This window comes from Astatotilapia calliptera, chromosome 5 (genome assembly GCF_900246225.1).
Source record: "Astatotilapia calliptera chromosome 5, fAstCal1.2, whole genome shotgun sequence".
Classification (NCBI taxonomy): domain Eukaryota; kingdom Metazoa; phylum Chordata; class Actinopteri; order Cichliformes; family Cichlidae; genus Astatotilapia; species Astatotilapia calliptera.
The window spans coordinates 31882445-32011376 of record NC_039306.1 but is presented as its reverse complement, the minus strand read 5'-3'; the positions used below and the strand labels follow the sequence as shown (position 1 = coordinate 32011376).

General features: G+C 40.5%; 1 protein-coding gene across 16 annotated transcripts; it reads right to left on the bottom strand.

Annotated features, from left to right (window-relative positions):
- Nucleotides 1–12430: 12430 nt before the first annotated feature.
- chl1b (cell adhesion molecule L1-like b) lies at nt 12431–94632 on the bottom strand. 16 transcript variants are annotated; one of them, XM_026168923.1, is made up of 33 exons: nt 94444–94632; nt 52488–53365; nt 47631–47812; nt 44994–45011; nt 43319–43427; nt 42950–43140; nt 42212–42334; nt 40973–41143; nt 40626–40649; nt 40410–40521; nt 39885–40066; nt 38968–39099; nt 37150–37290; nt 36124–36235; nt 35706–35872; nt 35455–35620; nt 35219–35343; nt 34771–34872; nt 34247–34444; nt 33952–34022; nt 32955–33177; nt 32061–32096; nt 31686–31801; nt 31217–31421; nt 30918–31040; nt 26455–26634; nt 25221–25250; nt 24361–24432; nt 21966–22073; nt 21645–21806; nt 21132–21263; nt 16686–16758; nt 12431–14277 (listed from the first exon to the last, which is right to left on the bottom strand). In XM_026168923.1, the coding sequence occupies exons 3-33, from the start codon at nt 47728–47730 to the stop codon at nt 14073–14075; spliced, it is 3909 nt and encodes a 1302-aa protein (XP_026024708.1). In that variant the 5' UTR covers nt 47731–47812; nt 52488–53365; nt 94444–94632; the 3' UTR covers nt 12431–14072. The 16 variants fall into 16 exon arrangements, with proteins under 16 accessions (XP_026024708.1, XP_026024707.1, XP_026024706.1 ...); XM_026168922.1 differs by lacking the exon at nt 94444–94632 and adding an exon at nt 57089–57603; XM_026168932.1 differs by lacking the exon at nt 52488–53365 and adding an exon at nt 16464–16543 and having other exon boundaries at nt 14214–14277.
- Between the last annotated feature and the right edge of the window lie 34300 nt (nt 94633–128932).

Sequence of the window (128932 nt, the reverse complement as noted above, 5' to 3'; positions counted from 1 at the left end):
AGGCAATTTCTCTGTAGTTAGCTGTAAAGTTCACTGTACAGTCGCCTGCAGTTTTAAGTTGAGAAATCGTCCCTCCCGCCACAACATTGGCATTAAGGAATAGTCGGGCGGGGGAGGGGGCTTCTGAACGCACCTGCACAGTCAGGGGTGCAGTAGGAAATAAGTAGGATTGGCGTTGCACAACGTCTTTTGTGCAGAAAAAAATAATGGTTGTAAACTGTGGAGGAGAATAACTCAGTGGTTGCCAAAAATGTGAGATCAAAAGGCACTGAGAGTGATGTTTGTCAGAACTGAAATTAACTCAGAAAAGAAGTTGCTTCACTTGATAGAGCTGTTGAGTGCAAGACCTGTCAGCGGTCTGGTTTAGCATTTAAAGCCTCGCTACGTGCTTCCAAACCGCTGCATTTAATCTCAGAGAAAACTAACACAGAGAAGTAAAGCAAGTGTGTAAGTTCATCTCTTTATGTTTGCATAGTATTTCCATGTTGAGCTTAACAACCGATGTATGGAGCCACAGCTGGACTGGCTGTCGGAGTTTTGTATTGAGGGGGAAAGGAAGCGATTTGTTTTATACTTCAGCTAGAATGAAAAAAGACACAAAGCTGGAGTTATTCGGTGTCTTCATGCTGAACAGCTAAAACTTCTTCCCTCATTCTCCCCCCTCCCTCTCCTGTTGCTACTTCAATCATGAAACTGATCGATTATCAGCTGATCGGCTTTTCTGTCGCTAGTCTCTCTCATTTGTTAGTCACCCAGTTTGCGCTAGAAAGAGGAAAACGGCAGATAAACAACAGCAGCACGTTTAAGCTTGATAAGCTGTTGCTAGAATTTTTTTAATAATACTTCTAGTATCCGCTTATGTTTTCTGGAGCCACAGCCGTAATAGCTGCTGGTCATGATAGTTTGGATATGTGGTGAGAAGGAAACATGAAGGTGAAACCAGGAGAAGTTTTTACTGAATCATTAGAGCTGAACAGGTAATGAAGAAACAGGTTTACATTTTAGGTCACATGAATGAGTTGAAGGGAAGTTATGAACTGTTTCTGAGAGACAAATAACACCAGGATCCTTTTCTATGTAGCTGACATCTGGTAACTGTGCAGGGGCGGATCTAGCAAAGTTTTGCCAGGGGGCCAGGTAGGGCATTAACAGGGAAAGGGAGACACAAAGACATAATTTCTTTCTTATTCTCATTTAAAATGTCTAGCTTTTAATAAATAATTATTCTAAATCTTACTACCAAAGTGGTGATCTGGTTAAATGTATAGAGATCCATTATTGTATGTAGTAAATATTAAGTCTAATATATGCCCTAGTAATAGTAGTACATATAGCACTTTTTCCTTTGGGAAGGTACGCTGTCTGCGCTGTCTGCAACTGTATTGAAGAAAAATGTTGAATCAAATTATTATAGAAAAATAATTGATTTCTGTGCATTAAAGTAGATTACGTCAATTAAGCATTATCAGGCGAAGGGTGCGGGGTGGTTTCCTAATATTTTTGCTGGGAGTTGGCAGTCCTATTAGTTAGTTTAATATTTCTATGTACTGTTTAGAATACCTGAATAAGGAGGATGGTGTAAGTTTTTTAGGTTGATCAGTATTGCTGAAGTATAAAATATTTTGGGTGCAGTGTATTTTTTGCATACAGGTATAACAGAATAGCTTTAATGTTTTGTTTTTAAAACTGAGTATGAACTTATACAAAATGCAGCAAAATATTTATAAAAACAGTTTTATTTATTATAAAATACACTATATCGGATTCATATCGGCATCGGCAGATAATCAAATTTATGATATCGGTATCGGACATAAAAAAGTGGTATCGTGCCATCTGTAGTTTGCACAGAGGCACAAGTAAGATTTGTTTTGTTACAAGGGAGTATCATGAAGTAATGCACTAATGGCTTGGAAACGGTAATTGTTTGTCTTTCTAAAGTTTATTTTTTTTTATTTGTCTTCCTTTTCTGGCAGATTTTCTTCCCCTTATGTGTTACTGTTTATTCAAGAAGATGGTGTTATTTTGGTAAGTACATGCAAATTCCTTACATATTTATCACAACAGTATTTGTCACAGTATTGCAGGGACAAGTTTATCTATCTCATCTTAAGGGTTCTTGTGATTATTAATATTGATATTAATTAATATCAATTAATATATATGATTAAATTTCTTTTATCCAGGACAAAAGAAAAAAAAAACTTGCGAAAGTGAAATGAAAAACAGGAATTTAGTTCTTGTGAGTTAAGAGGATGCAGAGCATAGGGTTAGATGGAGGTGGATCATTCACTGTGGTGATCCCTGAAGGAAACAGCCAAGAGAAAAAGGATCAGATTGCAAAAAAAAATGTGGTTTGTTTGCATACATGAGTCTTTACGGTACCCACAGGACTCCTGAAGTATAAGTACTCTGAAGTTTGCAGAGCAATTTCAGAGATGTTTGGGGCTTACATGGCAAGCATGTTTTTAGTTGCACATCTAAATTTTCTCTGCTCTCTGTTGCTGATGGCAGAGTTCTGCCCCGCTGACCTCACAGGTGAGACACTCCCACCAGTGGACAAAGAGCACAGGAAAATGTGTTGCCAACCACCTGAAACAGACAAATATCTGCTTTTTAAAACCCTTTAAACCCGTTAAATGGACTGATGCCATTCATTTCTTCTTTGATTAACAGTAGTAACATCCTTCATGCACTGTATACTAACCCATATGATAATCATGCTTTATGAAGTGATGGCAATTGCATTGTAGCATTTAATGAAGAAATAACAAAATAATCATACCAATGATTAAGCACCAGTCTTCTTTTTTCTGTGTCTGTGTGTGTGTGTGTGTGTGTGTGTGTGTGTGTGTGTGTGTGTGTGTGTGTGTGTGTGTGTGTGTGTGTGTGTGTGTGAGATACAGGTAAATGCTGAATTCCAGTGTATTACAACACTTCAACTGGAGATGACCTTCGCGGCACAGTTAGACAGAATTACACCTCAGTTGATGACAGTTTTCCAGAAGAAGGGCGGTGTTTCTGGGCAGAAACTTGCCCACCACTTGCAGATCATGCAAGAGGTAAATCTGAATATTGCAAATTCTATTTGGATTTCTTTTGTCTTAAGTGGCAGGTCACTGGTGAGTCCAATAAGCCGTTTTAGGTGACCAGCCAAGCAATCTAAATTTTGAAATTTCATATATAAATTTTATTTACTATGTTTGAACTGACATATGATAAAATTTACTTATTGCGAATGTCAGACATTGTTCTTTTTTCCAAATTGGTTTAATCAGCAACTCTCTTTAAACAGGCTGAAAGTGATGTTAAAGTGAAAAGGGAAGCAGTTCTCAGGGCACTTTGCCTCTACCTTGGTGAAGAGGACGGAAGCCTTATTCGGGAGTTCTTTGTAAGTCATTTAAGTCATTGTAAGCAAGTCATCTATACACACACTTTTTAGATAGATATCTGTGTGTGTGTGTGTATTACACACACACACACACACACACACACAAACGACTAGATTGGAATTTAATTGTAGAGTTAATTGTTTTTTCTTTTACCTTTTTATTAAATGTTTAGGACATTGAAGGAGATGATATCTAGAGAGACCTGAAGAAGCACACCATGGGCATTTATGTCATCAACAGGGAGGATGGACAAAATGGACATTATGATGACATTGGAATATTTGTTGAAGGGGAGATAGTCATGGACAACATTGGATCTCTGGCCCAAGCTTGTGCATTGATGCTTGGAGTAATCTATGCACTAAACCTAGCCTTCCCCAAGGAATTGAAGGACTATTATGAATTCATTTAGCAAGTGTTGATGGGATTCGATGGTGAAAAGCTCTCCCCCAAAGTCTTTGGGCTGAAGAGCAAAATTGCTACTGGATAGGAAGATTTCTAAAATAACACATCAAGAGAATGCTGTTATGTAAATTACCAATGACTGGTGCTCTTGTGAATAGGAGTGAAACTCTTGTACAACCATCATTTGTTCTGTGTTATGTTTCGATTGAACATTTTAACTTTCAATAATGAATGTTTCACGTGTGGTACATTTGAGTAGCTTGAAGAGCAACTTTGTAATTATTCAGTTATAGCTGCTGCCCTGCGTATAATCAGTGTTAACTCAACCGGATAAAAAAAACAAAAAAAACCATTCATGATTACCACACTGCAGCACACTGGTAACACTTTAAAGACTATTAATTGTTTTGAAGCGAGTATGTTAGGTCAGAAAATATGTAAAACATTCAGAATCTTCAAGGAAGGACTAGAATGGAAAGACAGTGGTCAATAAGCAGTAAGGAAAACACAAGTTTAATTTTAAGTCTAATTACCTTATTAAAATGCAATTTCTAAATATGGATCGCAGAACAGCAAGTCTGAAACTGGTTAGTTTGTGGATGCATCAGTTTCTAATTGTGATACATTATACTGCTGGTAGTGTTTTATTCTTTTATGTAAGGAGTTTGTTTGTTTTTTTCTTTTTTAGAGGAAGAGAAACATTGGTTAACATTTCTCTTGTCTGTTGTTTCTGTTTTGTTTGAATACAGCTTTTTAAAGCTACTAGTTCATAGGCAAAAGTTTTGTAATTTGTATTATACAAATTGCAGCAATTTCCCTTAGAGATGTGGATTCTTATTCTGTTTGCATTAATAAATGATGTGAAAGAATGTTGTAGTTTTCATTATTGACGTTTTTAAAAACTACAAATCAGGGTAAGCAATATTTTTTAAGTAAACTTAACTTAATTGAAATAGAGAGAAATTAACAATTTGATTGATTTGAATATAAGTTTGGGACATAAGTGTAAAGGAAACAAATTATTCTGGTACATTTAACACGACCTTAGTTGGACTTACTAATAATATTTGACTAAGACGTATCCACAACAGTTAAGTTAAAGTAGCTTAAAAATATATGTTGGTTTTACTCGCTTAAATTAAATTCAGTGTACTTAAAAAATATTTCTGGATTCAAACAAATTTATTTCATGCAACCACTTGTCATAAAAAAATTGAGTAAATTGAACAAAACATTTTTTTCAGTGTAGCTTCTAGAAGTGCTAACACTTAAATTACCTGATCTGAGAAATGTCACAGCCCAACAGGCCCTAATTTAGTTGCACAAATACGTCACAGCCCTGTGTGCATATTCAACTAGGTGAAAAGGACGAATCAGGAATTCAAAAAAAAAAAAGAAGTTTTGCTTCATTTCGACTCCCTTTTTTTTTTTTAAAGTTGCTGCTCTCAGGGTAAAAAATGTGTTGATGAATGAAGCTCTCATACAAAGTGAGTTGCTGACAGTTTTGGAGACCTAAGGGAGCAATTCATTTGCAGCACAAGTGTGATATGTTGAGATCAGTCCCACAAATGTCCCAGACGCCTGAGCACTTTGAAAGAGTAGCAGGCCTGTGCTGGCACTGGAATTTCAACAGCACTCCAAGTAAAATGCTGGTCTACAGAGCAGAGCTCCTCACTGCCACTGTGATGCAGAATTTCTCATCACCCGATTGTATGAATCAGACATCCACTGGTTTAATTTCTACTTCTGATGTATGATGGAGACTGCAGCAGGCCAGGAAGGGGCTTTACATTTCTGTCTCTTGAGGAAACAGATCAAGGAATACTGGAATGGCCCGGGGGGAATCATGGCCCAAAACCTGGCAGAGCCATCAAAGGCTGGAATCAAACCAGAGTTATGTGAACAGTTGAAAAGGTGCTTCATTAATGCCACTACAAACTGCTGGAAGAATTAATTCATGAAAGTCTATTTTAGGAACACTAGAAACTCTTCAAAAATAGTATGTAGAGCTTCTTAAACTTCATTGTTGATTAAAGACATAACAATGAATAATTGGATTTAGTGCCGGATTCATACTGTAATACTCCACCCAAACATGCAGAAATCTGCATTATGAGGCCACCTGTCTTTCAAGGAGCATATTGATTATTGTGCAAAAGTCTCAAGCCACATCCATCCATCCATTCTCTGCCACTTATCCTTTTCAGGGTCCCAGGGGGAGCTGGAGCCTATCCCAGCTGTCTTTGCATCCAAGGAGTCAGATTTTCTTATCATTTTTTCTTTAATTACTTTGTTACTAGCAGCTTATCCTGCAAAAACACATATTTTTTTTCCCATTTCTTTAGCTGAGACTGTGAAAAATGGAATAAAGAAGGTGTAAGTTGGCACATACAGGTATATATTGAAATGAAAGTATACTACAAATAAGCAATTGGAGTTAAAAAAAAAAATCATGGAATCAATTTATAGATTCTAAACTTTTGACTCATCAAAGTAGCCGCCTTTGGCAGATATAACAGCTGAACACACCCGTGTTCTTTCTTCAATAGAAGTCAAATATTCTTCAGAAAGTTCTTCCCATATCTGCTGCAGAAGTTCCCATAAATGTGACACTTGTAGGTTGCTTTGCTTTCACTCTTCTGTCCAGTTCATCCCAAACCAGCTTGATGTGGTTTAAGTCTGGAGTCTGTGCTGACCACTCCATGTTTTCAAGCTTAGCATCTTGTTCTTTTTTCCCGAGGTAGTTCTGTCATAGCTGGACTCGTGTTTTGGGTCATTATCTTGCTGTAGGATGAACCCCTGACCAACTAGGTGCATAGAGGGTACTGCATGGCGCTGCAGAATGCTGTGGTAGCTGCTTTGGTTCAGGCTGCCTCTCCCTCTGTACAAGTCACCGACCCTGGATCCAGCAAAAAGTCCCAGACCATCACACTGATGCCACACACTGTGGAACCATCCTTTCACCTACTCGACGGCTCACAAAGATCCTGTGTGATGAACCGAAGATTTTGATTCATCCATAACACCTTCTTCCAGTCTTCAGTAGTCCAATGGCGTTGTTTCATGGCCCAGGCAAGCCAAGTCTTATTCTGAAATCTTAACAAAGGCTTTCTTCCTGCAACTCGTCCTGTCAAACCTGCAGCTCGAAGTCTTCTCTTCACAGCTGAAACTGAGACTTGCTACTACGACCACTATGAAGCTGTGCTTGAAGCTGTTGTCCTGTCGCCTATCACACAAGCTGTTAACTCTCAGAAACTTGTCCTCTGATTCAGTTGAGGCTTTGGGTCTGCCAGACCTCTTCCTGTCAGAGTTTCCCAGTTTCTGAGTCTTTGATGGTGAAGGAACTGTACTCACTGACACCTTGAATTTCTTTGCCATTTCTCTGTAGAAAAGACCTACATTTTTAAGTGTTATGATGGTCTGTCTCTCTTCCACTGTTAATTGGTTTTTTCTAACCATTTTATATCAATACAATTCATTCTGCAGTACAATACTGTTCAACTGATGCTCACGAGGGTATGATACCACAGTGTGTTCCAACTTTTATGTGTTTTTATGCAGACAGAGGGGGTTGTAAGTATTCCAGAAAAGTTGAAGTACCTGTAGGAATTGGTAGCACCAGCTTTCAAGGCTTGATCAACCTTCATTGCTGTAGAACAGTTTTATAATGTCAACCCATTTTGTTTTCCCCGAAAAGGTATTTTTGTATAATTCTGAAATGTACATTATGTATCTGCAAGTCATGTCCTTGCAGATACTATTCACATAGGACAAAAATACTATTCAATAGGAATAGTAGTCAGCAAAGACCTGATACAGGAAGAGATCTGGCCCTTTAGCTGATCCATCTATTGTTCATTCAAAAATCAGAAATGCTTGCAGTTGAAGGGTGGATGTGAAGAAACCGTTCTGATGAAAGGGAAACGAGGAGGGAAATGAATAAAAAATGGAAATTTGTGGTTTAAAACATAAACAATACATATAGAGGAGCAGTGAGTGTCTGCAGCCGTCTGTAAAACACGGTCATGAATTGGGGCTGCATTTTCAGCCAGTGGTGCTGGAGATCTTATCAAATTTATAGAATTATGAAAACATAAAAGTACCATCAGATTTTGATCCACCATGACTGTACCAGTCAGATGCTTATATCCAAGATCTAATTGGCAAATCTTCATTGTCATTGTGGCAGAAATCCAAAACACACTGCCAAAGCAGTAAAAGCATACCTAGAAAAACACAAGTAGAAAACCGTCAGTCATCAATTGGCCTCCTCAGAAGCCCGGAGCTCAACATTAATGAAGCGGCGTGGAATCATCTCGGCAGAGAACAGAACAAAAGTCCACCAGCATCCAAAGAAGAGCTTTCAATGTCCTGAAGAAGAAGACAGGAGAAAAAAATGACTAGGAGCATTCAGGCTGCGCGACAGACAAATATTTATTTTAAGCCTTGTTAGAAAAACAGCTTTTGCCTTCTATAGTATATTTGCATGTATATTTACACATTAGGATAATTCACCGAACCTGTTTACCATTTCCCAGGCTAAATATAAGAAATGGTGAGTGGCTGGCATCAGGTGATACTTTTTCAAATATTGGGTTAGTATAAAAGTCCAATTCTGTCCCTACAAGAAAGTACTTCCTATGGCTATTGGATCTCAAGTTAACTATGTCAAGGGCTAAAAACATACGTATGTTCAGAAGCTGTGAAAGGTACCTACTTTAGCAATATTTATAGAGCAACATTTATATTTGTTGATAAACTAAGCTGCAAAACTGCCACCAGAAGATCAACACTGGTCTCTGTAATGTACAAACCACAAGGGTATGAGTCAGCATGGTCTTATTTCAGAAAGTATCACCCCACTGACAAGACATTGTATCCCTAAAGATATAATAAGGTACTTTAATTTCTGAGTGTGTAGCATGTGGCTGTGTTATCACCTCCCCGCTAATTGGAGCCAGTGTTTCCTTTGCTTTGGTGATGTCAGCCTTACAGCATTGTTTCGGGGAACTTAGGGGGGAAATTTATATCGAAGGATAAAAGAGTCCATTTTTCCTCTTTACTTAATGTGCTTTTTTTTCTAGCACAAGACCTTCGAGGCAATTCTGACGTTCATTTGAGACTTGTATTATTTATAACTTTGATTTAGATGAAACACTGTTGGAGTGCTTTGTCTGGTGAAAAAAAGGCTCTCTCACATCACTGCAGCTCTTAAAACTCCACCTTGTGGTTTAAGTCATTGACCCTCCCTCTCCTCTATTCATCGTTCAACAAATGGCGATGCCCGGAGAGAGGCTTGCCTCTATTCCCTGCTGCGCTTTCCATTAGAAGTACTGACACACAATAGAGCATTTTTAAGCCTTTGACATTGCCATTGTAATGGACTGGGGTCATGGCATGATATGTAGGATGTAATGCATAAAACGCTGGTTAAGTACACACTGCTGTTCTTTATGGCTTTCAAATTATAGGGAAATCTTTTCACCTTTGTCCAAGGTGCTGCTGCACAGGAGTTCACATGAATTCATTATCCTCGAGTTAATCATGTGACCCCGTGACCCAGCGCACACAGCGCAGGGATACTCATTCATATATAGCAGACCCAAGGCTCAATGACAAAGCAACATTTATTGGAAAAGCTGTAAATTGAAAAACACACAGTCAGAGGAACGTCGGCGCTAGTGTCACTGCTGTCACCAAGTGAATTCACTATATGGATTTCAGACTGCTCTGTGGCTATTTCATACTACGTGATTTTCACAGGTTGCTTTTTGACACAGCTTAGCATAAAGACTAGAATTGGACCGGTCTGTTAGTGAACTACCGCTTGAAGCTCTGTGCTGGTGCCTTATTACCTTATTTGGTAAGGTTAACCTGTAATTCACTATGATAAAAACTAGAACTCTAATTCTGAGTAGCCTGAAAAAAGAAATGAATATTTACCAGAGAAATGGAATGGCCAATTCTTTAACCACAACTTGAATACAGCTGAATGTTGAACCAGAGAAGGGCACCCATCTGTCACTTATAGCAGTGACTCCCCTCAGCTATGTATGACTTTAAGCTTTCAATAACATATTTGCTGAATGTTCCTCAAAAGTTAAACGAATATGAGCTGTATATGTTTAAAACACACTGATAAATAACATCTTAAATGCACATTCATCATGTCAAAAATGAGAGATATGGATCGGTTGATTAACATATGCTGACTGTATTTCTTTCAGGCTAGGAGGAGAGAGCAGAGGAGAGGAAGAGCGCGGCAGATTGATGAGACTCCATAAGAGCAGGAAAGGTGAAGAAGAGGCAGACAGAAGTGACGGAGTTTAAAAGGGGCCAAGATCGTAGAATAGAAGCAGGAGCTCTGAGACCAGGGTTGGTAAAGCTCAAAACTGAACTAAATCATTTACGTGTCAGCATACAATCTCACAAATGACTGCTTCACCAACATCTTGCTTTTATGTATTTTTTTCTGAGGTTCTACGGCTGCTGCTTAAAAAAAAAAACATCAACAAAGGTGAAGAACACACTTTTTAATTTCAGCATCAACCTGACCTGATTTGACCTTAAGGTACCCCGGTGTCTGACATTTTCCATAAAAAGAACATTTTGGTAAGGTTCATGGAAAGTTCAGGGTTTTGGATAAAACTTGTAATTTTAATTAAATATTATAAAAAATCACATAAAAAATGAACACTAAGGGTATGGAATCGACAAGACTAAAATACATTTAAGAGGAAATACTAAATTATTGGAACCATGATAAGTGGATGTTTATTATAATGTTTCCGGTAATAATATCTTGGGTAACTATGACAACTCTTAGATCTAATGCGTCTAAGCCCAGTGCTCAAGAGAAATGCTGAATTTTAGATAATAGGAGAAAAACCAGTGGGCATTAAGCTGTCGACAGAAGCAATACAGATAAATATAATGTACCTAGATGGAACCGAAAAGTGCTTTTCAAACTTTCCATGATCATTTTGCGTCTTTTCCCCTCAGTGAAGCAGTCACAGTTAGAATCTGCTGTGCAGTAATTGATCCAAAGTAGCCTCAGCTGCAGGTTTCTAAGTAGCAATGGTATAAACTATCAAACTGCTGCTTTCAAACAGCAGGGAGAATCCTGACAATTAGAATCAAATTTGTTGATTTTCCAGATTGAGTGTCACAAGAAGGCAGACATCTGAACCATAAATGGACATTTACACAACTCACTCAAATGTGATTATGTGTAATGTTTCTGTTGCTCTCTTGCCTCACATATAAATAACAAATAAAGATTAAAAATCAGAAGCATCTCCAGCCACAAATTCCAGAGTTATAGTTATACTTGCACCATCTATAAAATTCAATTCACTGTGAATGCAAGCATTGTATATGCACAGTTTTCCTGCATATACAATACCTGCATGACTTGCTAATACTCAGAGGAAAACCTCTGAGTATCCTCTATTCACATCTATAAAGGGGATTCATAATGTGTATGGGGCTGGGGCAGAGATATCATCATGCAAATGCACTACTAACATTTAAAAATAGGTGTCTGCTATCTATCATGCAGTGATTGTGAGACTGATGAAATTGACATTTTTCACATGCTCTCCTAGCACATGTCCATTTCCTCATGCAATGGAAAACAAATTCCTAACTGATATCATCAGCACTTGTAGCACACATGGACACGGCGGAGCAGACTTATTCAGACCAATCAGGTGAAAGTGAGAAGTGTCTACAAATTGTAATGTAAAATTACAGTTTCCCACACAGTATAAATAGTACAAAAATAAAGTGTCCCATATTTGTGCTGGTATGTGCGCATATACTGTTGCCTAGCAATTATGTGCAAGCATCTCAGGTTATGTTGCAATGCAAATTTCTAATAACTACAGGAAATAATTCAGTAACGCAAACGTTAGTCACGGAGTTCCACATGGTTCTGTGCTGGCTCCATTACTCTTTGCATTGTACATGCTTCCCTTAGGCAGTGTTTTCAATATATCAATTGAAATTAGCATTTGTGTGTCGCATAAACTTGTGAAAAACCTTCAATGTTGCACCAAGCTGATAGATTCCAAGTGTTTGTAGCCTACAGTGTTTTGGTAAGCAATGTCTCTAATAGGAATTTCTGTTTTTCACTAGCTGTGATGCAATTCGCCTTTCTCTCCAGAGAGCAGTGTTCTTCTGTTGCACAATTAAGCTCTGTAAATAGCTCACCCAACATTGATTGCGTGTGTACAGACACATCCAGCTGTTCATATTGTTTCCAGAGTCGAGGACCTTCGGGATGGCTACCAAAGGGTCCATTACCAACACCTGAAGGTTGCACGTGTGAAAACCGCAGCCGCTCAGCGCCGCAGTTAAAGCAAACCTGGCTGAGTGATGACAGAGTATTTGAGGCAGATGCGAGCCACACAGTGAGAGTCCTCACACTGACACTCTCCACTCCCTGCTATCAACCATCAGACATGATTACAGCTCCCGCTTCTTGATCCAGTGCCTGGCTGAGCCCACTGCTTTGATTTCTCGAGATTCTCTCCTACAGCCGAAGTAATCTAACAAGATGCTCGACTCAGACAGAGACTTGACCCTGGTGTGGTATTTGTTAAAGTCATGCTACAAATGGGAACAATTTGTCAGACATCTTTTACTTTATTCAGATTGAATGAGGACATTTCACAAGGTAGTTCTTTCTCTCAGTTCATATTTTACTGATGGCTGGAGGTAAAGGCAGAGACTTCAGTCAGGAATTCGTCTGCAGGGACCTACAAATAGTACCGCGGGTAGCGAAAACATTAATAATCTTCTGCCAGTGATGGCTGCGACCAGACAGACAGTCAGACTATTACCCAGATGTAGGAAAGTAAAGCAATTTAATAACATTGAAAAACACCAATTAACATTTATAACATGCAATGCAATGAGTGAACTTTTACAAAACACTGCAGTTTTCCCGATCAGGTTGCTAATGTTAATGAACAACAGAAGTGATTCTGTTTTGGAGTGGCAGCATACTCAAAGTAGGGCTTAACAAAACCAATATAACACTTCACTATAGCACACTGAATTACCGGTGCAGGTGGATGGCAAATATTAAAACCAGACTGAGTAATCTGATTGACAAAAAGAAGCCTGTAATCCATTGCAGGTACTTCTGACAGTGACATAGCGATGCCACAGCTTCCATTTGCAGGATACAAATAAAAAAAATAAAATAAAAAACCTTAGCTTTTGTTGATATTTTTTCATCATCTCTAAAAAATAATTGACATTGTATTACTAATTTAATAAAGTAGCAATGTAAAAAGGAACAGGCCCTCACTAATGAAAAGATCAACACATCCTTCATGTTTGTACCATATTGCATTCCTAAGTTTTTCTTTGTATGCTAGGGCTACTTCTTTCCCCTATCTCAGCTTTATTTTTAACAAACTGACAATAAATTGTATTGATCTGCTCATTCTTGGTTTGTAAAACTCAACACACTGGTGGTTAAATCCAATTTAATCAAGACTGGGTTATGCGTATAGTTATTTAATGATATCAACCTGTAATAGATTACATTTCTGAAACTTTTTACCCCAAATCTGCTGAAGCACCGCTTGGCTGTTACAGTAAATGTGTGATTTAAACTAACAGCTCAAATGTTTCTAAACAAGGTACAACTAAATAATATATCCTAACATCACAAGGAGATTCAGGAGCAGGAAGTGGTCTTTATAATATGCAATGATATGTGAACTGTCTTATTATTCTGTCAGGTATAAAACCACTGGAAAAAAATAAGTTAATAAGCAAACCTTTATACACATCTTACATCATATTCAATGAATCCATTTCAAATATAAAAGGTCAGTAATATACGTTCCAATTGAAATATCAACTTGATATCCCCACTTTGTCTGTGGCCTGCTACAAGGTGACACCAGAGGCGAAGCTGCATATAACGATGCACAGCGGAGAGGGGAGTACAAAGAGTACTGCAGCTGAAGGAAAGGAAATAAAAACAAAGCCCTCTAAAATTTTGAGTAATAATAATTATAAAAAAAGACACTCCACACATACAATATACACTATATATACACCGTATTTAGTAATGGTCATTCTGTCGCAACTTAACAAAACAGAGCTGTATAAAATGAGAATGGCAGTGTGCACTTGGCAACGACACATTACGTTTGACACAGAACTTGCGCTCCGCATGAATAATGTCTGTTTCCTGTTTTTCTTTTTTTGTTCCGACAGCTTTCGTGGAAACTGGATGGCCCGTTCTGCTCCTCATGCCGGGGTCTGAATGGTGGCTTTGATCTCAGCGGACGCCCTCTTCTCCTTCCGCCCGGCGTACTCGCCGATAAAGGAGCCGTCTTCGTTGAACTGCACGTCCTCATCGCCGTAGTCCACCAGGCTGTCCCCGCTTTCCACTGCTTTGATCTCCCTGCTCAGCGAGTGTTGGCTGCCCTTCAGTGGCTTCTCGTCATTGTCGCTGCGAGAGAAGCACAGTGGATTTAGAAGCACCTCATTTCACCCATGGCTTCACTCTGTAGCTTGTTGGAGAGGACGGGGCTGCTGCCTCTACAGTGAGCCTCTGTGATTGACATTATCCTTTACCTCTGGTTGACCAATGGTTTATAATCACAAAGATGCACGTGTTGAAACAAAATTAAAACATGAGCATACGCGCCTCATTTGATCAAGTGCCAACTGGAGAGCAAATGAGATATTAGGAGGTGCATTAAACTGGTGCTGGTGAGGCTACACACATGCTGTGGTCTTGTAATGCAAGACAACAGTGAAACGATTACAAAGGATGTACTGTGTAATATTGTCATGGGAATTCTGCTGACAGAGCTTTTGACATCAACTACAGGAGCACGGTGGACCAGCTAGCTTTTCATGAATTCAACCATAGCCTGATTCTAAGGAGATTACGGAAGCAACTCTTTAACCAAACTTCATGAAACGTGATTGGCCAAATGAAGAAGCCATTACATTTTTGGGACAGGACAGAGCATTAGATTTAGCAGAGGATGTGAATAGTTTCTGAGAGCAGAAAATGATAGATATGCTCGATAAATATAGATGTCGAGACAAAAACTGATGACTTTTAGCTCAGTAAAGTGAATAGCAGCCACCTTATTAAAAACTTGAAACTTTGGTTGGGGCCATTTTCTGTCTGTCCTAGATTACAGTGACGTGATTTACAGCAGAGAGCAGACTTGGCACTCAGTGACTTGAGTAGAAATCAATGGGAGTATTCTAAAATGCCTCTGCCATCTAAGAGCCAATCACCAGCCAAACTGGGAAACATTAGAGTCATGCTGCTGTACTGTTGCATACGCTCAGCTGAAGTACAGTTCAGTGGTGCCAGGGAGATTTAATCTTTATCATCCAAGTTTGTTTTTTATCATTGAACAGATCCAGGTTAGGTTTACTTCATCAATCAAGTTTGGGCTCTTTCTCCATTTATTTAGATGGACCTCCAAAATAACTGTCCACATAACAGGCATTGCCAATACATGCTTTTACAGGAGCGTTGCTTATAGACATGCTCAACTTGAGTCCCTCTTTATCCTTTATTATTTATAGTCTTCATCATTGCATCTTCCATGAAAACGTTGGGTAATCAAAGATGATACGGACGTGTTACTGTTTATCTGTAAGATTCTCACCGCTTCTGTGCTAAACCAGCGCACTGGGCCACACTGCACTCTAAAAATGAATTTATCATAAATCACAAATTAATAATCACAAACCACCAAATGTTTGTACCTGTGTCATTCGTGTCCTTGTTTCCTTCACTCATAGAGTTTTGTTTTGTTGGGTTATTTTTTAAAAATTTTTTTTAATCATTTGTACCCGTTCCATTTAAACTGCTGTTCGGCACCAATCTTTCCATAATGAAATAAATTAATATCTCATTATCAACACTCACCCACATCTGAGATTATATATTGTGGTTACTGACCTCATTATTTCCTGCCTGAGGCCAGTGCCTTTCTGTAGTCTTGTGGTCACTGTGAGGTTGAAGGTTAACTAGCACTTAATTTAGCTGAGCAGTACCAGCTTCAGCTTTGACTCAAACTGTGTGCTAACAGTTTCTTTATTTTTCACTCCAAACTGTTGTATTAATCTTCTCATCTAAGTACCTGCAAGAAAGTAAACTAGCACATTTCTAGTTTATTCTTTGGACTAGTTAAGTAAACACAGCCAATCAGTGAAAAGCCGGGCCACCTAGCTCCTGAAGCGAACATGACAAAGTCTAAATGCTGTCACACTGAGCCACTTTTGACTTCATCATATCAGCATTTGTTGTGCTGTGCAGATCCCACTGATTGGAGAATTACATTGGGACTCATACTGCGTTAGACTGTTATGAATTGGACCACTAAAGGATTAATGAAACGTGCCCCGATATTACTGCCCTGGAGATGAACTGCTTTCAATTACACTGATTGGTTTTAGTGTCCTGCTGTGTGCCGGGCAGCTCGCGTTTGACTCCATCCGGACAGAAAATGGCAACTTGTGAACGGTGCCGTGGCTCCCTTTATGATGCAATCTGTCACAACACACCAACACAACACCGTATCTATGATCACAACCTCCTATGAAGGGATGCTACTACTCTGACAACATTGACGTGTAAACAGCTTACTGCTGTTTATCACATACTTTCCAGTTACTCAGTCCATCAAATTTCTTCAGCTGAAGAAGTGTGAGGCTCCATGGTAACCTCACGCGTGCTGGGGTGTCTTTTCAGTGAGAGGAAAAGCGCAAAAAAAACATTACTGAGAGGAGAAGATGGATAAGACCGCTAATACAGGAGAAATTCATTGGCAATTATGCGTGAATTGCAGCGAGGTGATGAAACGGCGCTCTGAGGGTGACACTTACCTGTATTCACAGAATGTGTCGTCATTCATGCCCTGCGACTCCACGTCTGGGTGAAGGTCTTCTTTTTCTTTTACTGCTCACAAAATAAAGAGGAGATATCAGCCATTTCCTCAAGAGATGACTGGCAGTGAAGATCACTGCGTCCCCCGACTGTTAACATTATCTGAATAAGTTTGAGTGTCAGTCCCTAATTCCCCACACTTACTCACCAATGATCAATGCAAGCTTTAGATAAAATTTTGCTTATACATATATATATATACACATATATATATATATACACACACATATATATACATATATATACACATATACATATACACATATACATATATATACATATACATACATATACACATATATATATATACACACACATATATATACATATATATACACATATATATATATACACACACATATATATATATATATATATATATATATATATATATATATATATATATATATATATGTGTATATATATGTATATATATACATATATACATATATACATACATATATATATATACACATATATATATATATATATATATATATATATATATATAAGCAAAACACCCAGCACGCCCCTGCGGGCGGTTTATCCTTCAAGCTCGGGTCCTCTACCAGAGGCCTGGGAGCTTGAGGGTCCTGCGCAGTATCTTAGCTGTTCCCAGGACTGCGCTCTTCTGGACAGAGATCTCCGATGTTATTCCCGGGATCTGCTGGAGCCACTCGCCTAGCTTGGGAGTCACCGCACCTAGTGCTCCGATTACCACGGGGACCACCGTTACCTTCACCCTCCACATCCTCTCGAGCTCTTCTCTGAGCCCTTGGTATTTCTCCAGCTTCTCGTGTTCCTTCTTCCTGATATTGCTGTCATTGGGAACCGCTACATCGATCACTACGGCCGTCTTCTTCTGTTTGTCTACCACCACTATGTCCGGTTGGTTAGCCACCACCATTTTGTCCGTCTGTATCTGGAAGTCCCACAGGATCTTAGCTCGGTCATTCTCCACCACCCTTGGGGGCATCTCCCATTTTGACCTCGGGACTTCCAGGTTATACTCGGCACAGATGTTCCTGTACACTATGCCGGCCACTTGGTTATGGCGTTCCATGTATGCCTTGCCTGCTAGCATCTTGCACCCTGCTGTTATGTGCTGGATTGTCTCTGGGGCATCTTTACACAGCCTGCACCTGGGGTCTTGCCTGGTGTGATAGACCCCAGCCTCTATGGATCTTGTACTCAGAGCTTGTTCTTGTGCTGCCATGATTAGTGCCTCTGTGCTGTCTTTCAGTCCAGCTTTGTCCAGCCACTGGTAGGATTTCTGGATATCAGCCACCTCCTCTATCTGCCGGTGGTACATACCGTGCAGGGGCCTGTCCTTCCATGATGGTTCCTCGTCTCGCTGGACTTGGGGTGAAACCCTCCATGCATGGTAAGGAGCTTTCTTGTCTTTATGTCAGTGGCTTCTATCTCCTCCTTTGGCCAGCCTATTACCCCAGCAGGGTACCTGATCACGGGCAGGGCGTACATGTTGATGGCCCGGATCTTGTTCTTACCATTCAGCTGACTCCTCAGGACTTGCCTGACCCTCTGCAGGTACTTGGTGGTTGCAGCCTTTCTAGCGGCCTCTTCATGGTTCCCATTTGCCTGCGGGATCCCCAGGTACTTGTAACTGTCCTCTATGTCTGCAATGTTGCCTTCTGGTAGTTCAATCCCCTCAGTTCTGACTACCTTCCCTCTGTTAGTGTCGGTAATCGTGGTTGTAGGTATTGCCCGTAGTGCTGCATTAACATCATCTAGCAGACCTTCTGAGGGTACTTCACGAAGGTCTGCTATATATATATATATATATATATATATATATATATATATATATATATATATATATATATATATATATATATATATATATATATATATATATATATATATGTGTGTGTGTGTGTTACATATATATGCTGTTCTGCATAGGCCTGAACCCACTCAGTGAGATCATTAACAAGACTGGCTACGGATACCGACTACGGATCGGAGCAGTTGTCAGCCACCTCCTGTACATGGATGACATCAAGCTGTATGCCAAGAGTGAACGAGACATCGATTCACTGATCCACACTACCAGGCTATACAGCAATGACATTGGAATGTCGTTCGGACTGGAGAAGTGTAGTCGGATGGTAACAAAGAGAGGGAAGGTAGTCAGAACTGAGGGGATTGAACTACCAGAAGGCAACATTGCAGACATAGAGGACAGTTACAAGTACCTGGGGATCCCGCAGGCGAATGGGAACCATGAAGAGGCCGCTAGAAAAGCTGCAACCACCAAGTACCTGCAGAGGGTCAGGCAAGTCCTGAGGAGTCAGCTGAATGGTAAGAACAAGATCCGGGCCATCAACACGTACGCCCTACCCGTGATCAGGTACCCTGCTGGGGTAATAGGCTGGCCAAAGGAGGAGATAGAAGCCACTGACATAAAGACAAGAAAGCTCCTTACCATGCATGGAGGGTTTCACCCCAAGTCCAGCACCCTGAGGCTGTACGCTAAGCGGAAGGAAGGGGGCCGGGGACTGGTGAGTGTCAGCACCACAGTCCAGGATGAGACAACGAACATCTCAGAATACATTGGGAAGATGGCCCCAACTGACCGAGTGCTCAGTGAATACCTCAGGCAGCAGAAACCCAAGAAAGAGGAGGGAGACGAGGAACCATCATGGAAGGACAGGCCCCTGCACGGTATGTACCACCGACAGATAGAGGAGGTGGTGATATCCAGAAATCCTACCAGTGGCTGGACAAAGCTGGACTGAAAGACAGCACAGAGGCACTAATCATGGCAGCACAAGAACAAGCTCTGAGTACAAGATCCATAGAGGCTGGGGTCTATCACACCAGGCAAGACCCCAGGTGCAGGCTGTGTAAAGATGCCCCAGAGACAATCCAGCACATAACAGCAGGGTGCAAGATGCTAGCAGGCAAGGCATACATGGAACGCCATAACCAAGTGGCCGGCATAGTGTACAGGAACATCTGTGCCGAGTATAACCTGGAAGTCCCGAGGTCAAAATGGGAGATGCCCCCAAGGGTGGTGGAGAATGACCGAGCTAAGATCCTGTGGGACTTCCAGATACAGACGGACAAAATGGTGGTGGCTAACCAACCGGACATAGTGGTGGTAGACAAACAGAAGAAGACGGCCGTAGTGATCGATGTAGCGGTTCCCAATGACAGCAATATCAGGAAGAAGGAACACGAGAAGCTGGAGAAATACCAAGGGCTCAGAGAAGAGCTCGAGAGGATGTGGAGGGTGAAGGTAACGGTGGTCCCCGTGGTAATCGGAGCACTAGGTGCGGTGACTCCCAAGCTAGGCGAGTGGCTCCAGCAGATCCCGGGAACAACATCGGAGATCTCTGTCCAGAAGAGCGCAGTCCTGGGAACAGCTAAGATACTGCGCAGGACCCTCAAGCTCCCAGGCCTCTGGTAGAGGACCCGAGCTTGAAGGATAAACCGCCCGCAGGGGCGTGCTGGGTGTTTTTTTTTTTTTTTTTTTTATACACACATACATATATATATATATAATATATATAATATATATATATAATATATATATATATATATATATATATATATATAATATATATATATAATATATATAATATATATATATATAATATATATGTGTGTGTGTGTGTGTGTGTGTGTGTGTGTGTGTGTGTGTGTGTGTGTGTGTGTATAAATTTCTATATTTATTGGGGTCTTTTTTTCCTTAAAGAGGAAAAAATGAAGCCTTGGTTTATGTTTTTAAATCTAAATGTTTTCCTTTTGCGAAGGAAGGGAGAAGGGAAAAAAGCACATGGCTCAGGCAAATGAAAGAAAAGGTTGTCGCTAATGAGAACTTAATGAGGAAACAAAGGACAGAGCTGCATCTCGCTCTTTATTTCTGCTGACGAGTGAAACGATCGCTGGCCAGACGACAAACCTGAAGGCCATTAGCCGTGAATAATAAAGCTGATAAGGACTCTCGTGTCCCCAGTAGGAGGACTAGTGCTGAGATACCACAGAGCTTCTGTCACTATTCACTATGCAGCCTGCTCATGTGCAGCATTTGCATTTTGTCTCGCTGTGGGCTCTGCACTTTGTTTAGATTGTTGGCTGGAAAAATAATGCAAAATTCAAATGCTGGTCATACAGTACAAATGCTTATTTTTCTTTCAATTCAGCAGCCTATTTTATGTATAAATTTGCATTATAATGGCCGGGGAAACAAAAAAAAAGGGGAAAACTATCATCATACATATTCCGGTAATGGCTTCTGGGATGATTGATCATTTTTTTCATGTCAACAAACAACAAAATGGAACTATAATGATGCTCTGAGCAGCAATTAGTATTCAAGGAAGGTGATGAGCGTGTGTGCTTGTAAAGTGAGGACCTACCGGAATACTTCCCTCCTTTATTTCTGTTGACAAAGCAGGCGATCAACACAATGAGTGTGAGGAGAGCAATGGCGCACATCAGCCCGATAAACCAGCCCTTGGTAGATATTCCTCCGTGAATGCTGGCCAGACCTGAGGAGAACAATATTGGGTGACTTTGACTCGCCTTGGCCTTTTCATCAGGACACTTGATTGAATGTTTACATCGACGGAGCCTATCTGATGCAAAGGCAGCAGGCAGCAGGGCGCGCCGCTGATGGAAACGCTCCAATATTAATATTAAACAGCTAATCCTGCTTGTCTAATTAATCAAGTAAGGAACGCTGTACAAATGTAATTCCTTCTTAGTGAGCCAAATTTAAATCCTCGTGACACCGTAAACGACCACACATCGCAGCCTGAGTCACCGTTCAAGGACACGCGAGTTGCACCTGTTCTTTTTTTCTTTAAAAGGGAGGTAAATTAGCTCTGCTTTTTTCATACTTTAAGCCATTTTTTTGTCCCCTTCCTCACCTGTTGGACCTGTAGTGATAACATCTTCAAATATACTAGAATTATAAACCCGGCTGTTAGGAATAAGGCGCACAGTGTACTCAGTCTCAGGTTCAAGGCCGTCAATGATGTGGAAAGTCTTAGAGGTGTTTAAGGCCTCTGTTATCTTCCAGTGACCCTCACCTGTGCAGAGGAGTGAATAATCAACAGTGTGTCAGTACACATGAAAACACACAACCACCTTTATCTAATGTAGAAATGGTTGAAAAGACACAAAGGTGCAGATGTGTCACCTACTGTTTCATTCTACTTTACTCATAAACCAACAGAGATTGAGCTTACGGTTGTTCATATATGTGATATAAAACTCAGCATGCTCTCCTCCAGATCTCCAGCTGATATTTGCAGAGCTGTCGCTAACAGCAGAGCTAACATTAAACAGGGTCGGGACTGACGGGGGGATAAGACGAGATGAGGAAAAGAAATGGAGAAATGGCAGAGAAGGGTTAGTAGAGGACAAAGCAGATCAAAGTGTTAGCAATCGTGTGTGTTTACAGGATAAAGGATGCTTTCTAAGGAAGAGGCAAGCGTGCTCCTTCCTAACACTAGGCATCAATTATGTCTGACAGAAGGGGACGTTGGGTCACTCTCACAACAGGACAAGAGTAATGTGGATAGGGAAATGGAACCACAGGTGGAGCCTGCAAAGCTGAATGGCAATCTACTAAAACCTGAAGAGCGATTTAACACCAAAGACTGCTGCATGATGGACATTTCACACAAGCAGAAATGAATGAAACATGGGAATGAAGTCAAGTTAGCCCTATAACATGTTAATAAGACACTTTTCCCCCTGAGATTTATTATGGTTATTTCACAGTCCTGGAAGTTTTAAAGTGTTAAAAAACAGTTTTTGGCCAAACCGGTGTCACTGCCTTTCTGTATTTCATCAATGAACAAACAAAAAAAATGTAATCCCAGCAGCTGAAGCCAGACAATGTTGGGCATTTTTCAAGGTAACTCAAGGTAAAGTGCAAATTATTAGAAACTCAACAAGCAGAAAAGCTTTTTCAGCTTTAATGTTGAATGAAAAAAATATTTCAGTGTTTAATTCAATTTAGTGAATTAATTCACAAAGTTTTCAGATTAATAATTAGCTTAAACAAATCCAGTTTTTATTGCTCTCTTCCTGTTAAAGGGGAGTTCTTCCTCTCCACAGTCGCCAAGTGTGTGCACATAGAGCAGTGGTCCCCAACGCCCGGTCCGTGAGTCGTTTGGTACCGGGCCGAAAGCTGAGGCTCGGGTGTGAAATTTTCAGGGTTTTTATCATTAACTCAGTTTCCGAGTCTGGGTCTTTTCCCGCGTTGTAGTTGTGTGTCTTATTTTGAAAGAAATGTTTACGCATTACCATAGTGACCAGAGAGCATTAAGGCGCAGAGAGGAAATGCTCCTCCTGAAATGTGCCAACTCTCAGTGTTGTTGGCACATTTCAGGAGGACGCTGCTAATAAAGTTACACACAGTGAATTTGCGTTTATTATTATATTTACAAAATATCACAGTTTTTGTCTTGGTCGTATCATTTTATTTTGTTGTAATTATCCGCGACACCTTAAAGGCTGGTCCGTGAAAATATTTTGTGTGTTCTAGCTTCATCTACCTCAGACATACCTATCAAGGTGATTTTATCCTTCTTATCCTCAAACAGAGAAAGAGGGAAAAACAGTAATTGATGAGCATGATTAGTATGGGAAACGTGTGCTTTGACAGCAGCTGTCTAAGCTAGTCAACAAAGCACAATCCACTTCATTTCACCACAGCAAACATGCAAATCTTCATCTGTGCCTCAAGCTCAGGTGCTTTATTTGCTCAGGTGATAATTCAGTTCACAAGAACACCTGTGTCTGGGCTGTCCATCCCAACAACTGCAAATGACACTCTCTGACTAATGTTGATGGATTAGTCACCAGCTATAGCAATTCTAGTCATTGCAAGTGTGTGATGACTTCGACTGACATAGACAATCTGAGTTAAAAATATCCAGAGGCTTGCTGCCGTGTTTTGTCACCATGTTCCTCAGCTTGCTATTACCTTCTGCAGAAAGCAGCTGCTCACCCAGCAGGGAACGAATGCCCTGGAAGATACCCCTTCAAAGTCAGAAATCTTTTTTTTTAATAAGGAGAGACCAGAAAATATTCTGATACAGGAGCTTTCAACAGCTTCCACTTATCTCAGTGTCCTGTAAATATCACCCTCCCAGTATGAGCTCATACTTCTCTGCATGGCTCAGGAGGATGTTTCTCCTTGCTGTTTTCTCTCTGTCCCCGGACCTCTTCTTGTCCCAGAGGTGTGTTGCTGTTTACCCAGTTGAAGATTACATGGAAATGTCAGGTGACTGCTGGGTCAATACACTGCCACACAGAGGGCTGAATGGGGCCCAACAAATCAATCACTTACAATTAGACATATCTGTCCTGTTCAAGTGACTGCACTCCACTGCCACACTGTGGGATCGGGATATAGATCTAGTATGCTAGATTTCCCGGTGGTGTAGCAGAGAAATGAAAGCTTACAGTACAATATGGCTACCATTTTACATTACAAACTAGTTGAAAAAAAATTCCTGAAGATGCTATCACATTATAATAGTCAATGCTCCTCTGCATTTATCCCTCAGCCTTTGCTGTCGATGCTGTACGGTTAAGGCTTTGCTGTGTCAGAAAGTGCTGTGGCTCTACCTATGGTGGAACGAGTGGGTTTGGTCACAGGGGACTTTGGAGTGCTTGGAGGTGAGGGGGAAGCTGACTTGCCTGAAAAGAAAAGACAGACCTTGTGGTTATCAATTGGGGCAAGGGCTTGAGGTGCTATCGTCTACTGTTAGCATGCATGCTGTTGTTAAGTACACTCTAAAATTAGTGACTATGCAATCTGAAACACGATCTAGAGTTTCAAAACTGTATTTCACACTTCTGAGATGTGCCTTTTCATTTTTACTCCAGTCCAAAAAAAGAAAGAAAAAGGGACGAGCTCGTGGCGTGTCTGATGCTCTTACTGCGGTTGGCTCTTAAGGCATCATTTATTACCCCAGCTTGTTGCACCGAGCCTGCCGTTGCTAGGAGAAAAGTCAATATTCGTTTACAGCTGCTAATGAGCCAAGATTAATATGAATTTATAATTAGGTTACTCATTACCAATTGTTATTAGAGAGGAAGCTGCAAAACTTTATCTAAGAAGAAGTTGACGGTTTTCTAATGAAAGGAGGCATCAGAGTGCTCTCTGCTGATGGCAAGGGCAAACAGCAGACAAGGTCAATTATGTGCAGAGAGGCTGAGTGTTTAGGGCTGCTAACTTCTGCATAGGACAAATAAAAAGTGTCCAAATGTTTGACAGTCAAGTCCCAATGATTTATTCAGCCCTACAGCAGCTACACACATCCATATTTCTAAACCTAAAAGCATGCGAGCACTACTAAAAAACAAAATGGTGAGCATGTCATACTAACATGAAAGTTATTCTATCACTATTTCAGAGCAGTTTGACGCTCTCTATATGTGTACATATGACATGCCACAGTTGCTGCATAAACAGATCTACATACTGAGGCCAACAGCAGGAGCCAAAATGGAAGCTGCAGAAAAGAAAAAAAGAAAAAAGACAGAAGGGACAAGCATTGCATGGCTAAGCAGACGTCCACATTCACAGGCACATTTATAATACACACTGCATGATCAAAGCTACATCTCAAAGCAATGCACTATTTTAGTGGCATATGTGAAAGCAAGCAGAGGACCATTAAGACAAACCCTCACACACACACGTATGCACACAGTGATGGAGGTGTTACCACAAATAGCTTTCATGCGCAGACCTTGAACCTCTCCCCCGCACATGTAATAGTCTGACAAAACTCAATACATATAAAATGAGCCATTCCTCCTGTAATCATCTCTCCGGCGTTTTTTTTCCCCACCATGCAAATAAACAACCCCTAAGAGCCAATTAAGTGTCTTTCTGTGATTGTGAGGATTCTTACAGTAAACAATAAGTAATCGCTTGCATATTAATCACCTGTGCTGCACTTCAAAGTTGAGAGTTCTGCTTTTACATAACACAGCCTGAGTGACATACTACATTCATTTTCTTGTCCATTTGTATTGAAAGAGCCACCTGCTTATTTCTTATGACTACAGCGCATTTAGTGATACTTGCAAAAAGCTTCCTGCTTCAATCACTCGTACCACCGACCACAATCACAGGAGCTTGGCTTGAGTTTGAGCCAGATGAAGTATGGTGTGTGGACCTCGACTAATGATATGTAATTAAAAGGCAAAGATTACATGTTACAAGCTGGCTTATTATGATGACTTACCCGGCAACTCTTTCATGATTGCACAATTCAGTAATAAAAGCTTCAGTTTCCTTTCTGCTCAAAGCAATTTTCTTTCTCAGCTGATTGTTTCATAGCTCACGCTCTCTGTCCAATCAATAAGCACTTGCTCTCTCATGACAGTGACAAATGAAAACCTCCACTGCAGCCATATGAAATTGTTTATCCACAAAAATTACTTACATGGAGATATGAAAAGCTTGGCTGCTCAGGCTTATATCATATTGCACTAGTTCAATGCCACATCGAAATGGTAAAATGACTCTGTCACCTGCTTTGCTTAGCCTCGGTTCACCAGAGCAAATTGTGCTCCTCAGAGCTCCTCCGCATTCCCAATGTTCCCCCACTGAGAAAGCGCCACGCTCAACCAGCCCCACGCCCACGCAAGCTTATCCGCACACATAAAGCCCGATCGGCTCGGCTTTCTGGACCTTCAAGCACTCACTTGTTTCCAGGGTGGTGGTGCACTCGTCGCTGACGTCAGGCCCGCAGCCCACCGTGGTACAGGAGCACAGGTAGAACTTGTATTTACTCAAAGGCTCCAAGTCACGCAGGATCCACGTGGTGGTCTCAGGTCTGCTAATATCTACTGTCTGCAGTGGTCCCACTTCTTCTGTGTCATTGACTAGAAGTAAGGCAAGGAAAAAAAATACGTAAATGTAAGTATTTTGTCACAGTCACCTAACAGAAGGCAAAGGAACAACAAGGGAAAACTCTTATACTTACACTGCATTACATACACTGTAAAATATCAGGATTGTCTGCACCTACAGTGTATTAAGCATAGCCTCTATATAACATACAGACTTAGCCACTGTGACTTCACCCACTGGCTAGAGAAGTCCTGTTGTGAAGCCTCACATTGCTGTGTCTTGCTGCTGATGATCATGTGGATATTCTCAACGAGAAACCGTTGGTAGTTATTTTAGGGTATTTTCACACCTGTGGTGTTCAAGTTCATTTAACTTGGATTCTGGTTCGTTTTACACCTTGGTGTGGTTCATTTGTGCAGACGTGAACACAGTAATCAAGACACTTTGGACGGGTTGGTCCAGAGCAGTTTGTTTATGACGTGACTGTGATCTGACCTCAATCCGACCCAATTACCAGGAGTACATTGCAGGTTCAAGGTAAAAAACTTGCCATAGCTATCCACGCTTTATATTCAGAAATGCAGCACAGATGTACAAAGGTCAGTACAGGCTAGCAACTAGTCGTGACAGAAACGTAAATTCTCCATGTTCTCCAATAGTCCAAAACACAGCACGTTCTTCCTGTATGCTGCTCATTGCATCTGGTTCATCCACCTTTAATATACAGCTTGTGGTCGCGAGAGGAATTTTCTCACTCATTTTAAATTCATACACAGTAAGGATCATACAATGTAACTATGCAGAGTCTTCATATTCGATACATGTACCATAGTAAGAACACTTGTTTCACAGATTTCAGTCCCTTGAAAACACAGCTTCCTTACCTAGTTTGTTTTTACATTTGAAGAGGTGTTTTTGCCTGACAGGCAGCATACTTTATATTAGTACTACACTCCCACATTGTTTTTTCCCATCTCCAAAAGGTGTCAGCAATTAGTTCTGCTGGAAGTACTTGTGCACGCTGTATACAGCCTGATGAAACTCAAAGAAGTTTGTGTCTTAGTGACAACATATTTGTTTACCTGCTTTACTTTTCTGATCTACTGATGTGACCACACATGAACATGCATCTAAGCCTCCACATTAGAAAACCATTCTTTCCAGCTTTTCTTAAAATATAATGTCTATACCAAAATAATTCTGGTCATGATAGTTTATCCATACATATAGAATTTTGATTTCTTTAATTTTGATATGATTGATATCATAATGTCGTTACCCTCTTATCCCATACTCTGCTCTTCCTTGTACCCAATGCCTTTTTGTTCTTCTATTTTATTTTATTTTTTAACTTTTGACTGAATGACTCCAGTATTTTGACACACAGTGAAATGTTTGACTGTGCCTTGTTTTTGGGGAACTCTCTAGTGGCCTTTCAAAATACTTCCAACTGACAATCACAGGACATTTCAGCTCTGCCAAAAAAAGAAAAGAAAAAGCAAATGTCACTTGTCATTTTGGTTTGTACATTTCCTGTTTGGGCTTTAAAAAAAAGAGGCAACTTGTTCTTTGCTTTTTCAGGATTAATCTCTCTATAATGTCTCCATTAACAAAAAAAAAACAAACCCTGAAACAAAACAAAAAAGAAAATTGTGCTCCACTAATTTATGGTTGCAATTTGTTTGAGTTTTTGGTGTGTGCTCTCTGCCTACATTGTGATGGGATCTCATTTTTCACTACGTAAAGCAGCCCAGTAGGTAGGGAGGTGGCATTCATGTTCTTTGTGACAAAAACAAACACAGCAGGTGTTGAGGTGACCTTTGCTGTGAAAGAGGTGCCACGTCTCTCAGGTAGAAGGCAACAGAAACAATGACAAGAATGTATTGGTCTGCTTCTCTTATTTGCCTGGATGCCACCCGCTGTTATCAGACATCCTGATTTGCTTTAGTTTTTTGGTTTTTTTGCTCAGTTTTATTTCCAGGGACAAAACCACTCGAATTTTAGTATATTATGCAATCAACTCTGGTACAAAAAAAGAGGCCACAAGCATCATGTTTCCACCCTGCGGTGGCATTACTTTCTCACTTTTACGGCAAAACTCGGACCTGACAGCTGGTCCGTATGCTCTTATGGAGTGAACTGGCTGAAGGCTTCAGACTTTGGCGCTTCCACTAATGACAAATAACAATATTTCCAAATATTCTTCATCCTAGCGGGCCAAACACAGTTGGCCTTGAGGAGCGTGAAGCAAACCAAGACTCTCCAGCACTGAAATGTGACCTGACAGCAAGTGTGAGTTTAGCTCAAATGGGAGAAAAACAGACAGTTTTATAGCCAAGGTCATTTTTAACTCCCACTCGTGTCGATATAGCAGTTCAACGCAGTACAAACTTCACTGGAACGGTCTTAAGTGCTCAAAAATATGTGCCTATCTCAATCTGCATCACATATAATTGGAAATAAAGTGGATATTTTATGAAGCCTTGAGTGGATTTTCAGTGCATAACAGTGAAATGATCTGTGTACTCAGGATTAAAGACTTCAATATGACAAAACAGGTTGAGTATGAGCGCCCATCTGTACTTTTATGACAATCTTATCTTTGCCTTGTCAAGCTCCCTGAGAGACAGTCAGACGGGTGTTTAGCCTGTACTGACATATGATGCCCCGGGCTTTAGAGCGGGTTAACAGCTCTTTAAGGCAATGTGACTATATGCCACCCACTCAAGTTATGAGGGTGACTTTACTCAGTCTTTACATTCATACAAGCTTTAAGTGATTCAGAAAAGAACTTGATAAAAACTTGTTACTGACTGCAGGTAGAGGGAAAATGTTTATGATTTCCACATCTCCTGGTGTGTGTCCCACACAACTAGATCTTATGTTTTTCCCCTGCCGACAGTTTATTTTTTCCATTTCAAATTTGCCAGTGGTACTGCAGTGGATCCAAGAAAGTGCAGAGCAGAGTTTGAGGTTGTTTGGCTGTGCAGTTTTCAGATTGGGTATTTTAACAAAAAATTGTTATCAGTGTTTCCCCTAGAGTGGCAGATGTCCAATCTGTGAGGGGGGGGGGGGGGGATCACGCACACACATAGACACACCTGCGGCCACGTAGTGAACAGGTACACACACACGGACACATTCAGTGAGTGTATCCTTCAGGCTCTCCTCTTTTCAAATCAGCAGGTTCATGATTTAAGGGAAAGATTTAAGGGACATCTGTAAATTTGGGTTACTCTCCCTCTAAAGGGGAACTGCACTAGTTAAAGATAAAGTCACGAGCTGATATCACCATCGAAAGGCTTTATCCTAAAAACGTGTTATTTCAAAGCAGGTTAGTTTAAGTGTTTTAAACCCAGCGTCGATCCGGCTTGCGTTAAACAGTGTGTTACAACGGGGCCTCTTGTGAAACCGGTGAAATGTGAAGCTATTAAAGGCTGCTGTGAAGACGAGCATAGTCTTAAACAGCTGCGCCGTAGCTTGAGATGACTTGTGTCACTGATGATACACTGACAGCTGGCTGCATTATCCTCAACGTTTCACACATGACTTCCTTCAAGGGGACTTCAAAAAAAGAAAAAAGTCACACTTCAAAGAGTCCATCAGCTTTATTGCTGTGGCACAATGAAAACGTCCTCTGCTGAAATACGGCGTGACGCTGGGTCCTTTTTTTGTGCTGCCGCCAAATCAAACTCAATTAGCCGGGAAATGCAGCACTAAGACGTTGTTGGAAGTTAGTCATTAGCTTCGTTATGACTTTTATTTAAGGACAGCACAGTGTGTGCACACGTGGGATGTGTTCAGGGATGATGTCCCCTGGGACAGAGCTACGCTGAGGACGTTTCCTGCAGACAGGATGGGGTCAGTAAAACCGGACCTTAACAGACTGTGACTCAGAGGCCTTGTTCAGCACTAGCCGAGCCGTGATCATGACACAGGCCAGTAGACACCACCCTGACATGGTTCCTATACACACACTCTGACCCCAGCCTTATTAGAGCAGAGCAGCAATTCTTCTTTCTGTGTAAAGGATCATGGGTTAGACAATCACCACTTCTTTTCCCAAGAAACTGTTCAGGTACTGCACATACTTGTCTGCAGTGCAGTATTGTGTAGAGGATAAGGTTTGAAACAGTTAAGCCGATATGCAGTCAGAGCAATAGATGGCCTGTTTGTTTTCTTTACAGAGTACAAGCTGAGGGTAAACTCTATTAAACACAAGATGAAAAACACATCATCTTCTCACAGCAATACAGAAACATCACCATTATATGTGTGTTGATTAAGTGTAAGGATGAGGAATAGGGATACGTACTGAGATGGTACTTAAGGAGGTAGCCAATGAGAATCCCATTAGGCTCCAACGGCGGCTCCCAGGCCAAAGAGACAGTGTGCCTCTGTACATCTGTGACCCTGAAATCATGATTTTTCTCTGGGACTGCAAAGGCGTGCACAAACACACACACACACACACACACACACACACACACACACACACACACACACACACACAAAGCAGTCAAATTCTGCAACCCAGTTTACTTGGCTATTATTAGATTTTCCCTTCAGTAGTTGTGAATCAATACACTCCATGCTGTTTTTCCACAATCTTACCTCCCTCTGGGGTTTTGAAGTTGACGGGATGACTGCCTGGGCCGTTGCCCCGCCCGTTGAAGGTCATGACGATGAGGCTGTACTCGGAGAAGGGCGTCAGAATTGGTACCGTGGCGTGGTTCTTATCCCCGGGGACTGCCAGCGTGTGTTTATCTCCGGGACTTTTCTTTGAGTCCACCAGACTGCGCAGACGCCACCAACTTATCTACATCAGGAAGGAGGCACACAGAGACATCCTCAGCAGTGCCTACAAGATATCAAACTTTGAACATCATACATATGTACATGTGTGAAGGAATGCTGACTGAGTTAGTGTGATTTTTTTTCTGGTGCTGTAAGCAAGAAAACATTGAGCTGGACACCAGTAAAGGAGACAGAGTGAGGTGAGAGAAGCAAATGTTTAGAGCAAGGTCAGTGCCATTCCTTTTAAACTGTGTCTAAAAGCAAAGGTCTGGTTTTGAGGTATTACCCTGTAGCCTCCCAGATGTCCATGTAACTTGTCCTTGTGTACTCGTGTCCAGCTAACCTTGACCACGGAGCTGTTCATCACCTCCACAGCTACATCATCAGGTGCAGCAGAGGGAACTGCAAAGGCAAACACACATTATAATCTACAACAGGCTGCAAGTGAGGGAAGGAAAAACAAACCCAAACAACACAAAAATACAAAGTACTACTCGGCTTGCTTACATTTAGGGATCACTGATTTACTGGAACACCTACGAGGAGGGAACTCTACTTGGAGTCACAAAAAAATGAAAAAACAAACAAAAAACAAAAACAAGTGCTACATTTCCTAAAATCCCATTTTACTCAGGACACAGCAGTGAGAAAGTGTCATGACCTGAGGTGACCTCCTGAGGACAAATCCAAAAGAAAGCTAAACAAAAGAAAAAGAGTAAAAAGTACGGTACATGGTGCTTTCTTCTTCTAGCACACTGCAAAAATGATTTTCAAGAAAATAAAAAAACCTTGTTTATGAACATGTTTTCTTATTTTTTGTCTAAAAAGAAAACATTCTTAACAAGCAAGTTTTGCACAACTGCACAAAATTAAACTCATTCTAAGAAAATATGTCCAACGTTTTCTTAAGATATTTCAGCTCATCTTGAGCTTTCAGTTACAGGATATGACAATGGTTTGGCTGAAATTCCAGAAAGAGAATAAGATTATTTTTCTCTTATTTCAAGAGTAAGGGCACTCAAAACAACTTTTCAATTTTACTCATTTAAAGATGCCAGTTTAGCTCAATGCGTTCAGCATGCGCTCACATGCTGCATGGCTGAGAGTGGCAAGCCTGGGTCTGACCCTCGGCCTGGTTAGGTGGCTAGACAACCTAGCAAAAATTCTTTCCATGTTTAGCATAAAGCTAACAAAGGCCAAAAAAGTGAAAGTTTTTGCCAAAGGTCATGTGGGCACAAGCAAAATGAAAAAAATGTTTAAATGTTCTGAGGTTTAGAACATTTAAACATGTTCATTTTTTCTTTTCTGTTTAGCTTTGAACAAACTGCAGCAAAAGCCAGCTTATTTTCCCCAACTTTTCTTTTTAGAAGGGCATTTTTAGCCATGCCATGTGTTTTGTATTTGCCAAAACAATAACTTTAAAAAAAACTGCTCCGCAGAGAGGAGGACGGCTGCAGTAATATTTATTTGCTAGGAAGTAACTTCAAACTCCCCTTTCCCATAACATATTCTCATTTTATTGTGAATACTGAAAAAAAAATTAACTTATACTCACAGTCCTCTCCTGAATAGCCAGTCACTAACTTGGGCTCAGGTCCAAAGCCCTGACGATTCTTGGCTTGGATCTTTATTTCGTAGGGAACAAAAGTTGGGGTGTTCTTCACCACGAATGAGTGTCTCTTCACTGTGTTCTCCTTCCAGTCTTCTTCCACATCTTGTCGTCTGTAACTCACCTTGTACTCCAAGCCGGGACCATTGTGCTCAATTGGTAACAGGGGCTGTATCGTAGCAGGAAAAGAAAGAATGGAGTGGGTTTCACTGAGACTTTCACAGTTGCGTAAGATACTTGTTATATTTCACCACGCTATGTCACTCCTTCCATAGGGGAAAAAAATGACTTGTCCGGTGAACATTGCTTGGAACAATGCTTTATCCCACCATCTAATAAAACAATGGAACAATTGACCTGGTCTAGCAGCAAGGCTTTTCTTTGATATAGTGCTTGCTGAGACTTTATAGATGAAAAGATTCATCTCGTCACAGAAGTCAGACCGTGAGAAATAGAATGAGATACCATTATCCACAAAAGCAAATCATTAACAGTAGGAGAGCTCATGAATCCAGGATTCAGGGGCTACATTACCATGACGGGGCAACCGGATAATAAGTGAAGGAGAGATTCATCTTTCTACAATAAAGGCCAATATATGACTGTGAGTGTTAAAAAGAATTTTTTTTTTCTTCATAGCTTTCCTTTCTCTTTCTAATCAAAGACAGAGAGCAGCCTTGAATGAGGAACTCATTCATGGACATTCCAGAAAAGGGCTTCTTTAAAGATCTCTAGAGTGAAATATCATAAATGGGCCATTTCTGTTTCTTTAATTCCTATTGGTAATAGCCTATGAAACATTGATAAAACTTTATCTCTGTTCTCAGAAATTCTTTGACTGCTCAAAACTATAACGATAGGAATAATGTGCTACGTAAAGGTAGGCCACGTCGCAGAACTTGCAGAAAGAAGATAATAAAAAAGACCAAAGTCTATTTCTTACCTCCCATTTGATATCCATTTCATGTGGCAAATGACCTTCGATTCTGATATTTTCAGGGTTCCTGTCAGGGGCTGTGGAGGAAAAGGAGTATAGATTTTGTCAGCATTGCTAGTGGAAGAAATCTCCAGTGAACGAGGCACGCGAGAAAGCAGAGTTTCAACAAGAATGGAATCAATTATGTAGCAGGTCTGAGTGTTTTAAAGTTCACAGAGCAGCAGCGTATCAAGTGGGCTGGAAGACCCTAACAAAAGGTACTACTGGTAAATACTGAGCGATGAAAGGAGGAAACTCAGACCTTCTGGAGGAGTTTTGTATCTCTCTGTGGCCTCGCTAGGACGCCCGGTTCCCACAGCGTTCACGGCGGACACTCGGAAGCAATAGTCGACATTGCCGTTGAGCTTGAGCTCAGCAGAGTTGCGGTTCCCAGGTACTCGGAGTAGCTCCTTCCAGTTGCTTGGTTCCCAGTGGCTCTCCTCGTACTCGATAATAAACTCTGTTGACAGGCATAGAGACAATCAGAGGTCTCCCTCACCGCTATGAATCCTGCCAAAGGATTACTTATCTAACCACCAGCTGTGCAGAAAACGCCTCAAACCCTGCTCTGGGCTTGTACATTCCTCAGGGAGACTAATCATGATTCATGCTTGGATGAACCAATAATGGATTCATATTGTACAAGATGGTATCAAACAAATCTATTTACATGCAGGATGCTGCTCAGGAATGTGTCTGTCATATTAATGGCATTCGCTACGAGATGCACTGATCCTCTCTGCGCTGTATGTCCTGACACCTGCACACATGGATGCTCCTTTTTACCTGTGGTTGAGCTGTTGTGGTCGTCCCCGGGGATCCATTTCAGCGTCACATTTCTGCCCTTGCGGTCAGACAGTACCAAGTTCTCCGGCGCATCGGGGACATCTGAAAATCATTGTAACGGCACGGCTTTTAGAAAAAGAAAATCACAGGGACACAAGATCTCTGCAGCAAGAAAAAGACCCGGGGAGCAAACGTTCAATCGTTCCCAGGAGTCAGAGGATGTGGAACCAGCTGCATCGCTGTGCTGCCCGTCACTGTTTTCTTTAGACTTTAACATGTCGACAACATCTTCAAAGAAGCTGTGCTAATAAAGCCACGGTCTGCACCTTCATGCTCTGCGCTTGGCTTCCTGACATTTTGTGGCCTTCTCGAATTTGCTGCGCATTAATGTAGCACCAGGGTGCTCTGAACTTTTGACCCCCGAAGCAGCGCTCACACGTAAGCTCACCTAACACCATGAGGAGGGCTGAGGCCACGTCTTGGTCCGCTGGAGTTTTTGCCACACATGTGTACACACCCTGGTCGCTGTGGCTCACATTCATGATGTGAAAAACACCGTTCTCCACAAAGTATCTGTCGGTAGAAACATGGAGACGGGGTATTGATTTACCAAAGGAAAAGGGCTTTTCAGCTGGGATTAGGTCTGCAGTGCTGTTTCACCAAATAAATAAATAAAAATTCTACCTTGAATTCTCAGTGTAGTTGAGGGCTATCTCCATATCATCTTTTTCCCACAGGAGCTCAAAGTCATTGCTGAAAGACTTGTCGTACTCCGCCAGGCATGAGAGCTGGGCCGTGGTACCTATTAGGATCCGCTGGTCCTCCGGGGCCACTACTATTCGAGTGGGATCTTCCAAAGGAAAGACCAAGTTACTTACATTTTGAGGCCCGTGTGAGGCTTAACACAATTCTTTTAAATGACTAAAACTGTTTACCTTTTACATAAAGCATGGCATTGATAGCAGATGATCCCTCTGTGTTTTTGGCCAAACACGTGTACTGTCCTGTGTCACCCCTCTCCACATTGTAGATCTTCAGTGACCCGTTTTCATGAACAGTAAACCTGGGTCCATGAACAGATTCAGGGGAGTCGTCTTTGCTCCTGGAGAACATGCAAAAAATGTTGTCAGAGGGGAGAAAAATAAATGCAAATACAGGTGGTCTACACTACTACACTATGGCAGCAGTGAAGCGATAAAAGCAGGACATCAGAGCTGAGTGACAGGGCTACTTCAGCTTGATTTGAAGAAATAGCAGGTCGTGGGTAATGAAACAGCCAGTATACTGAGGGAGTGCACGCATCGACCAGCTGAGATCTACTGCCCTCTGCTGGTAAAACAAAGCTACACTTACCAAGTGATTGTAGAAGGAGGAGAGCTGAAGACCTTGCAGTGCATCGTCACTCCCTTCCTCTCCACAACAGAGTATTCCTCCCCCTCACTTGTTAAAATCATGGGCTGCAAATCTGCAAAAACCAGCAGGAGACGCTCATCATAACATCGTAACAGTGCTGTTAGAAAAGCACAATATATTTTTTTCACCGTGGAGGAAATGGCTTCGACAAAAAAAAAAAAAAAAAACCCACACAGCTAGATTAGGTTCTAAAAGCTGATAAAACAGGAATGGAAATAGGCAGATAACTGCAGGTTAAATGAGGTGACAACAGTGTTGCTTTACTTGTGCATTAACTATGAGCTTGTTGTGTTTTTAAAAAGGAAAAAAAAAGAAGAAAATAAAAAAAACGATTCAGCTGACAGGTTGTCAGAAATGAGCAAATGTGAGAAAGAAATCAAAGCTGAAAACAATGGAATAATGAGTTCGCTGAGTGTGTGCACCTTATCAGTTGTAGCCAAAGCCTCCCATTAAAACGCTCTGTCTCTACTAATTGTTTACAAAGGCAGCAACTGGGACTCAGCATTCAGAGACTGTCCAGCTTTATTAACTCCTGTGTCACCAAGAAGCAACTCCCCACATTTGAGCTGCACAACAGATTTTTTTTTTAATCTGCTCTTGTAAAGCAGCACATGTTTGTCTTGTGGCACTCGAATTGGTATGGAATTGAGAAGGGACTTGTTAGCATATAAATGGTAGGGAACAGGGCTTGTTGCTCCACAGGGAGAATGGCCATCCTGAATGAAGGAATACAGCTTGCAGACAGCTCTCCTTCCCTGGGCTCCTCACTGTTTTATGGGCATATGCCAGCATCAGCGGCAGCTCTCGAGCTTGACACATCAGTCAGCGATCTCTCTGTGTCTCACAAGGAAGTCTGAACCTTATTCATGTACGCTGCGACACAAATACTTTGTATGGATGGTATTTTCATAGACCTCGGATGGTGAAGCAGAATTTAATAAAACTGTGGCTCGCTGATATACTTACTCATGATCATGATGTTTGCATTGGACAGAATGGTTCCGTGTCTATTGGAGGCCTCACACTGATAGACAGCACTGTCAGAAACTTGGGCATTATGTATAACTATGGTGTCACCAATTACCCTCCTGTTTCGTGCTGGGGACTCTGGAATAATACAAAGGTACACTCAGTGAACACAAAGTTTTAAACCAGCACAATTAAAAAAAATCTATATGCTAAGCTGAAATTCCCAAATTAACTAACATCAAAAGAATGTGAAGCAACAATCACTTTGATTTTAAGTCTAAAACATCTGTGTGTTTGTTGTGTTAAAGTGATGTCGGCTGAAGTTGACCTAGGACCTGGCCACACTTTGGTGTACTACCAATCTGTACCAAAAGATGGAGCAGCAAACCAACGTAAACTTCTGTTTCAACCAGTTTTACCCTGGAAATCGGGCACATGCAATCATACAAACTCAGATGTTGGAGTTGAGGTGTGGTATCTTTAGTGCGTTACAGAAAAAGTGAGAAAAAACAGGAATTTTTTGGGTTCTTAAGCTATATGTCTGTGAAGGTTCTCAGTCATCCAGGTCATCGTAGTCAAAGGAGCTTGGAAAGAAAAGCGTCTGGACTTCTTTAAGTTGCTTGAAGACGTTTCACCTCTCATCCGAGAAGCTTCTTCAGTTCTAAGGTCAAATGGTGGAGAGTCCCAGATATAAACCTAGTGGGAGTAACCCCCCACAGAGGGACAAAAGGACCCCCTGATGATCCTCTAATCGCCTGAGCCAAGGTGTGAAACTGGGTGTGGGTCCCAATCAGCCAGAGTTTCGGGTGTGTTCATTGTGAAACCTGGCCCCACCTTATCATGCGAATTCCTGAGGTCAGATGGCCCAGGATGTGAGTGGGCGTTAAGGCGTCTGGGGAGGGATCTCAAAACTGGATTATAGATGGCAGAGAGTTGGTGTCGTAAACCCCCGCCTCTGTTCAAAGATGGTCGCTCACAGTGGACATAGATGGCTTCTTTCACTCCTCTTCTTAAGCTAATTAATCACTAAAATCTTTAATCAAAACAGATCTCAACAGATCACATTCATCATCCTTGTAGTATATATAAATATTTAATCATAAATATATGTTCTCTCTATTTTCAATTTTAAATGACAAACTTAAATTATTTTATAATTTCATTGAAAAATACTTTGCTACGCATCCATGCAGTACCTTGACGCCCCCACCAGGGGCCTTTTACACTAAATCCCAGTGAACTAACTGGGTACTACAATTGGTTTTATTGGTTGTTTGCTTTTTTGGATGGTTTTTAGGGGGGTTGTATTGCAATGTTTAAAGTACCTGTGCACAATTTGAACATAGCCTAGAGGCTTCACACTAACAGTTAACACTGCAGCTAACGTAGCCCTAACTAGATTTGTTATAATAAACTTTCCCCAGCTGTCAGGGATTTAAGTGACTTCATATTTTGGTTTTTGAAGCCATAGAAGGTCTTATATCCCTCATATTCTCAAACATGCAGTGCACATTACCTTTAATGTACAAACCTAATTAATAGCATTCACGTCAGTGTTTTACTTGTCTCTGTTTGCCTTTTCTTAGATTCTATGGTTGTGTCTCAACAGATACTACACAATTATGTTCACATTCATCATCCTTGGAGTACTTTCCCACTTCTGGATACTTCCTCCTCATGTTCTACGTTGTAACACTGAACAAAACAGCATCAACCTTTAGCCTTTCTGTGGGGTTCAACATGTCTAGCAATCACAAGGAGCTCGCAGTACAAAGAAGTGAAGTGAGCTTTAAGTGAGACTGCTGTGGGACTGACCCTGCAGAGGTCCACCGTTCACCCTCCATGTAGTCGTCGGCTGAGGAATCCCACTGGCAGAGCACTTGATGTGCACGTCTGAGCCGATCATACTGAGCTGACTCTCAGGCTCAAACACCCACTCTGGAGGCTCTGAGAACACACAGTCAGCGTGATGTTATCAGTATAAAGAAGACACTGAGCACTTACAGAGGAGAACACAATCACAGGAATAGTTACGCAATATGTATTATTCAGTAAAAATGAATGCTACATTTACTACCGATTACACACAGAAATGGACCCACAAAAGGCTCTTCCGCTGCCTTCAGCCTCACCACCTGCCACCATGATATAGAGATTATACTATTATGCATTACTTGGAATTATTCTTAACACCGTCTTTCACACACACAACCATGTTTAACATAGCAATCAAAACAAAGGAAGCTGACAGTGAAAATGCATGTTTATGCAATCAGATCTTCATCTTTCAATGATATTTAAAGCTTTTTTTTTTCCATTTGAGGCTTATTTGAGGAAAATAAGAATAAAACTGTATCAGCCATCAGAGCCTTTTCTTAATCTTTCCTGTACCTGATAACCATTTGGCAGATCCACAATCCGTAAAGTGGGAACAGAGTATATTAACTAAATAAAAACTAGCTCCATTTCCACTAATCATAGAATCTTACTTACAGATTAAAGCATTAGAGTTAGGTGATAATTTGATATACAATAACAGAAGAATCATACTTTTTCTTAAAGCAGAACTTTTACTTGTGAGGATTTTAACACAATGTATCGTCACAGCAGCTGGTCTTTAAACCCCTTTTTATCAATGATTAGACGAATTTGTCAAACAGAAATAATGAAATCAATGTAGACAAACCAGATGTGACAACATTGCAGTGTGTTGCACTGTACACTGTTTTTACCTTCGACTGTCACGGTGAAGGTATGTTGAACTTCTCCCAGTGGATTCTTTGCCTTGCACATGTACTTCCCACTGTCTTCCAGCTCAGCTCTTGGCACAATCACCAATTTTCCATGATTCTCAAATCTCCCTTTACTAGGAAATTTGTGGCCCATTTTAATCCATTCAACCTGTGGAGTTGGACTGACAGAAAATGGGAACAAATGGTGAGCCTAAAAATAGTGACATACTGCCTTTACATGGCTAAAATTAAAGGTCCTGGAAGGGCTAGAGCTTATCCCAGCAGTCATAGGGCAAGAAAGATAGCTAGACCCTGGACTGGTCACCTGTCTGTCACAGGGAAAACACAGACAACCATTCACACCTACAACCAACCAAACTAATTAAGTGTCTTTGGACTGTGCGAGGAAGCCAGAATACCTGAAGAGAATCTATGCAAACACATCCACACCACCATGCTACTCTAACATAGCAATATAACTGCTAATATAGTAACTCTAAAACATTAAGGTAAATTATTACTCACAATCCTTCAGCAATACACTCCAGGTTCAGGTCCTCTCCTTTGACCAGCTGTATCTCTGATTTGCCACCAGGGGGCGTCAGAAGAGAGGGTTTTCTCTCCAGAATTGCATTAGCTGAAAAGAACAGAATACACAGTAAGACAGAACAGCGTATTCACACATCTTTCTTGTGCATAAAGCAGTTCATACACATGCAGAAATACACTAATATAACTTACCATTTTCAGAACTGTCACTTTTTCCTAAAATCATGACGGATGAGACCAAAAAAACAAACACACAAACAAACAAGAAAAAAAAACACACACACACAATGAACATGTGAAAAATGTGGATGATGCACATCACCAACATCTGAGTCACATCATAAAATCATAGAAACAAAAAGACGCGCACAAACAAAACAGTGTGACACTGGGATGGCTTTTGAAGTGTTTCCTTTCAACAACGGTATCGGCGAATGTGCTGGTAAATGAACAGTGCTCCAAAATCAAAGTACACGTCACGCTGGTTTGAGAGGCAAACAATAATCGAGTGGAGACAAAGAAAACAACGAGACACCTACTTGTCTTGACAATGACAGACATGGCGGTCTTCTGAACGATCGTTCGTATTCTGGGGAAGGAGGCGAAGCAGCAGTAGTCTCTCCCGCTGTCCTTCTCCACTGCGTGGGAGAAGTAAAGGTCTCCGTTCAGGCCCACGGACACCCTCTGATCCTGCTCAATGTGCTGGAGATCTGAGCACAGGAAGACGGTGGCAATGATTCCATGTAGATGTAAACAATCTTTAATTGAACAACTGCTGATTTAAATCCATGTACTTCAGCTTAACCCAGCTAAACGACATTGGAACATAATGAAGTAATTTTCCTAATACTTCACTGAGACAGTTACTAAGACCTTCACAAAAAAATATCTGTTTACAGATTGACATTGATTGAAATTTTATGGCTTGGGAATAGTAAAAATCAACTACCATCATCTAATTTGGATCACTTGTTATATGTTTCATAAACACAGCTGCACACAATAATGAATTCCCCTCTCATTTTTAAATAACTGTGGCACAATGAGAATGAATGTTTCACTGTTTTACAAAGACCTAGAAGAATAGTCTTTATTTTGGTCTTCTGTACCTTATTTATCTCTGGTATAAACTTCCAAACTGCCTACGAAGCAGAGAAAGCTCATCACTCTAATAACCCCACCAGCTGAAGCAGTCATTTCTGCACTGATATAATGGATAACACTTCTATAACACTTCTGCCACCACGGCTGTGAAGTGTCTTTATACATGGAAAAAAAATCTTTTAAACTGTTCAAAAACACTCCATACCATAATTTTACTACTGGCTTCTTCCAACTCTTCAGTAAAGCTAAACATAACAAACATTTTACCTGATATATTTCATGTATGTGGGAACGTGAATATAAAGAAGTTCTGTGGCTTTGAAAAGAGAGTCTGCAGTGACTTTCCTTCTGATTAGCATGTGATTCAAAACACATTTTTATAAGCCTAATATATCTTATGAAATTTACCGTCTAAACTATTTTTAATTAACCAAGTTAGAAAGTCAACACAACTGAAAACAAAATAAATTCATAATTATAATAAAGGTCAATCATAAAGGACCAATATGGCAAGGCCATGATGATCCACTTGGTAAAATAAATCCGCTTGGCATCTTTCTTGGCCTTAAGACAACAATTCTGATGGCTAAAGATCCAAACGGGACACAAAAGAAAGAAAAAAAAGAAAGTCAACACCAAACTGTGCACTCATCACAACATGAGATATTACTTACTAATAGTCATCCAGTAGATCTGCAGTGGAGGTATACCGTTAGGTGGGTCACATTTTAAAGTAAATGGCTGGCCTTCTTCTACCACGACAGGATCGAGTGTCTCTTTAGGGAATTTAGGAACATCTGAAAACAAGATAAACTAGAGTTGAAAAAAATAATAAATAGTGTGGTGCAGTTTTTCTTTTCAACAGAAGGTGGCAGTAATATCATTCTTGAATTCTACGTGTAGCACGTGTCAGTTTTACCTGTGCTGCGAATCATTCAATAGATTGAATCCTAGTGTGCTCTGTTTATTTATTTATTTATTTATTATCTTCAGTTCTGGCCCTCAGAAACAAAACAGACATCCCTACCGCTATTGTTCATGGCCCTGTCACCAGTGCTGAGCGGTTGAAGCCCAGCCAAATTTAGTCAAAGTCCCCTGTGGAGTGGATTTTCTTGGAGAATTTATGTAGTGTTCTTGGGAACAAAATGAAAAATGAGGCAAAGGAAATGATGGAGAGGCTAGATCACACCCGATGCTTTTTCTGGTGCAGACCTACAGATGAGACGCTGCGAGGGGTGGAGCGCTCGGGAACCTCAATGACTTTCTGCCACGTCCAATACAATGAAAAGCTCACAACAGAGAGGTGCAGTCATTACAGGGAGCTGCTGGCCCTGAATCACTTTGAAAGCTCTGTAACAGAGCACCTCACACACACACATCTGCACGCACACTCAAAGATGCAGGTTACTCACTGGGCACAATGAACTCAATCTCCTTCGATATGGCGATGCCTAGTTTGTTTGAGGCGTAACAGCGATAGGTTCCCTGGTACTCTGTAAGGTTCCCATTATTGGGTATCACAAAGGTCCCAGAATTCTCTTCTTTCATCAGGCGGGGGTCTTGAAAGGGGTCGAATTCCTGGTCATTCTTTGTCCATCTGAATCTACATAAAGAAAGCCAGTGTTAAAATGTCAAGTCTTAAAGCTGAGACCGTAGAACACTCAGTACCGAAAGTTACAAATCAAAGCATCGAAGTGCAACATGTTGATGCTAAAGTGTTGTTTGGTATTTAGTGTCTGTTTGACTGCTAATAACAAGCTCCCGTCCTTTGAAGTACTCACTCTGGCTCGGGATTCCCTTTGGCTTCACAAATCACGGGGAAGCTTTCGTCAAAGGGAAAGGCGATGAGAGTGCTGGGCGACTGAGCTGTGATGGTGGGCAGCTGCTCAACTGGGCAACAAACAGACAGGCAAGCATGAAAATTAAAGAAACAACACAGGCTTCAAGAAAGCTATTAAGAAATGTGTCATACTCATCATAATACTAGGACAGTGGTTCCCAACATTTTAGATTTGTGAATGCCAATTTCCTGAGGAATATGCTTTTGACTTAGCTCAACACATCTTCAATATAGTCTGCTTTTGAGGTTTTAAGAGGTCTGGCATGGAAAAGTGCCATCTTGTTGTATTTTGGAAGACAAAAATGACCATATTTCAACAAGTGCTATCAGTCAGTTACAGGCTAATTCTAGCAAGTTTACTTAGCATCCATAAGCTGAATGGATGTAATACACAGTCACAGATACTTGCTAATTAGTGCATGTAACATATTCATAATATCAAATCATATAATACTAGAATTCTACTCAGCAAAATTGGCTGGTCTGTACCTCACAGGAGGTCATAACATTTGTCAAATAATGGGATTAAAATGCTGCAAAAGGCACCAACACCTTAAACATGTTACAACATGGTCCAGTTCAATGACTTTATTTAGTGGATGCCAAGCAGACACTGATCAGGGGTGTGACTGCTGTAACTGTTAATATAAAGATTGAGGCTATCAGTAGAGGCCCAAACCATTTTTGTGTACAAGGCTCCAAACATGGTCTTTAACCCTCTGCGGTCTAACCCAGTAGATGTGCCCACAGTGGGAAGGTGTGTGGGTGAACTGTGGGGGTTGTGGGCAAACACAAACTTATCCCACACTGGTCATAAGCGGGTGTGCCCACACAGAGCCCACAGCAGGTTTTCCCTTTGGGGACCTTCTATGGGTTTTATTAGCAAACCCATAGTTGGCTTGCCCAAAAAAAACCCACGTGGGACCCATGTAGGCTAGTTCATGTAGGGCCCACAATAGTTTTACTCCTTGCGGCTCCCAAGACCCCTTATTAAGAATGATTTAGGTCTCTTCCTGATTGCAAACAAAGTATTTAAAACATTATTGCATATTTTAGTTGCCTCGGGTTGGGATTTCGGGTTAGGGTTTTGGTTTTCACCACTTACAAATTAGACCTCAGAGGGTTAATGATCAAACATTGGGCACTGTAGAATGGAAATGTATGGGTTTAACTCATTTCTGTAGCAACCTTCAAATGGCTAACTGAGGAACTGCAGTTTTGGCACTTTCAACTTAGCTTCATTGCTGCTTGGTTGGGAACCACTGCACTACTATGACAATTACATGTCCAAAAACAAAGAAAACAAATGTATCTATTAAGATGACAGTGTGCTAATGCAATGAATCACAATAAAAGCTCTTCATTTAGTCCCTGATGGCCTTGATGATAAAGCAGTGACATGTGGTGTGGATGGAAAAGCACATGCCTAGTCCTAGAAGTGCTAGAAGTGTAAATACCAGTATTATGGAGTCATGACTGATGACACATGGTATTCAGATCCAACACATATGGCTGTAAGTAAAGCTAGTGCTAAGCTTAATTGAAAGCCAGGAGATGAAAAGGAAAGAGCAGAAGACTTCACTAATACTAGCTACAGTATGGCAGGGTAAACTTACTGTTTATGTGACCTAAAACTATATAATCCATGGCAGCAGGGGGAAATAAACCAGAAACAGTCAGCAGTGTGGGAATAATCCTTTCTTGTCAAGTATTCTCTAAACACAAGCCCTTTGTAACATACACCCGTGTTATGGAAAACACAAGCTAGAATTAAAAAGACTTCTCTGACAATGAGCCCCAAAATGCAGCCGCCTTTTTCACAAAACCTGTTTGAACTGTTCTTTATCAAGGCCTTAAGAGATATTTTTTAACTGAATAATTTAGAGGAAGAGGGTTGATGCGCGTTACCAAGGAAACTGGGATACACGCATACAGCTAACACAAAAGGAAAGAAAAACCTGATTCAAACAAGATAATAACTGTAAATATATTCAATTCACAAAATGCTTGACGATTGTAACAGTTCTCTACAGTGTGATGTATTCCCCTCTAAATTATTCAGCGCCTTTCTTTTTCTGATAAAAAGCACTTCAAGGAGAAGTGCTCTCTGTGGATGAGCACAAACAACAAAACAGCCCTTTATACATTTAACCTTTCTTTCATTCATGAATCGTTTTCTTGGAGTAGCTCTGAATGTGTGTTTATGTGCCAGTCTGTCAGTCTGTTGTCAGAATTCAACCAATTTGTGCAGAACTGTAACTCATCACAGAGAAATTTGGAAACCCCACCATAACTTTTATGATTTATTTGTTTACAGATGAATTTACACGTGAATTACCTCTTGCAGATTTTTTTTATCATTAAAAGAAGATTGTTATTTCAGTCATCATCTCTTCTGGGACTGTCCTGCGCTTCCACTCACATACTTCGAAAGCAAGCAAGTGGTGGAGCAGAGAGCAGCAGCAAGACCCCCAGACAGAACAGAGCAGATATCAATGTGACACTGATTAAGCCAGACATAACATAAAAGGGGTGGGCATGGGTTGTTAAGTGGCTTGCAGACGCCAAATGATTGTGAAGAAATGAATCAGCAGAGCAATCATCTGATGTAGACTGGCAGAAGTTATCTGATCTGGAATTAGAGCTGAGCTCACTTTTGTGGTGTGCCTGAACTAAAGCTGGAGTTTGGAAACTACATTGTTTTTATTAAACCAGATGTTTTGAGCTTGAAACTAGTGACTGAGACAATAAAGTCATCAGGAAAGATTTCACCTAAGCATTAAATCATAAGTTAGACTGTACTTCCTCAAAGTACACTCTAACTTCTACTTGCAACTACAGGGTTCACCCCCTGCAGGCCATCAGACAGAGGGCAGGTTTAAGACACTTCAGCCCTAGTTTCCCTTTTCAGACCTGGAGGCTGCATTCATCTTTAAACACTCATCAGCCACTTTGTCAGCTGCTACAGTCAGATGGCAGCCACTCTGTGCATTTAGGCATGTAGTCATGGTCAAGTCGACCTGCTGAAGATCAGCCTGAGCATCAGGATGGAGGAGGAAGGTGATTTAAGTTACTTTGAAGGTAGGGTAGCTGCCAGATGGAGTGGTCTGAGTACTTCAGAAACTGCTGATCTACTGGGATTTTTCTGCACTACTATCTCTAGGGTTTAAAGAGAATGGTCCAAAAGAGAGAAAATATCCCTATTTCTGCTACAATACGTGGATGGTAGGATCAGACACAGTTCAGGCTTCTGCTGCTGGTGTAATAATGCGGTTTTCTTGGCACAACTTGAGGCAACTGAGCATCATTTAAACAACACAGCCCACCTGAGTGTTGTTGCCCACCACGTTCATCCCTTTATGACCAGAATGTACCCATCTTCAGATGGCTGCTTCCAGCAGGATAACACACCTTGTCACAAAGCTCAAATCTTCTCAAACTGGTCCCTTGAACATGACACTGAATTCACTGTACTCAAATGGCCTCCACAGTCACCACATGTCAATCTAATAGAGCACCTTTGCAATGTGGTGGAATGAGAGTCACTACATGGATGTGCAGCAGACAAATCTGCAGCAATTGAGGGATATGTGAATATGGACCAAAAAGTGGATCCAACCCAGTGCGAGCAAGATATACCTAATAAAATGTCTGGTTGATGCATATGCACTCTGTCTTCTTTCGCTGCTAATCCTTCACTATCCTTGCACTGAGCATGTGTTGTATTGTTAGATTTTAAATTTCTGAAAACAGCTACTTCCTGCAAATGAAGAGAAAAACAGTGATGCATACCTGGGCAGCTAAGAATTTAGTTAAAGCATTTGTTTTCACATTATTATTTTGACAAGAGCATAGCTGCTTTAATAGAGTCTTTTATTCTTAGACGTTTGGTTTTATTTGCCAAATTTCCGGTATGCATTTCTCTGATAATTCCTGTAATTCCCAAAAAAAAAACCACAGTGGAAATGAGGTTTTTAGGGGATTTTGTCTTCTTCTTTTGTGGTGTTAACAGAATACAAAAATTACATTCCAACTTGAAAGCAGAGTTATGTTGTTAGACATATTGTATCTTTTTATCTGGATAATCCACATGATGTCATGGTTTTTTCAGTAGAGGAGGTTTTCTTTGATACAAAAGAAAAGGCTCTAAGAAAACTCTTTTCTATTTCTTTTGTCATCCCACTGAAGCCCCTCCTAAATCATCCTGCATCCTTTGTTGTGAATGTGTGACTTGTGAAAGAGTCATGACTTACCTTCCAGCGGGATGTCAATGGCTGAGGTCGTATGAAAGGCACAAATACAGATAACCACCAACAGCACGGTGGCCAGTCTGGGGCTCCTCAGCAACCTCATAGTGTCGAGATCTCGGACAGTCACAGGAAATTAACGCTCTCCACTTTGTTTTCAGTTCATGACTATGGTGAAGATGCAGTACCTGTAAGGTAGCACAGATGTAGAAGACCCCATGAATCCACCCACGCGCTGGCAGACAGAAAGGCAAAAAACTCCAAACAAAACAAATCCCCTGTGACTCCAAGCCCGACTGCTCTCTGCTCAGCCAGGCATAACCAGGCACACATTTTCATTCCCATCAACGGGGACTCAGTTCTGAGCTAGTTCATATTTTGGTGTGACAAAGAGAAGAAATATTCACATTAAAGCCTCCTATCATCCCATTTCCCCATGGGGCTCAATTGTTTTGTAGTCTGCGGAAGTGTGCGGCACAAAGCATATTTCTCAAGCGACAATGGAAAGAAATAAACAAATGAGGGAGCCTGTGGATTTATTAATGCGTGGCAGATGTTCAGCATTACTTTTGGAAAAAGCCAAGATTGAAATCAGCATCAAAATTACCATCAAAGTTTGGCCGATTTAATCATCGTGCTGTTTTGATCTGTGCCTGCATGTTTCTGATAACAATGACTCAAAGAGATTACGAATGCGGACCATTTTATCTTTTATTGCAGCAAATACTGTTGCCTGAGGGGTGGGAGACATAAAAAGCATGCATAGTTAACAGTCAGACTGAGTAAGCTGTCTGCACTTGCACACCGACAGAGCTGCAAGAGGACAGAGTGCTGGATAATTTTCCATCCAATAGACGAGAGTCTGGACCATAATGAGCGCATGATCGGTCCAGAGCAATGTATGGGAATTCTAATGTCTTGGAGCAGTACTATAAGAAACCTCTGGGGTGTCACTTCATTAGTCGTCCCCATGTTGGCTGTGACCCAGCTCAGCAGGTCATGCTGGAGTAATTAGCTCAGCAGCTAACAACAAAACAGAAGACTAATACAGAAACATTAGAGTTTTAGAGAAATCTTAAAGCTGCTGGCCTACAGAGAACTCGTGACATTCGTGTAAAACTGAAATGTAGTAAAGAGCATCACAAAGGATAAAATCCAGTAATTGCAATTACTGTATTATTAATGTTGCTAAGCAAACCAATTAATGTCAAGGAAAGTATCTGAGTATATGAGCGGCACAGTAACTACCACTCAACCAACTGAGCAGTATCTTTAAAAGAGCTTCCTCTTTACAACAGCGCTCAAATCCAGCTCACTCTTTTCTTAATCTTCTGGCTGCTTTCTCCAGTTCAATAGGCAACACTGAGGTCAAACGCCTGTTCAAGGAGTGTAATTGAATAATTGACCAGAGGAGGGGAAAAAAGAGTCGATTTCATTCATTGGATGCAGGCGTGCTGTCAGATGGATGTGCACTCTGAACTCTTCAACCATACCTCATGGTAATGGTATTAAGTCTGCCTGAACCAATTTGTGCTATGCCCCACCCACAAACAGCATCACCAACAAGGTGCTAGGTGCTGTATGTCACATACATCAACCCACTCGATCACAATTTATGTCTATTGGCTATATTTCCAACTGAAGATTTGTGTGTCAAACTCATCCAGGAAACTGCCTCAGGCTTTTCTTTATTTTAGCCTTCCCACACATGGTGTTTTATGATAATCAAACAGATCCAAATTAAAAGCTAGGGGTTTTGTGCTAATTACCTTGTGCATTGTTGGTTAGCCCCACCTGGTTAAGGAGCGAGGGCCAAGGTTACAATCCCCAGAAGAGAATGTGCTTTCATTGTCTTATTGTGCCGGCCAAAATCCTTTACCAACCTAACAACACCTTCAATGGATTACACTTGGTTCAAACTGTGCCTGATCATTTGCCTTCTGATTTAATTTGTTCCCCCCTCGTTAAACATTTATTGAGAACTCACTTGGCCATCTGGCTGAGGGAGGTCCGCTAAGAGCTTAACTGCTGCGAGTGATGAAGTCTGCATTGAACTCACAGGGTATGGTGCCTATTGGAACTATATGATGCACAGGAGAGAGGGCACCACTCTCTCGTCTGATTTACAGACCGTGGGCTGCTCTTAATCCCCGCCTCTTTCAAGAGCAATCACACCAGCCAGAGATTGATGAAGCTGGCAGAAGGTTAAAAGCTGCTCGCTGTGGGAAGGCCAGTATGAACCCTAACCTTCCTCGGCCAAGGCTCAGACGAGACAGAAGCTCCGCTGTGGAGGGGGGGCAAATGGAGGGAAATGGGCCAAGTGGAATCTGCCTGTGAAACTTTAAGGCTCTCTCCGAGTGACAGATTCAGTGCACTCTTCGATAGACTTCCTCGTTGTCAACAAGACCAAATCATTTTTGATTACTTATCCATTTAATACAAAGGCACTTGTGATAGCATCATTAATGTCTTGCCATTCCCTTACTTTCTCAAATTATGCCATTGATGTATTAGGGCCAAAAAGGGGGGCGGAGGGTGTCCTGTTTTCACATTCTCAAAAAAAAAAAGGAAACCACTGTGTTTTCATAATAACACAAGTTAATAATCTTAGTGATTTAGTTAATGGAGAACTTAGAGAAATTAACTTGGGCAGTGGAGAGCGAATTTTCTACTATCTGTTGACATTACATCGACTACAAAAATAAATCAAAGTATAACTGGAACATTAATCAATTAAAAATAAATCAGCCTTTTTTATTAGCAAAGAAAAGTGGGGATAAGGCCTGTGACTTCGAAGTGATCTACTAATTATATTCTTGATTTATATTGTGATGTACAACACAGCAATCAACCATCAACTTGTAAGAGTCTAAAATAAAGTCTACAAATTCCTGAACAACTGTCCACAGCCAAACCCTGCGAGTCTAATTGCTGGTGCCTGGGACTGTGCTTTGTCTCTCTGTGCAGTGCTTGGTGGTAATGTTCCAGGTTATAAATTTAGGTTCCTGTCTTTGTAAGCCCCATTTTTAAACAGTCTGATTCACTGAGCATGCAAACCGGGCCATAAATAGCCACAGTAGCTTCATCCGTTTTATCCCAGACACCTTATTTACCTTATTTCTCCCAGACAGTCCTTTACACTTAAGGTAACCGTGAACCTGAGAGACTCTGCAAAAAGCTCTCGTCTCTCCTTTCTCTTTGACTACAAGGACGTGTGTTCTGTCGGTTGATTAAACCTTTGTTGTTTTGAGGGAAGTGTTCTATCAGCTCATACTGTGAAAAGAGAAATAGATTTTTTTAGAGATGTGCTTTTCTGTTATATGCTCTAATGTGCTGTGTTCCTTCTTTTTTAATGCCTCTCAGAATTAAATGTAAGACCAACTTCACAACAACAAAAATAGAAAACAAAAACTCCATCATTTATTCTGTGTTAGGTTCACCCATTTGCATTTGTTGAGCTAGTTGATGCTTGAGTTTTAAAGGTGTTGTCAGTCACTTTTGCAGTTATTTAATAGAAAAAAATAAAAAATATTCATCTTCCTCATCTCAAGTGTCATCTCCCAGTAAAGGCTCTAACACACATGCATAAATGTGCTTATTTATTCCAAATAATACGGCGGTTTTTGTATGCAGATTAGACATGTGCTAATATTAACATCGTGCCAGCTAATTGTAGGCTTGAGTGTCCTAAAAATCATATACTCTCTCTGATAAAAAGTTTGATTACACCATCACATTGTAATGAAATATATTAACTGACACTATTAACTAAGTGTCAGTACAACAATGTTAGATCAAACACACTTACACTAACGCCAGTTAACAGCAGCTAACAGAAGCAGCGCTTACTGACAGAAATGTTCCTCAACGACTCACCTCAGTATAGCTTTCATCACACGACAGTGAGCTTCACTGGTTTGTATCAGGCTCCTTTCAAAAGGTTTTACAGCCTTGTCCAGAGTAAATAGGTGTGAACACAAACTGAGGTAACAGCTGAAGATGAACGGCAGCCAGAGTTATTTGTCCTACAGGATTATGCAGTTGACTATTGACATCTAGTGGGGAGATTTTACATACTCTAACAACACATGTATCCTTGTTCGTGAGCTAATTTAATTTTGCTGATATAGGCTTTCATGTAAAAATGTGTTCACATGTGGGGACTGCGATATTTTTCACTGTACCCAATTTTACACTTCACACAAAATACAGCATACTTCATAAACACCTTGATTGAATTTGTGCTTCTTCACGTCATTGTGAGTACACCCACAGCACGTGTTCTCAGCTAAAATAAATGCACATCATTTTCATCACATTCAAAGATACCAACAGGCTGTTAAGCAGCAGTTTAAGGCTAAGTACCTTCAAAATGCAGAGTGGAGCAGGCAGGGATTTAACTGCTATTTGCCATCATTACTGAAGAAATCATAATGAAAAAAGATTTTACAATTCTGAATCGCTATGTCTAATAAAATCCTAAAATCCTACTGCCCACGTTTTAGCATTTTTAAGACATTTGAAAGACTGACTTACAAATTAACTGTCAGTTCAAATTAAGGCCTTATTTTTACATGAATAAATTCAGTGCCTTTTAACTTCTTGGCGTTGATTCCAAGAGCTTTACTGCTTTTCTTCACACTCTTGTACTGTTTACTGTATCACTACGCAGCCTTTTTACTTAAGGAAACAATTCTGGCACGCCTTCACAGTACAACTGGCAGGATCTGTCTATCGGTTTCTTGACTCCTATAGTTTAGCCATCTGCTCTAGCTTAACACCCAAACTTTAAGCCATAAACATGTACTAACAGATCATATAAAAGGATCAGACAATGTAAGGAAGTATTTCAAGGAAAAATACCACACTAGCAAGTTGTTTCGGGAGCATTCTTCACACTTGCGAACACGTTGTTTGGTAACAGGGTGGGGTCCAAGCAGGGCCATACAAAGTTCACTACAGTAGGCCTTTGAGCTGGCACCATCTGCTCCTTTCACACACAAAGACAACAGGCAGAGAAGTGTGGGTCTACTGTAGTCTAATGTGCAAGCCTGTAATAGGATTAAGCAGATCCTCGTCTTGTCAGACTGGATTAAAATATCCTGCGTGCTAAAGTCCTGCGATGGGAAGACAGCAGCTCCGCACGCCCCTCTCATGGTCTTGATAATGCCTCCACTCTGATTCCCATTTGATCATTCAAGAACAATTAAAACAATGGACCAGCTGATTAACACTAAGCTGCAATTGACTTGCTTTGCTTCTGATGTGTTTAATGAGTTGTTTTTCAGCCATTTTCTTCCTCTTTTCTCCAATCAGTTGCTCATTTGGCATCCGATTCACACACGCTGCCTGGATCAGGGTGGAAAAATAAAACAGTTTTTTTTTAATGTCAAAATTAATTTTCCTGTGTTTAGACATTTTGTCTTTCCCATTTACTCCTCTGAATTTAGATAGGATTCTAACCTTTTGGCAATTATAATCCTTATCAGTAGTTTTCTACAAGCTTGACCATGCAATTCATCTGATATTAAAATATTAGAAAAAAGAAAACAGAAACAAGATGATAAATGGGTATAGGAAGCAATAAGCGATAACATGCCTGACTAATTGAGATCTGGCTTTACAGCACTTCAGAAAGCAAGACTGTTCAATTACCACACCATTAATATTTCAGGGATCTCTAGCCTTCGGATGCTGCGAGCACTGGGAGCGCTGTGGTGACAGGATGAGGATGGAAGAGGCTGTGGATGAGAAATGAGAAGAGATCCTCAGGTGTAAAGGAAATAGAGTGGGTGTACGGATGAGCTGAGGGGTTTGTGACCTCTGTGTTGTGTATGAACTAATGAGGAAAGGCCTTCGTAACCCTGCATGAACTCTCACTACCTGAGAGAGGCAGATATACTACACACTGCAGTGAATCTGCAACTGCAGCAAGACGATCATGAGACCAGCTGGAAGTATGAGCATGTATGTTGTAGTTCATTAAACAAAAGAGAGCATAAACAACTGAAGAGCTCTTCACTCACTAGAAGTTGTCATCTTGTCAGTAATGTCTCTGCTCTATTCTTTATAAATACAAGCACACAACATCTTTCCCTTCAGCAGTGTGTCTCAGTCAAGTCTACGTGTAATATTAAGAAACAGGACTGAAACATGTACAGACAAACCCTCGTCATATATGGTAGCCACTAACTCTTATTTCTTCTCTGAATTATGAGTTTTAATTATCGTCTGTTGCATAATTCATATGCCTAATGAAAACACTTGGATGGATCGCCAAAGTATGTCACATGACATGGTAATAAATCATCCAGGATGTATGTGCCATGCTTTCAGAGTCCTCACTCTGAACCTGTTAATGTGTTTAAAGCTAAAGGAAGGTTTGCACTGCACCTGTCTGCATCACAGCTTACAGCTTTTTTCATTTTCTCTCTGATCTGCTCTCTTTGAAGTCCCACAGGAGTGGCCCTTGCCCAGGACAATAATCACATTAGCGTGTGATCCTCACTGAGTAGCCCGGCAAAGAGATGAAATTCACAAGTTGGACTGCGGGCACTGGAGTATTATTTTGTGCTCCACTCCACATTCATTCATGTAGTCTGACTGATGCTGGCAATTTCCCCAGATGAAACTGTGCCACAGCAGGACATGATCGATGGCTCTCATATCCCAAATCCTTACCTCCATCAGACCCTGCGCGCAATTTATTTCTGCCAACAACCAAGAAATTCGGATGTCCCTACAGGTGTTGGGAAAACCGGTTTTTTCCAGAAATATCTTTTTGCACTCGGTCCATTTTTAATCCCTTCAGGTGTCTCATACACATGCAGTCCAAGTGATCATTTCAGCCTGTGAAATGAGAGGCTCTCTGCTTGCTGAAATTCCTCATTTGAATTTCCTGTTTCGTGCTAGAGCTGAGCATCTGGACAGTGTTACCCTGGCTAAGCTTTTTGACACATCTGTCGGATGTGTGGCCCCACTCCCTCACCCCTCTGTCGCTTATTAGGGTCGAACAGAGTTTATCTTGTGACAAATGGAACGGTGAAAACTGCAGTCTAAAGATTTACAGTGTTTAAACACAACAAGGCAAAATCTCAGTGTTTATATTAGCTGCTCTCCAGCTACAAATGCAAATCAAAAAGTAATCTAATCTGTCAGCTGTCAACAGCAACTTTCAAACAGCTACATGAGGGATTGGCTAAAACATGTTTCCAGTTGTTTAAAGAAATGCTTCCAGGTTTTTTTTTACTCAATGTACAAATTCAACAACCTCAAAACATCTAGACATGAAGCAAGACACAGGAAGCTTCTTCTTTAAAGGGAACAGTTCCAAGCATTCAGTGCAGTTTCATTACAGCCTGCTTTTGGCACACTTCTTTTAAACCACTTAACCGATGAAATCGAGATGCTTCCAAGAACGCTATCTTTGAGTAGATGAGTGGATGAGTACATAAAACTAATGTGAGGTCTGCAGTGATGCACCTTGAGGTCAGCTGAAAAGTCAACACCTTAATTGCTTCGTGCAAGTTTGATGTAAATTTATCTTGGCAAGAAGCAAAGGACAGGAAGAAGAACGAATGTGGATAGAGTCTGGATTTGTTTAGCGAGTTCCTTGGAAATTATCCTGACAGAGTGTACTGCCACTGCATGCTGCTGCTTTAAATCCATACGTCGGAGAGAAATGTCAAAGAAAAATGGCAATAGCCTAATTACGCTGTCAGTGGTGCTGTGCAGTGTATGTACCCCATACACCTGTTATAAGTTCAAGAATGATGTAAATGCCCATTTGGAGTTTATTTCAAAGCCACTGAGAAAACATTAATTAACAAGTCATAAAACGGCTGCTTAAAAACAGGGATAGATGAGCACTGACAGAAGGATCGTCTGTTGTAAACATATTAAGCCGCTACCACTGTGAAAACACCTATATGTAGGTGAGCCTTCCACCTTAAGAACATGGACTTGTTAGCCACTGTGGTCTTCATGACCACAACAAGGAGTGACAGTTAATTTACTGAAATCAGTCAAACACTGAGACCGGCCCAGGATTCAGTTTAACGGTGATCCAAATGTACCATCCACGCTGCTCCAAGAGACAAAATAAAGTCCCAGTTCATGCCAAATCATGATGATGTCTCTCTGCCTCTTCTCATCACTGCAGAGTAGATCCAGACTGTCAAAATGCAATCTAGTTTCCAACTGTGAGTCAGACTAAACACACTTAGCGAGGATCTGGAACGACAGTATGTGTTTGCACACTAATTTGTGAGTGTGTGTGAGAGAAAAGAGGGAGATGTACTCTTCTAAAGTCAATTTAAGCATCCAAACATTGAGTAAATATGGATATGGTTATTTCTTACATCTTCTATTTAACAGAATCAAATATATCAATATTTTTGTTGTTCCAGTCAGCAGAGTAAATCCTGAGCATTCTTCTATGAACTGTGAACACCAGAAAAACATGACCTTTAAGGAAAGTCATCCTAATCACCTTGATTCATTCAGTGGGGTAAAATGACTGTTTTATTCCACATTATTTTTATTTTTACTTTTTATGTCGAGTCTCACAGTCCTATTTTGTTGTTTCATTTAGTCAACATAAGATCAAGTTAGATTTATAGTAAAAACTACACAGAAACATTGTTACACAATCCTTACAAAGACATAAAATGCCAAATTCACACATATCTAGACAATACTTTTAATTTGTCACGTAATATGTCTCCAATTACTTAAACTATGGGCACTTAGTTCCATAATAATTATGATAATAATCATTAATGTATTAGACATCTGACTAAATGAGACCAGAAGGAACAATTACTTACTCTTTAACATTTCATTTTTCTTGTGACAGTTGTAGCACAACGTAATTAGTCACAGAGAAGATTTGGCATTGGTTTAGTATTTCAAAATCTATTGCATAAAAAACAAGGGAAAATCTTTTGGAAGTAAATGATTGTGACTTATTATTGCAGGGATTTTACTATACAATATAAAGCACCTTTAGGCGACTGTTTGGTGAATTGGTGCTATATAAATAGAACTGAATTGAAATGAAAAGTAACTGTAATGATTGGTTTTCCTCCATACGATACATCGCCTGCTCTTTATCTACAGTGTATTCATCCATCCATCCATTCGCTTCCGCTTATCCTTTTCAGGGTCGCGGGGGGCGCTGGAGCCTATCCCAGCTGTCATAGGGCGAGATTTTAAATTCTAAAATTAAATTAAATTAGATTCTAAATTCTACAGTGTATTATATTTAGAAAACGCAAGAAGGCAACCAAAGGCACCAGCGTCTGTTTTATCCTTTAAATATTTTAAAACGTGAATTAAAAAGCAGTTGTTTTTTCTTTATGGCCTTTGCTTTTGTAGAAGCCTGCACACTGAAAGGCCAGAATATGAACCTGAAAGTGCTGCAACAGCTTTACTGACATCCTTATATTATCTAGGGTACTTACAAGCTTTCACTTGATTTTCGGCACCGGTGCCCATGGGAAGGGTAACAACTCCGTTATAGGTAATAACATTCCCAATAAAAAGAAAGCATGACAGGAAAACTCTGAGTCTGGCAGAAAAAGAAGAACGAAAACACAGAGGGTGCTGAGCCCAGTCCACTGTTGTGTCACAGAAGCCAGTGGTGAACACGCACAGAACCGCCGCAGTCATACATGTTGCCAAAGCCTCCAGCTTGGCAAATGCACTCATTAAGCCACTGACAATCATTCCCACAAAGCCTGATCTAAAGGCTATTCAGAGGAGAGTTGAGGAATGCAAGTTCCATCTCGCCCCTCCACCTCCCTTCAGCATGAGCAGAGACGTGTGCACCTGAAGGCTCGATAAAATGTGTTAATTTGCAATGGCCAGCTGAAGAACAAAATATGAACAGTAAGCAGGGTGGGAGTGCCGATCACCCGCTGTGTGAAAATCTGTTGAGCTTTGCTCTTGCTCCAATCTTCTTCTGTCAGCCAACGACAATCTACTTAATTGTTAATGCTGCTGAAGATTGTCGCCCAGCATTAGCCATTGTTGGAGCTTTTAAAGCACGCTCCCATGGCTTATCTCCCCACAGTAAGAAAAGCCACTGGTTTCTTTTTTTTTAAATTTGTCTTTAATTCAAGTGGACCTGATTGTTTCACACTGGTGAACAGGAACTTCACGGCCATACAGATAGACTTGAGTGGAGGGTGGGTGACACGTCTGGGGAAATCATAGTGCGCAGAGAGTGCTGAGACTGTTGATAAGAGTCCTACACCAAACCATTCTCTCTCTCTCTCATAACACATGAAGGGGGAAGGGAGGACTCCCAGTCTGGATGATGTATGGTGTGGACCTTAGTCAAAGACTTGAAAATGAAAGGGGGGAGGAGGGTCATGCTTGAATTATGCTGATGCAGGTCGTAACCACGGTAAAGGCATTGCTGCTTGACAGAACTTGATGACGCTAATGACAAGGTTGTTATCACTCGTGAGGATTGTATACAAGTATAAGGTGGAGCAGATACAGCAGGGGTTGTGCATGTGTATTACTAGTCCAGTGGCCTGCGCTGACCCACCAACCAGACTTTAAGGCCAGGGGATTTTTTTTGTACAGGAAAGCTAGAAACTAGCTAATGTATCTTATTGGCCTGTTGCAATTTAAAAAAGACATAAATAAATAAGAAATAAATTACGCACATGTTAAATGAATGTTATACATAAAGTACTTGGACACAGAAAGAAATGCATGGGTGAATGAGACATGTTGTGTAGAGTGAATAGAATAGAACCAGTCCATTTACCATTCACTTACATCCATTAGTTACTGAATATTTTAGTCCAGAGCATTCTTTGCTTTGTGGCAGAGGTGGCAGAGGTATTTTTTGTTTGGTTGTTTGGTTTTTTTAAAACTAGTTTGAGGTCTTTATTCAGCAAACTGCTTTTAAAATGCAAACCTGATGAAGGAAATGCTTATGCTGGAGCTTGAGATTCAGAACTACCACTTGGAGGGGGGTTACAGGGGGACACTAGTCTTTTCATAATGAGTGCAGCCAGCCAAAGTCAGTAACTGAGAACACTCACACGCCTTTGCAACGCCAGCTCCAGGCCCTCAGAGCCCCTTAACACTCTTTGAGCTACAACAGGATGGAGCTGCCATTATGGCCACACAAACAGAGGGAAGCCTTATGAACTTTGCACAAATGCTTAGTGCTCCGGGGCTGGGCAGCTCTGGAAGCTGTGTGAGATGGGTAGGTACCGGGGCGAGCTGCCAGTTCCGAAAAGCTTAGTGTTCATGCACTCGGGCCAGACAAACCTGACATTGTCCCGGGCACTGCCCCGGGGAAAGCCTCTTCCCCTTTCTCTCTGCCGCTCATTCACACTTTGAGCTCAGTTGATTCACTGATTTGGACGGAGGCAAGAAGGCAAACATTTATTCACATTGTGAACCAAGCCGAGGAGAAAGTGTAAGCACATCAGTCACTCAGTAAACTCTCATAAATATAGCTGGCTTATTTTCTGCCTTCACCGTGCTGATGTGTCGCTTGTCAGTCGCTCTCACTTCACAAGGGAGGGACTCATTCACAAATTGAATTTAAAATTAGATAATCCTCTGTTTTCTAGCAGTTAGCGTTTACCACTGCTTTAATCTATGACTCTTCTCTTATCTGCTTCAAACAGCAATCGCTAAATGCTATCTGACCAGTACATGATGGAAGACTACAGCCGTGTCATGTCTCCAGATTTAAAATGCAGCTCTCTTTACATGCTGCCTGATGAGCAAGGTTGAAAGAGAGGAAAGCAGGAACATTTAAAACCAGAACCACATCGCTCCTCCATCAGCTGCTCTGAGAGCAAGAGAAAAATGCAGGTGGTTACACTTACCGTTCATAGCCCCACTAAAACCTCAAAATATAGCTATGGGTTTGCAAAGCAGGTGCTTATTGGTACCTAGAAATTACCTTCCAACTGACTGGATATGATAAATGCTGAAGCGCTAAATGGAGTTTTGAAAAAAATGAGTTAAGGCAGAGACATCAATATCCCTGAAGGACAAGCAGATTGCTGAGAAAGCACGAAGACCGATTTGCACTTTTCTCACCATTTGGCAAATGTGCTTGCGTCACACGGAGCGGGACTTTTAATTGAACTTTGGGCCCACAGCCCATTTTACCAAAAACTCGTCTGTTAGTCAGTCTGTCAAAAACGGTCAATAAGCCTCTAACCTGGCACTCCCAGATAGACGCAGGCCAGCCTGCCTTTGGCTGATACCAACTTCTGTATTCTCGGCAGATTCTCTGAATCAATGTGACAGCCAGCGCATCTTTTTGTATGGGTTTTCGTATAGGTTGTCATGGCAACGGGTGCCCCTATCTTCATACTGATCACTTATGCATTGAAAGTTTTCCTGGGTTGATGCATTGTGTAGCGGCTTACTGCAGCAGGTTACATGCCTCTGTGCTTATCTCAGGTCACAGTCTGGGAATGGCGTCACAAACAAGTTGCGACTCTATTTGAACTCAGCAAGACGCCGTGCATTATTGCCAAAGATGTGACTGGTACTGTTTACGACCTGTGACTGCAAATGGAAAACAGACAAAATTCCAGCAATGAAATTACCCACATTTATTTATTATTCCACATTATCTGTGGCACTTTAATAGGCCCCACTCAATTATTTCCAGATCTGTGGTGACAGCGGATTTATTTGGAGCGGTGCACTACAGAGACACTGATCAAGAAATATCTTCTTCTTTTTTTTTTCTTTTTTTTTTAAATAGCAGAGGTGGGGCCTCACTTATACTGTGACTTTTGTTGTTTTTTAATTGCACTACATTTTTTATATTGTAATAGCTTAAGAAGTGTCTGCAAGCCAGTGATAAGTGGTTCCAGGTCATTCCAGTTAAGTAAAACAGAAAAGTCATACAGCAGGAGATTTAAGGCAGAGCAGAGAGCAGGCCAGAGAGGACAGGAGAGAGAGGGGCAGTACCACACTGTTATCCAGCTCTCTCAGCCAGACTGCCGGCCATCAGAGCATCACAGATGGTGCGCTCTGCGATTATGGCAGTGATCAGGGGATCTCTATTCCTGATTAGCACACCTACTGAACACAATGTGCACAACGTCTGTTCCATCTCTAGCTGCATGAGACAGTAAGGAAGGAAGCACAACAAACAGTGCAAAACATAATGTTCGATATTCTTGAACATTATGTTTCAAGAATATCGAACAGTTTCAATTAATTCAAATAATTAATTGAACAGTCATTAGTATTTGCAGAACAACTTCATTCCGGTGAACCCACACCTTTTGACAGCGCCTGAAAATAACCATAAATATTTATTGGAGTTGCACAGGTAGATTATTATCTACTGTATCTGTATTATCAATCCAATATTGGCATTATAGCAAATAAAAACATTCCTGATGCCAGAGGCTGATATTTATCTATTGTGTTATGTCAGTTTTTGATAAGAAAGATTTATTTGATTCACCAGAAGACTAAAAGTAACTATGCAAAGAAAACATTTGTCTGTTATCAGCCAATGTTGATACCAACAGTGTGTATTTCAAAGTCATAACAATCAACATGTTTAACTAATAATACAGTAGGTAGCCCCAAATTAACTGTTGAGCTTATTATATTGGGGCTGGGTGGTTAATTGCATTTTAATTTCAGTTACAAATTTGGCTTCCAGCAATTATGAAAACAAGATAACAGACATAAAATGATTCATTCTTTTCTGTTGCAAAGCACTTGTTTGGTACGCCCTTCTTTACAGCAGTGCACTTTTGCTCCTCCCAAAAAGCCCAAAATATAATTCGGCTGGAGCCACGATGATGAAAGGAGAACCTTTATTCAACAAGATCTATCTAAAAGAAGTCAAAGGTTTCAGTAGGTGACTGAGTGAGAGATCGTTAACAGCTCTGGCTCTGCGCTTCTCTTCAGTGATGTGCAACCAAGGTGTTGGAAACCAAAATGTTTGTTTGCTGTAGGCTCCCCATCGCTTACCCTGCAGATATCATCCAAGTCAAGCTTGCTGTTGTGTCTGCACCCGCAGACATCCTGCAGCTGAGGCAGTGAGCAGTTACACGGTGTGACAAGCTTTATGGTCAAAAACACCCAAAAGTCTGGGCCTATCATCCTACTACATGACCCCATGTCCCTTACATCCAAATCTTTTTTTATCCACATTTATTTATGGATTTTTTAATAGACCATGTAATTATCCACCCATCCATCTGTTATTTTAAATAGTCTATATGAAAATGTTGAGGAAATTGCCTGTAAAAAGACACATTTGTAAAGTGAAACCTATAATTAATTCAAGCACAACAAAAGCAGACCGAACTCTGGACAAAAGCAGCCAGTCTCTTCTAGATTCCTATCTTCTCTCCTGTAGACAAGTTCAGATGAAGCGCCCACTTGGAACTCAATTTAATCATGTTTCCCCCCACAGAATCAATAAGCTATTTCCTCCCCAGGTCACATTTAGCAATGGAGAAGGCCTCTGTGCCACAACTATGTAGAGTGTGTACACAGCTGACAGAGAATGCAGCGGCAAACAGAAGCCTGAAAATGAATTCATTAAGATAAACGCGGTGTCTCTCAGTGAAATGTGTAGGCATGGTAACCAGGCTTGGATCTGCTTTGAGATACACCCTGGACATAGAGCCTTCCAAACACTTGAAGGTATCAGCACACACACACACACACACACACACACCGTGCACAAAATTACACAAGTGCACAGACTAGCCTGAATCAAATCCTCCTCCCAAGAGAGGGTGGATAAGCTGTAATTTAATGGAAAGATCCTGCAGCCAGGAAGTTAAATGAGAAGATGATCATCTCCATCACCAGCAGCCCACCTGTCAGCAGAAACACTCAAAGCACCGGCAATGTCTACTCCTCAAAATTATTATGCCAACAAGTAGGATTAATTATTTCCAGAAAACAGGCTTTTTTCCGCCTATAGTCCTATGACAAGAGAAAGGGGGCAGATAACTTAGTCACATGCCCCTTCATAATAAGCAGCAAGGATCTAATAGCCCTTTAAGGAGTGTCCTGCTGGTCTCCTCTTCATACACACACCTCGGGGTCAGCCCTTCAGGACTGCTGAGGCAGAGCGACCCGTCACGCTACACAGCTAATCCCGCAGTGGAAAATGTCGGTGGGCTCCGTCTCGCATGGACGCGCAGCGAGAGAGAGACGAGGAGGCAGGACCAATATTTGAAACGAATTAAAGATGTGTCTGTGAGGGCTGATGGGGTTTAAAGGGCGAGGCCTCATCCGTGTGTGTTGTTGGACAGACATGCTCGTCAATAGGCCGTCTGCACAACATTTCAAGCCTCATCCTCGCGGCCATTCACAGAGGAGAATAAGGAGCACCACTTCAGTGTGTGTGTGGGCTGACAGTATTGTCTAGATGTTACTTGCCTTAGCAACAGCAGGAAATCCTTGGATATTTATTCGAGATATGTCACCCAAAAGACCACATATTTCTTAGCTTTTTCTTTCTTTTTTCAAACGTTTTAGACCGCAGGAAGCCTACAGTGGTGGGAAACTAGCATGCCCATTCTTCTCAGAGCCTCTCCTGATAGCCAATTAGCCAACGTCAGGTGTAGTAGCCCACGGGCACAATTCTACAAAGTACACCAGAAACCATGCAAATATCCCCGCTGGCTCCATTTGATAAATTGTTCTTATCAGTGTCTAGTTATACTTTTTTATGCTTTATGTGTTCCAGGCATATCGAGCACAGCACAATAAATAAATCCACGGCCAATAAAAATATCAGGTTTGGGTCCTTGTGTTACCATTTAAGTGCACTGCTGGTAAAGTGGAATGACATCACTGTGGAGAAACCCATAGAATAGGAACTGGAACCATAGCACAATGTGTGTACGCAGCAATATCTACCAGACATCAAACAGCCATGACAGATATAGAGTGTGTCTCCAAATCAAGAGCTTAAAGCTCTCAGTAGTTCTAAGAGCTGCTGCCACATGAAAAGGATGCTTGAACAAATGAAACAAATGCCTGTTTCAAACTGAAACATGAGGCACACCCAGAAAGTTATCTTTTCACAACTTGAAAGGACACACGGGGCATTTTAAAAATCCAGTGAAAGGCGCTTTTGGAATTGGTGCCTTTGTCAGGCTAACATCAAAAGCTATGCCTGAAGACAGAATATCCTTTTGTGTTTTTGCGCATGTGGGTGGAGGTCTTCTGTTTGTTGTATTAAAAGTCATACAGAGGAGACTGTGCTGTTTTTTGTTTTGTTTTTTTCTGCACAGGCCTTTAACGTGTTGTAATATTAGGCCAATTTTTAACTCTACAGTTATAAAAATTGAAATTTTCCACCAGAATGGCAAAATAAAGATTGCTGGTTTGATTTACTCGCACATCTGTAAGTAAATCAGATGGTGCCACCTGTTTTTTTATATAATTAATTAAAAAAAACTTTATTTTTGCTGAATAAAAAAAAACACTGTTTACTCACTATTACACAGAATTGTCCATGTAATTACATTTTCTTAAGTTAAACTGTAATATAACTTTTTTACTGTATGTCATATAAAAGGCAAAAACCTGTATGTATTCTAAAACACTGATACTGATTTTTTTAAACTGTTTAGCCAATAGAAAATAAGGACACATCCATTTTCTCAGTGTTTTGGTTTCGTTTATTTTTTGCTGTTTTTTTACAGAGTGATGCTGAACTTTGTGGGAGCACCATCCGCAGGTCAATCAAAACCTTCATTAAATTTTTAAAAGGTAGCTTAAATACAACTTCGGATCAACTACAAAACAAGCTCTATAAGTTTCTATAAAAGTTGAGGTTTTCATAGTTTGCTGGTCTGGAGCATTCAAGTGTGTGTTAGCAAAATGCTAAGCATGAACGACACAGGCAAAGATCTTAAAGAAACAACTGTGGCTGCCTCTCAATTTGGGAAGGGTAATAAAGCTGATGTCCAACCAATGTGAAGTTCCTCATTCTACAGTTAGAAAGATTATTCACAAATGTAAAAATAATGTCAACACAGTTGCCAGCCTTCCCAGGAGTGGACATCCCAGCAAATTCACGTCAAGGTCAGACCATGTAGACTCTACGGGCTTCAGTTAGCATCTTCATCTTCAGGGCGACCGTGGCTCAGGGGGTTGGGAAGCGTATCTGTAACCGGAAGGTCGCCGGTTCGATCCCGGGGCTCTCTGTCCTGGTCGTTGTGTCCTTGGGCAAGACACTTTACCCTACTTGCCTACTGGTGTTGGCCAGAGGGGCCGATGGCGCGATATGGCAGCCTCGCTTCTGTCAGTCTGCCCCAGGGCAGCTGTGGCTACAACCGTAGCTTGCCTCCACCAGTGTGTGAATGTGAGAGTGAATGAATAGTGGCATTGTAAAGCGCTTTGGGTGCCTTGAAAAGCGCTATATAAATCCAATCCATTATTGTGTGGATGCCTTAATAGGCATCCACACTATTGAGTTCCTGTTTCTCTTTATTCTTTATTATTCCGGGTGTTTCCGTACACTTTTTGCCGTGGATCTACTTCCACAATTTTTGTGCTATTTTCACCGTTCAAACTCTAAACTGTTCTGCTCTTTCTGCTAATGCCGGCTATGACTTTTGGTGTTTATTACTATTATACTTTTTAAAATATTACACTTTTTTCCTTTAATTTGTCCCATTGAAATGAATGGGAAACTTCCACAATTCTGCTAAAACTTTCTTGTCTTTGAAACTTAACTACTGCCTCATACTTTCACCTAGAAACTTCATTCAAACTTTAAAATGTTCTCAAATGATTTGGCTATTCCTGTATGATTCAGCTTTTTCAGATCTTCTACCGTTTTAATCTTATCCCTCTTTGAGTTTTCAGTTGCAAAATTGTGATTTTTCAGAAAATACATGCGTTGCTATGGTTGCTATGCAATTAACTCAGAGGGGACAGTGAAACTGTTTGAATTTTCTCTTCATGTCCAAACAACTTCTTGCTACTCGCTCAATTTCCACTCAAGCCCCACAAATTATACACCAAAACGTAGGTATTTTTGCTGGCTTTCAGAAAATGTCACTATCATTGTTGTGGGACTCATAGATATTTTGCAAATCTCCTCAGAATAACACAAAGTCAGAAAACTCTCCATATAAACTCAATGGAGAGTTTGTTCAAAATCACCGCTGGATTTCTCTAATGAGAGGCATTTTCAAATTGTCATATCTCCTTAACGAAGCGAAGTTAAGACATGAGGCTTGTCCCCGTATATGTTCAGACACTCCTGACGCTCACAATTCAAGAATTTCTTTCTCACCTATTACCGTTCTGAAATGAGTTGGACTTGTTTGAGGGTAGGAAATTTGTCCCTCGCTCAGATTTAATCAGATTTCAATCTCTGGAAATGAACCACTTTTTTCTCTCGTCATATCTTTTTGATGGATTTCCACAGAGCCCTGAAAATTTCCATGACTGTTCACCAAAGCCTGCTGTTTCTTACGGTGAAAGAATGATTTTGATGCTCCATATAGATTTAGAGTTACCAAAGGTTGTTTGAGCGCAAGTCAAGGCAGTTTTTGCTTCGCCTCTACTCAGTTACAGTGTATTACAAGTCATATATCTTTAAGAATTTATGTTTTATCTCTGAATTATGAAGACCTGAAGATTCCCCCATCTCTTCTGAATAAAACGATGCCTGAATGACCGTTCTAGCCTCTACGGTTAGGAAATTATGGCCATTTGTTCGAGGGGAATCCTGAATGTCAGAAATACACTGAAGAAAACTCACACCTCTCTCTGTGTCTGTGTGTGTAAGGGCTGACTACAGCAGGTGCAGCTAATTTAACTGACCTACATATACCAAGCCCAGACTCTCCACAGCTCCTGTTCCCTTTACTGTCTGTGTATGTGTGTCTGTGTATCAATATTTCTCCTATGTTTAGGTATTACTCCTCAATCATAGTATTTCTGCTAAAGCAAAGTACTTCTACTACATCTAAGTACTTTTGCCAAATCATAGTATTTCTGCTAAATCATAGTATTTCTGCCAATTCATAGTATTTTTGCAAAATCATGGTATTTGTGCAAAATCATGGTTTTGGGGCCAAATATTTCTGTTATTTTATAATATATGTGCTGAATATATTATATGTGCCAAATCATAGTATTTATCCCAAATTATAGTATTTATGCCAAATTACAGTATTTCTGCTAAAACGCAGAAATAGTACCTTTTAGCAGGAATTTCTACCAAAAGATAGTACTTCTGCTAAATCAGAGTATTTCTGCTAAACCAGAGTATTCCTGCCAAATCATAGTATTTGTACTGAAACATGGTACTTCTGCCCAATCATAGTATTTATACCCAATCATAGTATTTCTGCTAAATCATAGCATTTGTGCCAAATCATGGTATTTGTGCAAAAACATAGTATGTCTGCAAAACCATAGTATATCTCTTATGTTATAGTATTACTACTAAGGCATAATATTTCTGCCAAATCATAGTATGTGTGCCAAATCGCAGTATTTATACCAAATCACAGTATTTGTGGTAAAACATAGTATTTCTGCCATATTGTGGTATTTGTGCAAGAACATTGAACTGTTATGTTATAGTATTACTACTAAGTCATAGTATTTCTGCATTGTTATAGTATTTGTACTAAAACGTAGTATCTCTGCCAAGTCATAGAATTACTGCAATTTCATAGTTTTTTTTAGGAAATCTGTTATGTTATAGTATTACTACTAAGTCATAGTATTTCTGCCAAATCACAGTATTTGTGCCAAAGCATCGTATTTGTATGGAGTCATAGTATTTCTTCTAAATCATAGTATTTCAATCAAATCTCAGTAGTTGTTGTTAAAACGCAGTATTATTGCCAAATCATAGTATTTGTACCCAATCATAGTATTTCTGCTAAATCATAGCATTTGTGCCAAATCATGGTATTTGTGCAAAATCATAGTATGTCTGCAAAACCATAGTATATCTTTTATGTCATAGTATTACTACTAAGGCATAGTATTTCTGCCAAATCATAGTATTTGTACTAAATCATAGTACTTGTGCCAAATCATAGTATTTGTTGAACATCATAGTATTGGAACCAAAACATAGTATTTGTCCCAAAGCATCGTATTTGTATGGAGTAATAGTATTTCTTCTAAATCATAGTATTTCAATTAAATCTCAGTAGTTGTGTTAAAATGCAGTATTATTGCCAAATCATAGTATTTGTACCCAATCATAGTATTTTTGCCAAATCATGGTATTTGTGCCCAATTAATAATTCTGTTATGTTATAGTATTACTACTAAGTCGTAGAATATCTGTTATGTTATAGTGTATCTGCGGAATATAGTATGTGTGCCAAATCGTAGTATTTACACCAAATCACAGTATTTTTGCTAAAACATAGTATTTCTGCCATATTGTGGTATTTGTGCAAGAACATTGAACTGTTATGTTATAGTATTACTACTAAGTCATAGTATTTCTGCGTTGTTATAGTATTTGTGCTAAAACGTAGTATCTCTGCCAAGTCATAGAATTACTGCAATTTCATAGTTTTTTTTTAGGAAATCTGTTATGTTATAGTGTTACTACTCAGTCATAGTATTTCTGCCAAATCATAGTATTCGTGTGAATTTGTATACTGTAATATCACTGTATTATGTAGTGGCTAAGTAGGGGCTGTTTACTAAGTGCATCAGTGTAAATAGGTCATCTCTTGTGTTGGAGTGCCCTCTTGTGGCGCCTTTTGGGTAGTGCCTTAGTAAACGGGAACCCTGTAAAAAGTGGCATCAGACTGATTTGTAGTGGAGGAATTTGTTACCAGTTTTCTTAATCTTTAATCTGTATGCATGTTGTAATGCATACCCTGTTCTTAATCATAGAAACCACACCATATCACCTCTCCACATCCTCCTACTGTATGCCATACCTCCCTGTACCATCCATCTGACCGCAATAAACTCCACCTGTGGTAATCTAATCCCTGGATGTCAGCCTCTCCTTCTGACCGAGGATAGTTATAGTATTTGAGCCAAATCATAGTATTTGTGCTAAAACATAGTATTTCTTCCAAATCATAGTATTTGTGCCAAAGTATAGTATTTCTTCCAAATCATAGTATAACTGCACAATAAAGGTTCTTGAGCCACATCAGTGTTTGTGCCAAATCTTAGTATTTCTTCTAAATCCTAGTAATTCTGCTCAATGATAGAATTTCTGCTATGCTTTAGTACTTTTTTCCTAGATTGTAGTACTTCTGCTAAGTCAAAGTATTTCATGTAAATCATAGTATTTCTACCAAGTCCCAATGTTTCTGCTAAATCATAAATAATGTTTTAGTACAAATTGTATGATTTGGTGGAACTTTCTGTGTTCCAGCACAAATGCTATGACTTGGCAGGAAAAAAAATATTATTTAGCATAAATACTAAGTTTTAGCAGAAATGCTATGTTTAAACTTTAAAAAATTCTGCTATTTCTGCTGATGTGTGTTATGACTTTTGACCATTGAAATGAATGGAACACATTATCAATGTGGTCACTGATTTTGCATGATGGGTTGAGCTGTGCTTTACCTCAGTGAGATAAGCATCCGTTCTCAGACTGGGAGGCCTGGGTTCAAATCCAGCTTATGGCAACATTTCTTTCACTTAACAGTTAAACTTTTTTTAAACTCTTTTCAACACAAATTTCATTTTATTCACCCCTTTTCAGCAAAATTTTCAGTTTTTTTAACCCCTTTTCAGCACAAATCCAAACTTTATCAGCTCTTTTTCAGCAAAAACCTCTTTTCAGCAGAATTCTGCTCATTCAACTCTTTTCAGCAAAATTTTCAGTTTTTTCTGCTGTTTTCAGAAAAAAACTCTTTTCAGCAGAATTCTGCTCATTCACCTCTTTTCAGCAGAAATTCTGCTGATGGAACTCTTTTCAGCAGAATTTTCACCCCTTTTTTTTTGCCCAAATTCTGCTAGCACAATTGTCAATCTCTCCACCTTTTCTTTGTGAGAAAGTGTTTGGCTCAGTGAGCTAAATAGCTGCCCTTTGATCAGGAGGGCCAGGTTCGAATCCTGCTCAGGGCATCTTTTTTTTTTTTTTTTTTTGTTTCAACTTTTTCAGCTTTTTTCAGCAGATATCTTCAGCCGTTAAGGCATCCACACTGCATTTTCGCAGGAAATGCAAATTTTTCTAGTTATTATTATTATTCAAGTTAAAGTTCATCACACAACAGTTAGAAAAAGACTGAAAAAGTATGGACAAGTACATGGTTAGCACTGCTGTCTCACAGCAAGAAGGTCCTGGCCACCAACTGGCCTTTTCTGTGTGTAGTTAGTGGGGTTAGGTAAATTAGTGACTCTATATTGCCCAGATGTGTGAAAGTGATTGTCAATCACTGGCGACTGCCCAGGGTGTACCCCGCCTGTCTCTCTATGTTAGCTGGGATAAGCTCCAGCCATAATGAGCAGCACCATGAAACCCACACACAGCATATTAGCACAAACACCTCATACAAACTATCATGCATGGTGGTGGTGGGATGATGATTTGGGCTTGTGTTGCAACTAGAGATGGACCGATCCGTGATTACTAGGGGTGCAACGATACACAAAATTCACGGTTCGGTTCGGTTCGATACTTTGGTGTCACGGTTCGATATTTTTTCGATACAAAAAAAATGTTCATGCATTTTTAATTTGTCATTTATTAAAATTATAAATATATATTTTAACTCAAAAGTACAGTTTTTAAATTTAACCCTAACCCTTGTGCGTGTTTTTTATTTTGACAGCGAATGCGCACCTGCGGACCACTTATGTGCAGCCCTGGTTATTTAGCTCGTCATATTGCAGCCACAGAAATTCTTTTGTCCATGAAACCATAAAGCTGCACTTTCTTTTTGCCTCATAGTCTGATTTGTCATAACTTCTCCGTTTTGTGGTAAGCTTTTCTTTGGCTGTCACTTCTTCACCCTGACCTGTCTTATTTGGCTCAGCAGAACTGAAATGCTTTTACACACTCACTCACATAAGCTCAGCGATTCTCTGCGCGATCAACCTCTCACATGTTTAAGCTGCGGGAGATTTCACTTGTCATGTTTGCATAGTAAGCTAACGATTAATAAGACGATGTCAGAGGAATTGGTGCACAAATTATCATCACTCACAGATCAGTGCTGTCGCTCTCTATACACAGTTCGCACGATTGCAAAGTGAAAGCAAAAACACAAGCGCAAATTCAAACGCGACTTCAATATGTCACATATTGACAGTGGTTCACCGATGCCAATGACATAATTACCCAGCTACATTTCCGAAAGAATGCAAAAGCATTGACATATATTTTTCCTACAATAGCCCGACGGGCAGGGAAGAGATAGATTTTGGTAGCCCGACTGAAAAAATCGCTAGCTCCGGGACGTCGGGCTAGCGATATTGCAAGCCCTGTATCTGATTGAGGAATCACTCATCTTTGGAAAAGAGAGTTTATTACAGAGAAATGGCTCTTTCCAAAATAAAAGCTATACTATCCGCTTCTTCTGGGCTATATTCTCAGCAGCATAAGGAGAATCACGTGCTAACAGTAGAGCTGGGCGATATGAGATTTTTTCATATCACGATATGTTTTCATTTCAGGCGATAACGATATCTATCACGATATAAGCCAAATAACTATATTTGTAAGATTTAAATGTGCCGTTGCTCACAAGTAAAATGTGAAATAATCAGCAGCTTGTTTTTATTTAAATATTTATTTCCCATAATAAGTTCAACAGGGTAGATCGTGAAGGACCTCAGCCATCCCAACAACAGACTGTTCTCTCTGTTGAGGTCAGGAAAGCGATTCCGCTCCCTGAAGACCAACACAGAGAGACTGAGGAGGAGCTTCTTCCCGCAGGCGATACGGTCTCTCAATCACACCACCACACAGTACTGACCCACACATATGGTTCTTACACACACACTGGACTTTCTGGACATTGGTTTTGCACACATTGTTTTTTTGCACAACACTGGTCACTATATTCTTCATTTCCGGTTAATACTTGTACAGCTGCTGTTATTGTGTATATATTTATTTATATTTAGATTTCTTCATACATTCTTATATAGTTCTATATTGTGTATTTTGTTGTACAGTTATTTTATTTTCAACTTTAATTTATATATTTTATCTTATTCTTCCAAGTTAAATTTACCCTTCATTCTAATTTGTGTTGTACAGTTATTTCATTTTTAACCTTAATTTATATTTTATTCCTTCTTAGTTAAATTTACCCTTTTTAATTTTTCATATTTATTTCCTATCTTATTCATAGCCTTTTCCTTTTTTGTTTTCTTTAGGTCACGAGCAGTTGTCCAAGCATTTCACTACATATCGTACTGTGTATGACTGTGTACGTGACAAATAAAATTTGAATTTGAATTTGAATTTGAGGGTAGATGTACTTAAGGAACATGAGACTTTTTCAGATAAATAAAGGCAAATATTGCAAACTACACAAAAGGCAGCCACTAAAGCGTTTAAGTTTCAAAATAGAACAAACAAAACAGACTAAATTGTCAATTCCACTTAGAAACAAAATATTAATTCTAAAAATAAATCTTAGTTTGTTTTACAGAAGAACAGACAAAACTGACTAACTTTTGTCAATATCAAATAAACTGAGAACTAAAAGGAAATTCTCAATCTCTCCTTGTTGTATAGCTTAGCTTTTCAAACAGTTTTAACAGTTACTTTAGTCTGACAAAAGCCGAATGACGAATTAGCGCTTCCAGTCAGAGACTGAGGCTACGTCCACACGTACACGGGTATTTTTGAAAACTGAGATTTTCCGTTTTCGTTTTAAAAAATAATCCCGTCCACACATAAAGGCGCTAGATTCCTAACCGTGCCGAAATGTTGGCCAATCAGAAGTCTAGAAGCCTCGGTGGGAAAAAGTAAACAAAGCTGGGGCATAGAAGCAGAACCGAGTCGTATGTGTGGAGGGACAGTAACTGTGTGTATATGTAAGCATTTAAACACTGCAGAGAGTAGAATTAACAGTAACATTATTGTAGAAATTCATTTCACCGAAACAATAACGTGGCGCACAGTGTGACGCATGCACCAGTTTATTGTATTTCCAGACTTGCTTTCGGCACAATTTACAGTGCATGCTACTCTGTTTTTTGTCAGACTTGAAATAGCCGAAATACCTTCACACTACGGAACTTCTATGGCTCTTCCGTTTGACAATCTCTCCGGCATTGGAACTATCGTCTGTTTTCTCTTCGGTCACGCTCGGTTGATTTTTCTAGTCGGCACACTCATTTCCTCCATTACGCGCTGGCTCCATTACCCGCTGGCTGCTTCCCAAACAAACACATGTGCGGCTTGGCACTTGTGCTGTACCTAACAAGTCACGCGACGTGACGCTGCGGCTGTGATTGGTTCGGCTCTGCGCTACTGAATTTGGATTGGCTGACCTTTTTTTTTTTTTTTTTTTTTGAGGACAAGAGCGGCGAGGTCTATCGTATGACCCCTTCAGGGTCATACGTCACATGAAAACCAAAATAATTCCAAACGCCAGATCTGAATGACGTTCAATTTGCCTGTTGCAAGGAGAGCTTAACTTCTGTCTCGCTAGCTTGCCCTGCGCTCTTCCTTCTTACTATGCTGTCTGTGTTGAGCGCTCAGTGGATCTGCGCTCGACAGTGCAGCCTAGGCGGAGTAGTCGAACACAGATTCACTGAGCGCTCAACACAGACAGCATCGTCAGAAGGAAAATTGATAAAATAAATTACAAATGTTGTATTGTTCGATACATATGCGTACCGAACCGAAAGCACTGTATCGAACGGTTCAATATCGATACGAATATCGTTGCACCCCTAGTGATTACGTATCGGTATCGGTCCGATTCTGACTTAAATTACTGGCTCGGATATCGGAGAGAAATAAAAAATGTAATCCGATCCATTAAATATCAACAAAAGCACCTCACAAAACTTGCGACATGGCGTAACTCGGCTCATAACCGTAGCACGTCGGAGCAGTATGCATCACGTGATAGAGCGGCTGTGTGTATTTGTAGCCTCGCTACCAAACCAGCATTTCATCTCCGAGGAAGTGATCCCAGAGAGAAGTAAAGCAAGTGTGTAAGTTCATCTCTGAATGTTTGTAAAGCATTCCCGCGTTAAGCTTAACAACAGATATATGGAGCTACTGCCTCTTCTCTCCCCCTCCCTCTCCTGCTGCTACTTCAATCATGAAACTGATCAATGATCAGCTGATCGGCTTTTCTGTCGCCAGTCCGTCTCTTTTGTTTGTTTATCGCCCACTTCGCACCAGAAAGAGGAAACCAGCGGCTGAACAACAGCAGCACGTTTAAGCTTGATAAGCTGTTGTTAGAATTTATTTACATTCTACACCAGGATCCTTTTCTACGTAGCTGACGGCTGGTAACTGTGCAGGGGCGGATCTAGCAAGTTTAGCCAGGGGGGCCGATAGGGCATTAACAGGGAAAAGGGGGCACAAAGACATACTTTTCTTTCTTATTCTCATTTAAAATGTCTAGCTTTAAATAAATAATTATCTGAATCTTACACCCAAAGTTTTAATCTGATGTAAAATGTATAGAAGTCCATTACTGTATATAGTGACTATTAAGTCTAATATACCCTAGTAAGCTATCCGGTCGTTAAGTGATGACGTGACGAATCCTACTTCCGGGCCTAAAGTAGTCTGTGTTTAATATAGCTTTTGTGTTGTTAACATGTTTAATGTTATGTATTTTCTTCTATTTAATCTCAAAAAGCTCCTAAAACAGTCAGTGATCACTGTTGACCTCCCTCGGCTTTTATTACCGCTAATCATTTATTTAAGCTCAGTTTTTAAAACCTTAGGATGTAACTACAGCCCAGCCCATGCAGCAGTATATGAATGACTAACCTCGTATTGTGGATGGATTATCTCAGTTGTTCTCCTGGCTGAAGTTTGGTCCTTTTACAGCATCCTGCCATGCGATTACATTTGTTCCTGACCACTGAGAACACTCACGGTAACTTTTATCGAGTGGAAAAAAAGTTAGCTTGTTTATATTATGCTAACATAGCTGTGTCGCTAGTGGTCACGTAGCACATCATTATATACCAGCTAGCCCAACTTCAGTAACCCTACAAACGTCACTGCTGTTTAGTTTTCTGTCTTCATTTATGCTGGAAGTGATAACAGAGCTGTACGTTTTAATTTGTTTCCAAAACCCCGCAGTCAGGACATGCTATATTGTATTTAGATAGAAGCTAGCGAGCTAACTCCCTGCTAACTTCTAACTCCGTTAAATGTCATAAATTCCGTTTTCATGGATGCCTGGATGTTAAACTCAATTGTTACACCTGGTAGAGCAGAACGCTGATCATTTTATTAAAGATGAAAGACTTTAGACAGTTTTTCAACTCTCAGTAATGCCATAGTGATCGTTTGATATATGGACCTGCAGCGGAGTTTAGGTCCAGACACAGCTAGTGACGTCAGACTTAAGACCGGATAGTACTTTTTCCTTTGGGAAGGGACGATGTGTGCAGTCTGCAATTCTGTTGAAGAAAGATGTTGAATCTATTTAATTATTCTTGAAAAATAATTGATTTCTGTGCATTTTTTTCACACTGCATCAAATTAAAGTTGATTACGTCAATTAAGCATCACGAGGTGGAGGGTGGGTGGTTCCCTATTTTTTTTTATTTTGCTAGGAGTTTTAGAACCCTATTAGTTAGGTTGCTTACTCTTTAAAATACCAGAATAGGGAGGATGGAGTAGGTTTAAGTTTATTAAATTGATCAGTATTGCTGAACTATGAAATATTTTAGGTGCAGTGTATTTTTTGCATACAGGTATAACAGAATAGCTTTAGTGTTTTTTGTTGTTTTTTTTAACTTGAGTATGAACTTATACAAAAAGCAGCAAGATATTAAAAAAAACGTTTTATTGATTAAAAAACTCACTATATCGGATTCATATCGGTATCGGCAGATATCCAAATTTATGATATCGGTATCGGACATAAAAAAAAGTGGTATCGTGCAATCTCTAGTTGCAACCACAGGAACTGGACAACTGCACTCACTGAGTCAACAGTGAACTCTTCTGCATACAAAAGTATTCTAGAGTCAAATGTGAGCCTGTAAAGAACATTATAAAGACAAGTGGGCTTAAAGTCCTCCAGAACAATGTCAGAGATTGATCATCTTATAGTGTTTCTTATACTGCTTTTGCAGAGGTTGCATTACTATGACTTCATGTGGAATTGTTCTTCTCTAATTAATTGCTGCTGCTGATTATTTGGGACAAGTGCTGATATAGATTTCTAGGGAGTAAAAAAAATTACTTATATATATATATATCTATTGAGAGATCTTCTAAATATCTTTTTATTTATACATGTATATGAAGGAAATAACAATAATTTCCTTTTATACATGTATAGGAGGAAATTATTAACCATTTACACAATTCAAAATATGCATTTAGTTTTCATTGACACATGTAAAGGGTTTAAAGAGTTGGGAGGCTGAGAGGTAAGGCAGTAAAAAAGCTCTACATTTCAAATGAGCAAACAGAGAGTTCATTGAGGTCTCAAGAGGCATCAAGTGGTTAGAGCAAAAGGAGCCTGGCTTTCTCAGACTGTTAATGTATGTCCAAAAGCTGAAGGAGCAGCATCATTTAGCTGCTATGCTGTGGTCTGCACTGAGGGGGATAAAATCCAATTTGCTTAATCTTAAAATCGAACCAACAACAAGGCAAGGGAAGGGAAGGAAATGAAGATAAAAATCATTAGTGCTGGCATGCCATCTGTATCCATAGACTCAGTCATAGAAACAAGAGGTGTATTATAATCACACAAGCTGCTGCAAACACTGGCGCATTATAGATTTGTTTGGTGGCTTGGAAAACTTCCCAGTAACAGGTTGACCGACGGAGAGCTGGGCACTGAGCTGATCTCCCGGTAGCTCCATGTGGTGGCTGGATAATCAGGTGATTGAACACAAAGCATTGTGAGCTCCGTGACACACCATCCAAAGACAAACAACATAAGAGCGCTCTTGTTGATTGAAAGGTACCAGTGAACTCAGGCTCAGTATTTCCTTTGATGCCTTTAGTAATGTCAACAAATTAAAAGCAGCATCAATGATGGAATGGCAGCAGAGAGAGAAAAGAGAGCCAATGAAAACAGAGGTAGTTCATCTGGAAAGGATGCATCACTGACTAAATAATAGAAAGGTAAACGTGACTTTTTTGTCACGGTGTACACAGTCTCAATGCTCCCAGTAGAGTGAGCAAATATTTGACTGACCAAAGGTAAACTGATTGGCTGCCTTTAGACTGGGTGAGAGCCAGTCTAAAGGGTCAGGGTGCTGACTTATATTCACAACTTGAAGCACTTCATTCTTAATTTTATAAAATATAGACATTATATAGATACATTCTCTGTCTCATGCCAGTGAGCTCTCATTACATTACTATAATGAAGTTAAAGAAAAGCAAGGCAGTCTGGTGAAAGGTCTGATATTTAAAGATTGTGTATATTGAAAAAACAACAAATGAATGTTGTTTATTTTCTGTGTGTGACCTACTGCTGATCAAGTGATCAGGTCTGAAAAAAGACATAAGAACCAACATCGGGGCAGTACGAATTAAGAGAATCATCACATCCCTAATCAATATCTATTTAGCAGGTAAAATGATCCAAAACAATAAGGAAGCATTTTCGTTCACCATTTTTCTTTTTACTTTCATCACCAAAACACTCTGACCATAGAGGGCTAAATTAAATAAGAACAAACATTAAACAGTGAAGTGCAATCCATTTTAAAATCAGATTTTTACACAGGAAAAACCTCAAACGATGTTAATAAGGGCTTAACAAAAATCACACTACAGCAAAGTAAGAAGACCGGCTCCCCCACAAGGAGTAATTGAGTCCTGTTTGAAATTAATGGCAGGTTATTAATCTGAGCACTGCTCAGTCTACCACCTCACTAGCAGTGTACACAAGAGTATATCATGTCCGTGCTATCTAAACATCAATAGCACCACTTGGAGTGAAGTCTTACGAGATTTCACCTCAGTTCAATTATTTCAGTCTGCTGCTTATGTTGTCTGTTTGAGACAGGTGTTTTCTTCGGTTTGTAAAACGGCATACTGAAAATGGAATTAGGAGGCGAGAGAGTAGTTTGATGCACTGAGTTGTCCGATCGTTTCAACCGGTCGATACGGCATTGGACCTGCTCGACAGGTTGACAGGAATGTCGCTCGAGAAACACGGTTTGAGCAGATGACATAATATCAATTGAAAAAACCTGTAGGCTGGTGCAAGGCTCTTCAGACTTCTTTCCAGAAGCCATACTGATAAGAGGTAATTACTTTCCCAAGCAATCACTAAACCCTGCCTACCCCTCATTTATTTGCTTGCAGAAAGTTTCCTCTATTGAGAAACTTGAGCTGCCATCATTTGCACACAAAAGGACATAGTTACCATAATTCGATATAATCCAGTGAAAAAGCCAACTGTTCAATGAGAGCACCTGCACTATCAATCGAGTGCCTTTCCCCCCCTCGTTTTCTCCTTTAAAACAGCCAGCAAAGTTGTTACATAACAAAAACATAGTTGCTTTTTATAGATACATTAAATGTCATGGTCTGTGCTTCACACAGAGGTTTCAGTGACTGTGTGGACAAGAGAAAGCTCAGTGTGACATAACATGCTGTTGTGCATTTTTGTTCATGAGCAAAACATGGGGTTCAAGCCTCCCGTTTCCCAGGAAACCAGCAGTCTTGTTGTCATATTTCTCGCGATTCTGCAGTGCGTCTGTCTTTTTCATGCAGTCCCCAGCCACAGCCACCATTAGGGATGGACCATGCCATGTCGTGACATGGGAACCCTTATAAACGTGTTAAGAGCTGGAGGCATTAGCATTTTGGACACCACTGAATAGAGGCATTTGTTCCTCTTCCTGTGCCTCCCTGAAAGACTCTATTAAAAGGAGGTTTAGGAATTGCTGTGTTTTGGTACTGAAGTTGGGACAGCATGGAGGGAACATTTGACAGTAGATTTCCTAGAAAACGTTTTGTTTGTTAGTATTTCTCCTTTGTAATTATTTGTGTATAACAACTGAAAACTAAATTGCATAATAAACATTTTCACACTTGTCTTTTAAATCTACCAAAGTTTGATGAATCACTGCTGCTCTTTTGTTTGTCCTACTACCAGTGACTGAAGGGGCTTTAGGTGAAACAGAAAAACTTAAAATGGATAAAATGTGGTTCATTTATGAACCTTGGGGATAAAACAACCCCCATGCACATCTTCAACAGATGCCAAAAAGTTAATATTTATACCTCAGCTGGCACTCCATTTTTTCCACATGCCTATAGATGTAAGATGTCTTTAAGAGTGCTTAATGGCTTCCACCATGTTGCGTTTAAGGAAGCTGGCAATAGGCTGAGCAGAATTCGTCTCCACATTAACGAAAGGCTTTGATTGATCTCTGATTCAACCTCATGCTGTGGTCACAGCAGGATCTCTGGTCAGTGTCAGGCAGACTTTTCACTGTCTGGCATTCAAGCTTTCATCTTCAAACCTTCAACAGTTGATATCTTACATGTGGAATGACTATCTCATCCATAATGCATATTCCTCAGCTGTGTCTGATGATGAACAATGGTCGGTACACTGCATCTTAGCAACATGAGCGCACTTCTCGGTCGACAGCTTTGATTCTCTATGGCCTGTTGTCTGCTGTGCCTGAGCGCTCAGCTGCTAATCCAGAATGAGGTTATTGAAAAACGTGATTGATCAAAATGCAAGTGAACTAGATACAGTAAACCTCTGAAAGAGGCAGCAGTAATACTATTGATGCATTTAGCTTTGGAGTTTCCCTGCTGCATTGGACTGAACCTGTGACATTTTATTACATTTAAGAAAAAGATTTAAAACTGATATATGTCTAACAACTTGCTAGCTGTCTAGGCTTTGGCTCCTTTAGTCTTTCTTACAGTACCTTAAAAATATGAGTGAAAAACTAAGGAGTACAGGATTTGTAAAATTACATATCGGACAACTGACTGCAGCCAATCAGGCTCAATCGTGTGTTTTTGTTTTTCCAATTCAAAGCCCAGATATATCTGGATAAGACTAATTAGACTTCCGTTCTTGGTCAGTAATCAAAATAATATAATTTTTAAAAAAAATAGAGACAGGCTGACATTAGTGGCGGATTTTGTAACAAAGACAGATTGATATCAAAGTGTGTTAGATGGCAGATCAGCATATTACAGAAAAGAACACTAAGATTATTGTTCAGCTGTAAAACACACTCATTCTGCCACTGTGACTACTCTGACAACTGATGATTCAGCTGATATAGTTTTATCCTGAAAATCATTATTAAAATTGGCCTCAGTGGTTTGTGGATGGGTTCCATAGCAGCAATGGGGTCCCCAGCCTGTGCACCATATAAGGGAATTGATCTCCCACACTATGAGTATTGATTACCATCAGGTAGGGACAGAGTGTAGCCAATGAGCTAATCAGAATCAGTAATGCCCTATTTTCCAGAATCACATTGGATTTAGAGTTCAAAGCATAAATCATGAACTATTTGCAGGGGAATAGTGATCAATCTCACACCATCAATCTGCAGTTTATTTAGCTGAAGAGAAAACAAATAAGTATGTAAGTCTCTAACTAAACACACCCATTGATTCACAAAGCTTTAAGTGGTGAGGACATCAGAGAACTGCACCAATTCTATGGTTTACAGTGAATTTACCACAAGCTCTCAGGGCCTCACAAAGGTAAATTACTATGAAAGCCTATTGATTTATAAAGTGTCGATCAGGAGGAGGGAACAATTGTGCCAAAAATCAGGAAACTGGCTCAACACAATGACCGCAGGCACTAAAGAGTCCATTCAGATGGCTGAAAATCTATACGGTCACGATCTATACGGTCGCAGCAGAAAGAGGGGGTTCGGCTGCCTCCGCCCGCCTTTGCATGTAATTGGAAAAAGATACCCACGTGAAGCTTTTGACTGAAGAAATAAACAAAACTGATGAATGTGCCTTGTCATGACCCTGTATTGATTCTCAAATATTGCATTTAACGCTTTCTTGAGAAATAAAGGTAATAAATCTTCATTCCACTGAAACATGCATACGTCACCTTCACTTTCCATTTAAAGATGCAGATTTTGTTCATTTAAATCTTAAACCTCAATCACGAGTCCAGGGACAAGAAATTCACAGCACATCAGTTTTACCAGCCCCATCCCCCAGTTTAACACTGCCAACACTGTTTGTCCCTCCTCTCCGCTCCCCCTCTTCTCAATATTGAAACAAGTAAACAGCACCATCTTTTCCAGCCTTTGGATGAATATAAATGAGGACAAACTCCCCAATTAGCCCCCTTTGATGATTCAAGGGTGGCAGAAAGAGGACGTCACCACTAATGCACTCATGGTGGCTCTTGGCTATATTAAGGTTTCTACATCTTAGACTTTAAAGTGGGAACAGGAATGGTGAATTCCTCCCTGGGAAAATAATTCATGTGTTCACACCCTCAAGTCTCAGAAGAGCCCCGTGAATGTGCAGAGGCAGCAGAATGGAGACAGCCATTAGTGTCCGCAGCAGTGTAGCTCTAATGATGATGGCTGTGGACTTGCTGTGCTCTGCATTCTGGGCACCAGAGCTCCTACCTCTGATCAGAATGGAAAGGAATACCCCCAACGTGCTCTTGTGTATGTAGTAGGTGGATCAAGACAGGACATGGCTCAGGACAAAACCTTTTTGGTCCGCCTAAGTACATACACCTTTGATCAAACCATTTTTATTGTTCATCTTTCTCTTCATTCAAATGCAAAGAGCTCCTTTTATAAAGGTAAACACACATGTAGAAATGAAGAAACCCAAAGAAGGGTTTCCATGACCAACCCCAGCCCTCATCCTTAATATTGACAGTGACAAAGCAATGTTAGACCATCAGTTTAATAGTCCGACGTTCTGCTTTAACAAAGCAGCAGGAAACGGGAGACATGCAGTCTTATAAATCAACTACTGTGCAGGGGAAAAGCATTTTGAACCATTTTCACCACAAACAACCCCCCTCCCCTCTCGGCTTTCTTTCAAAGCCAGTGTGGGGTCAGAGCACAGTAATGGAATCCCCCCCACCTACAGCTGGCCTGGACACCATTTAACAATTTACAAGAAAAAAGGAAAAACAAGACGGCAGAAAGACACGATATTACTGGCAACAGTCACACTTCCAGTAATGTATGCTCTTCCACCTACATATAATATGAATCACCACACACTAGATGCATATCCATTACTCACACCACATATTCAGAGTTTTTCCTCTCTGGGCTACTAAGCATGCAGTCACAAAATGATGCAGTCCAGGCCCGGGCAATTATTTTATCTACTTTTTTTAACTAATTCATTCAATCGCAGCTGTTCTGCCATCTGTGTTACAGTACCACATTGAGAATTTAAATTACCTCCAATGCCAGCAACATTAAGTGTGTACAATGTGCAGACAAATATTGTAATAAGTAATTAAGCACAAGTGAAGAAGAAGATACATTTGTAACATTTTTAAAGGGGACTTTTTATGTTCACTTCAAATTCAATATTTTATTTTTGGACAAGAGTAGCTTTGCATGAGTCACACTTCAAAATAATGCTTGTTTACTTCACACCGAATCTCAGTTCATACACTGTGTGAAGCATGCAATTTTGGTAAATTACCCCACTGCCTTTGGGCCTCTTCTGACTGGCTGCCCCCCGGAAACAAAAGATATGAACAAAAGGTGGGTGGGGTTCCTGTGATCAGAGCTATGTGCCTGAGACAGCCACACAGAGCCAGAGAGAGTATAAAAGCTGTCTGAAACCAAACTTTTACATCAGTCTGAAGCCCGAGCTTTAAACATCCACCACTGTACCATTTTATATCTAAGAGAAAATAAGAAAAAAAATAGGTTTGAATAATGGTGAATTCCTCAAAACGTGTTGATATCATCATCAGATTCACCATACTGCTACTTCACATCTCTAGGAACAAAACAGCACCACTGTGATTACTAAAAAATCCTCTTCTCTTCGCTTTTATGTTAACACGCCTCTGAAGTTAGAGACTCACTCTTTCTTTGTGATGTTAAGACACACTCCCACACACACTGGGGAAGACTCATTGGTTTTTTTTCTCTCTTTTCTTGAATAGCTCTTTACAGTCTGGTTGTCTAGTGAATGAGGGGAGAGAGCTTGTTTACTTCATGATGGAGATAGCTGAACCAATCTCAAGGACGAGCAGCGTCAGCCTAAACATTGTCCAAAAACAAATATTGTGCAAATGGGAAGAAAAGAGCGTCCACTGTTCGAAAATCTGCCTGAAGGTTCTTTGAAAGCCAGCAAACTATGTCCATCCTCACCAGAAGGAGTGAAGTCTGTTCTATTATGATGAGGGGAAGAGTCTGCCAGTAGACTGCCCTTCATAGAAAGACACAATACACAGGGTTAATAGCAGTGCTTCTGGCACACTTTGGACCCCTGCTAAAACCCCATCTCACTGCAGGTGGTGGAGGAAAAGAGCGGCTCAAGTTTTAAAGAGACCTCAGTGTGTCAGTAATGACATTTGAACAGCAGAGAAAGACCTGACTGCAACCTTCAAATTCTCCACACCTCAGCCACTGGCGAACCACAGGAAGCAGCGCAGCCATCTGTAACTTTGGTTTGGCTGCAAATGGGAGACTGAGGGCTGCTCATTGCCCAGGGACATGATCCAAATGTTCCAACGGCAGGTGAGTAACACCACGCAGGAGAACCCAGGGGCCTTATATAGCACTGGTTCAACAAGAAGACATGAACACGCACCTTGGGAGAATCTGACTCGTGGATCCTCTTTCACCAGGGTGTGTTTGCACCTATGATTCACACTTTGGAAAAGGATAATCGCAAATCCGTGACACGGGGCACAAACTGTGGCTCAGCTGGGCAAAGCAGCTTTTAGAAAGGGATTACTGAGGTGTAAAATGGTTTAAGAACAGGAGCTATTAATTTGCTCTGGATAGTGGAAGGAAAGACGCATGTGGACTCATCAACTGTCAAAAAACTGACAGACCTCAAGGCTAATAGTGTCAATTATACTCGCTTTCTTGTGTCAAGCTGTCACTCTGTGAGCAACGTGGGCCTGTGAATTATCATGACCCCTGCAGAGCTGGCAATTTCTTGTTGGAGTATTTTTACAAGGTGGATGAATCATAGAGGTGACAACATGCTTTGAAAGAGCTTGAGAGTCATAAAATGTTTTTTTAAGGCGGGACGTGCTAAACAGGTGTTATTCCCCTTTAGTGACAGCGGTAATAACAGGGGATAAAAAAACATTTTAGCACAGACACGCATGCAAAATATCGGCACGAACATCCTGTCATTCTGCTAAGTTGAGCCAAGCAAGACCTGTATAGTTGCAAAGCTCTATCCAACAGAGTTTTACATTACTTTTAGAGATCTAACAAATTCATAGGAACGTTCCAAGTTCAATTTTCACAGCAATGTGAAGAAATGTTTTTTTCTTCACTACAATTAATTCATGAGAAAAACCGTCAAGCATGGCTGGCTAGAATTTAATCTGCAGTTTTAAAAGAATTTGTGAGATGCAAGTGGTCTGTGGCTGGTGTGTGGCTATGCTACACTACGAAACAAAGTTATGACCGCAATTCCTTTCAATAATAATCCCACCTCAGTTATCATGCTTTTGGCAGATGCAAGAGAATTAGAGGCAAAGCCGTCGACAAAACTCTGTCACTCTCTCAAGGAAATAAATCACGGCGGCATGAAGTCAATTTAAATGCAAATGTTAATGTTTAAGACAACAAAGTGCCAGCAGTAGTGTGCCTTAAGGAGTTGTGGTGGTGGTGGTGGTGAATCTTACAACTGAAGACCACCCAGATGTTCTCACCGGCAAAGCTGACATGCTGCCTGCGGCTACAAAGCAAAAGGGTCAGCTGAAAGCCGGAGGAAAGACAAAAAAAGAAAAACCTGTGTTGCATGTCGCATGAAGACTGATGGGAGCATTTCCAGGCTGAAGCCAAGGATATCAAAGCAAGGTTTCTCGAGGATCACCTCTATTGATCTGTTTTTGTTTCTCTAAGCCAATCTTTCAAGCCTTTAAGCCATTTCAAATTGGCAAAGCACTCACAGTGAAAAGACATGCGGTTTGCTTATACACAGAATTTTGATAGAGCTGAAAAACCTGAGAGAAGGCAATAAAAACTAAGCAGATTTTGCCCAGATTGCTAGTGTTGCACTGACATTTTTGTCACCTCTTTTCAATCTCTTCTAATCAAGGTTAGGATTAAAGTCTACCTATAACTATTTGGTAGGTAGAGTGATACAAGTGCAACCCTAGATAAGGGATTCTGCACTGATGAATGTAGGCAGGCAAGCAATAAGAGCTAATTACTAGACTGCAGGTAGAGCTGGGCGATAGAACGATAACGATATGTATCACGATATAACTTTTACTCGATAGAGAAATTAAGCTATCGCGATAGACCTCGCCGCTCTTGTCCTCTTAAAAAAAAAAAAAAAAAAAAAAAGGTCAGCCAATCCAAATTAAGTAGCGCAGAGCCGAACCAATCACAGCCGCAGCGTCACGTCGCGTGACTTGTTACGTACAGCACAAGTGCCAAGCCGCACGTGTGTTTGTTTGGGAAGCAGCGCGTAATCGAGGAAATGAGTGCGCCGACTAGAAAAATCAACCGAGCGTGAGACGAAGAGAAAACAGATGACGGTTCCAATGCCGGAGAGATTGTCGAACGGAAGAGCCATAGAAGTTCCGTAGTGTGAAGGTATTTCGGCTATTTCAAGTCTGACAAAAAACAGAGTAGCGTGCACTGTAAATTGTGCCGAAAGCAAGTCTGGAAATACAATAAACTGGTGCATGCGTCACACTGTGCGCCACGTTATTGTTTTGGTGAAATGAATTTCTACAATACTGTTAATTCTACTCTCTGCAGTGTTTAAATGCTTACATATACACACAGTTACTGTCCCTCCACACTTACGACTCGGTTCTGCTTCTATGCCCCAGCTTTGTTTACTTTTTCCCACCGAGGCTTCTAGACTTCTGATTGGCCAATATTTCTGCACGGTTAGGAATCTAGCGCCACCTGCTGCTTTGGCATGTTCATAGCAGCGTTTTCCTTCATTTCTGCCTTTATGTGTAGACGGGATTATTTTTTAAAACGGAAACGGAAAATCTCCGTTTTCAAAAATACCCGTGTACGTGTGGACGTAGCCTCAGTCTCTGACTGGAAGCGCTAATTCGTCATTCGGCTTTTGTCAGACTAAAGTAACTGTTAAAACTGTTTGAAAAGCTAAGCTATACAACAAGGAGAGATTGAGAATTTCCTTTTAGTTCTCAGTTTATTTGATATTGACAAAAGTTAGTCAGTTTTGTCTGTTCTTCTGTAAAACAAACTAAGATTTATTTTTAGAATTAATATTTTGTTTCTAAGTGGAATTGACAATTTAGTCTGTTTCGTTTGTTCTATTTTGAAACTTAAACGCTTTAGCGGTTGCCTTTTGTGTAGTTTGCAATATTTGCCTTTATTTATCTGAAAAAGTCTCATGTTCCTTAAGTACATCTACCCTGTTGAACTTATTATGGGAAATAAATATTTAAATAAAAACAAGCTGCTGACTATTTCACATTTTACTTGTGAGCAACGGCACATTTAAATCTTACAAATATAGTTATTTGGCTTATATCGTGATAGATATCGTTATCGCCTGAAATGAAAAAAACATATCGTGATATGAAAAAATCTCATATCGCCCAGCTCTAACTGCAGGGCAATGTTTTTATCTGTAAAGTATTTGTTCCTCTCAACATCAGCATTAATCTGAGGCAAACATCTGCTTCCTTTTCAAATACATCTGCAGTTCATCACTGTGAATTACCATGTGGGTGTTAATCATGTATTTCCTCTGTGACAGAAGGATGTAATTCGAATTTTCCTTCTTCTGTTGTGCATTTTGCTTTTAATGTAAAAGTTCCATACCAATATTTTATGTTTGCCTTTCTGTGTTTGAAAAAGTGCAGTTCGAACAACAGCCAGTGCACAAAGGATAGATCCTGCAGCTGCATTTCTATGAACCATGGATGCTATTTGAAGAAAAAGACCTGAAAGCCTTGTATGGAGCGTTTTGGATACAACTAACTGTGGAAAATGTAATATTTGTGAATATTTTCAACTATGGCACAAATAAGAAATAAAGGTTCAAATAAACAATGTCCAACATTCCCTAAAAATTCACTCTGATCCTAAAGTTACCCAATAGTCTTATCTACCACCTCTACTGTCTACAAAGAGATCCCAACTTCAACATTAAAGTGTTTGAATACCATTTTCTAAAAAGAAAACACTTCCAATTATAGTGGCTGCTAATCTGGTTGGCATTTCATAATGAGCGCTACACTCTTGTAGCTGTGTTTAGGAAAGTCTGCATAACACTGATTAGCTAATGCAATTAAACTGTACTTACCCCTACCACTGCCCTCTTATGTCTCCAAATGAGTCAATTTGTGACTAAAATGTTTAGTAATTTAGCACCAAGCTATTTTCTTTATGTCTAAACATTCTAATAGCTACACCTAAACAGAATGAGTCCCAGTGACTGGTCTTACTTTATCAGCAAAAAACCTCCCCTTGATACTCGTTAGAACTCCACTGTAAGCTACAGAAAACGTTATAAAGTGAGATCGTTTGCAATCCAATACGCGGCCATAAAAATGTGCTCTGTAAGAAGCACATTTGGTTTCTACCCTCAACAATCTGGAGCTTTAAAAATAATGAGGTCAAGGAGGTCTGCAGTTCGTAGCTTGAGGTCTGTGGGTCACACTTGTAAAAATGGAGTTCGGAGCTCCCCCAAGCTGATGAATTAATTTGGACCCGTACCAGCTTGGCAAGATTCTTTCACTCATCATTTGCTCTATCTGTGGGGAGAGTGCATTAAGAAATAGACATGCTGAGTTTTGGCTCTCTGTGGAACACCCTGAAGGGCAACTGCAAAGACTTTTAGAAATATCACAACCTCCAAAAACTGCAGAAAACATGAATTAGTATTAAGAAGTCAACACAAAAAGAACCACCACAGCATATGCCTCATCAGATTTTTAAAACGTGAAAATATATATGAAATATTGTATCCATGTCAGTATGAAACAGCTGGGACATTCCCCACCTTTGAACCGACCCAAATGGCAATTTGGAAAAATAGACCAAATTAAATGGTGCAACAGAAAACAGAAAAGGATTAAAGTCTTTGCTCGTGTGTTAGCCCACTTAGAAAATTGACCACGCAGCCCTGCCTCTTTATTCCACGATTCTAATCGTGCCTGATCTGCTCTCTAATCTTCCATTTGGATGATGCTACTGTGCTTGACTCCAGGCCCCAATGGGCCAGTAAATAGGCTCTTAATATGCAGAGCAGACACTGTATTGTATGTTCACACCAAATCATCATACATGGGGCTGCACCGGCTTGGGACTCCCAACAGTCCACTTACAGTACCCAACAGAGCCCCACACAATGTAATGAGGTCCCAGGGGAAGCATCTGGAAATACAGCACTGCTGCCCTCACAGTACACCCTGTCAAACAAACACATACTTTTAAAGAGACCTCCTTTACAAATTCTACAGTACTACATGAAATATTGGATTTTTCCTGAATATGCAGACAGAATTTGGGGCACAGCAAAAGAAACTGACCCTCTATTTGTTTAAAGATACGGCTTAATTTAACAAAGCAAACTAGGCTGTGCTGAATGACTTTGATTGCCATTCATATTTTTCTCTAAAATGTTTTCCAAATAGGTGAAAATGTGTGGGCATTAGCCAAATCCTCAACCTACCCTAACCCCAGATGTATTAGCATATGGTGACCTTGAAAGGTCAAATGTACTGAAGAAAACAGGCGAATAGAGAAAAGCTGCAACAGTAGACAAAACATTGGATACAACACAAAGGAAGTAGAAAAAATCGAAATCTCACTAAATAGAACATAAGTGTTATCGAAGGATTACATGGGGAGGATGCTTCAGTATTGTGATGGAGAAAAATATGAAAGTAATATTCGTCTTAATCCGGTTGTTCAGTGATGACGTGACGAATCCTACTTCCAGGTCTAAAGTAGTCTGCGTTTAATATGGCTTTTGTGTTGTTAACATGTTTAATATTATGTATTTTCTTCTATTTGATCTCAAAAAGCTCCTAAAACAGTCAGTGATCCCTGTTGACCTCCCTCGGCTTTTATTACCACTAATCATTTATTTAAGCTCAGTTTTTAAAACCTTAGGATGTAGCTACAGCCCAGCCCATGCAGCAGTATATGAATGACTAACCTCGTATTGTGGATGGATTATCTCAGTTGTTCTCCTGGCTGAAGTTTGGTCCTTTTACAGCATCCTGCCATGCGATTACATTTGTTCCTGACCACCGAGAACACTCACGTTAACTTTTATCGAGTGGAAAAAAAGTTAGCTTGTTTATATTATGCTAACATAGCTGTGTCGCTAGCGGTCACGTAGCACATCATTATACACCAGCTAGCCAAACTTCAGTAACCCTACAAACGTCACTGCTGTTTAGTTTTCTGTCTTCATTTATGCTGGAAGTGATAGCAGAGCTGTACGTTTTAATTTGTTTCCAAAACCCCGCAGTCAGGACATGCTATATTGTATTTAGATAGAAGCTAGCGAGCTAACTTCCTGCTAACTTCTAACTCCGTTAAATGTCATAAATTCCGTTTTCATGGATGCCTGGATGTTAAACTCAATTGTTACACCTGGTAGAGCAGAACGCTGATCATTTTATTAAAGATGAAAGACTTTAGACAGTTTTTCAACTCTCAGTAATGCCACAGTGATCGTTTGATATATGGACCTGCAGCGGAGTTTAGGCCCAGACACGGCTAGTGACGTCAGACTGAACAATCGGATTGCATGATTCATATAATACTGTAGGGTTTTTGTTTTCATAATCCTTCATCATAGATTTATTATGGATTTTTACTGTCAGCGTATCAAAACGTGAGGATCTGTTGCTTTGGTTTATATGACTATAAACTGAATAAAGTTCTGGGGACTTTTCTTTAGACAACACAAGCAATTTTGAGAGATAACCCCAACAAATTTACTGACACGAGTCACAGAATCATAGTCTGAGGTGTGTTTCATATCGAGCCCAGTATGCCCTCTGTGTCCCCTGCTTGTCAAACGTGTCCTTCCTCATCGTTGGTGCCCTTCACTTTCATGTCCCAAGGGTCCCCTTGTAACCTTATCCACACAATACCCTTCATGGGACACAAAGCCAATGATACCAGGCTCTTCTGTTCCATTCTCTTCATTTGTCACTTTTATTCCTAAGCTCTTTGTTCGTCTTACCTCTGTATGCATGACTTATCCCAAATTGAGACTGCAATTGAAATGGAAATCATCCCTGACTCTCACTGACTTAAGGGCAATAACGTCTTGCTATTTGAGGCATATCTGTCATGTTCGTTGTTCCTTGGAGAATCTTATGGTTGTGTTGCCCTTTTCGCCAAGGTTTTTAACATAAACATTGAATTTGCATGGATATGTACCCCATGATCCAGAGGCGACACTAAAATTCTGAGCAGGCATGCAAAAAAAAAAACAGGACAATGAGATTGGAAAAATTAGTTTAGAGCTGACAGCAATGCACATTAGGATTAGAATTCCTCTCGTAAAACATCCTCTTTACTGGTTCTCATTACTGGCCATGGTTTTCATGTGAGCCTAATCTAAGTTGATTAATTCAACATAAAAATTACAATTGTGAAGCCAGACGACACAGAAGAACACTACATGACGCTGTCTTTGCTCTGATTCCAGCAGAGAAGGAAAAGAAATTCCCATGAAAAGCACACTGACAAACAGCCTGGAGGTGAGGATAATAACAATACAAATGAAAGATGCGTGTAAACGCTTGTACATAACAATGATGGGACATTTTTTCTGAATTATGGCATGTAAACAGAAAACACTATGAAAGATATGAAAGCACTGCAAGCTCTGGGGCTGGCAGCAAATAACAATGTCTGGGTAAAATGTTCCATTTGTGAGAAAACAGCCTCGGCAGCACAGAAAAAAGGAGCAATGACGGGCCAAACTGAACCTCCAGACAGGGATGAGCCTGAAGCACATCGCCTGCTCCCGCCCTCTTATTCGCTTCTTTTGCACACAAAAAAGAAAAAAGTAGAACTGAACATTCAAGATAACATTGACCTCTCTACGGGTTTGTCCTTCAGTGTTTCCTGATTAATTGTCCGTGCAGTGCGAGAAGGCATTGATCATGTTCGCCCACTGGTCCTGATGATGCAGTGGCCTGTTAAATAAGAAATAAACCTTGATTCTGATGATCAGCACCTCTTATCTTTTCACCTTCATCCCCCATCGGAGGCTGCATGGAGGGGGAAAAATAATAAGAATTCAAGCCCTCCTCCCCCCTACATCTCCTCTCTGAGCCAATCATGGGAATCATAAAAAAGAAAATCTGGTAAATAAATACGCACATTGCTGGAGAGCAGGAAAAGGAAATGAATATTTCATGTAACCAGACACATTTCCAGAACTTACTGGCTGGAATGTGCCTTTCTGGCTGTCATCGGTGACAAACATGAAAGAGCAGGGCTCAGGTACGGCTATGCTGCAGCACTCTCAACTCTGCCTGAAGCACAGGGAGCACAAGTCGTCAGTGTAATTGCTTGTAGTGGTGGAGCCTGAGCTGAACCTCAATTAGGGCCTGGGTACTTGCTAGGCTCCACACCTTCTCTACACGTCTGCCAGCCTCTTCCGGGAAAACATATTTGAACATCTTAACGCCGCCAGGTATATCATTGTAATGCTTGTTGTTATCAGACTTTGGGTTTTCCCTTTGCATCGTACTTGTTCCAACAGGCACTTTTTTTGTTTTGCATCTCGACTAGCAACACATTCTAGATAGGGTGATAAAAGGGCAGCTAAAATGGACAATTAGTCTGATACAGCTATTCACTCCTGCTCGCTGCTGTCAGGCTGCTTTCACTAATCTCTTACAGCCATCTGATACTCCAGATTCCATCCGACAGGACTGAATTACAGCCCAAAATTACAGCTCTGATGCTGGTGAAATGCATCTACTGCAGACTGCATGGATGAGACACAGGTAAACACTTCAGAGTGCTTAAAAAGCAAAGATTATGTGAAAGAATGTGTCAGAGTCAAAACTCTTTTTGGATCAAATATTTGAAATAAAGGCTGATTCGCCTCAGTCACACACAGCATCTCGGCTTGTTTCAGTCTGCTCTATAAAGGCCAGGTGAATACGGCCTGGGTACAAAAGAAAGGGCTCTCTGTTTCTTTCCCCTTTTAACTCTCAGCCCCCTCATTTCCCTCCCGCTGTACACAGGACGATACAACATGCATACACACAGACACACACATGCCATCAGTGCAAACATTTCAGCTCCAAGGCAAACACACACCTGTATGAACAGGTAAAGACAAAAATCATAGCTTGTCTCTTGTCTTTCATGTTTTCAATGCACTTCCTGCCTTTAATGGCACTGCCAGTTTGAGCAAAATCCGATGACAAACACAACAAAGTTGGAAGCTCAGGTGTTCCTGTGCAATACCAAGCACTGATGTGCAGGTGGAAGTTTTATTTAAACAGTTTTGCGGAAACTGCATTGTAAACACTCAGTCAGCTGAGCTTGCAAGGCCGTTTTAAGAATGAGCCCGTCTGCGGCCACAAAGGATGTTCTGTTTGCTGCATTTAGCAATCAAAATGATTAAAAGGATGAAAAAGCTCCATGAAATGTGCCAGGTTGGAGCTGAATATTAAGTGGTGCGGAGACAGGATGGCAGGGGCTGGTGGGGGGCGCTGGCTGACATGGACCGGCTGGGAGATGGTCGACACTTTGCTTGTCCAATTACTGGCGATCGTTCAAATTGTTTGGTGAGAAGCATTCGACCTACTTCTGGACACAAAGCACCACTGCCCTGAATACAGAGAAGCTGAGGGGGGAAACCACGTGTGATGACAAGTGCCATTAGAGCCTCTTGTCTTTGGCCTAGAAATGAAATTTAGACAACTTACCTGATGTGTGAGAACACTGGAGAAGCTATGTGCTGGGATGAAGGGGGGTGGGCAGCATGAATAGGATCTGCAGCTGGATTTGATTAAACTCACTAATGGCAGTTTGACCTTCACAAGGTCTTTGCGTTGAACACTAAGCAACGGGACCAGGATAAGAAGTAGCAGCACCCCGAAAACAAACAAAAGTGGCAGTGTTTAGTGTGCATGGTTGTTGTTTTTTTCCTTTTTTCATTACAAATGTGCAGACAATATGGGTTGCATCGACTGTTCTGCGAACAATACAAGACAACGATCAAAAGGAATTAAAAATATCAAATTATGGGTAAGCTACGGAACAGTTCTGTTTCCTGGGATTCCCTCAAAGGCATCATCTACAAGGGTGGGGGGGACCCAGAAAACAACACTACATTTGAAATCGCTGCACTTCCACACAGGAGTTTAGTACATTTGCATACCTCGTAAATATTCACACTAAGGGAATCCTCATACCCGCCACGTGAGACACAGTCGGTTCATACGTGCAGCAAACACAATGAGGCACACAAGCAACGACTGCCCTTGGTTTAAAATGTGACTGTAATGTGATTTTAATCGCACAGATTAAAGTCTAATCAGTTATGCCAATCACGCATCACATATCTAACGCACGTAATGAGGAGCCACTTCCCGTAAGAGCAGAACGAGATTAGAGAAACCTAGGGTGTTTTATTTTATTTCGTTTTCTACAGCCTTTTACAGAGTTTGAATGTCCAATGTGACACCAGTTAACCTTCTGTACAGGTCCTCTGCATTCAAGTCTACACTTCAGAGCACATGCACCTTTATTCCTACTCCACATACCAGGCAAATGACTCTCATATCACATGCAAAAGCACTTTTTTGCCCTCTAAGAATGAGATTCACCATGCTGGGTGACAAGGTGTGATTCCCTTCTGCAGTTCAGCACTCAGCATGCAAGCCAGTGATATGCAGGCTCAGATCAGCCCTGTGTTATGGCCAGTGTAGTGGTAAATAAGAAGGATGGTGTGTGTGTGTGTGTGTGTGTGTGTGTGTGTGTGTGTGTGTGTGTGTGTGTGTGTGTGTGTGTGTGTGTGTGTGTGTGTGAGTGTGTGTGTGTGAGTGTGTGATCTCCAGTGAATTTTTTTTTTTTACCTCAGGCTGTCATACAAATAAGAAAGGCATTAATTCACAAGCAGTAACTCTCTCTCTCGGCATACAACGGACGTGATTTAAAAAGGGGCTGAAGCAAAAGTAGCTAGCAACACCATTTCTATTACTCTAAACTGCACCTGTAGTTATTATTCCACTCATGAAACATTCTCCCAAAGCAGTCGTGACAACACTTCCCAATTCCATCCCAAATCCATCTTTTCCTACATTTGCCTTCTTTCTTTATTTCCTTCCTCTACTTCTTCTTCTTCTTTAAACTGGCATTTCCAAGCACCTGCCATATAGAGCCCGTGCAGGTATCTGCTGTATATCACTATAACAACCGGGGAGCTCCGCGTGCGCAAGCTAGCAAACATTTCTAACAAGTGTCACAACTAAAAAGTCAAAGGAGGGGAAAAACGCGATTTGCTTTTCGAAGCAAAGTGAAAAAAGAAGAATTTTTTTTAAAAAGAACTCACCTTCAGGTGCTACTCATGTCCAGACAGCCGTTCACAAAGTTGAAATGTGTCCACCGCTGGAGGAAGAAGGCAGAGGGAGTGTTAACTGTCAACGTAACGCTGCCGCCGTGCCTCGCAGTTGGTGTGTAGCGGAGTACCACCCCTCCTCCTCCTCTTCTCCTCTTCCTCGTCCTCCTCCTTTGGATGCTACTATTGCTCCCCTCTCCTCTTCTTCCTCCTCCTCCTCTCTGCGCCTCTGTAAAAAGGGTAAAAAAGTAATAGCGGTTTCCTCCTCCTTCTCCTCCACCTCCACAATGACAGACTCAAAGAAAAGAAGGGACCCTATCGTAGTCAATAGGTTTCACAAAAAACCCATGGCAACGCAGAAGAACCCGTGCGCAACTTCCCCACGTTGTGACCGGGTTAAAGCTCTCCCCAGCCCCCCAAACGGTGACAGACATTATTCCCAAGACTCGGAGTGAGCAGGTTTTATAATGGGAGAAGGAGGAGGAGGAGGAGAGAGGGACACTGAACTCTTCTGGTGGGGATGCTGTTCAAATATGAATGAGAGGGAAACATTTAAATTGTCCTTCATTGGATGTAAATCCCTGTTTGTGCCTGTCCTGTTTATGGAGTTCCTTGCAGGTGTTATTTATTTGAAAATGTACTTTTGTAATTTCACAGGAATTCTGTTTGTCTTGCTGAGCCTGAATGGTCTAAACACACGAGATTTACAAAATTGCAATAATTTGAATTGTTTTTATTTGAATTTATTTGAAAAAAGTACATCGCATTTTAATAACATTATAATTTTTATGATATCAAATACTGAAAATAATAGTAATTACAATTAAAATATAGATTTTTTTTTTCCCTGGAAAAAAATACCATCAAACTGAGTTCTGACTATATGATACATCACCTATGCTAAGAGGAAGTCTGAAATTTTAATACCTATAACGTAATATGTGAGACTCAGCTGTGCTCTGTTATACTGTGCCTGTGTGAAATTGAAAAATAACTCTGGGTAAAAAGGGAAAAGGTCTGAAAATCATCTTCCACTGACTTCGCCCGGTCATAAGTCATCTTTGTTGTAGCTTGGTTTCATTTTCCTCGTAGTCGCATCTGTGCAGTTCTGCTAAAATCTGCATGCTTTATGATTTTGTGGTGCCTTGCAATATTTGGGACAGCACAAAGTGGTGATCAGTTAACCTGCATAGCCACACAGGTAAAAAAAAAAATTAAAAATTGATTACATTGCCTCAGTATGTGGAAGAAGAAATGAGGAATTGAAATGCTCTGTAGTCCCATATATAGTGGGACACCTGGTCATCCTAATACTACTGAGACTAGAGCCCATCCCCACCACTATCTATCAAAAACCTGTCTTCCAGACCCAGCACAGGAGAGACAGATATACTGATATACATATACTGATAAGGACAGGCTAATTGTGTTAGGAACAAAAGGATACCACACTGTTTGATGAAAATAAAAACTATCAGGGTGGAATTTAAAGAAAAAGTGGAACAATGATGCGATTTATTTTGTCAAAATTTTATTGCAGCAACAGAGTAGTTTGTATGGCCTCCATATGCTTGTATGTACATCCTATTGGACTTATGTGAGGCGCGCATGGGGTTCAGTCAATGGTTTCAATTCCTTCATCCAGGCAGGTAATGCCTGAGGCCAGGCATTACCATGCACCAGGAAGAACCCAGGACCCACTGCACCAGAGAAGGGTCTGACAATGGGTCCAAGGATTTCCTCCTAATAAATAATGGCAGTCGTGGTGCCATTGCCTATACATGGAGGTCTATGTGTCCCTCCAAGGATCTCCATGGCTTCTCCAGACCTTTTCACATCTGTTACATGTGCTCAGGGTGAACCTGCTCTCATTTGTAAAAAGCAAAGGGTGCCAGTAATGGACCTCAGTCTCCACAGTGCTAGGCAGTGAGCACAGTGCCCACTAATGGACGATGGGCCCATACTCATGAAGCCTGTTTCTAATTGTTTGGTCAGAGACATTCACACCAGTCTCCTGCTGGAGGTCTTTTTGTAGCTCTGGCAGTGCTCATCCTGTTCCTCCTTGCACAAAGGGGCAGATACTGGTCCTGTTGATGGGTTAAGGACCTTCTACGGCCAGCTCTCCTAGAGTAACTGTCTGCCTTCTGAAATCTCCCCCACGCCCTTGAAACTGTGCCGGGAGACACAGCAAACCTTCTGGCTATGGCATGTATTGATGTGCCATCCAGGAGGAGCTGGAGTACCTCCACAACCACTGTGGGGTCCAGACATCACCTCGTGTTAGTACTGACACTGATCCTAGTCAAATTCAAATCCAGTGAAAACACAATCAGAAAAGATGTCAATCAGGGAAAATGTCAGAGGTTTTGGGGGTTGCCCTTGTAGTGCACCTGTTGTTAATAATAATAATAATAATAATAATAATAATAATAATAATAATAATAATAATAAATTTTCTTTGAGGGTGCCTTTTCAAAAACCCAAGGTCACCTTACAAAAGAACAAAATTAATTAAAGGTTGTTGTTCATTTTATTAACACCAAAGCAGCTGAAACTGATTAACAACCCCCCTTTGCTACTTAACTGACCAAATCAATACCTGAGCTGTTTCACTGACTTGATGCAGTACTCTGATTAACAAGTGTTCCTTTCATTTTCTTGAGCAGTGTACATGATTCATATTGTCTTGCATGACTCCAAAGGGGCATGTCAAAGAAGTTCTGGGTTTGCAGCCCCAAAGTTTATATTTGTTGGAACAGCTCACAGTGGCGTGCAGAAGATCTGAGTTATATTTGTTCTACTGTGTTTACAGTTTTCTCATATTGTGTTTTATGTAGCTTCATGTCAGATTAGTGAAACAGCATAGCTGGTTATTTCCATGTTAGCACAGATAAGTAAAAGAGGAGTGTTTTTTTGCTCAGCTTTAAAAATAAAGCACATGTCAAGCCATCTTATTTAAATTAAGGCGTAATGCATTTTTTCCACTATATTTATTGATAACTTTCATTTCTTTACTCATCAACATACCTTAAATGAATAAGGCCTATAAAATGTAAACATGCAGGTAAAATTATGGCTACGTCCACACGTACCCGGGTATCTTTAAAAACGCAGATTTTTCTATGCGTTTGCACCTTTCGTCCACACGTAAATGGCGTTTTTGGTCACTGAAAACGGAGATTTTTAAAAACTCCGGCCAGGGTGGATATTTTTGAAAACTCAGTTTTTGCATTTACGTGTGGACGAGAAAAACGGAGAAAATGCAGCCTCAAAGGTGTGCGCATTTTTTGACGTCACACTGTGCGCCACGTTATTGTTTCGGTGAAATGAATTTCTACAATACTGTTACTGTTAATTGTGCTCTCTGCAGTGTTTAAATGCTTACATATACACACCGTTACTGTCCCTCCACACATACCACTCGGTTCTGCTTCTATGCCCCAGCTTTGTTTAATTTTTCCCACCGAGGCTTCTAGACTTCTGATTGGCCAACATTTCTGCACGGTTAGGAATATATCGCCACCTGCTGCTTTGGCATGTTCCTAGCAGCGTTTTCCTTCATTTCTGCGTTTACGTATGGACGGGATTATTTTTTAAAACGGAAACGGAAAATCTCCGTTTTTAAAAATACCCGTGTACGTGTGGACGTAGCCTATAACCTCCAGGACACTGCGGCGTGCAGCTCGGATCTCAGCTGACCCTTCTCACCCTGGACACAGTCTGTTTGACCTGCTCCCCTCAGGCAGGAGGCTCCGGTCCATTCGCACCAGAACCTCTCGCCATAAGAACAGTTTCTTCCCCTCTGCTGTCGGACACATGAACAATAAACGTACGACTGTTCCCACCACTAACACATGACCCTACGCTGTGTTCACTGCATCATTCCATGTTTGGCACTGATCACCACCTGCACTCATGTATATATCATGTATATATCTATCCACTTAGCACTTTTAATTCTTATTCTTATTTTTATATTTTTATGACAGTATGTTTGCACTGAAGCACCGCAGCAATTTCCTAATGTTGTAAACCTGCTCAACATTTGGCAATAAAAACCCTTTCTGATTCTGATTCTGATAACAGCAGACGATACTATTAGCTATGATGCAGTTACTCCATTTAACTAGCAGCCTGAATAATTAGCATAACATAACCCTGCATCAGCAGAACAGTACACACTTACAATACTATAACAGTAACACGCAGAGAGAAATTACAGTGAATGTGTATCCATTCTAATTACCCACACTGTGAGAAACACAATGTCGGCCCTTCTCTCTCTCTGTTTGAGTGAGAGGAACATTCAGTGTCATGGTTATTCCAGTTTCATTACCTGCTGTTTGTTACGCTTCACTAATTAGAAAAAGAAATGCACGAGTATGGCCGCTGGCTTCTTGAAGCAGCCCTTTAGCCATTCAACCATTTTCTGTTTCCAGTTAGATGTTCACCGCCTCACTCAAGGGCACCTAAATAATACAGCAATAACAGGGGGTATAGTTCTCATTTCTCATTCATTCTTATTTCCCACAAATCCTCCCCAGCCAGGTTCAGTCTTGGCTAGAGCCTTGTTGTGTATTATTCGTGACTTCATTGAGCCATCCAGGCAGGGGTCTGGGTCTATGCATCGATTCAATTATAGTCTGAAGAATACTTGAGTACCGAGGCTGTCAACAGTATCCGAATAGTTAAAGAATCTCTGAGATGTAAATTTTGTCAGTTTGTTTATTTCAGTTTAAATTTTTTGTGTTTTTGCACTTAAAGTATATTTTTATCCTATCCTAATGGTGTTAATATCAATAAAAACAAAACAAATACAACAGAAGAATCAAATCAAGTGTGACAAAAACAGAAAAAAATATTTCAATAATGACAATTCTACCCATATTATGGAGTTTAACTTATTTTAACATGTAGATTTTCCCAAAATGTAATTTTATTACATAAATATAATGTAAAATATTTTAACTCCATCTAAGGGAATCTGGTCAAATGAAATGTACTTAATTGAAATGGTAAATGGCCTGTGAAGGTTCTCAGTCATCCAGGTCATCGTAGTCAAAGGAGCTTGCAAAGAAAAGCGTCTGGACTTCTTTAAGTTACTTGAAGACGTTTCACCTCTCATCCGAGAAGCTTCTTCAGTTCTAAGGTCAAATGTTAAGTCAAAAACAGACTTAACAATGTGGTGTATGCTGTACAGTGCAGCGAGGAATGCTCAGACCTCTACATTAGAGAGACCAAACAGCCACTTCACAAGCGCATGGCACAACACAGAAGAGCCACCTCCACAGGACAAGACTCAGCAGTCCATCTGCATCTTAAGGATAAAGGACACTCTTTCGAGGATGCCAATGTTCACATTTTGGACAGAGAGGACAGATGGTTTGAAAGAGGAGTGAAAGAAGCCATCTATGTCCACTGTGAGCGACCATCTTTGAACAGAGGCGGTGGTTTACGACACCAACTGTCTGCCATCGATAATCCAGTTTTGAGTTCCCTTCCCAGAAGCCTTAACGCCCACTCACATCCTGGGCCATCTGACCTCAGGAATTCACATGATAAGGTGGGGCCAGGTTTCACAATGAACACACCCGAAACTCTGGCTGATTGGGACCCACACCCAGTTTCACACCTTGGCTCAGGCGATTAGAGGATCATCAGGGGGTCCTTTTGTCCCTCTGTGGGGGGGTTACTCCCACTAGGTTTATATCTGGGACTCTCCACCATTTGACCTTAGAACTGAAGAAGCTTCTTGGATGAGAGGTGAAACGTCTTCAAGCAACTTAAAGAAGTCCAGACGCTTTTCTTTGCAAGCTCCTTTGACTACGATGACCTGTATTTGTATAGCGCTTTTTACTAGTCCCCCCTAGGGACCCCAAAGCGCTTTACACACCCAGTCATCCACCCAGACACACACTGGTGGAGGCAAGCTACAGTTGTAGCCACAGCTGCCCTGGGGCAGACTGACAGAAGCGAGGCTGCCATATCGCGCCATCGGCCCCTCTGGCCAACACCAGTAGGCGGTAGGTGAAGTGTCTTGCCCAAGGACACAACGACCGAGACTGTTTGCTCGAACCGGCAACCTTCCGATTACAAGGCGAACTCCCAACTCTTGAGCCACGATCGCCCCACTGAAGGTTTATTTTTCAATAAATAAACCTTCAGTGTTATATATTCAGTTGCATTTTACTCAGAGTTATGGCTTCATGTTTATTGAGGGTGAAGAATCTTTTTTTGTTGTTTTTAGTGTAAAAATATCTGATATTTCAGGGTGCTGCTATTTCAACGTAGGCTCACGAAACACTGCGGGTGCAAACCCCCAAACAAGAAAGCTTACTTAGTATTGCATTTTCTATTTTAGTGATTTTGGTATCTTTGTTCTTTTTAAACATACTTTCAGAAGTTTGCAGGGCAGTAAAAACAAGTGCAGGCTTTAGTTATTTACCTTATTAAAGCCCATTTTTATATACTTGAGTATAATTGAGTATCATTTATTTATTGTTTATGTATATGTGGTACATGTGTAACATTCATTCAATTATTTAGAAAAACAGTTTAAATGTTTAGTAAGTTCAAAACGTTTTTGATCACAAGTTTATCTTGCTTTCCAAAAGAAAAACCTTCTTCAGTAACATTGTGCATGTATAGAATTTGTTATTTATTTAAATAGTTATAGTCTGTTACTGTAATGTGCATGAAAAAGTCACAATAAAAGAAATCAACTATACTCAAAATGTGTCCAGCATGTACATGGCAACATGTACTCGTCAGTCTGAAAACCTTCTGTTATTTCAAATAGCTCTTTGTAGCATTAATATCACTTTGACTTTCAGATCAATTTATTAACCTTAAAGAAGAGGTTAGAGGTCAAATGCTACATGATATTTTAAATCCTATGGTATTTTCTGTATGTTGACGATACATACCACACTTGTAAGGATCATAGTTTTTATGTTATAAGGCTTTTTGTCAATTTTCAATCAATAAATCATTAAGTCGACCTTGAAGACCTTTGTGGATATAAGGCAAATGTTTATGGATCATTAACATGACCCCACTCTACACCCCTGCAAAGGTTTATCAGAATTCAAAACTTCACACACACACACACACACACACACACACACACACACACACACACACACACACACACACACACACACACGGAGCTAGCACAAGGTTGAATCAGCACTCCTGTGAAGTCTCTGGAGTATTCAGAGCATGGCTTTTGTATTGGATTGCGTTGCAGTAACAGGTGTTCATATTGTTGTGTCAACCTGGTGCATATCAACTGCCTTCACTGCTTTCATCATAATGTCAGCCAGTGTACTGGAGACTAATGGTGTCTGCAGGGATCTGGGATTTCAGCACCTTTGACAGCACAAGATCATTAAGAACTCTTTGCATCAGCGGAGCAGCTAGCAAAGGTCAGCTAGAAATCAATTTATCCAATAACCTCAGACCCGCAGACAGAAATGGAGCAGATTCCTAACCTGTAAATGACAAAGTGGGAGGAGCCTCATTCCATTGCTGGTAATGTGTCGGAGCTCACTTTTGGCCACATCTGACCATATGGGTTGGTCAGTAATGTAGACCAGTTCGTTTCCAGATGGTATGAGTTGTTTAAAAAAAACAAAAAAGGATTTTTTTTCCCCCCTTTTAATGACAGAAACAAGGAAGTGGGACTCAAATAGAACCAGCCTATATTGTTTCATTGACCTCTAGGGAGTGTCTCCTTTCTCCTTCTTCACATCCATCTTCTGCACTCCTATGAATGTCAGCCTGTCACGTGCTCTGTGATGAATTGTTGTATATAGCAAACATACAAACCCTGTCCAGATTTTTCCTGCTGTTCAGAGTCTCCAGAGTACGCTGTGGTTTGTGGGACTTGGCTCATAGCAAGCACCCGCATGTTGGTGTTTGCACAAGCTGGTATAAAAACCTATAATTGCAATTTAAAGTTAAGCAACACCTGGTGACTGTGTGAAAACGTGCATGTCAAATTTGAGCTGGTTTCATCACCATCGTTTGGAGTGAAACTCTTAAAAGATGGAGCCCTTAAACCATAAACTGTAACCTTTTCCTACCATAAGCATCAAGCTGTTTTCTTCCTTAAATGCTTAACTGCCAGTGAAAACGAAAAACAGTAAGTGAAAACAGAACTTAGAAGTGGCCCAATGTGAAAGCTGAACTCCAGTCTCTAAAAGCTGTATGTGCATGTGGCACCTTCAACCTCCTGGGAATAAACAGTCACTACATGTCATTTTGTGTGAAAATACTTGTTTCGCATGGTAGAAGCAAACAACAGATGTAGGTTACGGGCCATATGGCTGGCAGGTTTATTTGGCTATTATGGTCTGTTTTACTCTTTTCTGTCACTGGGACTTTTGGCAGGTCCACATCGATACTCAAGCTCTATTTCAGTAAAGTTGTCACAATTATTCTGATCACATTGAAATCCAAAAAAGCATTTTCAGGATACTTTAAAGCAGAAAAGTTATTTTACATCATAGCCGCATATATTCCACATTTACCTTAAAAACTTGACATTTTATAGAGGTGAAATAGTGAAAAAACAGGAACAGTGCTGTCATTTAATTGTTTATCTATTACGTCACTACTGTAGTATGAATGTGTGTAGGGAAGATCTTTATAAACAGGACGAACTGTAAAATGTGTAAAAAATACAGTTAATAGCCCAACATTTATGCTCTCTTTTGTATTTTTCAAAGATGTCCATTGGGACAGTTTTGAGTCTTTCCCAGGATGGTTTTGAACCCCAGCCCTTATGTTTGACACCCCTGCACTAAAGACTTCTGCAGTGACACTGGACTCTCGGGTTATGTAGTGGGGCGTGGTCTGCAGTGCCGCTGCAGGGGAGGTGGACGCACCTGCACGGCATCGGCAATCACGCCTCACCAGCATGTGTTTATTGTCACGTGTCACAAGAGAAAAGGCATTTCTTTGTGCAATGAAATTCTTTCTTTGCTGTCCACCCACAGATGCCGACTAATATATACAATAGAAATAGAACATATAAATACAAATAGTACAAATGAATAGCTGAAGACAGAAAAGGAGACAAGGAGACAAAATAGAGAGATTTGTCTGTGTTGTTGTTGGTGGTGGTATGTGTCCAGCAGTGAGCTGCAGGGCTTTAGCCAAGTTGAGTGTGTAACAGCAACCGTAGTGAATAAAAGTATGCTGAAAAGCATTAAAATGTGGACCGGTTTTCCATGGAGTTATTACAGGGTATAAAGTGAAAGTGAACACTGGAACAGGGACTTTTCTGTGGAAAACTACTTCACATATGGCAACACTTGAACAGGGATTGGTCACAATAGGGCTACAGGTGATTGCAGTCATCCAAGCCAGGTCGTCTCAATATCCTTTTTCACAATGCATTCATCTTCATCCAACTGGCACCAAAGAAGCAGGACTGAGACCTCTCTGTTACACAAAGGAGGGAAATGAACAGATTGACTTGAATCCAAATAACCTGATTTAGGGTATCACAATCGCAGTGAATGGATTACACAATGGCTTGACTGAGCAATAAATGTAACAAGATACCTTTGTGAGGTGCTCCGTGTTACAGTGAGTGCTCTTATTAAATCAAATTAGATTTGGTGGGAACATCTGCTTCCTACTTTTTCAGCAAGAGTTGCCGAGACATCTATAAGTGGTAAATCTCTTACAGTAGTAGAGGCCCAGTTCTCACCTGACCTATAGGAGGTCCAGTTTGAAAGCTGGAATTGTGCTGTATTATGTTATGAATGTGCTTCTATGTTTTCAGATCCTACTTTTTTCTCCCTAAAACATCTATTTTCAGCTTCTCATTATGAACCATGTGGTTTTAGTTCTGTCACATGAGTGATTTCTGTCTGTAACTGGACTCCAAACACTGACTTCACGAGCTCCTATAAACAGATGCTCACCTAAATTTACATTTGTTTGTGTTGTTGTGAAAAACTGTGAAGTTATACGTGGACCTATTGTGCTTTTTTCATCTCTATACTTCTATTAATGTCTATTTATCCTCTATTTAAGTTTTTCTGTCCCTTGTTGCCTACCTTTCAGTTTTCTGCCTGAAACAAGTTTTAGCCTCCTTCCCCTCCCTTTTTTCCTGATTGGTTGCCTCAAAGGTTGAGCAATGTCGCTTTGATGACCATATTAAGGAAGATATCCACACTCACTGATGTTTACAGCAGTCTGAAGCCTGGGTTTTTGGCTCACAGCAATTATTTGTATACAGCCTGACCTCATTATTTGAAACTTTGGCCATGTTTAGAATGAACATGCATCACTGTAACAGCATGAAGATATATGACAGAAAACAGAAAAAGCACTTTAGAACACACACTATTTATGTTTGACATTTTCACCAATAACATTAAAATATGTTTACATCCTGCAATTACCTCTGTATATAATAAGGACCAGTATAAACTGTGCAGTCTGCCATTCCCGCAGTGGTTTTAAATTGCTTCCATCACATGTAAGATTAACAGGAAGCCAGGAATGCAGGCAGTCTGGTGTTATTTGGTCTCACTGTTTAGCATTAAGTCTCTACACCCAGTCTAGAAGTGTAATATAGCTAAAACAACCTATGGTCAACTGTTTCATATTAAAACCATTCATCTGGAAACAAAGAGTGGATTTTTTTCTGAAGCAGTCACAGGAAACACAAGGTATTTCTCACAGCGGTTAGCAGTGACTGTAGGTATTTATCTTAAATGCATTTTACCAGTATTTTGTTAGGGGATTGTTTAACTCACGCTAGAGTAAAAATGAACATGTCTATGTGGAAAAGGACATGTTAAAAGTTAGAGTTAAAAGACTGAACTTCTTAAGGAGTTCTTAATTGACTTTATCTGACACTGTAACAAGATGCAACAGTCATTCATAAAGAAGAGTATATAGACAAATATATTGGTCAACATCTCTTAGGCTATGTTCACACTGCAAGCGAAAGCGCATCAAATCTGACTTTTTTGACCCTCTGCGACCCATATCCAATCATGCTATAACAGTGTGAACAGCACAAATCCCATATTTTCAAATCCGATCTGGGTCACTTTCGTATGTGGTACTGAATCCGATACATATCTGATGTTTTAGAAAGGGACTACTGTTTGAATGGTCATTAAATGAAATCTTTTATGTCACTGACACAAGACAGATGCCATTATCAGCGCCGGAGAAGACAAACGAGAAAGGATGGCGACGGAATATGGAGACGGAGCGAGTCAGTGGACAGGAACTGAGGTTTTGGACTTGATTAGCATATGGGGAGAAATTGATAGACTGCTGTAATAACACCTACTAGCTCTGTAGCCGGCATTTTTACTTCCGTAAACAGAGCACGTTTTGTGTGACGTCTTCTTTTGTGCATGCGGGCCGCTTTGAGGGCTGTGAACTGTTCACACTAGAGCGTGTTTGCTGTCACATTTTATTTTTAGTGTGAACAACTAGACAAAAAAAATCGGATTTAATCAAAAAATCCGAATTGAGTATTAAGACCTGCAGTGTGAACGTAGCCTTAGTCTTTAAATTCAGGTGTTTTCAGTCCCATTGCCACAAGTGAATAAAATATAGCACCATAGAAACATCTGTGAAAGAATGGGTTGTTTGAAAGAGCTCACTGAAATCATGTGTGGTGCTGTAATAGGATGCCACCAAAAACCTGTTCTGATATTAACATCAGCATAAAAACTGTGTGCAGGGAGCTTCACACTGTGGGCGAGCATATTCTGTAGGTGTGGTGGCTCAGTACCTTTGGTCATATAATGTAGCTGTTAATAAGAGCGTTTACTGTAATATTAATTTCATACTACTACATTCAACTACATTTCATGGTGTTAGTGCCTTGAGGCAGCTACCTAGTAGCTAGCTATAATCCTAGCAGATCCGGCAATCTTCATGCTAACCAACATTAGTGGGTGGGTCAGCTGATGCCTTTCACATATCACATCTAGGGCACACTATTTAGGCTGTTTCAGCCTGCCACATGTTTTGCATACATCCAAGCCCCTTTGGAACCCACCTCCCAGCTCCTTCTCGATGCTGTATTATCAGTATCAATCAACCTCTGTTGTCATTGCGCTCTTTAAGAGGGGCTTGCTCTTGTTCATGTATGCATATGGAAGAACGGGGAGGTCTCTCACATAGAGCCATGCAGACATGTAAATTACTGCAGATGGAAATAACAATCTTTTGACAAAAGTACCCACTCTAACTACAAATTAGTCAGGATTTAAACATTAAGGACAATTAAAAATGTGAAAAGAAATTCTCAGAAAAGCAAAATAATTTAATCAAAACACCAATTATTTTTTCAACCCAGACAAAGATCTGATCATTGTAACCACGGTAATGATTATCACTCAGAATATGCTCCTACACTCAGAAATAATATGTTGAGACTGCACCATTTCTCAAGTGGCATTTGGCTGGCATTATTAACCATAATTACTAAAGGGAAGCAAACCCAAGATATAAAATTATAGCTCCTCCCCAGCTAGACAGGGCTGGGCCTCATTATGTGACAGCGAATGTGAAATTTCCAATGGAGACTGAGCGAGGCCAAAAGAATGAGCTGGTGCCGTCAACGTAGGCTCTGAAAACAGAGGGTACCTCTGTCAAAGGTGTCAAAGTTCAGAGCGGGAATGAATGCACCCCCCCATCGCCTTGCTTCCGCCTTGTTTTTCCTGATGTGTCCCCCCATCTCTCTCTCTCTCTCTCTCTCTCTGCTTCTGTATCACAGAGCATCACTGTGGGGCAGAAATCCCCTCATTGACGTCTGCAGGACTGCATAATGAGAATAAATGAGCTGGAAGTAAATATGCAGGCTGTGTGCTGCTTTGCTGCTCTATACCAGACAGCCCATAGGCTTTCATCAAAAATGAAGATGGATTGTGTTGCCAAAAACCCATAACAATGCTGTGCAGTGTTTTATTTATCTAACGTGGAATTCAAAGGCCATTTTACAGGATTTAACACGGTCCTTCAATCCAATTTGGGATATTTTCTTTGCATGCTTTATCCTTTTTGAGGACATTTATTTTAAGTGAATATGATGGCGGTGTTTCAAAATGCTAAATGTCATTTCACACTTACATAAATAAATAGTTAACATGTGTGTTTTACCACAGTGGGGGAAGAAGGGTACTGAACATTGTGTAGCAATGGTGGTCCCCCAACCCCTTTAGCTACTCCGCCCTCTCCCTCACTCCCTCCTTCTCCCTCCCTCATGTTTCAAGTCAGTTAGATCTACAGTTTCTTCTTATATTGTAGGGCATGCCGGGTAAATATGCAGTAAATGTAACTCAAGAGTCCAGACTTGGAATACTCATGAATATCATCAAGAGTTAAGATGCTCTGCGAGTTCATCTCACTTAAACATGCAATAAATTCTTTGCTTCTTCCATAAAAATGAAAAACGGAACAATATGGTCCAGGGTAAAACTCACACACTGAATATGTTGACAAACAGTTTGTTGTCGGGATGGATTAAAGTGTCAGCTGCGAAAAACCAGAGAGAAAATCTCCTTTTGAATGAGCGTGTTATCAAATGCATGTTCTAAGAGCTGCAAGTTGTTCAGCCTCAGCCGCTGCTTCCACAAATACTAACCTATCACTGCAGCAAATTCAACTCTTCAATCCACAAGCAAACCACACAAAGATTAAGGTTTTCAAAAAGGTTAATTAGAAGATGTGATTTTGCTCAGCCTCTGTCAGGTTTACAGAGATTCATTCAGGTTGTTTTTTTTGCTTTCTTTTACTTCATTGGATGGAAATTTGTTATTTTTAGGAAGGAAAAGGTGCCTCATGCCTAGGCTTTTGTGTTTCAAATACAAAACCTGAATAGTCCATGCTGAATACCATTTAGCTGCTTCAGGATCCTCATGCATGCTGACTCACTGTCACTCTGTCACACTGTCAAGGACTTGAATATAATAGAGCTATTGTTAATGTTATTAGCAGTAGTCATTTCTCAGTCAAACTGTCTGCTGTGACTCTTTTGTACGGACGAGAATATTCATTTTACTCTGACAAACTAAAGTCAGAACTATCCTCAATGTGTTTAAATGTAAAAATATTAAATTATATAATATCTGTAAGTCTGAATATGCTACAAATTGGATGCTGTAAGGCATCACTTCAGCAGTGAGTGATTTTATCTCGTATAGTGTGTTATAGTGGATGACAGCTGTCACTTTTCCTAATAATAAGACATCTTACCATGTCTAAACAACACCGAGTTTATGCTTCCCATTGTCACACTAGCGAAAATGATATCACACCCATAGACTGTATATAAAAGATGGACATGGATAGCATCCATGCAGCTATAGAGATTGAAAATGTGACGTCACTCAGGGGTAAAACCGCAAAGAATTCTGGGAACTCACTCATGAAGTTACTAAACTTCATGAGTGTATGCACTCACTCCAAGAAGCGTATAATTATAAATCTGAGCGTGGGGAAAGTTGGGCAGCACGCTAACGTCTTTTGTCCCTCTGTGTGCTCGTAAGGGTCTGACCTTTTCACTCCTTTGATTTTTTCCTCGTATCTTTTCTTTGTCTTTTCATCAAGTCTGTCTTTGTACGGACCGGCATTGTTCTCCTTCGTTTTGTACATACCTTTTTGGGGGGCAAAGAAAAAGCAAGAATTTATTGGAACCGAAGAATGAACGTTTTGCGGTGCTGCAAATGCTTGCATTTGATGCGGTACTTGGATTGTTTTGCCACGAGTTCCCGGCATGCAATGTGCGAAAGTCACGTGGTCTGTCAATCTCTATTGGCAGAGTTATTATAGATTTTTTTTTATTTATTTATTTATTTATTTATTTTGGTGGGGGGGGGGCGGTTAATTATTTGTTATATTTATTTGATTTTGTCTCACAATTTTTCTAGACATACTCACAGTCTCAATAAACACACATGTCAAAGTATTAGTTGTGATGACATTACCTGTTAAATAGAAAACTATTAAAACCAGATATTTACCCTATATTTTTATTTTCGGGGGATCGTGGCTCAAGAGTTGGGAATTCGCCTTGTAATCGGAAGGTTGCCAGTTCGAGCCCCGGCTTGGACAGTCTTGGCCGTTGTGTCCTTGGGCAAGACACTTCACCCGTTGCCTACTGGTGGTGGTCAGAGGGTCCGGTGGCGCCAGTGTCTGGCAGCCTCGCCCCTGTCAGTGCGCCCCAGGGCGGCTGTGGCTACAATGTAGCTGCCATCACCAGTGTGTGAATGTGTGGATGACTGAATGTGTAAAGCGCTTTGGGGTCCATAGGGACTAGAAAAGCGCTCTACAAATACAGGCCATTTTATTTTAAATATTTCTCTTTAGTTTAAATGAACTATAATAACCTTAGTTTGGTTGGTTCTGAACTCAGCATTTTGAAGCCTCAACATCAGTGTTTTGGCCACCAGTCTGCTGGATTTTTGGAGTCAGTGTCAAACCACATCTGGATGAGTAGGTGGAGCGCTACAGTAAGATATCAGTTAATGCTAACTAGCTTGATCAGCAAACTGCTTCTGCAAACTGTAAACTTTTAAATACAAAGACACACATACCTCCTTATTAGTGGTAAGGAATAGAACAGATTCAAATAGAATAGAATAGAATAGAATAGAATAGAATAGTCCTTTACTGTAATTGTCCAACAAAACAACAAAATTGTGGAGAGAAGCAGAATTCTAGAATTTTACTCACCACACGTGAAATACAAACTTTTGTATCACACTTCCTCCAAAGGGACAACAGCACAAACATGGCAGAGCGGTCCAGTTTAGTCTCAAACTGACAGGGATGAGATGGAGCAGACAGCTTTTTGCTACAGCAGTTAAAGATAAACATGTTTCGTGGGTGTTTAACCTGGAAGTTATTGGCACTGGCTTACATTTGGAACCTTAAGCTTCAAGTGGCCATTCTGTCAACTGCAGTTTTTCATGTTACGTGTTACATAACATGTTACATTCTTGTTTACAGTCATTTACACAAAACCAAAGCCTGTTAGAAGGCTATCTGTATTGCCACAGACCTGCTATTTACTAGTGGAATATCTCTGAAGAACCATTTCTCTATGGTAGATTTTTAAAAAAAAAATAAATTGAGTTGCATAAAACAAAAAAAAAAAAAGACTTCATGACAGTCATGCCTGGAAATGTGTTTATATCCCACACTGCTGTGTGCGGTGGCTTCACAGTCACAGTGAGGTTAGCAGGTTCTGCATCATATCCATGACTGCCTCTGGCAAAACCATGCTGGAATAATCTGGACCAGACCACAAGCTGATGTTTCATGTGTAATTTTGTTAATTGCTCACTTTTAAAAAAGGTTGCTGAGCTGTTAAAGATGGTAAAGTCTTTCTCTCTTTATGCTAAGATAGGCTAAGTGCGAATGCCGTAAAACTTATGTCGACATTTTCCAAGATGTTCATTTCTGTCTTCGTGTGGCTCAGAGCACAGGAGCTGTTTCAGAATACAGACTGCAGAGACTTGGCGAATAATCTTGCAAACATAGTGTTTTATTTATGACTGTATGAGTGTATCATTTCCAACCTTGTATGAATTTGACTGTTGCATAAAATAGTGCTGTTGCAAATATAAAGAGCTTCCTACAAGAACTGGACAGGCAATCGACAAGGTTTCTAGTAAAAAAGAAAAAAAAAGGAAAAAATTATTATTTACTATATGCTACAGGCAATATTGGAGGGATACATCAAGGGAGTCAGCACACAAGAATCTCTGGCTGAGCACATGCTGTATTACCATCAAGGGCAGCTGCTATTGTGTGAGAATTTTCTGCTCCTGCTCAGACACCCGGCTCTTACCAAAGCACCTGCAGCAAAGAGATGTGAATAAAGCAGGAGCCTCTCCCAGTTTTTACTATAAGAATGCGTGAATAACATCTGTAGTTTCCCCCCACGGCTCCTCGTAGCCCCTCCCATCTCTGCACAGGAAGCGCTGGAGGCACAGTCGTAGCTTGCGGTTCGTAATTAATATCAGCAGCATGTTGGGAGAGGGTGTTTTCCTGTGGCAGATTGCTTTGCACATAGGCGCTTTCCCCAGAGACTACGCGTTGCTCTGCTAGTAGACCTGCTTCATCTGCCTTCGTGGAATCTTTTGCTCTTTATGAGAGCGACAAGGAGCATCCTCTCACCCCAATAACGGCTGGGAGATACCGTGGTGTCTGGATGAAAACGGGAGGGGAGGGTGAGGTGTTGTGCTCGCAGTATAAAAGCTGTTACCATAGCAATCCAAATATTGCTCCTATGAAATCTGAACTAAAATGGGAGGCTGGTGCCAAACAGCCGTCAATCATTTAACAAAGGAGGAAATGGGGAATGAGTTTCCCCTCTCTCCCTACAGTAATATAACTGATGGGTCCCCAGATAAAGATGGAGTGTTATCATTAGATGTGAGCACGTGTGGGTTTTTTTAAGAGCATGCATGACTGTGGCTGTGTGTTGCAGCTCAGCATTTTAGTGGCTACTTAGGTGATGCAATTGATTCCACTATAGTCAAGGATCCAAACGCCTGGATTTTTTTTTTAATCAAATGGATTATCTTTAAAAAAAATCAATCAAAAGGCAAGTCAGCACACTTAGCACGTATTAACTTAAAAGGTGATTTTTCAGCCCAGGTTGCATGTGTGGAAGTGATTATCTTCATTCACGAGACTATGCTGTGCAGTGAAGGAAGGTGAATCGCTACAGCCAGCAAAGACGGGCCCAATCGCTACTCTTCTCCTGTGAACGTATTTATCATTAGATAATTAAATTTCACTCTGGTTGGATGCAACACAATGCCTGTGTGACCATGCAAATAATTGCCTTTCCTCTTGTACTCAGGCAGACGGATCAACAGGCACGGCCATATCTGATCTCCAGGAAAGCGGGAGCTCACATTTTCACATTTGATGTTTGTATATTAATTCATTATTGCATGAATGGATGCTGTGGATAAACATCGTCTGCACTCTGATAAGGAAGATGTCATACAGCCGCTTTATTAGGTAAACATCTCGGGCTCCTGACCAGCTCTGCAGGCAGCGTGATCGTTCTGGGATGAGATTTGAAGGTGTGGATGATGTGCCGGTGGTACATTCGCTCTGTGGCCGCACAACTCCCTCAGGGGAGGTGCCTAAGAAGCTAATAGAATTGGGCCTCTGGGATAACAGGGGTGTTATTTTGTCTGTTTCAATTAAATGTCTCGGGGAGCCATCCAAGGGGGCAACTACATGTTTGGTAGCAGGGCAAAGCCTATACACATGGGAGCAGGAGGAATTGGTAATAACCAGCAGAGAGGCTTTAAAGGAATCTAGCAAAAAAAAGAGAAAGAAAGAAAAGAAAAAAAAATCAATAACTTTAGATCCAGAACCTCATCTAATCAAGTCTTAAGCCCTGGGGCTAATTAAGAAGAAACAATGGAAATCGATCTTCAGACTTTTCCCTTAATATCCAAAGCACATCACCAGATAAACAATCATGCGCTCTCCTATTATCTGTTAATGTAATAACAAAAAAGTTAGAAAAAGTATATAATGATACACTTAATGTCTGCTAAAGTATTTTTAATTTTAGTCAGAAGCAGCTGCATGTATGAGACATTCACAACATAGCGTTCCCTGTGTTGCAATTACATTTTAACGTGACATTTTCAGCAGCTGAATTTAACAGTTAGATGACACACTATTAGGCTTTCTCAGGTTTGTAAAAAACAAAACAGCAAAAAAACAAAGAGCACAGCGTGCCAGTACTTTCTTTTTTATTTAAATGGTGATGGTGAACCTGCTTAATGATCGCCTGTGCTCTCAGGAGAGGCCCCCGGCTGTTCATTTTGTCACTTTATTATGTTTTTGTTTTGCTCTTTCATCATTTTAGTCACATAACTATTAGTTTTAGAGACATTTCAGTTTAGTTTCGAACTGCTACATTTGAGTCTAATATATGCACGTATCACTTTCACGACAAGCCTCAGTGCTTTGAGTATGTGTACAGCTAGTGTGGTTGCAAGTGCTGTTCTTTATCATTTGTGCATTACAGTTCCATGTCAGCTGAGTATTATGAAATAGTCATTTTCCTTTTTGCTTACATATATCGTAGTGACACCTTAGACTTTTACCCTTACCATACATCTATTTATGTAGCTGTCAGCCATTTTTGTTTTCTTCTCATTTCCACTATCACTGTAATCATATTAGCAGATAGCCATCTAAGTAAGCTCTTCATTCATAGTTCTCATTAGGATGGTTCTTTATTGGCAGAATCACACATGCCTATGTTCCAGCTTTTATATCACTGTTGTCACTGTTATCTAATGTCAAGTAACATAATTCTGAGTCATGTTCTTTTCCAACATGGGCATATAATGTGGCATTCTCTAACAGTAGAGACTGCTAAATACAACTTTTAATAATAATATTTTTCTATCGTGATCTTTTTATATTTTCTAATTATTTGTTGTTGACACTTAATTGTATTAATTTGCCAACTGTGCAGCACATAAAAAAGCAGCTAAAGGCAACAGACCGGGAATTCAAGCTGTGTCAACAAATGATGAAATCAGCAATCTGAATTTCCAAGTTTCTAATGTTTGCTATCTTAACATCACTGTCTGCAATATCTCTCAAAACTATGTTAAATAAATAGAGTTTACTGGTGCTGGTGCTGCAAATAATGCTCCATTTTGCCCCAAATTCTAGTCTGGCAAACCTCTCCGCTGTGAAGGGAAAATGCAGCAGTTAGCTGTTTCTTATAAACCTGGTGAGGTTTTTAACCACATGTACAAACATACTGTAGTTTGACATCTTCAAGTTAAAAATTCACAGGAAAGGAAAAAAGAAGACTGAATTTAAATATATTTCAATTCAATTTTACTTATATAGCACCAAATTAAAACAGCACTTTGCGACAGTGGGAAGGAAAAACTCCCTTAACAGGGAGAAACCTCCAGCAGAACCAGGCTCAGAGAGGAGCAGCATCTGCTGTGACCAGTTGGAGTTAAGACAGGACTTGACTCCTTCTTTAATGTCATGTGTTCTTGATTTTATCTGTCACAACAACATCAGAGTAAAGCAGTAAACTGCCAGTGGGTCTGGTTAATATAAAAACGATTAACATATGGATCTGCAACAAGTCCAGCTGCTTCCTCGTCCACTCTGAGTGAGGTCGGGCTTAGGAACCGAAACTCTGTATGAAATATAATTATGTTGATGTCGACAACACGGACGTGAGCAGAGGAAATAAGGTGCACATCTACACAACCGAGCTTAGAGAGATCCAAACAAAATCAAGAGTTTGTTTGGAGGAGCCGGTGTCCGTTGCACGTTCTTGCACAATTTGCTGCATGTTTCTGTGTGGCTCACTTCCTGTGTCCCTGTAGCAGGATGAGACATTCTGGATCTCGTTACCCGTCTGATTTTGGACACACGATCTGATCTATGTGCGGGAGGGGTCAGTGTGTCAGGAAAGGAAACGGATTCACAGAGGAGGCCGGTGGTAGTGATTCAGGACTGGTTTATGTCACTTTGACAGAGAACAGTGAGGGCCATGTTGGTGTCAGTGGGGAGTCAGACACTCCGACAAGCCCAGCCCCTCCTCCTTCTCCCCCCACTACAGTGTCTCTTTTAATGGCCTCTCCTCACACTGCCTTTCCTCCCCAATCCTGCCTAGTACATCTGACTCATTAATATTTATGCTCCTCCTAACAGATATAATCTGTGTAATCATGTGTTGCCCTTGATTAGACCTCATTATTCCTTTAATAACATTAGCGGTTAACAGTTTGAGAGCAGAGTTGAAATGTAATCACCGATGTATTATTCATAAAAGACAACAGAACAGAAGTGAATGGAGGCTTTAAAAAACTTTGTTCTTTTTACTACCAACGTGGAAGGAGGTGACTGGTTTAGTTGCCATGGAGAAAGGGGCTACGTGGAATTCAGGAAGTCAATTAGCAATCTGGCTGCATCTCATTAAATGGGATCTGGCAGCAGCGAGTGGTTGAGGATTTATGTTTTATCTGGGACGTTTAGTCTTATAAACATTCATGGGTGTCTTATCCCCCCTCCTGCCTCGACAGCCAGTGGTCAGTAACAATCCGTGCATATGTGGCCTGTCACCGCTGTGACGGTTGAAGAGTCAGGGCTCCATTTAAATGCTCTAATGTGGTCCATTGTAGGTCTTGAATGAGGTATAATCTGGAAAGACAACATGTGTTTGTCTCCCCTGTGCTGGAGGCAAAGGTGTAAGAGGCTGGGGACGGTCACAGAAGAGGCCCTGCTGATAAATCCGCCTGTGCAAGTCCTAAAAGACGCACATGCACACACATAGTAGCACAGTTAGCCTGCAATGATTTGCATGAGCCTTTAAAAATACTCTGAAGAAATATCTTGCTTTTCTGTGTTTTGCAGCTCAATTGTGCCTCTGAGGATCAAAGGCGGAGCGCGAGCGGCAAACAGCACCACCTTCCCATGGATGTACCGAGGAGCTCCCGGTTGCAGTGAATCCCAAGAATCATCACGCAGCACGAATAAAAAGCAGAATTCATTAAAGACAGCTCATCATCAGCAGGATCATATGTAGCATATATCAGATCACTAGCATGCGGGAAAAAATGCTAATGCAGTCTCTGTCCTTTATCACTGGCTTGACCAGCTTCATTCCAGGACCTGATGAATCTGCTAGTAGACTCTATTCATTCATTCACTCACTCATTTACATGCACCGGCAGCAGCAGGCTTCCTGTCATCGTGTGTGACAGGCAGATGACATCAGCGTGCCCTCAGGCAGCTCTGGGGATGTGGCATCTCTTCCTCATCAAGCAAAATAAAGGAGGACTTTGATGGTATCGTGTCTGAGTCGTAACCCCGCCCCGCAACACCCACCACCCCCACTGTACTGTCACAGTCACACGACAGCAGACTTCCATTTCCTAGTAATCGAGTTTCTGTCTCGCCTCTTTGTGTTCAGATGAAGCTTTGATGAAGTCACCCCTCCGCAAAACCCCGTCCCCTTCCCCTTATAGAATACCGCCTCCCCTAACCATGTTTGAGTCTACTTATTTCCCTCTTCACTAGACATAATGAATATTTATCCCCAAACTTAGCAGTCAGCGGAACGGTTTTCACTCTAACAGCATGATTGTTTTTTATTTTTTAAAATGAGTTGAGAATATACTTATTTCATTCACTGTTGGTTTCAGTGCATGGCCTCTTTATATCAGCACATCATCTCCTCCCTCATGAGCGTTCAGATCCCACAGCTGGTAAAGCCAGTCAGCTCCAGCATGTTCAACAAACATTAGCAATAAACTCTTTGCTGGAGTCTGAGATCGGCCACTCTGAGCTTTCCAGAACAGCTGATCCAAGTTTGCTCCAAAAACTCTAAATATGTTCACCTGGAGAAAGAAAGCCATCATTAATGGAGCTCTGATACCAGGATTCACCATGGAAACATGCAAATTAAGAGCAGAACCTTCCTTTTAATCCAGTGGATCTAGGAGCATGATGTTTATCGTCAAAAGCAGGTATCCAGTTAAGCCCCAGTGCCACCATGTCCTTAAATCATTTCTGCTGTTTAATACCTAAAAATTCAACTTACATATGATGTTCAATGTGTGCCAAAACTGGACAGAGCTAGAAATGCCTGAATATTTATTTATTAAAAGTGCTGTATTTTCTCACTGTTTTACTTTAGAAGCATAAATCTCAGCATCGATTATGTTTATATGTTGATTACTGAATTTCTGGATTAAAGGGTGAACTAAAGCATATTTTTAAAAGGGTTATATGCTAAAAAATAAAAAAATTAGGCGAGGAAGAAATCTACTTACTTTTTCTGTGTCCCAGCCTCAGTAACTTAGTCACAGTAACATCTGCTGCAATATTTACACCTCTGATGAAATCTCACAGGTGTTTGCTTTATTTTGATACCAAGATTGTTTACACAGAGTTTGTAATTGCAGAGAAATACTCCATTTATTTTGGACATGTCATTTTCAAGCAGGAAGCTCAGAAAGCCCTTTGGGACCTAGCTGGTTAAGAGAAAAGGGTTGTTTTAATTAATGGGCGTTATCATGTACCCAACCTGAACTTTCATTAGATGAAGCTGGAACCCTAATTTTACATTTGATTTGATACATCTAATCATTCAGCTGTAACCTGACAGCACCAACATGTAAGTGACAGAATCTAGAGATAAAAATATGCAGAAGCAGACAAGACGCAGTTCACTGATGGAGCTGTCATATTGATTGTTTACCAAGATATCAAGAGAGAGCTCTGTCCTCAAATAAAAAACAACAACTTTTTTTTGCCACAGTTTATGACCATTTAATCGTTTCAATATTTGATCGGTGAACATTTAATGTACTGATGGGCTGTCACAAATTTATTTTGAGATTTACAGAAAATAAATCTATTCTTTAATGTCCCCCAGTGTAACAATTTATAATTTGATCTAACATCAGCCTTCAAGGATGGCTCTGTTACAGCTGTGGCAGAGACGTTTTAGTGAGAGTTTGATAATAGGATTAAAAAAGCTTTCCAAGTCTTTACTGAATATAATTTTTTCTATCAGTAAAGACAAACACATTATAAATTATAAGCTATTATAGAGCTGTCCACATCTTGGTCAGCTAAATTTAAAATTTGAGATATTTCTACATAGTTTTATTATGCTAACCCTGAGCTCAATGTCTGTGGTACACACTGGGATATTTAGCTTAGCAATGTGCTAAAGGAAGAGACGGTCCTTCCTCAGAAAATGTCCAGGTAAATTTTTCTGTAACCTGTAAGTAAATTGTAAGTAGAGTGTGTGCAGTAAACCTAGACTGATACATGGAAGTGTTTCTGTAATGTAGTAAAACCCCTAATCATGCTGTTTCCTAGCATTAGCTAAGCAGTTGCATAAGCTAACCAGAGTTTGAGTCTAAACCAAAGTATTAAGCATTTACATAGTTACCCACTTCAAAGTTGTGTGTTTGTGCTGCCTCCACCTTACACCCCATCAGCCCTTGAGTGTCAGTTTTGTTCATCCTTTTAAATGGAAACAGTCCAAAATGTCAGGTGAGCGAGCGTAATATTAGCAGCTACCATAAGCGCTGTCAGATAGAAGACTGAGCCCCACACTGAAACTCAAAGCACTTGTAAACACAGAGCTTGTCAAACATTCAGTCATTAAATAGCCATTCATGTGCAGTATCAGTGCAAGCTGCCTGACCTTAAATCTGATGTTTATATATTGATTTCATAACTGCCCACAGCTTTCATAAAATCCACCGTGTGTTTGTTGATGCTAACAGCCAATTATTAACAGACACGTATTCTTCTTGGCATAGCAGACATTTACACTCAGCGCTTTCTTTCTTTTTCCCTTTTTTCCCTTAAAGTTGGGACTTCAGGATACAAAAAAATGTTTTCATACTGATAAAGAAAAACAAAACAAAACTTTAAGGGTTGGTGAGGTGATCTGTAGTCATTGTCCCCTCTTGAAAGCCTACTAGGTAACCCAAGTAACTTTCCCTCATATTTCAGGCCTGCTTATAGAACAAAATGACTGGATGTGCATCAGGACTTTCTGGGGGTGGTCTCTGCATCGACTCTTGGAAAAACCAAGAAACTAACGGCTATCAAACCACATCTTTATTGACATAATACTAGGTGTCAAAACTCATCATTAATGAGTAGAGGGGAGGTGTCATATGTCTTAATGGGGGAAGCTTTAGAATTACTGTTATGAAGCGTTACATTATAAAACTCTGGACATGCTCAACAGACAGTGGGTGAGGTGGGGAAGTAATTAAAAAAAATTAAGCACTAACAGTAAATCAAACAAAAGGGCAGGTGCAGAATTCTTGTGACTACTTATTATTTAATACATTTTAGACAACTCATTGACACACACACACACTTATTTTCTTCAAAATAAACTTCCGGCTTCCTTTGCAGGTGTCACTGAAAAGACACTTTGATCATTTTACAGCCTTTACTTTGTAGGTTGAAGGACTGCTTAGCTGTCCTAGTCAGTGCATTCACATTTGCCAGAAGTTAATATTTGTGTCACACCTTATGACATTGATAAGTAGTATGGGAATATTGTTAGGTGGCAGCATCTTAATCCTTAAAAGATACTGATGGTTTGAGGGATGTCTTCTTATATCGTTAATGACCAAATTAATACTCAGAATGCATTCTCATTTCTCCCCCAAGTCCATAAGCCTGCTTTTAAAAACAGTCCTCTGGCTCCCTCTGTTGGCAGAAGAGAAGTACTAGTTTTGTATAAAAGCTTGTTGTCTCTGTCGCCCTCTTCTGGCTGTGTTTGCTCCTGCACACTTCACTTCTGCCCCCCCTCTATATGCAGCGACCTTTAAGTGTGTTTTGGCACATTTTATTTCACATGTGCTCACAGTGTTACAGTGTTGAACAGACTTTTTTTTGTTATAGTACTCCTTTAACACACAGACCTCCTGGAGCGACATGGTGCTTCCTTGTGTCGGTGTGGTCAAACGGCTGAAAATGATCAAGCATCATGATTTATTAACACTTGCCGCAGAGGGAAATCAGGGGACCCATCAAGGAGACGTGATTTTTTTTTATTTTCTATAATTCAATATTCTTTTCAAGCTCCTCTTGACTTTGAGCTCCCCTTGCCACTGGGGTATCCCATTATTTCGCCCACCATTTTCTCTTGAATATATAATTAAAGCCCCTTTTTCTACTGTGTCAGCAGTGGGTATTACACAGGGTCAATAGCCTGGTGATTTAACACCGCGGCGATGAATCCAAAGAGCCACTTGTATTTATGCCCTTGAGCAAGGTTCTTGTCCTTAATTACAAAAATACACTTGTTCCAATGTGCTCCAGTATGTGTAAAATGCATCATATTTTAAAAGAGTTATGGGCTTGAATTGTTATTAATAAACTCCAGCAGCATTAACATCCCACTTTATGGTAGCAATAACATAAAGAAGTCTATTTTTCCCAGCACAGCCATATGCAAAGTAGGGCTGGTCAGTGATTACTTAGTAATTCATCCTGTTATATATAAACTTCTGGCACATAGTCCAGAGGGAAAAAACGGAGCATAAAAAGCACACACAGCTCTCTGCTGACTGTTTGGATTATTTTAAGAGGGAAAAAAAAATGTTGCATTTAAGATTCTTCCCCCGAGGTGCTGGAGGAACTCTCCGTCTGAAGCCGAGCTGGAGATGCACACACGTATGTAAATCTACTCCTCCTCAACACCAGAGCCAATTCCCACGGAGAAGATCTCTGACTTCCACTCTCACCCACAGCAGCTTCACACCAGCGCAACCTCCTGCCATGTGTCAATGCCTAGTCTAATCTCACACCCCACACCATCTGCCGCCAGCCCCCCAATTTGGCATCCGCTGCTCAGCGGGGAGAGGGCGAACATGCAATTCACACCTCTGCACATATTGACCACTTTTACAGATGCTGGCTGGAGCACGGAGCTTTTCAACCAAGACACAGACAGCTCTGCTTCCAGCCGAACTCAAAACTGGCGCTCCACTGATAAACATTTCATAAAACCAGTGTGTGTCCATTTTGACTGTGTAGAATGGCGGTTGTAATGCTTGTAGTGCTTGCCTTTTTAAGCAGCTTTTTGCAGATTTCTTTGCTCCTTTTTTCCCCTCCCCCCTCTTTGTGCCTCCTCAAAATGAAGAATCACACTGGCTTCACTATCAGCTCCACAGACTGTGTCACTCTTTACACCCCTTGTTGCAAAAGTGCTTTGAACAGTCTACCAGACCATGCTGTCCTCGCTCTCGCACTGTGTTTGTGAACTATCTAACACTTGCTTGAATAGTCATTGGTACTGCGCTTTTAGTGCGAATGTTATACTTTGCCTCGCTGGTATTTTCTAGTTTTTTAAACCCAGTCTAACTGTCAGCCTGATATATTTTTGAAAGTATGGCCTCCAAATAAAAAAGAAGCCATACAATGCCCTATGAGCTGCTGCATTAATGATCTGAGTTCTTAGAGCCCCCGGGGCCTGAAAAGTCAAGCCAACATGGAAGTGAATCTGCATTCTATTCAGAGACCACCAGGGGGCGACTCTTTGGGTTGCAATGTGAGGAAGGGCATTGTAAAACCTTTGTGGATCATCAAGAAGATTTCCATATTAGATTGACTGCCACTGGCACTGTTGACTAGCAGGGCTCTTGTGGAAACTGTGCTAATGTTGGCTTAAGACGGAACAGGAGGAGAGGGAAAGGCATGTTTGGAGACAGAAAAAAGAGAGAAAGGAAGACCTGAGATTTTTTTATGAAGAACATGCCGAGCGCTGGTGTGATAGACGTGGTCACTAAGGATGGGCTGATCTTCTATGGACACTCTTTAAAAGAGCAGCCAAAAGATGAAGAAGACAATAAAGCAGGGTGTGATTTAGGGAGTGATTAATTTGTAACTGACAATTTCATATCGCATGAGTTGTATAGTCCTTGTTGGTCAGATGCACCCCTTCCTTGTCACATCTCAATGCTCAACATGCTCAATTCCAAAAGGCTCCAAATCTAGAGTCCACAGAACGATTCATGTAGTCGTAGTGGCTAGGTTCGTCTTATATATGCAACGAGTGAGCACGAGGAAAGTTTTATTTGACCAGATTCAATTAAATTGAATATTTTAAACTGTGCTCATGTAACAAAATGACCTGAAAAATGAACATGTAATCAAATGACTCAAAGTCAGCATTTTGGGCGTAAATATCTCTGGAGTGCAGATGACTGTGATGTCCAGTTTGCTTGGCCGTGCTGCCTTTCTTTGGATCAGTGCAGCCAGAAGCTTGATCCTACAACTTTGTTTTTGTTTGTTTGTTTTGAATAATAAATATGATGGCTTTTAACTCATTAACTTTTTATTGCCACTGCACAGTCCTAATTTGTACAAAAGCACAATGTAATTGGAGTACCGCTCCACATCGACGCTAAAAGAAAGGCCAGCAGTAATCACCATATACACAGTATAACATAAAAAATGTACAATATGTGCAGAAATTAAATTTGAAGCTTTCTTTAATTCTTGGGGCTCAGACATCATGCAGGATGTTTTATTGATATACAAAAACAGCAAACGAAACAACATGCTATAGACAGATAATGGCTACGGCTATTGGCTGTCAGAGGAATGCTCAGTACAACATATACCACTGCCAAAAATAATGTTTAAAAAAATGATCCTGTCTTCAAAGTATTATAAAAGTTGAATTGGCTAGAAATGAAATGGAACAGGCTCCAAATAATAATAATATTGATAATATAGTGGTTTTTCTAGTCTTTTGTAGTCTGTTTTTCCAGTAAACTAGCTCACAGTTTCTGGGATTGAATGGCTAGTGAATACTTGAAGATATATCTACAAACAAGGACATTTATTTTAATCCTTTCTGAAGGAAAGAGATTAGGTTGTGGATTACGTAGAAAGAGCTCCAGAGTTGACATATTATCATCATCTTTAAAAAACCCATCCTGCAGGTACAGAGCAATTATCGCTCATTTGATAATAAAGGATGGAAATGCAGTTTGTGCTGTAATGTCTTCCTTTTTTAATTTGTGTTTTCTCCACGGTGCCAGTTAAAAGAATAAACTGCAAAGAAAACCACAAACACTCCAGGTGTTAGAAAAGGCACATGGAGAACTTTTTTAATGAACTAGACTGAAGCATAATTGTGTGAAATCAGTCATTATTTGTGGACCAAAGAGAAAAAAAAGAAAAAAATGCAAGCCTGTGATATTTGATCTTTACAAGAGTGACTTAACTTGCTGCCCAGGCGGTGTGTGAAATAGAGCATCTGCTCGTTTGGACTAATTGAAAACAGGTTGTTTGGCTGGAAGGTTACTTGTAAAATCTGTGGTGATTGGCAGCTAAAACGCTGCTTCTGCTGTAACCGCATTCTCGAAATTATTTGAAAAACTGAACAGTTTGTTACTCGCTTAGTGCTTTAGGCACACATGGAAGCGATTTAATGCATCCTCCCAGAGAAGTCGACTAAATACGAACTTATTTTAGTCTTTAGGGATCATTTTAAGTCAAAGGACTGCTTTGTAGGAATCTATTCAAATCTATTTACTCAGCATGCCTAAAGTAGAAGTTGTTTTTTGGGTGCTCTCTTCATATTGGAGCAAACATTAAAATCCAATAAAAAAAAAAAAAAACTTAAAAAAGGCAGCGTGGAGCACTCATAGATGCTGCAGATAGTTCAATAAATCATTAAAAAGCGTGCACGAGCACTGCTGCTGCTGCAAATATTTAATTACAGCGCGGAAACACAATCACCATCCTAGTTTAGCCTTGCTAATAAAGTCAGCAGAGTTCCCAATTATTACTGTGTCAAGCGCACTTCTCAAGGGCCGCAATCTTTTTAAAAAAAAAAATGCAAAAGTGAGCAGCAGAAGGTCTTATTAGATTAATCGGTGCAGCCAGTGTAAAGTGTGTGGCAGACCCACAGGGAGCAGGGCCGTGGGTTGGGAGCAAGCACCCCGGCAGGCTGAAGAAGCACCGAGGAAGGCTGTTGACAGTCCCCAACCTCATTAGAGGACTAGTCAGAGGCGGCGTGTTGCAGTGCAGTCTGCTGGAATGTGCTTCCACCAAAACACTGGAAGGGCTCTGAAGCCTGCTGGTGCGTTGTAGCCATGTCAGGCCGAGGGTATATTTGTACCAAAGCACTGTTTTGACATTAATTATCCTCCCACAGCCTGCAGGCTGGAGCTCATGGTCCGGCCATCGAGAACTCGCTCTGTAGTGGTGTCTAATATCTGATGTTAGTCTTAAAATGCTCTTTGGCACAGATTCACATGCATTAGCATTTGTGTCCATATAAAATTTTCACATCCTAACCTCTTTTTTTTTTATTGCTCAAACACCCCTCTGTCTTTGGCTCGAAGAACGCTTTTTTATATTCGTCAAAGCGTGTCTTTTCCACTGCATAGTGCAGATCCCGCAAGTATTTATTCGTTCTGCAATGCAGACTGAAACAAACGAAAAGAAAAAAAGAAAGAAGTGAATGTGTCTGAACAAAGGAGCAGTTAGCATCTGTTCTGTAACACTCTGGCCTGGTTCCAGTGTCCCTGAACTGGGTTGAGAATCTGCACCACTGGTGACATCCTGCAACTCAGGTAATGTCAAATAAAACTGACAGAGCAATAACATTTCGGCTGTCCCCGAACGGCTGCGATGGGAGTAGGGCATATCCAGAGGAGCAGACGGGGTGGTGAAAGCAGCACCTGGGTACTTATTTATCGCAATAAAATGGGTTGGAATCAGCCATGCCTTCCTAATATCCTCAGTTTAACTGCAGGAAAACAAATGAATGCAGCTCTACCTGAGAGAAGACACATCGCCAGTGAATAACCTGTTGCAAGATAAAAGCACTGTGAAGCAACAAAAACCAGGAATTTCTTTTTCCCTTTTTTTTAATACTACATGTGACAAATAGTGTTGTGATGCTCCCAGATTGTAAGAGTGAATACTACAATGCTTCAGCAGTCCCTGGAGAAAGAAACATTGCACTATTTACAGCCCTGCTCGGTCCCGAGAAGCAGCCTGAAAAACAGCTCGTGTCACTTGCCGATGGGAACTGGGGCCAAAGTAAATGCAATGCAAAGTGCAATTATCAGCACAGGGCAACAGGCGCAGGCAGCGTGGCAGTTACTGCAAACTGCTTTCCACGGCCTCCTCGCAGCTCCACAGGCAGTGATGTAGTGGTGTTCACAAAACTCCAGATGAAGTATAGCACGGCATAAACATGACTATAAACCTCGCAGAGGCTCCGCGGCTTACTTGATGAATGCTGTCGTTGTGTTGTCCATAACGCCATGTAAACCAGGCTTATGAAATAAAAAAGATATTCAAGAAACAGTAAAAAGGCGTATTTATATGGATCAAGTTCCCCATGAATGAAGATGGAAATAGGAAGGGGGCGATGTGTGGTGTGTTTTCGGCTAAGTGGTTCATGTAATAGACTTTGAGTTATGGGTCTTTGTGCTAATGCATTAGAGCTGCGGACAGCTAAATTTGTCAGAACATATAAATATCTGTAAAGTTGTGCTAATCAATATTTCTTTTCATTTAAAATGGATGAAATGGCTATGTAATGTGAAAGCAGTCGCTTCTACTAAAAAATAAAAGCCAACAGAAATTCATCGTCTAAATTTGCAGCAACTTTTGCTTTTATTGAAATCAAATGGATAGTAAATGTTTGCTACATATGAACTCTCTGTCTTTGAAAACGTATTAGTCCCACTCTGCAATTTACTCCTGAAAGTGGCCTCTTTGACAGCATAAAGCAATGGATTAAATATATCTGAAGTGATATTGTCATTTCACTGTCATTTAAATCAAAGTAGGAGCTTTCTGCAGGCTTTAAGACGTGGAATATAAGTAAATGTACTACGGTAAAGTTTTATGAATGTCTATACTGTTTAGCCTTTCGGTTCCACTTCCACGTCTTTAAGTATTGACTGTGACTTTCAGTAATTTACTCTTCAGTTGGCACTGAGACAAAATTTCAAACACTTGATTAAAACTTATGTCAGTAATGTGAGGTAATCTATGAGAACTACTTTTGATTCCACAACATGTTCATCAGCATTGCCATAAAATGCATATTAGTCCAGACTTCATTTCTGATATCCAGGGAAAACAGAGCAACGTTTCCCTGGGTGCGACTGGACAGACTCTGGGGAATCACCAAATCCAAAAAACCAAAGTAAAGCAGACTATATCAAAAGAAACCTGAATACATGCACTCAAAATAAATCTGCCCACAATGCAAACTTCAGTGTACCTTTGTTACATAGAACAATTTGAAATGTTACATTTAATGAAACCTGTTCAAATTAATTTTACTTGGTTACTATACATTAAATTTATACTAATCAAATTACCTTTATGATTACTTGTTTAAATAAAATGTTTGAAGTAGTGCTGTCAGCGTTAATCTCATTAAAATTAGGGCAGCGCCATAACCACATTAACGCAGCAAATCTCCAATAGCAAGTTAACGCGGATTGCCCTGTGTGTGGGGCTGGATGGCGTTAACACGTTAACGAGATAACCGCGTTTAACCGTGCAGCCCTCGCACGGGCCGATCCGCGTTACCTTGCTAACGGAGATTTGCTGCGTTAATGTGGTTATGGCGCTGCCCTAATTTTAACGAGATTAACGCTGACAGCACTAGTTTGAAGTTGTACATTTCAACTGCATTTTACTCAGAATTATTGCATCAAGTTTATTGACTATCGTTACTATTAGCATTTATTTTGTCCCATCCTTTATTGGATCATTGAGGGAATATGCTTGAAACTACTTATGTGGCAGTTCTTTGCACATTATGCTCACTACATCAATTCTTATATCCCTACTATCCCCCTATTCTAATGACTGTTTTCCTGTCTGCGTTGTTATTTAAGTCTTCCATGTCCTTGACCTGATTATATCTCATTCAGCTGCTGTCCTGTTTTGTTCATAATAATAATAATAATAAAAACAAAACAAACAACCCCAGCTGAGTGATGACTACCTTGGTGGCCATGTGGAAGTCTGTAATATATATAAATATTTATTTATTGTGAAGCATGTTTAAGGGTTAGAAAATTAGATTTAGCGTGTGGAGGTGCCCCACTTACCTATGAAGCATGTTTTGGCTAATACTGTACACTGAAAGTCAGAGGTACAGGAAATTGTGACATGGGCTGTATCAAAGCTAGATTACCATCTTCTATTAGATTTACCACATTTCTTTGTGCTAATTTAATAGAAAACATGTTAGGATATATGATATGACTGATATGATAAGGGCATCTAGCTTTCAGGTTCAAGTTCCTAGACAAATCAAATTAACACGCCAGTTGTATTTTAACATACGAAAACCATACACACTGAGCATGTGAGGGATTTAAAGTCATGTGAGAGAGAGGACTTCCCATCCAGTGTTGGAAAAAACATTTACTGTACATCAGGAAACTGACCCTCGTTGAAACCTTAGGTACTCGCTGCAGTCCTCGTTGCCATGTTAGCTGATATTCTGGCGCGTCTCACATATTCTTGAAAGCCACAACACTTGAACCTCTGGTGTGTTCCTACTTTATGCTGGTACAGCAGTTAAAGAATATATATGCACTTGTAATAGGAATAACCATAAATTAATGAGAAAAGAAGTTTAAAAAAAGAAGAAGAAGAAAGATTTGTGTCTGCAGAATCACAATGCATCCTGACACATTTGGTGAAAGAGGATTTCTTTTAGAAGTCTAGTGGAAGTGTGCTCTTGGTTTCACAGTCTGTCCTTGTCCGGCAGCCCCTTCCTGTGTTTCACCGGCCCAGGAAACACAAAGAGAATAGGCAAAGATAGGAGGGTTCCTGGAGACTTGATGCTGCCCATTGATGTTTGAACCAAGTTTTTCAGCCATTTCTGTAGAAGGAAAGTTTTGAGTGTGAAAGTGCACCTACATCATGGCACTGCACTAGCATGAACAAAGAGACTGAGGTATGAGACTTACTGCAGAGATGTTGCTCTGGAGCAATATAAGCATCTCACCGTGCCCTTGCCGTGGGTCTCCTAATTTCCTTTTGATGTAAACAGAATTATTAGCCTCCTATGTTACAAACCCACAGGGTAAAAGGAGAGCTATAATGAACAATGCACATATAGCAAAGTCACACTGAAATGGAAAACACATGCACCTCAGGATCATTAGAAGTGTATTATCCCAACAGAATATCATCAGCCAGCGATTCCCTTTAACAGCAGCACTCGACGTTCCTCAGACTTTGCTCACACAGTAACTTATCATGGTTGTGTGCACATATCAATGTGTCAAGCCCTTTGTCCTTGAGTTGCAACATGGAAGTAATTTGCAGTTGGTGAGGGGTGTGCGGCGGGAGCTGCAAACGCACCAATTATACTGACGTTCGCTTTTCTGCTCACTTGTCTTTCACAACACACAAGGGCTAGTGCTCCAATGTGCAATGAAAGGAAGTGCACAAGTGAAATCCCTCGATCCCTGAGAGAGCAGAGGCAATAATTACGGGCCAGCACATTTGATTTATGGTAAAGCTACATTCCTTTAGCATGGTTATAAAATACTCCCAAGACCTGCCTGAGTGTGATACAGAGAGCATCAACATGTCACATGTTTACTTTGTGGTGCAATGAATTTCTGGCTTGATATGAGAAAATCCAGCAGTGAAAAAAAAACAACTTGTCTTATCCTTTTTTTAGTCGATTCAGTGAATTATTGCAACCTTCTGCCATTGTTCAAACTGAAAACAAGTAAAAGGGGACATTTTGACACAGACAGTCTGATGACATTATAGACGAGAAGGAAAACGACTGGAGACAAACCTGATATTCCCCTGAAATCTGTGATTGAGTCCTTTCTTGGGATATGCCGATGGCTCAGCTACTCACAAGCTTTAAATATCAGCCAGTCAATATAGTGTTGAAATAATG

Bases quoted from the DNA above. Each gene is read 5' to 3' on its own strand.
- chl1b (XM_026168923.1), bottom strand. From the start codon at position 47,730: ATGAGGTTGCTGAGGAGCCCCAGACTGGCCACCGTGCTGTTGGTGGTT. The intron at 35,873-36,123 runs GTAAGTGTAGCT...CATGTTCTCCAG, and splicing joins CCTCCTTCTACAATCACTTG to GAGCAAAGACGACTCCCCTG. The intron at 35,621-35,705 runs GTAAACAGTTTT...TTCCTTTGGAAG, and splicing joins TGCCATGCTTTATGTAAAAG to ATCCCACTCGAATAGTAGTG.